The following is a 143,401-nucleotide window of genomic DNA, read 5'->3' as shown; positions in this document are numbered from 1 at the left end:
CCAGTTATCTATAAAGCCCACATTGTTTTTTGGAAACCACTCCAACAACCAGCAACTTAAGGAGAACATGTGGCCATGTCACTCCTGGTCCGATTTAGTGCTCAGCTCAGATAAAATAATTATCGTGGGTGATTTTAACATCCACGTATATATGCTAAAAATGACAGCCTTAACATGGCATTTAATCTGTTTTTAGACTCAATTGGCTTCTCTCAAAATATAAAAGAACCCACCCACCACTTTATTCACATTCCAGATCTTGTTTTAGCATATGGCATAGAAACTAAACATTTAAGTGCTTCCTGAAAACCCTCTCTTATCTGATCATTTCCTGATAACATTTAAATATACAATAATTGATTACACAGCAGTGGGGAGTAGATTTCATCATGGTAGATGTCTTTCTGAAAGTGCTGTAACTGAGTTTAAGAATATAATCTGATGTTATCATCTTCAATGCCCTGAACCAACACAGAGCAGAGCAGCTACCTGAACACTAGTCCAACAGAGGTTGATTATCTTGTTTATAATTTTACCTCCTCACTACCTATGACGATACTGTAGCTCCTGTGAAAAATAGTGCATCAAATCAGAAGTACTTGCTGTCATGCTATAATTTTCAAACACAAAGCTTAAAGCAGATACCTTGTAAGCTGGAGAGGAAATGGTGTGTCACAAGTTTAGAAGATCATCATTTAGCCTGGAGAAATAAACTACTGATTTATGAAAAAAGCCTTCCATGAAGCTAGAACATCTTACTACTCATCACTAATTGAAGAAAATCAGAACCCTAGTTTTCTCTTCAGCACTGTAGCCAGGCTGACAAAAGGTCAGAGCTCTGTTGAGCAAACCATTCTTTTAACATTAACTAGTAATGACTTCATGAACTTCTTCACAAATAAAATTTTAACCATAACAGAAAAAAATTACTGATAATCATCTCATAGATATAACATTATCTGTAGCTTCTTTCAGTACGATTGATAGTTATTTTCTCCAAACCATCAACGTGTCTTTTAGACCCCATTCCTACAAAACTGCTTAAAGAAGTCCTGGCATTAATTAATGCTTCAATCTTAAATATGATCAACCTATCGCTAATAATCGGCTATGTACCACATGCCTTCAAGCTGGCAGTAATTTAAATGTTGCTTAAAAAGCCATGTCTTTACCCAGCAGTCTTAGCTAATTATAGGCCAAACTCTAACCTTCCTTTCATATCAAAAATCCTTGAAAGAGTAGTTGTCAATCAGCTAACAGAGTTAGCTGTTTCAGTCAAGAGTTTCAGTCAGGTTTCAGAGCTCATTACAGCACAGAAACAGCTTTAGTGAAGGTTTCAAATAATCAGGCCCCATCTTATCTTAATGACCTTGTAGTACCATATCACCCCATTAGACCACTTCGCTATTGCACTGCAGGCTTACTTGTTGAATGGGAGGCAGAGCCTTCAGTTTTCAAGTCCCTTTTCTATAGAACCAGTTTGGATTCGGGAGACAGACACTATCTCTACTTTTAAGATTAGATATAAAAACGTTCCTTTTTGCTAAAGTACATAGTTAGAGCTTGATCAGGTAACCCTGAATCCTCCCTTAGTTATGCTGCAATAGGTGTATATTCCTGGGGGATTCCCATGATGAGTATTTCTTCTTCAGTCACCTTTCTCACCCATAGAACTCTCATAGAAATCTCTGGCTCTCTTCCACAGCATGTCTTTTATCATGTCTTCCTTCTCTCACCCCAACCGGTCTTGGCAGATGGCCGCCCCTCACTGGGCCTGGTTCTGCCGCAGGCTTTTTCCTGTTAAAACTGAGTTTTTTCTTCACATTGTCGCCAAAGTGCTTGCTCATAGAGGGGGGGGGGGTCACATGACTGTTGAATTCTTCTCTGTATGTATTATTGTAGAATCTACTGTACAATGTAAAGCACCTTGAGGCGGCTGTTGTTGTGATTTGGCACTGTATAGATAAAATTGAATTGAAATCTTAAAACAGAAGTATGTATTTACATTTGTGTATATTGAACTGAACAATTCAAAGAGAAGTGGTAAATGTAGTAAATATAAAAAGAAAACAAACACACAAGCAGTGTTAAGAAAATTGGAAAGACACAATTAGTTGCTGAAATTGTCTATTACCATAACACCAGTTAATAAGTCTTACAAATAAGGTAATAAATATAAAAGAGATTAACAAGTAAATAAACATATTAGTACTCACAATTGCTTCATAAATATTCAGATTAAAATATGTGATGCACGTTAAACATCCTTAATTGCTTGTTGAAATCTTGTTAAGCTTTCTGTTGTGCTGGTACAGTAGAATAAGGCAGCCTGTCAGGATTGTAAGTAATTTCTTTTCCACAAGGAGTCACTGCTAAGCTTCACAATGACAATCAAGTATTTAGGAGTATGAAGGGTCTTCACCAGACAAATAATTGAGAGAAGAAAGCCATTACCAAAAACAGTTATGATATAGGCAAAACAGAGGCAGACAAAATAATGCCTAAATCTCAAATCATTTTGATTTTAACCCTGATATTATTATCAGAGGTGGATAGTAACGAGTTAAATTTACTCCGTTACATTTACTTGTGTAAGTTTTTGAAAAAAATGTACTTTTAAAGTACCTTTTTTGCACGATACTTTTTACTTTTACTTGAGTACATTTATGAAGAAGAAACGGTACTTTTACTCCGCTACATTTGCAAAATTCAACTCGTTACTTAAAAAAAAAAATTAGTTTAACACATTAGCTAGGACAGTGGAGTTTCCGGTACTTTTTTACCAATGAGATGTGGCCATGCAGTCACATGACCAGTTTGAAACTGTGGCGGGCAGAGCAGCCCAAGCATTTCAAAGTAGCGGACACACGGAAACAGTGTTGCCAACTTAGCGACTTTGTCGCTATATTTAGCAAGTTTTCTCCTGCCTCCTCCTGTGTTTTATGTTTTACAGAGACGTGGCTCTGTGAGGACATCCCGGACAGCGCGCTAAAGCTGGAGGGCTTTCATCTGCTGCGCGCGGACCGGCAGGCCTCTCTCTCTGGTAAGACCAAAGGTGGAGGTGTGTGCTTCTACATTAATAGTGGCTGGTGCACAGACGTAACAGTGATTGCTCAGCACTGCTCTTCCTCTCTGGAATACCTTTTTATTCACTGCAAACCGTTTTATTGTCCGCGGGAGTTTGCTTCATTCATCCTGGCCGCTGTTTACATCCCGCCAGATGCGGACGCGCAGGCAGCTCAGTGCGCACTCGCGGAGCAGATACTGCACATGGAGCGGACATTCCCGGACTCTCTCATCATTGCTCTTGGGGACTTTAACAAAGCCGATCTGAGCCATGAGCTTCCCAAATACAAGCAGTATATTAAATGCCCGACCAGAGAGGAGAGGACATTAGACCACTGTTACAGCACGATCAGCGGGGCCTATCGTGCGGTGCCCCGCGCTTCACTCTGACTTTCTGACCACGTCATGATCCACCTGATCCCCGCGTACAGACAGAGGCTGAAGCTCTCCAAACCTGTCGTGTGGACCAAAAAACTGTGGAGCAACGAGGCTGTGGAGGAGCTTCGCACGTGTTTGGAGTCTACAGACTGGGACACAATGAAGGCTGCTTCTAACAGCTTGGACGAGTTTACGGACACTGTCACCTCCTATATCCACTTCTGTGAGGACAGCATTGTGCCATCACGCACCAGGGTGAGTTATAACAATGACAAACCCTGGTTTACTCCTAAACTCAAAAAGCTGTGGCTGGAAAAGAGTAAGGCGTTCACAAGCGGAGACAGGGACTGCTACAGAGAGGCCAAGTACAGGTTCACTAAAGAAGTGGACATTGCTAAACATCAGCACTCTGAGAAGATGCAGCAGCAGATCTCAGAGAATGACTCGGCCTCTGTGTGGAAAGGTTTTAGGAATATCACCAACTACAAGCCTAAAACCCCCCACTCCACTGATGACTTGCTCTTAGCCAACACCCTTAACGACTGTTACTGCCGTTTTGACGAGCCATCAGGCAGCCTTCACACCTCCAACGGCCCCAACAATAGAGACACTTTGGACACTCATTCCCCCACCTCTCCCCCCTCCATAGAGCCATCACCACCTTCAATCACTTCACCTACAACACCCCCCTCCTCACCCCACACAAAAGAGGATTTCACACCACCTCCTCCCACCACAACTCTTCATATTCATGAAGCAGATGTGAGGAAGCAGATGTGAGTCTGAATGCTCGAAAAGCTCACGGCCCAGACGGTGTGTCTCCTGCCACCCTCAGACACTGTGCAAACGAGTTGGCCCCAGTGTTTTCTGGCATTTTCAACTCCTCTCTGCAGGCATGTCATGTGCCTGCCTGCTTCAAGTCCTCCACCATAATCCCTGTCCCCAAGAAACCTAGGATCACTGGACTAAATGACTACAGACCCGTGGCTCTGACATCTGTGGTCATGAAGTCATTTGAGCGCCTGGTTCTCTCCTATCTCAAGACCCTCACGGCCCCCCTCCTGGATCCCCTGCAGTTTGCATACAGAGCCAACAGGTCTGTAGATGACGCAATCAACATGGCCCTACACTTCATCCTGCAGCATCTGGACTCCCCAGGAACCTACGCCAGGATCCTGTTTGTGGACTTCAGCTCTGCCTTCAACACCATCCTTCCAGACCATCTCCGAGGCAAGCTTTCCCAGATGAATGTGCCTGATCCCATCTGCCGGTGGATCACTGACTTCCTGACGGACAGGAAGCAGCATGTGAGGCTGGGAAAGAATGTCTCGGACTCCCGGACCATCAGCACCGGCTCCCCTCAGGGCTGTGTTCTTTCTCCTCTGCTCTTCTCCCTGTACACCAACTGCTGCACCTCCACCCACCAGTCTGTCAAGCTAATCAAGTTTGCAGATGACACCACCGTTATTGGACTCATCTCGGACAGGGATGAGTCTGCCTACAGGAGGGAGGTTGAACGTTTGGTGTCCTGGTGCAGCCACAACAACCTGGTGCTGAATGCCCAGAAGACAGTGGAGATTATTGTGGACTTCAGGAAGCACACAGCTCCACTCCCCCCCATCATCCTGTCTGACACCCCCATCACCTCTGTGGACTCATTCCGCTTCCTGGGTACCACCATCACCCAGGACCTGAAGTGGGAGCCCACCATCACTTCCGTCATCAAGAAAGCCCAGCAGAGGATGTACTTCCTGAGGCAGCTGAAGAAATTCAACCTGCCAACACGGACGATGATGCAATTCTACACTGCAATCATCGAGTCCATCCTCACCTCCTCCATCACCGTGTGGTACGCTGGAGCAACTATCAGGGACAAACAGAGACTGCAGCGTGTTTTGCGCTCTGCTGAGAAGGTGATTGGCTGCAGACTCCCATCTCTGCAGGACCTGTACACCTCCAGGACACTGGGGCGTGCAGCTCGGATCTCAGCTGACCCTTCTCACCCTGGACACAGTCTGTTTGACCTGCTCCCCTCAGGCAGGAGGCTCCGGTCCATTCGCACCAGAACCTCTCGCCATAAGAACAGTTTCTTCCCCTCTGCTGTTGGACACATGAACAATAACCGTATGACTGTTCCCACCACTAACACATGACCCTACGCTGTGTTCACTGCATCATTCCATGTTTAGCACTGATCATCATCATCATCACCACCTGCACTCATGTATATATCATGTATATATCTATCTACTTAGCACTTTTAATTCTTGTTCTTATTTTATATTTTTATGACAGTATGTTTGCACTGAAGCACCGCAGCAATTTCCTAATGTTGTAAACCTGCTCAACATTTGGCAATAAACCCTTTCTGATTCTGATTTTCAGACCCCTTAGTGACTTTTTTTTTTCTAAAAAGCGACTAGCGACAAATCTGGCGACTTTTTCTGGTGTTATTGGAGACTTATTTATGACGACTTTTTGACGTGAAAGGGCATGTTGCTCTTACTCTCAACAAGCAGCGGTGCTGCCGTGGGCACCTCGCCCGTGCTAAAGCGCTCACAGGCGGAGGATAGTCCTCCCTCAGCTGCAGGCAGTGTTGCCAACTCCTCAGTAAGGAAAATCGCTATTGGTTGTCCTAAAAGTCGCTAAATGACGTCATCACCTAATTTGCATAATTGATCATGCTAATGTAATTGTAACCTACGCTGTTGGAGAGAGAAGAGACATAAAGTGAGCAAAAAACGTCCTAAATGCATTTAGAATTTATTTAGAACTACAAATTAAATTTCTTTTTGCAATTATTGTTTTTAATGTCACAATTATTGTTTTTAATGTCACAATTCCAACTCTGCTCCTTTATCCGGGCTTCGACCGGCAAAAGTGACAAATAGGCACTCTGGTGGAGTTACTTTATGTGTGTGTGTGTGTGTATTTATAAGTAGTTTTAAACCTTGTGATCCACAAAACAGCATAACAGTAAAAGAAGAACTGACTGCGTTACAGTCAGTGTGGGAGCAGCGGCTTCGCTCATGCGCGGTTCATTTGCAGTTTGGACGCACAGGTGTGAACATCTCCTGCAGCCAGTGTTGCCAACTTAGCAGTCTGCATTAAGCTGGGCAAACACTGTGCAATTTTTTTTCAGTCACGTTATTCAGCTCCTCAAACTGTACAATTAAATCGCAAAGGTTAGAAGTTCATAGGTCACGATGCAGGGTCTCACACGGCCTGATGCTCTGATGCGACCTGAGTGCTCAAACTGTGCGTCCATAACATGAAGCTTATCATACAAAATCTGTCCCTCGCTCTCCCTCTCTGTCTTTTACTCACACAGACACACACACACCATCACCTTTGCTAAATTATTAATGAAAAACATTGACCAGGCAGCTGTGATTGAGCAGCAATGTCCATCCAACTCTTTTCGTGGTTGTTGTAGTCGTGATAATTTTGTGAGGCCACATTGAAAAGCCTCGGATACGGAAGCGTAGAGCTGCCACCCAGGCAAAAGAAAAACAGAGCTATATCACGTTATAACGTGAAAAGTATATTGTTCTAACAATATACCTTTCACATTTGAACAATATAATATCACGTTATTACAATATAAATATTATATTGTACGAACGTGATATTATATTCTTCAAATGTGAAAGGTATATTGCACGAACATGAAAAGTATATTGTTAGAACAATAAACTTTTAATGTTATAACGTGATATAGCTCTATTTTTCTTTTGCCTGGGTGGCAGCTCTACGCTTACGTACTCGGATGAGCTAGCCTCATCCTACAAGTTGTGCCTTTCTTGTGTCCAGATCACACGCTACGCTGCCGTGCTGCTCCACCTTTTCACTTTCATTTCTGTGTTTGTGCGTGCGCAGTTTGAGAGGCTGCGTTGAGGGGCGACAGGATTTCAAACAGGTTTGATTATCATGCGACCATACGATTGATGATTGGGAGCTGGTCGTGAGGTGTTAACTGCTTTTCGTTATCCCATGTACACGGTGCACACACGATTAAGGCAAAACTCGGGCCGATCCCCAAAACGGTTGCGCGACTGAAAAATCGGCTCAAAATGGGCCAAAAATCGCACAGTGTATGGCCAGCTTTTGGAGGCTAGCTCCAAACAAACATCCACAGCTTGGCAGTGTATACAGCACTATAATGACCAGACCTAATTCTTTTGAAAACCATACATCTTTCCACAGGTCTCAACTTCATCAGACATCACCTAGACTCAGAGCTGGATAAGGCCAGCACAAACAGCGGCCTATTCGACGAAGATGATGCATCCATGGGGTCGGGAAAGCCAGAAGCAGGGGAGCTGGAGAGGTACCTTTCATGTCCATTCACTGGAGGTATGGATCTATTGCATGGCTTTCCTGACATCAAGAAGCTGTCGATCAAAGTCAATACTGCTCTTCCTGCATCTGGAGCTTGTGAAGGACTTCTTAGTCATGCAGGACGCCTGTTCACTGCTAAACAGTTAGAGCTTCACAGAAAGAACCTTGAGAGCAAACTGCTGCTGAAACTTAACCATCACCTCACTGAGTGAAGAAATGGCATATTTTTGCTAAATATGCAGAATGCACACCCATATAATTTATGGTAAACTGAGCTGCCTTGTATGAAGATATGTTGAAGATGCCTCGTTCTAACGTTTTCTCTGAGGCTGCTGTGCCATTTGGAGCAAAGATGAATATAAAGTTTACAGCATATCTTGTCACTGGAAATTGTTTGCACTGATACATACATTTTACTTTACTGATAAAATCCTATCTCTCAAATCCTCACTCCCCCTAGTGGTGAGCCCTGCTCTCACTGGAGAATGTACTTCAACTTTTCATCAGTTTGAGCCAGTGTCACTCTGTACACTTAAGCAAATTGTCAAGCAACTGAAAATTACTAGTTCTGCATATGAACCTCTTCCGTCTCGCATTGTGAAGGACGGCTTTGATGTAATTGGGCCCAGTATTCTATTTTTAATGAACTCATCATTGTCTTCTGGCTATGTTCCCTCTGTTTTTAAACATGCTATAGTGCAACCTGTTCTTAAAAAAAGATGTCTTGATCATTGTGATTTCGTTAATTATAGGCCGATATCCAAACTTCCGTTCCTCTCTAAAATCCTAGAGAAGATAGTTCTCTCACAACTCCAGGCTTACCTGGATGCACATGACATCTGTGATAAATTTCAATCTGGTTTTAAACCACGCCGCAGCACTGAAACAGCTTTGCTGAGAGTCCTTAATGATCTTCTCTTAATTACTGATTCAGGGCATTCTGCTGTATTAGTCTTATTGGATTTGTCCTCAGCCTTTGACATGGTTGACCATATTATTTTATTAACAAGGTTAGAATGCACTGTGGGCATTCGGGGCGAAGCCCTTAATTGGTTCAAATCATACCTTTTGAACAGGTCTTTTTTTCCGTTACCTTGGGTACTTATTCTTCCTCAACTGCATCCTTATGCTGTGGTGTGCCCCAAGGCTCTGTGCTTGGCCCTATGTTATTCTCATTATATATGCTCCCCCTAGGCTTAATCTTTGAAAAATATAACATTTCTTATCACCTCTATGCCGATGATATACAGATTTATTTTCAATTAGATGATGACGACATTGCTTCTTCGTTGCACTGCTTCCTCGAGTGCATTAGAGAAGTCAGAGAATGGCTTTCAGACAATTACCTTATCCTGAACGAAAAGAAAACGGAGATTGTGGTGTTTGGCAACCATATCCCTAGGGGCCTATCAGCTGATACCTTTGGTTCCTTTGCCACTTCTTTCTCTGACTCAGTTAGTGACCTAGGGGTTCTGCTGGACAGCTCTTTCAAATTTAACAAACAAGTGTCTTCAGTAATCAAATCTAGCTTCTACCAACTGCGCCTTATTGCTAAGGCTAAGCACTATGTCCCTCATGAAGATCTTGAAAAGCTCATTCATGCTTTTGTGACTTCTAGATTGGATTACTGTAATTACCTCTACTTTGGTTTTCACTCCGCTCTCCTTCACAGACTTCAGCTTGTCCAGAATGCTGCGGCTCGCCTTCTGACTGGCACTAGAAAGCATGCCTCTATCACCCCAGTTCTTATTGAGTTGCATTGGCTACCCATAAAATATCGCATTGAATTTAAAATATTGTTGCTCACTTTTAGAATTATAAATAATTTAGCCCCTCGTTATCTTGTCGATCTTCTTAGTTTATATGTCCCGGGGCGAGCCCTCAGGTCTTCAGCCCAATTACTCCTGGCTCAGCCTAGATCTAGACTTAAATCGAGGGGTGACCGTGCTTTTGCCCTGGTTGCACCGAATCTGTGGAACAACCTTCCTATCGCTATCCGTGCGTCAGACTCCGTTTTATCTTTTAAATCCCGTTTAAAAACTCATTTATTCAACATAGCTTTTCATCTAGTTAGCGTCCCTGTTTTATACTTGGTTCAATTTCTTATTTATGTACTTTATCTTTTAGCTATATCTGTTCTTAGTAACTTTGTTCTTATATTCCCTTTTATTGTTGTATAATTAGTACCCTTAACCTGATGACATGTGGTACTTTGTTAATAGTCTTTTATTTATTGTCTTAATTTTCCTGTTTTTATTGTAAAGCACTTTGGTGTACCACTGGTCTTTTAAATGTGCTATACAAATAAAGTTGTATTGTATTGTTTATATATTTATATTATTTACTATAGGTATTGGTGAAAAAAGCTTTATGTTGTGAAAAACTGAAATCTGGAAGTTAGAATTGTTGTGCCTTATTTTGTTGATGTTTTTACATATATTCCTTTTGAAAATGGTAAAATTTGTATATTTATTTATTTTTGTTTGTCTGATAACATTTATTTAAAAAATAAATCAGACTTTTCAAACAGTTACTCGCTACTTGGTTAGTCTTTTCGCCAAGTACTTTTTTACTCTTACTTGAGTAACTTTTTTGACGACTACTTTTCACCTTTACTTGAGTAATAATATTTTAAAGTAATGCTACTCTTACTTGAGTACAATTTTGGATACTCGACCCACCTCTGATTATACACTTATTACTTCCTTTCAGTGTTGAGATGGTTGACTTGTATCTTCTTTCCACTACATAAAAATCTTTCATCTCTATCCCTTGACTCAGCCCTTTAAAAGGTAAATTAATACAGTGATGCAATATAAGTGCCCCCTCACATAATCATGATTAAAAACTGTTGCACCTTTGCCGATAGAGCAATTGTTCCAAACATTTTTATTTAGATGAAAACATTTTCAATTTAATTATTATAATTATGGTTGTAAACTTACTTAACATTTTTATTTTACAGACACTGGAATCAATACTTCACTTAAAGTAAATATAGAAAATATTTTTTTCTTTCATTTGCTTTGCATTTCAATTTACAATAATAATAAAAACATAAGCAGATAATCTGATGGAGAAATTCAGAGAAAATTTCCCCATCAGAAATTTTTGAGAAAAAGAAAAATTTGATGCTTTTTCTCAAACCAAAAGACAGTTCAGTCAGAACTGCAATTTGTGTCATGCATAATTTCATATTTAAATTCTACTTCTCAACACTCTTAACAACAGTCCACAACATATTATGAAACACTTGGCTTTACTGGTATAATTTATGGCTATTGCACTGTATTACAAATGAGTAAGCTAATTTCAATATGTTATTCTATAACACTCCTCTACGATTTAATACAGCAGTGATTACAAGGTCTTGTTTTTGCTTTCATGCGATTGAGATAAGTTCTTTTGCAAAGCTTCTTAACTGCATTCATCACTTCTTCTGTCTTCAAAGCATATACAATCGGATCGAGCAAAGCTGGTATTGTGTGTGTCAATGTGGAATTTATCATTCTGGCATTAGGATCAATGTAGGAGGTCATTGCAGCTATGTTAGTGATTCCAATTGGCAAGAAGAAAATGACCACAAGGATCAGGTGAGAAGTACAAGTTTTTAATGCTCTGAGTCGCTCCTCTCTTGACGTAGTCCTGCTCAATGCTATGAAAATACAGACATATGTGGCTATTGTGAATATAAGAGGAATGATGATAAGTATAGCAACAAGTGCAGATGCCATGTTGTAATTTAAAGATGTATCATTACAAGCCAGACGATAAACTGGTCCGTGATCACAGAAAAAGCTGTTAACCACCAAAGATCTACAGAATGAGAGACGATTAACAAGCCCAACCATGGTTGCTATTACACTCACTAAAAAAATCCATACAAACAGCAGAATTGCAGTAATTGATTGTTCAGTCACAATACTATGATACCTTAAAGGGAAACAAATGGCTATAAGTCTGTCATATGCCATAGTGACAAGTGTCCATGACTGCACACTTGCAAAGAAAATAACAAAGAACATATAACTTAAACAGGCGTCATAGAGGATGTATCTCCTGTCAAACAGAAACGTATCTAAGACTTTTGGGATGAGAGCTGTGCTCCCACACAAATCTGTCAAAGCCATGTTGAACACAATCATGTATTTAGGAGTATGAAGAGTCTTCACCAGTGAAATAAGTGAGAGAAGAAAACCATTACCCAAAACAGTCATGATGTAGACAAAACACAGGAAGGCATAGAAATACCTAATATGAGGGATGTTGGAAAACCCACTGAGATAAAATTTTGCAGGGCGAACAAATGTGTTATTAAACATGGTAGTGGTTTTATCTTCTGTTCCCATTGCAAATATTTGTTTCCCTAAACATAATAACAGTAGAATAGAATAAAGCATAATGAGTTACTTGATTGTTGCTGTGTAAAAAAACTAAATTCACCCGCGAAGACAGAGCATTGCACAAGTGGGTTATACTGTGAAAGATGTGCCGCTTATATATTACCTCTATCACTGTGTGACAGTTGGAAATTCAGGTAGGTGTGCCTCTTTCTATCAGAGTTTATATCATCAATATGATGGCGTAACTGTTTAAGAGCACTGAATCATTAATGAAAAATGCTTAAAACAGCACTGGAAGAAGTAAAAAGTTTTAAGTGTCTTAACCCTCCTGCCATCCTTTAATAAACTCACACCCATCACCCTAGGGACCATTCTCAGCCACGCCATAAAAAGACCATATATCCATATTTTATTCCACTTTAAATTAGCCAACCTTGTAAAACTACTTCTCCCTGAAATATTCATGTAAAGTTTTAATTATATTTTCGTTGTTTTAACCCTTCAAATCCCAGTGTTATTACATGAGCGCCCTGTGTTATAAGCCCCAAAAACCAAAAAACGAAACTAAATATTTCCACAAAAAACCAGTTGAAGTAATATGTGATTGTCATTATAAGTAGGCCTTTAGATGGACCAAAGATTGGCACCAACATACATTTTGACCTGCCATTATTTTTTTTGCATTTTTTTTGCAATTTAAAAATTAAAACTTCAAGGCCTTGAGTCTTCATTGACATCCAAGAAAAGAAGAAAAAATAAAATCATATGATGATAATTTGGGGTTGAAAAATAGCGTTTATAATGGAAGTCAATGGGCAGAAAATGGTCCCCAGGGTGATGGGTGTGGGGATTTCTGCTGCTCAGCCATTTTAGGCTGATTTAAGGAATTCACACTGGAATATTAACATTGACAGGTAAAAACTATCCTGTGGCAAGTTTGGTTATATTCCACTGAACACAGTGGAAATGGCAGCCATTTAACACATAGCAGTGGCACAAAAAGGTCCCAAGAAGGCAGGAAGGTTAAACTAAATTGTGTCTGAGTTTTTTTAAACAAGCAAAATTTGAATTGAAGCCACTAAGAGCTTTTAATGCTCTTTGTTTGTGTGTGGAAGGCTGATGGGGACACTCAAGTTTGTAAATGCAATAATTCGTACCATAGGTGCATCTACTAAAATCTCAGATAAGTTTGAATCTCAGTGACCTTGACCTCAAAGTCAAGGTCATGTAATGACCCCATGATGTTTCAATGTCTGAGGCAGGCCACAATGAGTGATTTGGTCTTTCAGATTGTGTTGATCTACTTGGATGATCTATTCGTGTTTTCAACAATATTCCAGGATCACCTTGTGAGAGTCTCTTCTCAAGGTAAAGGTTGAAAAATGCCATTTCCTCTGGCTCAAGTTCAAGTTTCTCGGTCATGAAGTGTTGGCTCAGGGGATAAGCACTGATCCTGACAAGATAAGCGCTGTGGCAAAATGGCCCAACCGCAGTACTGTGATAGAGCTAAGTTTTTTGGAATTTTGCAGTTAGTATAAGAGATTTATTGAGGGCTTTTTCCAAACTGCAGGGCCACTCCATGATGTAGTGAATGTCTGCGTTAAGAAGACCAGTCATGGCAGGGCTAAACAGCTTTTTGCTTCAGCCTGGATGTCACAGTGCTTACAAGCTTTTGAATTACTTAAGGAAAAGTTGACTAGTGCCCCTGTTCTAGGCTATGCTTCGTTCTCCAGAGGCCTGGTAATGAACTAATCATTTGATTCAGGTTTGTTGACCCAGGGTGATATCTAAAACCTTCAGGACACCGGCCTTTGAGGCCTGGAGTTGCCCAAACCTGCTGTACACACTCCAGCCTCGTCCCCTTCTACCGAAGTGTCGAGGAAGAGCCAGAGGAAGAGGCCCAGGGACAGCCAGGCTGTACTTCAGTTTCTAAAAGACCAGGTGGAAAGAGAGGAAGAGAGAGAGAGACAGGCGCTGACTAGGGAGGAAGAGAGGGAGAGGGCAGCTACTGAAAGGGCAGACCGATATCTATCACTGTTTGAAAAACTTGTCGAAAAATTTTAAATAAAGCAATTTAAATCTCAATAATGAAGTGAGGTTTCTGCTGCATGTGCAACAGAGAATTTCTTTAGTCAAAGTAAAACATCATTTCAACAAGTGTAACAGTTACAATAACCTTTAACATTGAATTCAACCTATACAACCGTGAGCGCACAAGCAAATATACAAAAACGAACACTAATGTACACTATTTACAAGCTGAACAAATAAAGATGTATTTTAACTAATTAACTTAACTAACTAACACTAATTTGGAAAAAAAAATGATTTGAATTTACTTTTTTTTTTAACCAACAGTTTAAAACAGGCTTTTTCTTTTGGCCTTAGCTGCCTACATATCTTGTGTGAGCATGACTACATCTTACAAATGAAACCTTTACCTAGATGTAGTCATGTTCAAACAGACATGCAGGCAGCTGTTCAGGAGCAAACAGTCGTGCAGCAAGCCTGGCTCGGATACAAGCTCCAGAAAACTCCCTGTCCACGCCCGTGCAATCTGTTTCGGCTTCTGGTCCTGCTTGTGCCGCCTCCTCCTCATCTCCTTCTTCTTGGCAGACGTCATCTGTTGCCACACAGATGTTGTGGAGGATGCAGCAAGCTCCCGCAACTTTGGGAGCAAACAGAGGCCGGATCTCAAGGGCTCGCAAGAAAATGGAGCGCCAGCGTGTTTTGAGGATGCCAAAGGTACGCTCTATGATGTTTCTGGCCTTGGTGTGGTGCCGATTGAACCTTTCTTCAACTTGAGCTTTAAAAGAAAGACAGTACACACTTTTATTCAGTGCTTAATAAACTTTCAATTAGTGTAATAGGTAGAATTATAATATTGCATTTCTTTTCTTAAAGCTCTGCATGCTTCACAGTAACATATGTAGCACTACACGTGTTTGTAGGTGTAAAGAAAAGGGGAATTATTTTCTTACTTGACACAGGCTGGCGATATGGGGTCATTATTGCCACTGGGTGCTTAAGGCAAGGGTATCCTCCATCTCCCAAGAGGAAGTAGCCTGCTGGTGGATACAGGGCCTGTTTGTACATTGGGGATCTTCGTAATACTAGTGCATCATGCACAGATCCGCAATTACCAATGTACACATCTAGGAACGCACTTCTGGAGTCACAGATGCCCTGCATCACGATAGAGGGAAACAGTTTCCTATTGATGTATGACCTCTTACAGGGCTCTAGAGTGCGACCAATTTGGTCGCAAATGCGACCAAATTTTTTAGTGGTGCGACTAAAAAAAAAACATTTGGTTGCACCTGTGCGACCAAATGTTCGGGTAGCAAAAAAAAAAAAAAAAAAATCTGCAACCTTCCCTGTGGTCAACAGTAGACACACATTTTGCCCCTATCGTGGACTAAACCAATCAGAGATAGTAAGGGGCGGGACCTCTCTGATTGGCCGTGGTCCAGTTGAAAGTCCAGGTGGAAGTGGGAGGTGAGTAGCTTGAATAAAGCGATATCAATTCATTAAATCCTGAATCGACTTTTAAATATAACTGTGTTTTGCCAGAAACGCCAGATTCTCCGATTAAAGCTCACAAAACCATTTCAACAACAACCAAACAGCAAATGAGAGCAGGTACACGGATTCCCCACAAAGACGTAAACACAGAGCGGACCGACGCATCAGAACCAACTTTGTCTTTCTCGGCTTTCTCACCCGACGGCCCGTAGACGGACACGCTGTCGGAGCTTAGCGATTCTGTTGCGTCCGGTACGCGCTGTGATTACGTCTTTTTGCGCTGATTCTGAGCTGCAGGTTTTGTCTCTCTCCAACCAAAATCCACCGAGCCAGCAGCAAAAGAAGCAGCAAACTGCGCTTCACATTTGATCAATGTCGTCATGAATTTTGCTGTTTTGCTTCCACGACTATTAAAATCACACTTCATGCACAGCTAGCTCTCTCTCTATCTCTCTCTGTACTTCAAGAACAGTTTCCCGTCTCCAATCTCTGTTTTCTGTATTATTAATTCGCTTATTACCCACCAGTCTACCGTTGGTTACAGCGCTGTCGGCTGCTGTCTTTTTCTTTTCTTTTTTTCACTTAAATGACCTCGGACAAGAAAGCCTGTTTTTTCTGTTGTTCAATACTGAAGAAATTTTAACTTTATATGCAGAACATTGTAGAATATTTTTAAGGTTATCTACTATAAAAAGCCAGACCAGGAAAATCTCCTTCATGTTTTTCTGTGTTTTATTCTCAGTTACTTTCACACAAAGGCATCTGCTGTGATGTTCACAATTCTGATGAAGTCAGTACTGATAAATGATCAGAATTATAATATTTCTGACTGTCTGAGGCTAAGTTGAATCGAATCGGGACTTTGACAACCGGAATCGAATGGATTATAGAAATCAGTGATGATACCCAGCCCTAGTGAGCAGCCTAGGCATGACAGAAGTGGATGTAGCTGTAATAGGAAAAAAACTATTGCTAACTTTTCTGTTAAGTTAATGCCTGATCCTTCTGAAATTCATAGCCAGTGCTCTGACACGGTGTCATCAATCTTTGAATGCTGAAAAAGTACAGTGTATCCAGAAAAACACATTATATTATATAAATTATTATAAAATTTGTGTGCGCCTAACTTTTGTGCCAGTACGCCTAACTTTTTAAAGTTAGGCGTACCGGTACGCCCATGGCAAAAAGTTAGTCTAGAGCCCTGTCTTATGTGGTTCCCCAGGTGGAAGAATGCAGATGTGGCATCCATCAATTGCACCAGCTGTGCAACGGAATGCCTCATTGCCAGCAAGGCGTGCAAAGCCTGCCCCAACCTCTTCCATTTCTTCTGCCTTTGGGAAATGAATGACGCGATGCAGAATTTTCATCATTTCCTCTATGACATTGTGGACAATCCTGCACACTGTTGCCACCGGCATGCTAAAGATGTCTGTTGTCACTTGGTATGAGGCTCCACAGGCCAGCCAGTAAATGGTCACGAGCACCTCAATTTCGTGGTTCCATCCGTGTTGTTTTTCCCGGGGGAGCATTTGAAACAGCATGTTAATGCTTGCTCTTGACAGTCTGAAGGCTGGTTTTAGGTCAGCTCCAGTAAAGAAGATTGAAAGGATGGGGATACTGTTATTACTTTGTGTATATATTTTTTGCTGGGCTTTTCCCCTGTTTTAAAAAAGAACAAAAGATACTTACAGTATTTAAACAGATATGATTCAGGTTTTTTATATATTTATTGAACAGTTACTGAAATATTTATTGTTATTTTTAGTATACGTTATGTCATGTTTACTTAAATTTGTGATTAAAACACAATATGAACTTCGATGGCTTTCTTAAGTGTGTATTTCTGACCATTTGCATGACATACAAATGTCCTATTTATGTTGTTAAGTTACTTGAGAATTCACTTGTCTTTGGAGAGCTTGTTTCAGTACTCCACAGTGATATCTTTGTTAAACTGTATAAGCTTTATCTAGTATTGATCTACCACCATATGATATTATACACAGCAAATGTGACCTTTTCTCTAGATTTGGGAGTACATGCATAGAAAAACCAGGCTATTAATTTTTTTTTAAAAAAATGTACCGAGTCAAGAAGGCACGCCATCAAGGCACGTCTCCTCTCCCTCATCTTCGTCCTGGCTCTTCTCTCCCGGATCCGTCTTCTCAGTTGCGCTGCTTCGGTTTCAGCCTGAAGGTACAGAATGCCGGCAGCAACTGCGACAACCACCCGATCCATTTTTCCTTTTTTCTCTTTTCCTTTCCTTATCTTTTTACTGACCAGATCAACCACTGATACCACAAACTATTCCCGTGATTATTTCCCACCGGTGGCTCTTTATATAGCCGCACATCTTGCTATAGTGCAGGTAAAGTAGTTAATGAAAATATTTTTCATGTATTATTTTTTCAATGAAAACACACAGAGTAACGTTTATATGTAATTTTATTTCATTCTTTATTGATAGTGGAGCAGCCGATCCAGCCTGGTGATGTTAGCCTGACCTGTGACATCATCTAGTACGCTGGTGTTCCAATTGTACAAATCGCGAGTCCGTGCTCGCGTTCTCGGCGAGTCCGTACTCCCGTGCGTTCTCGGCGAGTACGTACTCGTGTACTTTAGAATTGAGAAAGGGCCTGTGTCTTGGGGACAAGCACCCCAATACAGGAAGTGTATATTAGCTCTCTGTTTAAACATCTCTCGTAATCTCCAGCAGGCAATTCAGAGTTCAGATGGAGCTGATGGGTGAGGGAACTTGCCCAGTTCTAACTACCTCTCTCTCCCAGGTGTCTACCTTGCCTGTACTACTAAAAGCTGGGGGCCTTAGCAGCCTTTTTTTTTTTTTCTTGCGCCTGTCCCGTTTGGCTCTTTTGCCATCAGAATTATTGTCTAAAGGCAAAGAAAGATGCCCAACGGATTTACTTTACCAAATTGACCATCCCAGCCTTGCCCCTGGAGGGGGGAACTGCACCCAGACCCAGGTGGTGTTACCCTTTTCCCTGCGGTGGGGAGAGGCAGACTGCCCCGACTCCGCAGCAGCAGGGAGGCCCCACACTCCAGACCGCAGTCGGACGGCCGACTCCACCTTCTAGCCCCCCCGCTCCAGCAGGCCGCAGAGAACGGGGGTGAGAGAAGACTCCAAACCTCCCTCCACCCGCTCATTGTAGTGTTGATGCATGTGTGTTCTAAGGTGCATTTAAAACCCAGGAGGGCATGGAGCTACCTGCCAGAGAGCAGCAGGTAAGCGCATAGTCCCTCCTGCTAGCCCTCAATGTCTACGTGTATTTAAAATTGAGAGGTGGGCAACAGGGGTGAGGTGTACACCCTGATGGTCTTTTGGAATCCGTGTAGCGTGCCCACCCCCAAGATCCTATATGTATGTGTAATGAGAGTGTGAGTAATGTGAATGTCTAAGTTGTGGGATAAAATTGAGGCAGAGGCAGCCAGGAGGGGACAGAGGGGGAAGTTGGAATGTTACATTTCAGACACTTTGATAAGTCTTCACATATCGCGCGCCAAAACTTCTGAACTGGTGGACAGAACCAAAGAACGTGGATATAATTGTCCGGTGAATTGGTTTGGCAGTGTGAGCAGTTGTTGGTAGACGTAAAGCCCATCTTGAACATGAGCCTTAGCAGCCTTGCTGCTGGGCCTGGTACCTATAAACTATTGTAGCTAAGATATAATATACTGAGTGTGAACATTCTCAAAACTGTATTGTATATAGTTTATTTTTTGTTGTATAAATTTAATTTTTGTAAAACTAAGGTTCCACATGTCACTGTTGAAGTGGGGCATTAATCAGTATGACACCACTTGTAAACATGCTGCATGTGTGGGGGTTCCCAGCCAGAGCTGCATGGACTCCACACTGGTAAGGCACACTTTCTGTAGCTCCTCTGCCTGTACTAAATTATACGTTTAAATTTGGTGTATTTTTCTTTACTAAGTATTAGTTCTTATGGCTAAAGGCCCCCAAAGTGTTTTTGATTACTTTGAACGAGGAAAATAGTAATTGGAACTGCCTTTTATCTGTTACACCATCCGTTTATGTGTTCCTCACTTGTGCTAAACAGGGATGAGGAGAGGCCTGCTGTTGCTGTGTGACACTGATTTTGCTGAACCACTTTGTCTTTTAGGTATGTGTAAATGTACAGGTTTTGTTTTATGTGTATAATGAGTATAATGATCTGAGTCTGCACATTGAATAGTATTTTCAGCCATGTTGGGAAAAGTTACATTTGTTTGAATATTTTGTAACTGATCCATCTTAGTGGGGATTGCTGTATGGACTCTGGGATGAGGAGAGGCCTGCTGTTGCTGTGTGACACAACGCATTCAACCGTTTGAAATCTGCTACACTATACCTGTTACTGCAGATCCCCTCTAGATAGGTGCACTTGGAATATAATTGCATACAGTTTAGTGGCCTGAACAGTAGGCCCCAGGGGTCTGTTAGTTTTAAAGGGCTAGAGTAACCTGTAAGAGTTATTCACACTAATACTGATTAATACTTAGGTTTTAACCTTTATTGAATATTCCAATAAACACTCTGGAAACATAGAAAACAATGAAACACTACCTCAAAGATCCAGTACCATGACAATAACATTATGTACTGCTACTTTCAGAACCTTTAGCATTTAGCACTTAGGTCCTCCTACGCCATTCAGGCAGCTAACGAGCGGCTTACGCTTCGTCCCAGGCAATGTCGACGGTTCTCAGATCATCCATAAATGATCGACGCCATGTGATCTTTGGTCGGCCTTGCTTTCGTTTGCCAGTGCGTGGGAGCCATGTAATGGCGATCTTGGCCGGGCGATAAGGGAGTAGACTTAAAATATGGCAGTACAATGGTAATTTCAGTACCATTGATATTTATTTTAGAGATGGCACGATACCACTTTTTTATGTCCGATACCGATATCATAAATTTGGATATCTGCTGATACCGATATGAATCCGATAGTGTTTTTAATCAATAAAACAGTTTTTTTTATATCTTGCTGCATTTTGTATAAGTTCATACTCAAGTTTAAAAAACAACATCAACAATAAAGCTATTCTGTTATACCTGTATGCAAAAAAAATTGTTCAGTTTCGCAATACTGATCAATCTAATAAACTTAAACCTACACCATCCTCCCTATTCTGGTATTTTAAAGAGTAAGCAACCTAACTAATAGGGTTCCAACTCCCAGCAACAAAAATAAAAAAAAATAAAAAATAGGGAACCATTCCTCACGCTCCACCTCATGATGCTTAATCGACATAATCAATCTTAATTTGATGCAGTGTGGAAAAAAAATGCACAGAAATAAATTATTTTTCAAGAATAATTAAATAGATTCAACATCTTTCTTCAACAGAATTGCAGACTGCACAGATCGTACCTTCCCAAAGGAAAAAGTACTATAGCTTACTAGGGTATATTAGACTTAATAGTTACTATATACAGTAATGGACTTCTATACATTTTACATCAGATTAAAACTTTGGGTGTAAGATTCGGATAATTATTTATTAAAAGCTAGACATTTTAAATGAGAATAAGAAAGAAAAGTACGTCTTTGTGCCCCCTGGCTAAACTTTGCTAGAGCCGCCCCTGCACAGTTACCAGCCATCAGCTGCGTAGAAAAGGATCCTGGTGTAGAAAGTAATATTAAATAAATTCTAACAACAGATTATCAAAGTTAAACGTGCTGCTGTTGTTCAGCCGCTGGTTTCCTCTTTCTGGTGCGAAGTGGGCCAAAAACAAACAAGAGAGAAAAGCCGATCAGCTGATCATTGATCAGTTTCACGATTGAAGTAGCAACAGGAGAGAGAGAGGGAGAGAGAGAGGCAGTCGCTCAATATATCGGTTGTTAAGCTTAAAGCGGGAATGCTTTACAAACATTCAGAGATGGACTTACACACTTGCTTTACTTCTCTGGGATAACTTTGTCAGAGATGAAATGCCGGGTTGTTAGCGAGGCTCCAAATACTCAACCAGACCGCAGACAGTTCTCGCACGCCACAGCCGCTCTATCACGTGACGCATACTGCTCCAACGTGCTAACGTTATGAGGCGAGTTACGGCGTGTCGCAAGTTTTGTGAGGAGCTTTCGTGATATTTAATGGATCGGATTACAGTTTTTATTTCTCTCCGATATCCGATCCAGTAATTTAGATCAGTATTCCACCCATACCGATACGTAATATCGGATCGGTCCATCTCTAATTTATTTAGACTGTTTTTCTCCAATTGATCTTTCTGAGTTAATTTCAGTAATCACTTTCTTCAAACCATCAATGCGTCTTTTAGACTCCATTCCTACAAGACTCATCAAGGGAGTCCTTCCATTAATTAATGTTTCAAACTTAAATATGATCAACCTATCTCTAATAATCAGCTATGTAGCACAGGCCTTTAAGCTGGCAATAGTTAAACCCTTAAAAAACCCATCACTTGACACAGCTGTCTGAGGTAATTATAGGCCAATTTCAGCCCATCCTTTTATCTAAAAAATCTTGAAACAATTTTTTGATAAAAGTTGTAAAACAGCTAACTGATCATCTACAGAGGAAAGGTTCATTTGAAAAATTGCAGTCAGGTTTTAGAGCTCATCACTGTACAGAAACAGTTTTAGTGAAGGTTACAAATGATCTTCTTATGAACTCTGACAGTGGATGCATCTAGGTGCTTGTCCTGAGTACAGCATTCAATACCGTTGACCACAATATTTTACTAAAGAGATGAGAACATGCCATAGGTATTAAGGGTACTGCGCTGCAGTGGTTAAAATCATATCTGTCTAATAGGCTCCAATTTGTTCATGTAAATGGAGAGGCCTCTTCACTAGTGATGTGTCGGTCGTGAACAAAACGGCTCACGGTTCACACTGCAGGTCTTAATGCTCAATTCCGATTTTTTGATCAAATCCGATTTTTTTGTCTGCTTGTTCACGCTACAAATAAAATGTGACAGCAAACGCACTCTAGTGTGAACTCTCAAAGCGGCCCGCATGTGCAAAAGAAGACGTCACACACAACGCGCTCTGTTTAGACCCAGAGCAAACAGCATTGTTTGACTGATGGCCGTTAATATAAAGACTTGTTTCGGACTTTACGTTTCCCAATTTTGCTTTAAGTTATAAAGTTATTTTGTTATTTACAAATGGCCTAATAATTATCCTTAATGCTGTTTTAGAGAGGAGCGGTGCTTCAAAGGATAGTTGCAGATTTCTGTCAGAATCTGCAGATTATACAGTATAAATAAAATGTTCACGTTTCTCCAACATTGTCTTCCCAGCAGTTTCACCGGATGGCCAGGAAGCGTTCACGATGTTTTCTCGGGCGCTTCTCCGGCGCTGATAATTGGCGTCTGTCTTGTGTCAGTGACGTAAAAGACAGATTTAATGCGACAAGACCATTCAAACAGCAGTCGCTTTCTAAAACATCAGATATGTATCGGATTCAGTACCACATATGAAAGTGACCCAGATCGATTTGAAAATATCGGTTTTGTGCCGTTCACACTGTCATACTGTCAATGGAAAATTGTATTTAGTAGTCAGTATAATCTTTTAGTGATATAAGTTTGCATATGGTAGAATACTGCATGTAGTTATTTGTATTAGGAAATATTAAACCATGTATACTTAGAGGCATATAATTAATTGTGTGTGATCACTAACAGGCTGCAGGCTTGGGGTGCACCCCAGGAATGCACCCCCACGTCCTGGGAGCACGAGAGAGCTTGTACCTGGTTTTATTGTTTTATGGCAGGATTAACGTAGTTACGTTTGTTTTAGTCTAAGTGCTCTTTGTTTAGATGAACTGCAGGACTTCCTCACCGTGTTATCTAGGGTGAACCATCTAGGGTGAGGGGGAGGCTACCCTCTTCCTGACCAAGGATGTTTGACCCTTTGATCAGCAGTAACACACACACACACACACACACACTGAAGTATAAATAAAGACCGGGGCAGTTTCTTAGTGCGAGTCTCTCAGTAGGGAGCTGCCCTTGCTAGCAAGAACTCTGTGTGTTTCTCTTCTCTGAGTCTTTACTGAAGAAGTGTTTTAGAATATTTTCCCTAACATTATTTGGTCCTTCGTAGCCGGAGCAGAAAATATCAGAATTGTTATCTGTGACTCTGTTCCAGGATCCAGCACTGATTCCTGACGCCGTGGGGAGCCAGCACTGAAGCCTGTGCACAGCCCTCTTGGACGAGGAGAGAGCCCCAGGACGTTAAATTCGGGTCTGGGCCGGTGTTATAATCTGGTCCACGGCGGTGGGATTCAGTCCAATGATCTGAATCACCAGTGGGACGTCAGGGGTGAGAAACACTATTTTGGTATATAAGACGGCCGCAAAAGTTTAAAGAAATGTGGTAAAAAAGGTCTAAGTTCGCCAAAAGGAACTGTGTTTCGACCAGTTTTAGAGGTAGCTGAAATTATCTCGTGACAAATTAGGTTTAAGTTTGGCAAAAGGAACTATGTTTCGACCAGTTTTAGAGGTAGCTGAAATTATCTCGTGACAAATTAGCGCGCAACTGTCTATGTGTGTGTATGTGTCTGGAAGTAAGTTGATTTTACAGCACAATATGCTGCTGAACTACTTCCATTTTTGTTTTCTTTGCTGAGGCTCACGTGCTGGTGACAGGAGAACGGTTGAGTTTCATCTCATAAAACTGATACCGCTTCACCGTTAGGGTGAAGTCGAAGGCCGTATCAGTAAACCACTCTGAAGTCAAGCGTGCCAGCGACGGCCCAGCAAAATCTTTGAAAATGGGTGATAAACAAGAAAAATTAACACCTGATGAGAAATGTCTAGAAAAACAGCAAGCCGGAGCAGGACTAATGCAAAAGAAAGAGAGAGGAATGCATAGTGGAAGAGCAAGAGGTAGAGGCTACACACACACACCAAACAGTGGCTTTAACACTACATGCTGGAGGTGTGGAAAAGAGGGACATTTTGTACGTGACTGTAAGAAACAAAGAAGACAGTAACTCAGAATAGGATAGCAGCTCAGGTAAAGAGAGCAGTTCAGACTAGGAAGAACATAATAATCCCTCACCCAGCAAAAATTAGAGATCACAGTAGTTTGAAGTAGTTTAAAAAAGGGTTGGAAACAGACCTGACTGAATAGATATAAATGCAAGAGGAATAAAGTAAAATAAACAAAAAGCTAAATTACAACTTAATTTTAATGCATTCAAACTAATAATAAAAAGGATAACAACCTATAAACTGGTATTAATAATGAAAGCAGATAATTCACACAAACAGAACTGTGATAACTGTGATAACTGGAGTGTGCAGCGTTTCCGTGAGCAGTTTTCCTGCATCTTGACTTGTGTGTAGAGTGTTTGTTAAGTCTAATTGTTGAATGTTGCCATTGTGTTTCTTAAATTTGTACAGTCTTAGTTTAAGCAGTAGGATCAAAGCCATTCCTTTGATTCTGACCACCTCTCCAGCCACTCTGTGCTGGGGGAGGTTTTATTGTAGATACATCCTATCTGAAAGATCTGTTTCTTTTGATATAAGCTTCCTGGGTTTATGACCCTTTGGTCAGCAGGAGGTCTCACACACACACACACACACACACACACACACACACACACACACACACACACACACACACACACACACACACACACACACACACACTCAGTGTATACATTTACATACAGTGCCTTGTCTTTGTAACCAAAGGGGGGTTGCAAGGGGAGGTGCTTTGTAAACTATTGTTTGAAGTTTGTCAATAAAAGGCAGCGAGAGGAGGCCACCATTTTGGGGTTCTTTGTCGTGCTGGACACAGACGAGGCCTCCCTTGTGCAAGTAATGGATCGATCGACTGTCTTGTTTTCTTCATGATGAATAAGTCTCTAGAATTAGCGGGGTTTGTGGAAACACAGACCCAACAGTGTTCATAACATCAGCATCATGTTTTTGTTTATTTGTTTTGTTGGGTTGAAAAATAGTTAAATAAACTGGTGATCATATTTATGGATCACCATGGCACATATCATCAGCCATGTGATTTATTTACGCAGATGAAAAAGTGAGTGTGAATGTGTCTGACGTCACAGTGTTTTTGTGCGCTGTGTAAAAGTAATTGCCTTTGATTGTGAGAGCGGTGATTCTGCAGGTCACCAGCTATTTAAAAATATATATATATATATAAAAAAAAGAGTGAAAAAGAGACAAAATTTACATTGTAGATGAAAAATAATTATAGGAAAAAGGTTTTGTGTTGATCAGCCAAGAACAACTACAATCTTATTTTCTGCTTTTAAGAAAGGACTGTTCACAAAAACAGAGAGAGAGAGAGAGAGAGAGAGATGTGTGTTGATTAAGCAGCGATGATAATAATGAACATGTCTTAGTTTGTTACTTTCAGGTGAAAAGCAGACCTGAATCAATTTTCCACATGCAGCGGTCGAAAGAAAGTTATAGTTTAACATCATTGGAAACATGCAGGCCAAGTTTCTGGCTGACTTATTTAAAGCGCCATGTGTCTCTCAACCTCACAAGCAAGTGCTCACTCCTCCCTGAAGAATGCAGCTCCAAAGAGCAATAACATGGCAGATAAAGACAGCAGCAAGTCCTGAGCAAAGAGTCCCAGCAAAGCAGCAGCAATGTGGACAAACAGCATCAGAGAAAAAGAGCAAACCCATCATCCTGACTGATCAGATGAATGGCACTGTGTCTACAACAAGCTGAAACTTCACTGTGCATGTGAAGAAAACGTTTGAGGAGAACTGAACTGTTGGAGTTTGACATTTGCCACCTGTGGAGTAAAATGCCAAGAAGAGACAGTGGGACACAGGACAAAGCTGAAGAACTGCCGGCTGTTGGACTGTTGAAAGTGGGAGAGGAACACAGAGTGAGAAGACTAGGTGAGAACACAGAGGAATGCTGTTATTTAATGTGGGAAATCAAAATTTGGGTTAGTAAACCTGGGGAAAAGAAAACTGACTGCTTAAGTTGGAAAATTGTGAAGGAGTCTGAAACATTGTGAAAATAGAAACATACAAAATCACACAAACAAGCAGAACATGAATTAACCCTACTAACAATTCCAAACACAAAATGACTCATGAAGACTCATAGCACATTAGTTAAGAAATGATTAAATAATAGCAGAGAAGTGTGTAGAAAAGGCAGCTTTTAAGAACATGCTCTGCTGGATATGCAGCTCCACAGACATGCATTAGACCTGCCTAATAACACAAACACCCATGCAATGAAAATTAGCTTGTTATCTTTCATCAGTGTTAAAATAGTGTCAATTTAGCAGACACTCGTTATCAAATACTGAATTTATCCAATGCAAAAAATTGACTCTCTAGGTTGCAGGACAACAGTTTAACTTTTGTGGGAAAAAAGATCCTGGTTTGACCAACCAGTGATCAGACAATAAATTTTGTTGTTAATATAGTAAATTGGGAGAAGCTTCCTGCTTGATTGATGCAGCGCAAGTAATTTACTGTATGAGGGAAATTGTCTTTTGTGATACTATTTTGAACATGCTTTTCTGTCGTCCTGTCAACTTAGTGGGTTAATAGCTGATATGCAAATTAGTTGATCGGTTTTAGATTAATGAAAGGTGACTGAATTCTAGCACGAGTGAATGGGATGTTTGTTGTGTGTTGAGTGGAGACTCTAAAACACTGAGTTTCCTGTTTTGATGTGCGAGTGAATCCTGTATTTAGATACACAACTCTGAATATGTCAGAACAAACTTCTTTTGTGAAGTGCATGACAGCATGTCACATGTTTTATGATGAAGGGAAAAAGGAAAAATTGAATAAAATAGATCTGTGGTTTAAATGAGTGAAGAGCACAGACCTGGTGTTTAAACTCATAGCTAATAAGACATTAGGCTTATGTGTGTGTTGTGCAGCTGATGGTTGGTTTGGAGTTAATCTAGCTGATGATTTTTCTTTTGTTGTGAAGTTGAGCCTGCCAATTAGTATGATGGTATGATGAACCATGCTAATGGTGATTTACCCTCCTGAGATGAGGAGCTTGTGTCATGACTATAACAAGGCCTTTTTATTTTGATACTTTCACAGTGCACTGAAAGTTTGGTTTGATAACCTCGGTTATTTTTCATTTTTATCTTTTGAACAGGCACTGATTTTGTTTGTCTATTTCTTTTCTTTAAGCAGATCTGCACGTCGGGAATTGAAAGTGCTATACGACCTGTCGAGAAAGCCGTTACAAGTGAGTTTTCTCCACATTAAAATGGGCTCTGGAGAAAGCTACTTATTTGGGACAATATTAGATGAGCGTCCCTGCCTAAAAAGGATTCAGCGAGGTAATCCGATCTAGAAGTTCTTCTTTTTCTTTTTCTTTTGAAATGACGTCATTTTGCTGAAAGTGGAAACTAAATACGACGATGGTTTCCACTATCAGCAAAGAAAGAATGAATGAATGAATGAATGGAAATAAAAAACAAACTGACTGACTGGTAAAAGCTGACAGGACTTGACCACGACTCAAGGTTAACCCCCACCTAGACAGGACACAAGGGTGGATGAATTTATGTGTTTTTGTTACAGGAGCAGAAAGATGACAGCAACATTCGAGGTTGCATGATGGTTTAACCTTTGAAATGCCATTTTCTGTGTCTGTGCATCTACCAGGGGTGTTATTCACTACCTTGTGTTGCTTACAGAGGTAACGGTGACAAAGTATGCATATGCCTGCGCAGCGCTAACATTTGCATTTTCTTTTCTACAGCATTGCAGTTTTTCATGTGTTTGATCATGTGATTTATAAGAGGATTAGTTAATGTTTTTTTTTACTATAGGATTTCTGGGTTTATATGTGACTGACATTCTTTCTACAGCTAGGGATGGCTAACTTTATGGTGTTTTTATGGCACCTCTGGAATGTGGATGGCTGGCGCCTGCCCACCAGGATGATCAATGTGTGTTGCTAATGTTTGTTTTTTGAGACTACATGTAAAAGATTCGGCAGAAGCGGACAAGTGACATGAGACAAACAAATAAGAGATGCGGTGTTATGGAATAGTTAATATGGGCTCATTTGCTGGCCACTCTTGAGCCCATAAATAATATATGAGTGGAGTGACTTTGCTTACGAGAAGTCACTGATTACATTAGTGTTGACTGAGTACATGGGATGATCCATGTCTGAGGCAAATTATGGTAATAATTGTAGTTTACTGATTTGAGAAAACCTGCACATGACACTTGTCCTGCTAGTGCTGAATGCTTTATTACTTTATAGGTGTTTATAGGTGTGAAGTTTGATTTCACTTCCAGATTTTGCTTTCCAGGCCATGATGGTGTGTATGCAGGCTCCTGGCAGAGCCAGGTGTTATGCAAAACACACTAATATTTTTATTGCAGGATTATAGGTCCAGGGTGGTGCTGCTCCAGGGGAGGAGATGCCCTGATGTTGCCTGGGATATGATCTAGCTAATCTTTTTCTTTAAGACAGGAATCTGATTTTGATGAGTTGACTCATGGGAGTGTCCATGTGTCAAGAGAAGGGATCCAGGACTAATATGAAACAATGAATTAACATTAAATTTTGGAATTAACATTAAATTTTGTTTTATATAATTTTTGCAGCGATTTGTGTGATTAGCCGTTTTATTTACAAATATTAAACCTATGCAAGTGGTGCACCCATGTTCAGATGAGGCTTTGATGGCCTATAAGTGAAGTTCACTGAACTAAAGAATGTGGTTTGATGATTGTTGACATACTCTCCAAATAGTTTGTCTTCCTAGCAAGGAAATACAGGTGCAGCAGTAATCTCCTGAGAAATCAGGACTATGCATGACGAGAAGGAGTGGCTGAGAGGATCGTCCACAAGATGGGAGCTGAGGCCAGGAGAGAGGCTTCAGGAGGATCAGAGATCATCTTCAGCACAGCGGACATCACACAGAGAGCTGTGCTACTGAGCTTCCGGGAGATCAAGAGGAGACTTCCCACACAGCGTTGGAATATGAAAACTTGAGGGATGGAGAGAGCGTGCCAAGCTCCATCGACAGCGCAGAGGGAATCTAAGGATGGCATCATGATTCTGTGAAAGCCCAGGAACCAGAAGCCATGGTGGTGATGACAGCAGTTTCCTATGAACAACACCTAATGCTGTGCCACTATACTGTGCATATGATGGCACACTGAAGACTGCTGGGATCACAACAGCAGTAAGATAACTGAACCCAGCACCCTTTCCACAGAGGTGTTTTTCTGCAGAGGATGGACAGTAGAAGAGTCATAAGTATTCCTACCGCAGGATGAAGGCCTGAAGTGAGGTGATGGGGGTTGATAGAGGCCAATTCAAGTGCTTCTGACCTTTTCAACTGCCTGCAAAATAGCGGAGAGATCCTCCTGGATTTATCAGAGCCACTGCAAAGAGGTCGAGGTCCCAAGAAACCCCGGCACCCTCAAGACAGCACAATAGAGAAATCTCACACTTGGTTGTTTCAGTGGTGAGGGGGGAGTGCTGATTGAGCCCCCGTAGGGTAAACTCGCACTTCAACCTCCAGCCTCTGATCAACTCTAGGCCAACCAAGTGCGAGGCGTGACGGACCTGTGTGCAACCATGGGAAGGTGGACCCTCTTGGTTACCTTGACTACGACGCTCACTTTTACAGGACCCCAGCTGGTGCCGGAAACAGCTGAACCAGGAGGAAGGCAGAGAAGATGGACACACGACAACTCTCACCTAAGGGATATGACGCAAGACCACATTCATCCGTGGATGAACAATGCCAGGTACCGTTATATCCACGAAAGAACAAAAGTAGAATCGGCAAATACAGACTGTTATGTCTGTTCCCATCTACCCAGCACGGCAACATACCCCACAATATATATGTTCCTGGACTAACTCTCAGGGAAGAACTACTCTATGATACTAGCAGAGAAAGGGGACTTTGTGTCCTCTTCAACAACACATTCTGCGTTTACATAAAGAAGACGCACATTCATCAAACATGACTGACGCCCTGAATGTTTTAAGACAGATCCAGCAGGCCCAAAATCAGGACTATGTAAGTGATACAAGTGACTGGTTTTCTTGGCTTTACACTGGCTCCTGGTTACAGGTGCTAAAAAGACTACTCATCGGAGTTGGGATATTTTTACTTTTATTTTGTGTCTTTGTAACGTGTATATTGCCATGTATAAAACTCATGATTAACCGCATAATATTTTCTACTGTTGCTGCATAAATAGCCATGACAAGTGATGATGATGATAATGACCCCGACCTGTTGGAACACGAAGACTTTGTGTGATTAATGACGATGTGACAGAAAATGTACAACAAGATGTTACAAACTGGTATCTCACTTTAAGTTTTACTGACAACAGGAGGGAATGTCAATGGAAAATTGTATTTAGTAGTCAGTATAATCTTTTAGTGATATAAGTTTGCATATGGTAGAATACTGCATGTAGTTATTTGTATTAGGAAATATTAAACCATGTATACTTAGAGGCATATAATTAATTGTGTGTGATCACTAACAGGCTGCAGGCTTGGGGTGCACCCCAGGAATGCACCCCCACGTCCTGGGAGCACGAGAGAGCTTGTACCTGGTTTTATTGTTTTATGGCAGGATTAACGTAGTTACGTTTGTTTTAGTCTAAGTGCTCTTTGTTTAGATGAACTGCAGGACTTCCTCACCGTGTTATCTAGGGTGAACCATCTAGGGTGAGGGGGAGGCTACCCTCTTCCTGACCAAGGATGTTTGACCCTTTGATCAGCAGTAACACACACACACACACACACACACACACACACACTGAAGTATAAATAAAGACCGGGGCAGTTTCTTAGTGCGAGTCTCTCAGTAGGGAGCTGCCCTTGCTAGCAAGAACTCTGTGTGTTTCTCTTCTCTGAGTCTTTACTGAAGAAGTGTTTTAGAATATTTTCCCTAACACATACCATGATCGGATATGGGTCGCATAGGGTCAAAAAAGTCAGATTTGATGCGCTTTTGCCTGCAGTGTGAACGTAGCTTAACAGTCGGCTCTTTGAAGTGTACGAAGGGAGAGACATATTTTTTTTCGTTCTCTCACCCTCTCTCTCTCTCACTTTTTTTCCGCTTCACGCAGCACGTGACCCTTGTGTTTGTGCTGAGGGGGGAGGGGCGGTAGTTACACTCCCAATAGCACAGGAACAGAGCACAAGAGAGAAAGAAAGAGAGCCAGGGGCAGCAACAACAGACAACATCGTCACATTAGAAAGGTATAGTAATCATCCACAACTATTTTCAGTTGCGAATGATAAAGGATTCAGAAAAGTTTATTCATGCAGTGAATCCTGTGTATGCAATTCCAAGCAGGAAAACACTCTCCCAAAAAATCATCCCAGGCCTATATGACAAAGAATGTGCATTTTCTTTTTGTTTTGCATAGTTTAATTTATATTTCATTGTGTTCTGGTTTGCAGTGTTTTGTGTTGTTTCACTTTAAATTTGTTTAAAAGGACAACGCTGAACATTTAGATAGTTAAAAGTTGAAATGTAAATACTTGCTTTTTGTATTTTATAATTTATTTTTTACATATTTGTGGAGTAACTGGTCGGAGCGGCATGCTCCATTTTGCATAACTATTTTTAAATCCCTGTAGAACACATAAGGTAGCGCAATAAAAAAATTTTCATATGAAACCGGAGGAGTTGTACTTACATTTTATGCCATCAGGATGTCCTAAGTCGCAGTTTCCTTCCACATATGGCCTTGCAAAAATTTCGTAAAAAGCATGGTAAATGGTAAATGGCCTGTATTTATATAGCGCTTTACTAGTCCCTAAGGACCCCAAAGCGCTTTACATATCCAGTCACCCACCCATTCACACACACATTCACACACTGGTGATGGCAAGCTACATTGTAGCCACAGCCACCCTGGGGCGCACTGACAGAGGCGAGGCTGCCGGACACTGGCGCCACCGGGCCCTCTGACCACCACCAGTAGGCAACGGGTGAAGTGTCTTGCCCAAGGACACAACGACCGAGACTGTCCAAGCCGGGGCTCGAACCGGCAACCTTCCGATTACAAGGCGAACTCCCAACTCTTAAGCCACGATCGCATTTGCAGCAACAAAAACATAATACTCCAGAAACAGGCTTTGCCGATCTGATCAACTGCTCATAACACTTCCACATTGGAATAGATGTCATTAAAGGGATAAATAAAAGCATATTTATATATAAACATATATAAATAAAAAACATGGGTTTTTTTTTTACATTAGTAATTCATTTTGTGCATAATTTTATATTTTTGTTGATGATAAATTAATTAAAGCAGACCTTCCCAAAGTGTGGGATCGCAGAGCCATTGCAGGGGGGGCGCGGCATGAAAAGGGAAAAAACAAAACAATGCTTGGACACTGCTAGCACGGGGCGCCCACACAAACGCAAGGCAGGAGATGAAGCATCGCTGAATACGTTTCCAAACCAACTTCATTCTAAGCCAAAGACTAGAAAATATGGTGAAGCATATTTTGGTTTCACCTGCACAAGTGCCAAGGTAGGTCTCGTCAGCAGAATTGGTTTTCCCTGCGTCGAGAGCACGCGCTGGGCTCTTCAAATCACGGACAAACAGTATCCCACATTCTTGATTTTTAGTTCACAAACACTTGTTGTAATAAATAACTACTCCTGACATTTTGGAGATATTAGCTCTTTATACAGTAAAGTTACAGTGGGATACAAATAATATCAGGCTGATCCTGCCACGATTTGTTCCCCCTGTCTAAATCATGGACAAACAGTATCCCACAGTTGTTTATGTTTTTAAACCCATTTTGCACAGAGAGGCATTTTTTGAAAAATGTATTGATAGCAATGTTGAATATTATTACACAGGTAAAAAAAGAACTACATGTAAAATAATCACACCATGACACCTCTGCCTTTCTAAATAGAGGGACAGTAACTGCGTGTGTATGTAAGCGTGTAAAACCTGAAGATAGAGACAAAATACCGTTAATCTGACTATCTGCCATTCTGCAATTCATCTCCTGTAAACAATAACGTGGCGCACAGCGTGATGTGGAAAAAGGCACATACCTTTAACGTTGCGTGACGAACTCTGTATTCCTCGTCCACACATAAACCCAAAGAAGGAGTTTTAAAAAATCTCTGTTTACGGTGATTCCAAACGCCGTTTATTTTAGTTTATTTTCTTACTACCTACAGATTACTTGTATTTGCTTAATTGTTTACTAAACAATAGCATACTTTTTTCAGTCTGTTTTCAGTCACTTAGATGAGTGATGAAAAATTTCTTAAATTAAACATTTTCTAAAACAGTGGACAAATGCTGAAATAGTGTTCACTCAGAACACAAGAAAATGAAGTCACCAAACATCCTTTCTTTGAGAAAATGCAGTACTGCTGGATGGTACTGCACTGTGGAAACAAAAAGACAAAACTTAAGTAATCAAGAAATAAAAAACAATAATATCTTTTTCTGAAAAGGCAGAGGAATCAAGATACACTCACACATGATTTATATGTAGAGAAGAAAGAACTCTCTCATGTAAACAACATGTATTAAAAAAGTTTCACAATAGGACTACACCTGTTAAAAGAACCTGTTAAACAACAACCCATGGTGATGTATGGTGACTCATACGTGTAAGGACATTCTTGCAAATGAAATTCTTTACATGGTTTTATTTCTTGCTGAAATGAAAGTGAATACATGGTGCCAGCCATGCAACTTCTTGGTTAGCAAAACATACTGACATGCACAAGTTTAAAAAGATTTTCACAACTGAATGTCTTTTAAAAAAGAGAATCGGGACCTAAGTTTTTATTCATTAAATATATTAATATTTTCTCATGTAACCATTAAATTAGACTATAATAAATGTACTGTAGTAAAAGCATCACTACAATTTTTTTTATAACTGATTGGGGATTAATTGTAATAAAAAAAACACTTTCAGTTTAATTTTGTACAAATTAGTTTTCAGACATTTTGTGAAAAGCAGCTCAGTTTGCACACATTTATTTTCTTTTTGAGGGCCTAAGATGAGAGGAATGCATGTGTGTGCATGACGAAAACATAAAGTACATACACACGTAATTTGTTTTGTTTTGTTTAAATTATATGTGTTAAGCTTGTAAAATAATTTATCTAAAATATACTATTATTTTATATGATATTCAACATTTTATGTAAACATGATATACAGTAATGAACACATAACACATTATTATTATTTCTAAATATTATAGCACATTAAAGTGAGCAGGTCAATAGTTGTTTATTTGCTAAAAGAAAGTCTACTGTAATAGTCTAAGTAGAGGCATATGATTCACCATTTTGTGACTGTATTGTTAACATTATTTCTTTTACAAAGCTGTTTTATTGCATTTTTCACTTCATCAGAATCAGAAAGGGTTTTATTGCCAAATGTTGAGCAGGTTTACAACATTAGGAAATTGCTGCGGTGCTTCAGTGCAAACATACTTTCATAAATTACACTAAAATAGACATTAAAATAAAAATAAGAATAGGAATTAAAAGTGCTAAGTAGATGGATATATACATGAGTGCAGGTGGTGATCAGTGCCAAACATTGAATGATGCAGTGAACACAGCGTAGGGTCATGTGTTAGTGGTGGGAACAGTCTTATAGTTATTGTTCATGTGTCCGACAGCAGAGGGGAAGAAACTGTTCTTATGGCGAGAGGTTCTGGTGCGAATGGACCGGAGCCTCCTGCCTGAGGGGAGCAGGTCAAACAGACTGTGTCCAGGGTGAGAAGGGTCAGCTGAGATCCGAGCTGCACGCCCCAGTGTCCTGGAGGTGTACAGGTCCTGCAGAGATGGGAGTCTGCAGCCAATCACCTTCTCAGCAGAGCGCACAACACGCTGCAGTCTCTGTTTGTCCCTGATAGTTGCTCCAGCATACCACACGGTGATGGAGGAGGTGAGGATGGACTCGATGATTGCAGTGTAGAATTGCATCATCGTCCGTGTTGGCAGGTTGAATTTCTTCAGCTGCCTCAGGAAGTACATCCTCTGCTGGGCTTTCTTAATGACGGAGGTGATGGTGGGCTCCCACTTCAGGTCCTGGGTGATGGTGGTACCCAGGAAGCGGAATGAGTCCACAGAGGTGATGGGGGTGTCAGTCAGGATGATGGGGGGGAGTGGGGCTGTGTGCTTCCTGAAGTCCACAATAATCTCCACTGTCTTCTGGGCATTCAGCACCAGGTTGTTGTGGCTGCACCAGGACACCAGACGTTCAACCTCCCTCCTGTAGGCAGACTCATCCCCGTCCGAGATGAGTCCAATAACGGTGGTGTCATCTGCAAACTTGATTAGCTTGACAGACTGGTGGGTGGAGGTGCAGCAGTTGGTGTACAGGGAGAAGAGCAGAGGAGAAAGAACACAGCCCTGAGGGGAGCCGGTGCTGATGGTCCGGGAGTCCGAGACATTCTTTCCCAGCCTCACATGCTGCTTCCTGTCCGTCAGGAAGTCAGTGATCCACCGGCAGATGGGATCAGGCACATTCATCTGGGAAAGCTTGCCTTGGAGATGGTCTGGAAGGATGGTGTTGAAGGCAGAGCTGAAGTCCACAAACAGGATCCTGGCGTAGGTTCCTGGGGAGTCCAGATGCTGCAGGATGAAGTGTAGGGCCATGTTGATGGCGTCATCTACAGACCTGTTGGCTCTGTATGCAAACTGCAGGGGGTCCAGGAGGGGGGCCGTGAGGGTCTGGAGATAGGGGAGAACCAGGCGCTCAAATGACTTCATGACCACAGATGTCAGAGCCACGGGTCTGTAGTCATTTAGTCCAATGATCCTAGGTTTCTTGGGGACAGGGATTATGGTAGAGGACTTGAAGCAGGCAGGCACATGACATGCCTGCAGTGAGGAGTTGAAAATGCCAGAAAACACTGGGGCCAGCTCGTTTGCACAGTGTCTGAGGGTGGCAGGAGACACACCGTCTGGGCCGGGAGCTTTCTGAGCATTCAGACTCTTAAACTGCTTCCTCACATCTGCTTCATGAATATGAAGAGTTGTGGTGGGAGGAGGTGGTGTGAAATCCTCTTTTGTGCGGGGTGAGGAGGGGGGTGTTGTAGGTGAAGTGTTTGAAGGTGGTGATGGCTCTATGGAGGGGGGAGAGGTGGGGGAATGAGTGTCCAAAGTGTCTCTATTGTTGGGGCCGTTGGAGGTGTGAAGGCTGCCTGATGGCTCGTCAAAACGGCAGTAAAAGTCGTTAAGGGTGTTGGCCAAGAGCGAGTCATCAGTGGAGTGGAGGGTTTTAGGCTTGTAGTTGGTGATATTCCTAAAACCTTTCCACACAGAGGCCAAGTCATTCTCTGAGATCTGCTGCTGCATCTTCTCAGAGTGCTGGTGTTTAGCAATGTCCACTTCTTTAGTGAACTTGTACTTGGCCTCTCTGTAGCAGTCCCTGTCTCTGCTTCTGAACGCCTTTCTCTTTTCCAGCCACAGCTTTTTGAGTTTAGGAGTAAACCAGGGTTTGTCATTGTTATAACTCACCCTGGTGCGTGATGGCACAATGCTGTCCTCACAGAAGTGGATATAGGAGGTGACAGTGTCCGTAAACTCGTCTAAGCTGTTAGAAGCAGCCTTCATTGTGTCCCAGTCTGTAGACTCCAAACACGTGCGAAGCTCCTCCACAGACTCGTTGCTCCACAGTTTTTTGGTCCTCACGACAGGTTTGGAGAGCTTCAGCCTCTGTCTGTACGCGGGGATCAGGTGGCTCATGACGTGGTCAGAAAGTCCGAGTGAAGCGGGGGGCACCGCACGATAGGCCCCGCTGATCGTGCTGTAACAGTGGTCTAATGTCCTCACCTCTCTGGTTGGGCATTTAATATACTGCTTGTATTTGGGAAGCTCATGGCTCAGATTGGCTTTGTTAAAGTCCCCAAGAGCAATGATGAGAGAGTCCGGGAATATCCGCTTCTGTCTTTAAAGCATATACAATAGGATTGAGCAAAGGTGGTATGGTGTGTGTCAACGTGTAATTTATCATTCTAGCATTAGGATCAATGTAGAAGGCCATTGCTACTATGTTAGTGATGGCAAGAAGAAAATGACCACAAGGATCAGGTGAGAAGTACAAGTTTTTAACGCTCTGACTCGTTCCTCTCTTGAAGTAGTCCTCCTCAGTGCTATGGAAATACAGATATATGTGACTACTATGAATGCTAGGGGAATGATGAGAATTATAATGACTAGGGAAAATGCTAACTTGAAATTTAAAGATGTATCATTACAAGCTAGATGATAAATTGGTCCATGATCACAATAAAAGCTGTTTATTACTAAAGATCTACAGAATGAAAGACGATTAAGAAGCCCAACCATGGTTGCAATTGCACTCACCAAAAAAATCCATACAAACAGCAGAATAGCAGCAATTGATGTTTCAGTAACAATACTATGATACCTTAAAAGACAAATTGACTTTTATTATATCAAGATAGCACAAGAGTGTGATGATCAAAATGGTGACCACTTCCGGGACAAAAACAACTGTATTATGATGCTAAAACAACTTCTACTCTATTCAAGAATCTGCACAGACAGCAACTTAATGCAAAGCTAGCTAAGAAATCAGAATGTTGACCCCAGCACATCATTCAGTCCAACACCGTCAACAGGTAACAAAGACAGTGATGAGCAGCCCGGGTTGCAGCATTCTACCCTTTATTTCTCAATTTCTCCTCAAAGAGGAGAGGTTAGAAGCCATGGCACAGGGAAGAGAGGCCACAAGTGCTACTTATGCAAAATAATTTATCGCACAGACAGTTTTTTTTTTCATCACATGCGCAGTACAGCCCTGTGTATGCTGCTCTAACACTGTCCACAAACGTAACAGGGCTGGCTGCTTTAAACTTAATTTGCGATTCAAAATGAACCAAGAAGTAGGAATAGATAAAGTAATATTTTGGATTGGTATAATTACATAATTATACATCAATATATGGGCATCTTTATATTAACTCATTCACTGCCATTGACGTCTATAGACGTCAATTGAAAGCATACGTTTGAAAATGGCTGGCAGTGAATGAGTTAATATAAATAGATAAATTATCTATAGATATATAGATAGTGTATATATGTGCATATACAAGAACAAATACATTTGATGAAATATGATAAGCACTCACTTCCTCTTACTTCTTTTCAAATAGGAAATGGTTCATATTTTCTTAGTGGAATTCATTGCCTGAGGTCTGAATGATAAGTTTTGTTCATTGTGTTTATATGTAGGCTTTCTTTCAGATTTTACATATGTCATATAGAAGAACCCATAGTCACATATTCATATGTTTAGGGACATTATTGCTAAAGAAATTTTTTTTTTACTTCCTGATCAAATAAAGGTGAATACACAGTTCCAACTGTCCTCCTGGTTTTTATATTTAAATATATAACTTTAAAAAAATCAGGTACATAAATTCAACTTTCATTCATTCATTGCTTTTTTAAAACTTTTTTTCAAGGGTTGTGGGTGTTAAAATTATTTTCCATACAATATACAGTATTCAAAACATTTTATGTAAACATGATATACAGTGAAGAACATAACATAATACACTATTTCTAAATGTAATATTATAGCACAAATAGCTAGAACTTGTTTTTTCTTTTTTTTTAAGTATACTGTAATAGTCCCAAATGGGTCAATATAATAGAAACATTTGGTTCACCATTTTGTGACTGGACTTCTAATATTATTTATTTTCCAAAGCTTCTTGACTGCATTCATTACTTCTTCTGTCTTTAAAGCATATACAATAGGATTGATCAAAGCTGGTAGGGTGTGTGTCAAAGTTGAGTTTATAATTCTGGCATTAGGATGAATGTAGGAGGTCCATACAGCAATGTTTGTACCTACAAATGGTAGGAACAAAATAGCAACAAGGATCAGATGAGAAGTACAAGTTTTCAGTGCTTTAAGTCGTTCCTCTCCTGATGCAATTTTGCTCAGCGCTATGGAAATGCAAACATAAGTGCAGGATATGAATATTAGCGGAATAAAGACTCCTATACTTACAACAACATTTGCCATAATGATATTTAAAGATGGATCATTACATGCCAGACGATATATTGGTCCATGATCACAGAAAAAGCTTTTCACTACAACAGAGTCACAGAAGGAAAGACGATTAATAAGCCCAACAACTAATGTTGTTAGACTCAACATAACAAGCCATATAAACAGCAACATTGATGTAATAGATGTTTTAGTCACAATGCTATGATACCTTAAAGGGAAACAAATTGCTATAAGTCTGTCATATGCCATCGTGACAAGCGTCCATGACTGCACACCTCCAAAAAAAAAAACAAAGAACATATAACTTAAACAGGCCTCATAAACAATGTATCTCCTGTCAAACAGAAATGTGTCTAATAGTTTTGGGATGAGAGTTGTGCTCCCACACAAATCTGCCAAAGCCATGTTGAACACAATCATGTATTTAGGAGTATGAAGTGTCTTCACCAGCCAAATAAGTGAGAGAAGAAAGCCATTCCCCAAAACAGTCATGATGTAGACAAAACACAGGAAAACATAGAAATATTTAACATGAGGGATGTTGGAAAATCCACTGAGATAAAATATTGCAGGGCGAACAAATGTGGAATTAGACTTAGTAGTGGCTTTTTCTTCTGAGTCCATTACAAATAGGTTTCCTTAGTCATAAAAATCACAGATAAAAGCATATAACACAAAGTGAAGCATCTGATCCAAAGTTGCTGTAATAAAATTTTGCCCAAACTACATAAGCAGTGCACTACAGTGAGGCGTCTCATGACCAACCTGGTATTTGTATTTTACCTCTAAGACTGTGATGCAGCAGAAGCAAGTAACTTTGTCACATGGCCATCTTATTTTCTACTCACTGGGTGGCAAAAAAAAAAAAAGGTAAAATTCCAGCAGCTCAGGTTTCAGTGTAATATAATAAAATTATATAAATTTAACATCACATAAAAATACTTAGCTTTTCAGGAGGTAACATTGGGAAGATTATTTTAGATCAGCATGATAAATTAAAATACAGATGTTTTAGCTTTAAATCACATTAAATCGTAAATTTAACAACTGTACTAACAGATTTTTCATGTTATTTTGCATTAAATATGTTAATGCGCTCTCTTTAATTTTTGCATTTATACTGATATTTCATGCATCCAAGGAATAGCGCCAAGAAACTAGAATCTAAGTCATGACAAAGGAAGGCAAGGTAAGGCATACTTGAAGATGTTCAAGTTAAACAGGTTAAAACCTACATCTTTCATTTAGTAGTCTGTTTTCTTTACATAATAAATTCAATTACCATTGTTCTTTGAAAAATATAGTTAATTAATATGCATATTTTATACCTGGCTCTATAGTTTCAATCAAAGCTTTGACACAGTTTTCATTGAAAAAAAAAATGTAATCAATCGCAAAGTAAAATGTGTCGCTATGAATCTAACTGTTAGAAACATCCTTAGCAACATAAGCGTATGTGCCCCAGTAAAAGTAGACTAGTGCCAACAAATTCATTAAAATTATTTGTTAGGATCCCTGGGTTTTTAGACCCAGGGTTTTGTATTTACAGTTCTTTTGGGTTTTGTGATTCCTTGTTTATTGAGAATCTCTTATGCTGTTTGACTCTTCTCGTGTATAAATAATATACTATAGTTTCCTTTATAATTTATTTTATCCTTTGCAGTCTCTGTTTATATTCTGCTTCTTCTTTCCTGTTTTATTGTGAAAGTCTTTTGTCTTGTGTGTCTTGTGTAGAGTTTACTTCCCTTGTCTTGTTATTCCTCAATATTCCCGATTTACTTCGGGTGTGTTTCCTATGTGTCTCCAGTGCTTTGAGTCATTCCTCTCCCGACGCAATTCTGCTCAGTGCAAACATAAGTAAACGCTATTAATATTAGAGGAATACAGATTAAACTAACTAAGGAAACATATGCCATTATGCGGTTTAAAGATGTATCATTGCATGCCAGATAAAACACAGGTCCATGATCACAGAAAAAGCTTTTCTGTCACGTCCGTTGTGGCAGACGTGTGGAGTTAGTAGAAAGGACCCAAAATGCAGCAGCTCTGGTGCAGGTGAGCATTTATTAACAGGAGTGGATACAAACAGCAATGGCGGGGGAACATGAAACTGGAACCTAAACTGGGCAGAGCTAAAGAAAAACAAGAGCACTAGAAGGCCATAAAACAAAACACGAGTCCAAAACCAAAAGAAGACAAAAAAAGAAACACACCGGAGCTCAAGAAAACAAAGTCCAAAACAGAACAGTTCAGGGGGCCGGCCCGGGAGCCGACAACACAGGAGCCTGAACCGTTCAGGAGGCTGACCTTGCGGACGGCAACGGCGGCGACGACGGCACTGGTCCGGGGGCCGGCCGTGCGGAAGGCAATGGCGGTGACGACGGCACTGGTCCGGAGACTGGCCGCGAGGAAGGCAACGGCGGCGGCGACGACAGCACTGTTCCGGAGGCTGGCCGTGCGGAAGGCAACGGCGACGACTCAGGCGAAGGGGGTCTGGGGGCCGCCCACGACCAGTAGCCTGGAAGGTGGCCGATTAACCACAGACCCAGACGAGGCAGGACCAGACGATGCTGAAGGCAAAGACACGGAGGCAGGACCAGGCGACGCTGAAGGCGAAGACACGGAGGCAGGGCCAGGCGACGCTGAAGCTGGACCAGGCGAAGTCGAAACTGAAGCTGGGCCAGGCGAAGGCATGGACGAAGCCGCTGCTGCAGGCGAGGCTGAAAGCACTGAGGCTAGACCAGCTGAGAATGGCACTGCAGGCGTCGGCGTGGAAGCCAGAGATGGTGGCGCTGCCGGCGGCGGCGTGGAAGACAGTGGCGCTGCCGGCGGCGGCGTGGAAGCCGGAGACGGTGGCGCTGCAGGCTGGGCGGATCCCTTGGATCCTCCTGCGATGACAGAAGACGAAGGCCGGAGCGGTCCCTCGGACCCTCCAGCAGAGACACGAGACAAAGGCTGGAGCGGTCCCTTGGACCCTCCAGCGGAGACAGGAGAAAAAGGCTGGAGCGGTTCCTCGGACCCTCCAGCGGAGACACGAGACAAAGGCCGGAGTGGTCCCTCGGACCCTCCAGCAGAAGCCATCACAAACCCAGCAGGCATGGAGTCCACTAGCTGACATAAAGGCAACTGGCACTGCACTGAGCACTGGCTCTGCCCAGGCAACGCTGACATGGTGCAGTTCTCACTAAACTTCAGGGGTCCAGAATCAGCTGGGGACTGAGACCTAGCCTCTGGGGAAGCCCTGGAGTGGCAAACTGTGCCAATGGCGGCTAAACCATGAAAAGCACCCTGAGTAGAAACAAGACTTTCTCCCTGCATAGAGTGAATGAGTGAAACTGGTAATACCGGAGCCTGAGCTACGGGTGACACAGGAGACTGAACTACAGGTGACACAGGAGACTGAACTACAGGTGACACAGGAGACTGAACTACAGGTGACACAGGAGACTGAACTACAGGTGGCACTGGAGACTGAGCTGAAAGTGACACTGGAGGCGCTGGAGACTGAGCTGAAAGTGACACCGGAGGCGCTGGAGATTGAGTGGAGAGCGAGTGAGCAGCTGACACTGGAGACTGAGTGGAGATATATATATATATATATATATATATATATATATATATATATATATATATATATATATATATATATATATATACACACACACACACTGTGGCTAAGACCATGAAGAAGAACGAGTTAAAGTCTCTTGTGGTCAGTGGGTTGGTTGGGAAAGGTGTGTTCCCTTTAGACGCGGACACTAGGATGCAGCGTCGGTCTTTGAAACCTCTGATCAGCCTGAGGTTTGTACTGGGGATGGGACAGTGACACCTACTGTGGTCAAACCAGGTGGGGGAAAACCCCCAGCCTCTCTTCCACGGTTTGAGCCCTTCTCTGTTGAATCCAGTAATCCCAGTGTTGGTGCACGCTTAAAGGTACGTTTGGCTCGTCTTGAACTTGAACCAAAGAAAGGGAACGTAAGGATGAGCTTGAATTCAAGCTAAAGTGTCGGCAGCTAGAAGCTGAGACATCTATTAGGTTGCGCCAGCTGGAGTTGCAAGCTAACAAATTGTCTCCTGAGCCTTCTGCTCCACCTTCAGTGAAGTATGAAGATAACGTTAGTAATCCCTCAGATAATTCTCCCCCTGCTCCTGCACCTCCAACATTTGATGTAGGCAAAAACATTGCCCTGGTTCCACCATTCAGGGAGACTGAGGTGGAGGCCTATTTTAATGTGTTTGAGCGCATTGCTTTACATTGGCCCAAGGAGGTTTGGTCCCTTTTGCTTCAGTGCAAATTAATTGGTAAAGCACAGGAAGTATGCGCAGCTCTCACTATTGAGGACAGTCTTGTGTATGACAATGTCAAAAGTGCTATACTCAGCCTATGAGTTGGTCCCTGAAGCTTACAGGCTTCTATTTGATAGGTGGTGTCAAGCAAGCAAAGTTTCAGAGTTTAACGCACTGCGTGAACTGTTATTGTTGGAGGAATTCAAAAACTGTGTTCCTGAGCATACGGTGCTGTACCTGAATGAACAAAAAGTTGCCACTTTGCAAGAGGCAGCTGAGGTTAGACAGCTAGCGAACAAACAGAAGAGGTCTTCCACACAAGGCTTGACTTTCTTGTTTTTATGTAACTAGAACATGAGAAAAAATGAAAATGAATCGCTGGTTAACACACATCTTAATAACAACTTGCCGATTAGCCTAGCTTAACATGTACATTACATCAGCATACAGTTCGCTCCATGTAAACACACATAACGACTGTCTCTACACATGTCAATACTCACAAAGACGAACGTTTTCCGAGGTGCGAACGTGTAGAGCACTCTTAGCGTGAACATGAACTAGTCCCTATTTAATAACTGCCGGAGCACTTTTTCACGACATCATAAGCGAAAGGGTACATCAAAGATAGGTTAGTGAACAGGACGCTCCCTCGCTCCATTTCCGCACATAGGATACAAAGATCTCTTGTGAAAATGATGTCTCACTCTGAGCTTATTTATCACTCTGCTTATGTGGCTCAATCAGCACACACACCAACCGCTGACTTTTGACTCAAGGGCATAACACTCCCCGCTTGATATACACACATTATATCACAATAAACATCAATACAACATATTCAAACATCATCTAGCATTGAAGAATATTCATTCAGTCTCTGCAAGCAAAACAACAATCTCTGAAACTGGTCTGAGAAACATTTTAACAGTCCCATCTTTTACAGTCCGCACTTCCACTTTTCGGACCTTCTTGTCGCTGCTGGGGAATGTTTTTACTATTAGTCCCATGGGCCATTCATTCCTGCTGGCTTGGGGGTCCTTTAGCAGGACCACATCTCCTATTTTGACATTAGGTCTAGTCTCTGTCCATTTTGCACGACCTTGTAAGGTGGATAAATACTCTCCCTTCCACCTTTTCCAAAAAGTGTCAGCGAGGAGTTGAACATGTTTCCATTGTTTCCCAAACAGCTGCCCTGATGAGAAGTTCCCAAGTGGGGCGGACACAGCACTCATCTTCTGCGTTAGTAGCACTGCTGGAGTGAGTACTGCAGGACTGTCAGGGTCGGTGGATATGGGAACAAGAGGCCTTGCATTAATAATTGCCATCACCTCGGCCATGAAGGTGCACAACACTTCATGAGTAAGACGTGTTTGTTCAGTTCGTAACAACATTGCATCCAGAATGCGCCTGGCAACGCCTATAAGGCGCTCCCACGAGCCTCCCATATGAGACGCATGAGGGGGATTGAAAGTCCAAACACACCCTCTCTCTTGCAGGTACTTTCCTACTGCTTTGTTTCCTGAGTTTAGGTCTAATTCCTTACAAGCGCCCACAAAATTCGTGCCTCTGTCCGAGCGCAGAAACTTGGCCGGGCCCCGAATAGAGAAGAGCCTTCTTAATGCATTGATAAAACTATCAGCAGACATAGTCTCTATCAGTTCGATATGCACAGCCCTAGTTGACATGCATGTGAATAACACAGCCCAACGTTTGTTCTGGGAACAACCACCTCTTGTACGACGCGTCACAATAGTCCATGGCCCAAATACATCTAGGCCTACAGTGGTAAAGGGTGGTTCAGGGGTGACTTGGTCTGCAGGCAAGTCTGCCATTTTCTGGATCTGCATTTTGCCTCGCAACTTGCGACATGTGACACACCGATGAATGACAGATGACACAAGCCGCTTCCCTCCAATTATCCAGTACCCAGCACCACGGATAGCTCCTTCAGTTATGTGTCTTCCTTGATGAGCCACTCGTTCATGATAGTGAGTTACAATTAGCATGGCGATGTGGCTGGTAGATGGGATAATCAGAGGGTGCTTTTCATTCTCTGTGAGATCGGCAGCGGAAAGACGTCCACCGACTCGTAAGAGACTGTCTTTGTCCACTACAGGATTGAGCTTTTTGAGTGCATCAAATATGCCACTGACCTTCCTTCCTTCTTTAATGTTTTCAAGCGTCCCTTTGTAAGCTTCTTGTTGGACGGCTCGAATAATGACTGCTTGGGCTCGGGTGAGTTCTTGGACGCTCGGTGTCTCACTGAAACCTTTCCATCCCCTTTGCCCACTTGTCTTTTGTGCAAAGGATGTAACTACATGAATGAGTCTGGCTATGACTCTGCAAAGAGTGATCCAGTTTGAGTACTTTTTGAAACGGTCAGAACCCAACTGTGGCTCTGCTACAGTAGTTTTCATTACTTTTATTTCCGGATGTATCTCTCTGTCTTTTTCAGGTTCGATGAGCGTGAAAGGACCAGTGTGTGGTTCTGTGTGTGGGTCAGAGTACAGAAAGGGTGGACCTGAGAACCAGGTACTGTTCTGCAGGTCTGCTGCTGGAATGAACCGAGTGGCCTGGTCAGCTGGATTTAACTCACTTGGTACATAATGCCATTGACTCGGATGGGTGGATGCTCTAATGCGCGTAACCCTGTTGGCAACATACATGTAGAATCGTCTGGAGGTGTTGTGTATGTACCCCAACACAATCCTACTGTCTGTGTAAAAAGTCACATTGTCTACTTTAATGTCTAACTCGTCTCTGATGAGCTCAAACATTTCCACCGCGAGCACAGCAGCACATAGTTCCAGGCGTGGTACAGTGTGTGCGGGGCGGGGTGCGAGTTTAGACTTCCCCATCACAAACCCAGTATGACACTGTCCTTCACTGTCAACTGTACGCAGATAGACTACTGCACCTATAGCGACAGTGGAGGCATCACAGAAAATGCAAAGTTCTTTCACTTTCGTTGTGCTTAACGTACCTGGGCTGTAGCACCTTGGTATTTGGAGGTTCTCAAGGGCTTGCAAAGAGTCTTTCCATAAGTCCCACCTCTCCTGTTTCTCAGGGGGTAAGAGTGTGTCCCAGTCTTTTCCATCAGATGACAGTTCCCTGAGTAATGCTTTGCCCTGCATTATTATGGGAGCAGCAAATCCCAAAGGGTCATAGAGGCTATTAACTGTCGACAATACTCCCCTCCGTGTGAATGGTTTGCTCTCATTTGACACCTGGTAAGTGAAGCTGTCAGATTGTAGGTTCCAACAGAGTCCCAAGCTTCTCTGAACTGGAAGAGGGTCTACTCCTAGGTCTAAATCTTTCAGGTCCTTTGCACGATCCTCAACAGGGAAAGCTTCCATGACTTGACTGCAGTTTGATGCCACCTTGTGGAGGCGCAAGTTAGACTCTGCCAACATGTTTTGCGTTCTTGTGAGCAGGTTGATTGCTTCCTCTGGCGTGGCGACTGATGTGAGACCATCGTCAACATAAAACTGACGCTCAACAAACTGTCTTGCATCAGATCCGTGTTCTCGTTCTCCCTGCTGTGCTGCCTGTCTCATGCAGTAGATGGCAACAGCGGGTGATGGGCTGTTTCCAAACACGTGGACCTTCATTCTAAACTCAACTATGCTCTTTGTAATGTCATTGTCCTCATACCACAGATAACGCAGATAATCTCTGTGGTCTTCGCGCACAACGAAGCAGTAAAACATTTGCTGCACATCGGCTGTCAGGGCTATGGGCTCTTTGCGGAAGCGCAACAGCACTCCCAATAGGGAGTTGTTCAAATCAGGTCCGCCAAGAAGCACTTGATTGAGCGAAATTCCATCACATTCTGCACTTGAATCAAACACGACTCGTATTTGTTGTGGCTTCTGTGGGTGGTATACCCCAAACGTGGGCAGATACCAATGTTCTTTACTTAGTGGCAGAGGAGGGGCAGGCTCGGCTTGGTCGTTATCCAACATTTTCTGCATGAATTGGATGTAGTGATCTTTCATTTCTGGTCTCTTTTCCAAAGTCTTTCGGAGAGAGCAGAGGCGTTTTGGGGCTTGTTCTCTGTTGTCAGGGAGCCTCCTTCTCTGTGAGCGAAAGGGTAAAGGTGCAACCCAGCTGTTCTCTTGGTTTTGATAAACTTCACTGTCCATTATTGTCAGGAATGCTCTGTCGTCGATAGACATGGCTTGTTTGTTATCACCCTCAGATCTAACAAACACAGAGTGTCCCAAATCGTCTGTGATGCAGGTTGCATTCATAGTGACCCCATAATTCTCTTTAACGTGAATTGTGTTTGGGCAAGGCTCAAAATAGGATGCACGTCCATTATCTAAGGTGTGTGTTTTATAGACATTGACCTCTGACTGACTGTGCACTTTTCCTAGACACACCTCCCCCACAATAACCCAACCCAGGTCTAGCCTTTGGGCGTATGGTGCATCATTGGGTCCGTTGATTTGCTCACGTACCTTATGGACCCTGATGACGTCCCTTCCAAGGAGTAAAAGGATTGGGGCGTGGTGGTCGACAGGTGGGATGTTATCTGTCACTGGAAGAAGATGTGGGTGATGCTGGGCAATCTCTGGAGAGGGTATTTCAGATCTATTGTCCGGCACAGAGTCACATTCAATTAAAGGGGGTAGCTGGATGTTGACTTCTCCATCCAAAGACTCGAGGAAGAAGTTTACAGCTCTCCTACCTGAGGTTTGTTCTCTGCCAGAGCAAGTCTTTAAGGTGTATGGAGTGGGTTTGGCATTGATTTTGAAAAGGCTGAAAAACTCTGACTTAACCAGTGACCTGTTGGACTGATCATCTATTACTGCATACATTTTTATAGCTCTCTCTTTTTGGCCTGCGGGATACACTTTGACCAAACTGATCTTAGAACATGAACGTGGGCTATCACCTTGGCCACATACCTCTGTGCACTTCGACTCGACTGAAGGTGAGCTCTCGATTTGCTCTTCATTGTCGTTGTTTCCTGGTGTAGTACTCTTAGGGGCAAGAGTAGGACCAGGATGCATTGCAGATAAGTGTTTGAGGCTGTCACATTCAATACACTTAACCATTGCTTTACAGTTTTTTGCAATGTGTTGGACAGACCCACAGCATCTGTAGCATATGTGGTGCTCTTTGAGATAGGCTTGTCTTTCTTCAATAGTTTTGTCTCTAAAGAGCTTACACTTTTTGAGTGGATGTGGTTTTTTGTGGATTGGGCACTGGCGATCCGGTTCCTCCATTTTCTTTGGACTGAGATTATTCTGGTCCGGCTCTGCCGTAATGTCCATTTTGTGTGCTGACACAGTAGGTTTGCGACTATATGACCTCAGTTTTTCTGTGGGAGAAGGGACATGGGTGTTGGCCTTGGACATAGCAAAGCTTGGGTCATTCCTCATTTTCGCTTGCCGCTGGACAAATTGTGTGAAAACTGAGAAAGGAGGAAATGACACACTATGAGTCTCCTTGTACTGTGTTCCTACAGTTGTCCACTTTTCCTGTAGGTTGAAGGGAAGTTTTTCCACTATTTGCCTGACTCCTCTAGCTGTGTCCAGGTAAGCAAGTCCTGGGAGCGCGCCATCTTGTTTAGCACACTGAAGCTCCAATAAGATGTCACTAAGTTCCTGCAGCTTAACATTGTCTTTGTTTGTGAGTTTGGGAAAGTCCTCTACCTTTTTTAAGAGTGCGTCCTCAATAGCCTCAGGTGAGCCGTAGCACTCTTCAAGGCGTTGCCAGACCATCTTCGCACCTGCAGCAGGATTGAGGGTGTGTACAGCACGAATGCGCTTAGCCTGTTCGGATGATGTTGGACCCAACCATTTTGTTAGCAAGTCTAATTCCTCTCTTGGAGACAAATTTAGGTCTTTGGTTGCGCTGATGAATGAGGTTTTCCATGCCCAATAGTTTTCAGGTTTGTCATCAAATTGCAAAAGACCTGTGCTAACTAGTTCTTTGCGAATTAGGTATTTTGCAAACTGTTGCATTTCACTTGATTCAGGTACGCAGTTGTTAAGGTTGGGGGTGTGCTTTGTGGAGTTGGACCAGTACGTGTCGACTACACCAGTGTTCACTGTTTGCTCCTGTTTCCTTTCTCTATTTACAGGTGGTGTTTTCGTCTGAGTGTTGGTTATAAAAGGATTAGTTATTTGTGTGCTTTCTTGTGCATCTACTTCATTGCAATTTCCTTTAGGAGGCTGTGCTGAGTCGTGCTGAGTGTCTGGGTAGAGTAACTCACATTGTTGTTGAACATATTCGTTAGTGCGGTGCACTGTACTGATGGGCTCAGCTTCCTCACAAAGTTCTCCGTAGAGCTCCCCGCTCTGAATCTCTGCTTCTTCATAGGCTGAGGCCTCTGCTTCAGCTGCGGCTATTGCTTTTTGGCACTGGAGGACATGTAGATGAGCATCCAGTTCAGCTCTCTGTTTCATTGCATTAGCTTCCTTTTCAGCGAAGGCCAGTTGAGCTCGTGCTGCTTGAGCTTTGGCGTAGGCCCTTGCAGCTGCAGAAGCTGTTGATGAGGATGTCCGTTGAGAACGCCTTGTCGATGTTCTGGATTGCTGCGACTTGGTGTCGAATGGCTGAGACCGTTGCTGCGTTGTAGCTGGTTGAGTGGCAACGTCTGGTTGCTGTTCACCACCGGCTGCTTCGTCTAGCTCTTCAGCAGCGTAGTCTTTTAGGTAATTTCTTCCTGAGCGTAGACTCATGTTGCTTAAAGTAGCTCTGTATGTTTGAACCCGCTGAGTAGGCGTCTTTTCCTTCGTCTTTTTACTATGCTGCCCTCACGACACGTGACCCTGTGAGGTTAGACAGCTAGCGAACAAACAGAAGAGGTCTTCCACACAAGGCTTGACTTTCTTGTTTTTATGTAACTAGAACATGAGAAAAAATGAAAATGAATCGCTGGTTAACACACATCTTAATAACAACTTGCCGATTAGCCTAGCTTAACATGTACATTACATCAGCATACAGTTCGCTCCATGTAAACACACATAACGACTGTCTCTACACATGTCAATACTCACAAAGACGAACGTTTTCCGAGGTGCGAACGTGTAGAGCACTCTTAGCGTGAACATGAACTAGTCCCTATTTAATAACTGCCGGAGCACTTTTTCACGACATCATAAGCGAAAGGGTACATCAAAGATAGGTTAGTGAACAGGACGCTCCCTCGCTCCATTTCCGCACATAGGATACAAAGATCTCTTGTGAAAATGATGTCTCACTCTGAGCTTATTTATCACTCTGCTTATGTGGCTCAATCAGCACACACACCAACCGCTGACTTTTGACTCAAGGGCATAACAATTGAGGACAGTCTTGTGTATGACAATGTCAAAAGTGCTATACTCAGCCTATGAGTTGGTCCCTGAAGCTTACAGGCTTCTATTTGATAGGTGGTGTCAAGCAAGCAAAGTTTCAGAGTTTAACGCACTGCGTGAACTGTTATTGTTGGAGGAATTCAAAAACTGTGTTCCTGAGCATACGGTGCTGTACCTGAATGAACAAAAAGTTGCCACTTTGCAAGAGGCAGCTGTCCTGGCAGAAGAATTTGCTTTGACGCACAAAAGCGTGTTTGTAAATCTGAATCACCCTATCATGAACAAATGAAAGAGGACACAAAGCCGCACCCTCAACAACCTCGGGGTTCCTCGGGTTCCAAGTCTGATAGACAATGTTTTTACTGTCACAAAGTGGGGCATATAGTTTCTGAGTGTTTGGCTCTTAAACATAAACAGTTGAGGTTAGCCTCTGGTTTTTTCAAGGTTGCAGTGAGAAACTTATTTCCTATTCAGGGTGTTGAGTTTATAATGGGAAATGATATTGCTGGGGTCAAGGTACTCCCTGTTCCTGAAGTGGTGGATAAGCCCAGCTGTATCCTAGGAGAGGATGAGCTGTTGAAATCCCACCCTGATGTGTTTTCTGTCAGTGTTCTTACCAGGTTGCAAGCTCATAAGCTGGAGGAAGTGAACTTGAGTGAGACTGTTCTTGGATCTTGCAAAGAAAAGCGTCTGGACTTCTTTAAGTTGCTTGAAGACGTTTCACCTCTCATCCGAGAAGCTTCTTCAGTTCTAAGGTCAAATGGTGGAGAGTCCCAGATATAAACCTAGTGGGAGTAACCCCCCACAGAGGGACAAAAGGACCCCCTGATGATCCTCTAATCGCCTGAGCCAAGGTGTGAAACTGGGTGTGGGTCCCAATCAGCCAGAGTTTCGGGTATGTTCATTGTGAAACCTGGCCCCACCTTATCATGCGAATTCCTGAGGTCAGATGGCCCAGGATGTGAGTGGGCGTCAAGGCGTCTGGGAAGGGATCTCAAAACTGGATTATAGATGGCAGAGAGTTGGTGTCGTAAACCCCCGCCTCTGTTCAAAGATGGTCGCTCACAGTGGACATAGATGGCTTCTTTCATCCTCTTTCAAACCATCTGTTCTCTCTGTCCAAAATGTGAACATTGGCATCCTCGAAAGAGTGTCCTTTATCCTTAAGCTGCAGATGGACTGCTGAGTCTTGTCCTGTGGAGGTGGCTCTTCTGTGTTGTGCCATGCGCTTGTGAAGTGGCTGTTTGGTCTCTCCAATGTAGAGGTCTGGGCATTCCTCGCTGCACTGTACAGCTCCTTTGACTACGATGACCTGGATGACTGAGAACCTTCACAGACATGTTCTTGGATCTGTTCTAACTGAGGACAGAGAGCCGGCTGCTAGCCTTTCTGAACCAGCACTCGATGAACAGGGTCTGACTACTCTGTCTGACGTTCTTCCTTTGCCAGTCTCATCTGTTCCAAGGATAAAGCTGGAAAACGTGTATGAATAAAACTCACAGGAATACCCTAAACAAGAAATTGCATAGATGTTCACTGTGTATGCTTTTGCATCCTTAATAAAATAAATGCATTGGAACTCGCTACTCCCCTCTGCGAATCTCTACCATATGGCTACCTTTCCTGTGAAGTGGAAGGGTTTGTGTGTCCCAGGAATCCCAGGGGCTATGTTGTCCGGGGGCTTCTGCCCCCTGGTAGGCTCTCCCATAGCAAACTGGTCCTGGGTGAGGGACCAGACAAAGGGTGATTCAGATGACCCCTATGAGAAGAACCCCTTGGGAACAGTTCACCCTGCACGGGATAGGGTTACCAGGGCCCTGCCCTGGAGCCAGGCCTGGGGAGGGTGCCCGAGAGGGAGTATCTGGTGGCCAGGCCTTAGCCCGAAAAAGAGACCACCTGCAGGAGGCATCGTAGGGGTCGGGTGCATTATGTGCCGGGCAGTGGCCAGGAATGGAGGCCCTGGGGGACTGATCCCTGACTACCAAAACTACCAATTGGGACATGGAATGAAACCGTGCAAAACGTTTCGTTGGCATTGTTGTGTTTGTTGAGGAGAAAACTTACAAACATACAGTACATCACTTCAGAGTCACACAACTGGCGATCAAAGATTTATGTAAATTTGACAAGCTAAACGCACTATATACTGCACAGCAGCGGTCCCCAACCTTTTGTGCACCACGGTCCAGTTTAATGTCAGACAATATTTTCACGGACCGGCCTTTAAGGTGTTGCGGATAAATACAACAAAATAAAATGATACAGACAAAGACAAAAACTGTGGTATTTTGTAAATATAATAATAAACGCGAATTCAGCTGTGTAATTGTGTAACTTTATTAGCAGTATACTCCTGAAATGCGCCAACAACATTGAGAATAACATCCTCCTCTCTGCCCCTTAATGCTCTCTGGTCGCTATGGTAACGCGTAAATAATGCTTTCAAAATAAGACACACAACTACAAAACGGGAAAAGACCCAGGGAAACCGACTTAATGATTAAAAACCCTGAAAACCATACACTTCACACCCGAGCCTCAACTCTCGCGGCCTGGTACCAAACGACTCACGGACCGGTACCGGTCCTGTTGGGGACCGTTGCTGTACAGGAGACACGGCACTAGATTGATTGACAATGGTCTCCCACAATACATTGCAGCGTTACGTCAACTCCAAAGCCCTATCGTTGAGTCACTTCCGGTATTTCAGACAATCCCTTTCCGTCAAGAGCCACTTGTTAATTTGTTGCGGACTTGTTAAAGTGTTTTCTTAAATGTTATTTTGTTGTCAATTTTTTTATTTGTTTTTGTTTTTTTAATGTAAAAGTGTTTTCGGAAATGTTATTTTGTTGTTGATGTTGTAAATGTGATTTGCACTTCCCAGCCACCGTACATTTAAGCTTAGAAACATATACTCACATATGCTTGTGCCAACATAAATCTAACATCTCCAATGTTTTGATTCTGCAATAGTAAGGTGGATCATGAAATGAGGCGAACAGAGGACCGGTCCAATAGAATTTAAAGGTAAGCACCATCTGTTAAACCAAAGTTGGATGAATTCTAAATTATCTGTTCGCTGAGTTAACGATCTTCACTGTTAAATTGGCTCAGTAATGCTGAAACATTAGACCAAGAGACGTTTCTTAAGAACTACAGGTTGATGTCTAAGTGTTTCAGGGCAAGTCGAGTATGGACACTAGAGCAAGAGACTTTTGCAAAGATCTACAGGTTGACGTATAAATGTTCCGAGAAGCGTTGGACGCTTTTAAAAAACACAGAATTTAAAGTATTTTGGAAGCCGGGCTCCCTATAAATGCAAAGTTCAGGGATTGGTATCCCCACCTGACTACGGACGCCTAGCGTGACCGGTTGGACCGGAGATCCAGGTTGGCGTACCTCAGGGACTTGGGACCCCGTTAAACGCTAGTGGTTAAGAGACCACTGGGAGTGGTTAGAGTCCACCCCCTTTTTGCCTTTTTTGGACAGCAGAACTGAGCTTGGGTGCTTATAATCTTAAAAAGAAGCGCTGGGCGCACGGCCGGAAATATAGTTGAATTCAACGAGTGTATAGGAATTGTGTGATTCTTGTTGTTAAAATTGTAAATACGTGGCTTCTATGTGAGGTGGCGAACATTCTGACAGACTGTTTCGCTGCGATGAAAATATTTAATGGTAGTGGTTAGAGTCCACTACTTTGCCTAGGACAGAGAATTGGAGTTGAGCAGGAAAACATGGTCGACAACAAGTAATTTTGAGATAATGCTTGTATATTGCTGCTTGGCTAAAGAAGTGTGCTAATTGTGCTAAAGGATTGTGTTAAATTCTGCTAAAGAATTGTGTCAATTGGGCTACTGCGAAGAAAAAAGGGTGTAGAAACTGAGGAAATGCAGTAACGTGGAGAGTGTGTGTGTATGTGACAGGAAGTGAAAGTGTCTGCATGCAGTCTGAAGGAAATTGGCTGATGTGAGTGCAACGAATGACGAGAAAGAGACATTTTAAAATGTGGATAGAAGAATCACAGAATGAAAGTGTCAATAAGTAGTGATGAGAAGGATATTAAATAAATGTCTTAGTTTGTTAGTACAGGTGCCCACGGACCTGGATCAACTTCCTTCACGAGCACAGCGGCCGGGTCAAAATGATAGATTAACATAATTGGCATGATACCCAGGCCAGGTTTTGGCTGAAATTTCACAGCTTCATCTCGATGTACATCTTATCCTGGAAAGAAGCTTTAAGGATGGTCAATCTCTTCCTGAAGATAAAAGGCAGCTCCAGACCAACAGCGTCAACTTCAAGAATCAACAGCTGGTGAACAGACAGCAGCACTGACTTAAAACTCTGAAAGGTTCAGCAGCATGTACAAATACTATCGTGGATGGAAGCATGCGCTCTTAATCACAAGCTGGGAAGTTCACCAGTGACATCCTTGTGTGTGAATGGACTTGAGAGGACCATCTGTTTTGCATTTGCCATGCTGGGAGTTAAGCAGCAAAAGAAGAGACCGAAAAGAAAAGAATGAACAGATAAGAAGAAACAGCTCATTGGTCCTCTGATTGCCAAAATAGTGTAGATTTAACAGACACTTGCTATCAAATGCTGAGGTTATCCATCGCTGAGAAATAACTCTCCAAGCTGCAGGACAACAGGTTGACTTCTGTGAAAAGGAAAATAGACTGGTATGACCAACCAGTGATGAGACAATAAATGTAGTTTTAAAATAGTAAATTGTGAGATGTCTTCTGCTGATTGAGCAATACAAGTGATTTACTGTATGAAGGAGATTCTTTTTTGTGGTAATATTTCAAATATGCATTTCTGTTGTCCTGTCAACTTGGGTTGACAGGACAGTGGGTTATGTGGGTTATGAACTGATATGAAAATTAGGTGATCATTGTTAGATTAGGAATAGATGGTTTGATCTCACAAGTTAACAGGATGTAGCAGAGTCTGTTAGAGTAGAGACTAAAAAAACCGAGTTTCCTGTTTCTGATGCATGGGTGAGGTTGATATACACCTCTGACTATATGAAAATAAACTTGCTTTGTAAAATACATGACAGCATGTTACAATATAATTGAGTAAAGTGATTGGGTCTGTGACTAAAATGAGTGCAGCAGTGCAGACCTGGAGAAGAAATTTACAATCTAGTGATGAAACATTGGCATGAAGTGTTTAGGAAGTGGTTAATGGAGAACATTAGTGTTGTGTGAATTTTGCAGTTGCTAACAAAATTCTCTGTGTATTTAGCAGGTGGAACTATGCCAGTTGATCCCAGACTCTCCAGAATTGTGGAGCACTTGTGGGCAACCGGCAAATATGATGTAGGGAAAATGAACAGAGGGGGTGACACTTAAGTCTGAGTTCAGACCAGATAAGCATCAGCATTTAATTAAAGCTAGAAGCAGTGACGACAGCACTGAATCTCGTGTTACCGGAAGTTCTAATGCCTACATCATATTGTTTTATTGGGAGCAAGAGCTTTTCTGGTTTGTTTTCCCTTTTTAAGAGAAAACAGTTCATTTTGGACGGGTTCTGAAATAGGTCTAATATTTTATATGTAACAGTGCACTTAGACCCATCATTGGTCAAGATGGCGCCAGTGTTTACGGCCTGCCGTCGGACTCTGTTTGTACTAGTGTTTTATTTTTACTTTGTTTTAAAACATGCTAACTCTCTGCTTGTATATGATTGCCAAATGGTGCTGGCTATAAGATCCTCTCAGTTAAAAAACTCTTTATTGCAATCGTGGATATCAGGGAACCTTCTCCCCACCGCTCCTGTCAGGAGTTCCAGCTTGCCTCCGCTGTGTTCCGGTGCTACCTCAACCTAGAGGGCGCCGTGGGAAACGCAGTGGCTTATTGGTGAGAATGAAGGCTACCTGGACACGATTTTGAAAAATACTTCACCCTGACACCTGTTGTCGGGCTTACGACAACAGGTTCCTCAGACACCTGTGAAAGGTTCCTGCAGTTTTTTATCAATAAGATAAAACGTCTTCGATCTATGATCGCTGATCTATGATCAGCTGCAATCTTTTGTAAATGGACGCAATGTTCTTGAGAGGTTTCAGTCTGGTTTTAAAACTCTTCATAGTATAGAAACTGCACGTTTAAGAGTTCTTAATGATCTTTTATTAGCCACTGACTCAGGTGACTCAGCTGTGCTTCTGCTTCTGGATTCTCCATTTATAGGTCTAATTTAATAGCTCTAGGTCTAATTTTTACAAAATATAACATTTGTTTTCATTCATATGCTGATGATACTCAGATCTATCTTCAACTGAAGGGAAATAGTTCTGCCTCACTAGAGGCAGAACTGGAGGCAGTGTATCGGTGAAGTTAAATCTTGGATGGCCTCTAACTTCCTTAACTTCAATGAGAACAAAACCGAAGTGATAATTTTTGGACCAAGTGGCAATCCCAGCACCTCTAATTTTAACCTGCACAGTCTTGAGTCTTTTGTCAAATCGCATGCCAAAAATTTAGGGGTTAATATTTGACAGCAATTTCATCTTTGAAAAACAGATGAGCTCAGTCGTACAGCAGTCTTTCTTCAAACTGGGGCTTTTATCTAAGGTGAGATCATTTTTATCTTTTAAAAACATTCAACGGGTGATTCATGCTTTTATTATATCCCAGCTGGACTATTGTAACTCCTTATATGCTGGAGTTAGCCAGACCTGCCTGGCAAGGCTGCAGTTAGTCCAGAATGCTGCAAACAATGGTTTCTATGATCATTTTTCTATGATTTTATGGTGATTTGTGTGATTACCAATTCAGGTACAGATAAAACGTAAGATTATAATGAACCATGAGTTCCCACAACTCCGGATTTTTTCCTAGAGAACCAGCGAGAATCACAAATCATTCCAGGCATAGCAGACGGCACAATCAGTGATTGAGGTCAAGGGTCGTGTCATTTGGGGTGCAGCAATAACCACGAGGGGGTTGGCGGAAATCCAGAAGGACCAGACCAAGAAGGACCAGCACGCTGAGTCAGTTGAGTAAGAGAAACACCCAGACCTCAACAAAAGGGGGCAGAATAATCCCCCGGTCTGTGGAAAAGACCTCAGGGTAGTAGAAAAAAAGTAGAAGCTGGAAAGTAATGGGAGGTCTGAGAGTATTAGCTTTACTAATAGTCTGTGTGATTTTTATGTTATGTTAATTGCCCGAACACAGTGGTCATCCCACATCTGGTCCACTCGTTAAAGGGGGACAGACTGTCCAGAGAGGGAAAAAAGCGCGGCAACTAAGAGAACTGACATGTAATGGGTATAGAAATAGCAACCTGGGGTTAGATTGGCTAATTCAAAATATAAAGGAACAAAAGGTGTCAGACTGTGCGGCGGGCGTAGCCACTTGCCTAGGGATGGGTATCGTTTAGGTTTTATCCGATACCGGTGCCAAACCGGTACTTTTGAAACAGTGCCGGTGCTTAAACGGTGCTCAAACCAGTGCTTAAAGAATGGAGAACACAAAATTGGTCCAAAAACCTCTCATGTTCAGCTGTTTTTTTGTAAAAAGATAACAATGTTAGCCTTTTCTGCAGCTATGGGGCATATATGGTGTCACTCTTGGCTGGAAGCAGTGCTTAATCAATGGAAAAAACACAAACTTTGTCCAAAAACCTCTCATGTTCAGCTGTTTTCCACTTTTTCTTTGGTCATTTTAGCCTTTTTGGCCAGGGTGAAGGGAGTATCTGCCATCAAACAAGAAGACAGCCGCATGTAGCTATGATGATGTTTGCTAGTTCACCTTACATGCATTAATGTAATAACGTGGTTAGCCTACTCAACGTAAATTACACACGAACAACATTAAGCTACTCACGCAGAGAAGAACGGCTGTTGCTGCCTTTATCATCCGTCATCATTTCTGCTACACTGGCAGGGCTAGGGGCCAGGACTCTATTCTTCGGGTTTTTGGGGGATGTTGCTCTGGGTCCGATAACTGGCAACCCACCCGCAGTAGATGTTCACGGTGTGAGGTCTTGCAGCAAGCTATCAAATACGGCGCATTTCTTGGCTTTTAAAAAAAACGCTATGCGTCACCAGGTGTTTCATCGGATTTGAGGTGTTACCTCCTTTGACAATATCACCTTAAAGCACTTGTTGCAGGCCGCTGAGTTTGCATCTTTTGCTGTGAAGTACAGCCAGACTTTTGACCGCTTCGCCTTGGGCATTTTAATCTGTAGCTCTGCATAAAAGAATGTACGTACCTAGACCGGCCTACTATCCTCGGAAACGTAAAATGATTGGCTAGAATCTAAAGTGTATCACAGCTTAGGAAAAAAAGCACCGAAATAAAGCACCGAAATGTGCGCTGCTTTTCGGTCTGGTTACTACCGTTTATGTCAGAACCCGGATACCGGTACCCATCCCTACACTTTCCCACACCTCTTCACTGAACCTGGCCCTTTCTATTCAAATGACACGTGGGGATTTGGTTGTATGCTTAAAATAACAAGAAGTGCTGTTTATATAGGAAACTGCTAAACTCTCTCCAGCCTGTTTCCACCAATTGACAATAAAACTAATCTAGGACATTTTACCCCAAGAAAAGCTAACTATACCTGTTTTGATTTTACAGTGAGCAACTAGGGAAGTCAGATGTATGATGCAGGAGAGATCCCAGTGGACTGGTGTACGGTGGTGTATCCAGCCCAAGGGAATGCCTCCAGGGAAAACATGACATAAATTGGCCCATGGGCAAGAGCGGCTTTGTATTATTATGCTGGGTGAAAAGGGGGTAAGGGTCTCAGGAAACAGGGCAGGGCAGCTCACAGCCCAGCGTAGATGCCAGGTGCTGTTCTAAAGGTTCACTTACTTGTTTGACTTATTTGTGGGGTTTCTAACATATATGGACACCATAGGGGTCCCTAGGGGAGTCACATTAATCGCATAGATCGCATTAATTATATACATTACAATGTCCTAAGGTCCTAAGGGGGTGTATGTGCAATGTTTAGAGATATGTGTTGCACTTTCATCCCCAAGAACACTGCTCCAGACAGTTCTGTAACCAGAGCCTGGAAGGCCTCAGAACATTATCCAAAACAATACATGAACAATGAAGAATACACAACCCATTGGAGGAATGCATGATATCTATGTTTGGGCAATGGGAAGGTTTTATTTTGTCTATTATTGGTAAACAGTGGCTCCAGTGTGTCATACTGTGACCTTTACGAGATGGCGCCTGGATTGAAATGAAAGTAGAGCAGAAAAACATGAATGTCAAGCAATTTGCATGACTGTAATGTCGGTGATATCCTACTTGGAGATTGTGTTGAAACCCCATGAAGAGAATCTATAAGAAATTAAATTGATAATTGACTTTGAACATGGGATTGAAATCACTACATTCGTAGCAATTCCTATCCCTACACACACTGAAAAGCTAATTTGACCTCCTAAATCTGTTTTCACATAGAATGTGTAAATGTCACAAGCTTTTTAAAGTTAAGAGTGTGTCTTTGTTTGGAGTAGACTTCATCTGCTATTACCTTTTTAATTAACCATAAGCAGTGGATGATTGTAAATGCCAGTCAAGTATAATTTCTTATGTGTTGAACTGGAATGTTCTGGTGAGCACAGGTACCAGTAGTACTACACTAAAGTACCAAGAAAGGAGATTTTTGCAATAAAATAACTGTAATATATCATACAGTTGTGTTTTCCAATGAGAAAGGCCGAAATTAGATTTACAGTTTTTATTTTACTTTTAAAATGATTTACCTTAAACTGGTTTAAAGTGCATTTAATGCTAAGGTGTCACAGCTAAATCATACTCTGGACATAAGTTTCCACCATAAAAAGTGACAATTAAATAACTACACAAAACTTAGAGACCAAGACCATACACAAAACAGAAACTTCCACTAACAAGTCTAGATATCTTGAAAGTCACAGTAGGGCTTTTATTAACTGCCTTGAGGTTTAAAGTCAAATGCATATTTACACTTTGTAATGTTCATTGACCAGCATCAAATACACTATTACATTAGACTCTTTCACAGACTCTTTTACATTTAAAATAGTCTCAATTTTCAATAACAATTATAAAATGTTATATTGTTATTATGAGACATGAAACATTGTTTTGTTTGCCATATTTTGGATTATTTTATATGAAATTTTCTATGTTTTCAGCTTTTTAAACCCCTCCGCAAAGGATGATTGGGTACTGCTAAGGTTCAAATCTGAATGCTTTTTATTTGTTTGCAGAAATTTTAAATTGCATTTTAACTTTTAATAACTTCTTCAACGATTCTTTGATTTCCTGTGTCTGAAGACCATAGATTATTGGATTTAAAGTCAAAGGCATGACAGTGGCCAAAGACAGACTTACAGTCCTTGCATTTGGAAGTATTGTACTCCCAAAGGTAAAGATAAATAGTGCAGGGAGGAAATAAATTGCCACTAATGAAAGGTGACTTGTGCAGGTTTTTAAAGCCTTTAGTCTTTCCCTACATGTAGCAGTTTTTGACAAAGAATAACCAATACAGCAGTAACTTCCCACGATAAATGCCAGTGGAACCCAAAGAACAAGAACTGGTGCCAAATGAGCAATTACACGATTTGGAGTAAGATCATTGCAGCCAAGCCGATACACAGGTCCATGATCACAGAAATAGCTCTGAATAACCACAGAGTCACAGAAAGAAAGTCTTGTGAGAAGACCAACTGCAGTGAGTATGATAGTAATTGCAAGAAGCCAGAAAAAAGCAATCAAAGATAAAATGAGTTTGTGGCTGATTCTCATTTGGTAGTGCAGCGGGTACATGATAGCCATGACTCTGTCAAAGGACAACACAACCAGATTAAAAGCCTGAGCTGCAAAAAAGGTCAAGCAGAAAAACATGAATGCCAAGCAGTCATTGTAGGAGATATGGTGATGGTTAAACAGAAAAATGTCAACAAGCTTTGGCATCAAAGCAGAGCTACTTAACAGGTCTGTAAATGCAAAGTTCACAACTCCAATATGTTTTGGACCTCTCAATGTATGATCCAAAATTATGCCAATCATCAGTAGTGTGTTTCCCACCACTGAAAAAATGTAGATAAAGCACAGAAAGACAAAGTAATACCTAATATTAGCTATGCCATTAAATGCACTTATTATGAAATATGCAGGTTTCACAAATGTGATGTTTTTCCCAACAGCTGAATTAAAAAATTCCATTTGAATAATTTTTTTTTTAATGTTGAAGGTTAAAGTTAATGTCCTTTATTTTATGTTTCAGCAAACCTTCTTTAGTTAAGACTGGCTCCAAATGGAAGCAGAGCACGTTTGTGTTCTGTCCCTTATAGTCACTTTGCATTCCCCTATGACATCAAACCATATGGTTACAGCTTTGTGCAGACAATTTAACTAATAGGAATATTACATAATGGTTAATATTTTCTGACTGCCATCTTACTATCCCGAATTTTTTTCCGAATGCTGGTCAACCTCAGACTGACAATACAACTCAAAATCATGTTGTTTTGGATTAATTAAAAAGCTGGAAAGGGTACTTTGTGAAAATGTGTGCCCTTTTTCTACTCCTGATATTAATCTAAGATTATCAAATACCGGCTTTGCTGTCCTGCCAAGCTTGCTGTTGGGCACTGTTATTTTGTGTCAATAAGCTCGTAAGTAGCAAATTTAGTTAATAGAAGTCAGTCAATAATGGTAAACGCTAACATGTGTTAAGACTCATCAAAGGTAATGTATTTTTTCATGAAACAGAAGAGGATGGATGGCTGGAATGGAATGAAAAGATAGATAGATGTTGTGCACTGCCTTGGAAGTTTGGAGTGGAGCAGATGTTGTGATGGGCCAACTCACAGTTTTTTTTCCTCCAGAAGTCAACCACCATCTCTTTTATTAATCTAAGCTTACCAAATACCGGCTTTGCTGTCCTGCCAAGCTTGCTGTTGGGCACTGTTACCTGTGTCAATAAGCTCGTAGGTAATGTTGTGTTAAAGCAGGTGTAATTGGTCTTCACCCATGATGTTGTGATGGGCCAACTCACCATCTATTTTGTCTTGCTGACATTCAGAAAGAGGTGTTTCTTTCGGACCATTCTACAGTTGCCCTCACCAGATCCCTGTACTCAGACTCCTGCCCCCCCCCCTTAATGCACCCAACCACTGCAGTGTCATCAGAAGTGTACAAGGTAAAGAGGAATGGAGATGTAGACCGTGTCATGTGGTGCCCCAATATTACTAACCAGCACATCAGAAAGGGTGCCCCCCAGAGTTACAAACTGAGGCCTCTCTGACAGATAGTCAGCAAATCAGGAGACAGTAGAAGTTGTGATATCCATCCCGAGAAGCTTCTCACTTAGCAGAAATGGCTGGATTGTTATTTACTTTGCTTTTGTTTCCTTGTCGTTTGTTACTGGAAGACTGACTATGATTCTATTACCAGCAAATTACATATTACAGTATGTCAGCTAACACACTTGCTCTTGTGGAGACTGGGGAGATTTTCTTTTCCACCCCTTAAAGAGCACCCAGTGTGCACATTGCCCGACTAATATTACACCAGACCAGTAGAGATAAAAAACAAACCCAGAATTTAAAAAAACATCAGTTTTAAAAGGCGGCTCTACTCTAAAACTGTGACACAACCATGTGCAGTCCGTCCTCCAGCTGACTACTATGTTTGCTGCACAACTTGCTTGAGGTCTTCTAAAATCACTTCTTGAGTCTCTGCTGTAAGGACATAACCACAGTGTGTGTGAATGGCTACTCAATCATCTCAGGCTCTTCACCTTCACAGTTGCTCCTCAGTGCAAATGAGAGAAAAACAGCACCTGCTAGTGATGTGTGGATCAATCCTGAAATATCGATTCCTCTGATACCAATCATTTATGTTCTAGAATCAATTCTTACATTAAAATATCGATATTTTAGTAGTTTATCATTAACAGGAACACAGTGGAAAGAAACTATAACATTCGGATTGTCTACATTCAAATTCAGAGGCTGCTTCCACCTGAGGACCCGGCCTTCGCGGTCTAAAGAAAGCCGGGTAGTACGGCACGAGCTCCCTCCTTGGAGTGAAATGCTGCCGTCTGCTCCTTGCTATCTAAAATATAACCGGGCGCTGACGTAAACTCTCGACCGTCTCACACTTCTGTTTAATCAGTTTTCTGTTTGTGTGAAAACCCCGAAGGAACCCACCCAAGGGATTAAAAAAGTTACATTTAATTTAATCTAATCTAATAACTTTAATCTCAGCCAAACCGATTGACCCACGAACAAATAAAACACTGAAAAAGCCAAACAACATTTTTAAGTTATCAAAGGGACTTATATATCATGTTTAACCTGAGTAGCGAAAGACAGTGGTGGGTTTGAAAAGGATTAGCCAGGAGTCCGGTGTTCTCACTGGCTCTAGTGAGCCTTGAACCCCCACTCGCTATCGAGCTGGTGAGACGTCTGTTACCCACGTCGGAGCGCTTTTGAAAATATGTGGTGTCTTGATAAACTGAGCAGATATTTGAAGTTTACACAGCTGACACATTTTTATCATATTTTAACATATGTTCACCTGAAAATATGTTAAACGTTTATTTTGTGACCCAAAAAGAATAATAAGAGTAATATTAACACTAACTAGCTGCCACCATTATTGACTACTGCGCTGGGCTGCGCTACGAATTCTGGGACACAGCTTCTTCTTCTTCGGGGTTTAATGGCAGCTGGCATCCTTGTACATGCAGTGCTGCCATCTTCTGTTTCAGTCCGTTATTACACTCTTAAATCCTACTACTTATTCCTGCGTCTTTTGGGATCTTACAAAGCTTCAAACGACATGTCAACTATTAAATTAGTTGTCGACAATTTTAATAGTCGACGTAATCGTGACTAGGGCTGGGCAAAACGATTATTTTCCTAATCGATGAATCTAGCGATTAATTTTTCGATGCATCGATTAATCTAATGATAAATTTTTCAATCCGATTCGATTTTGATTTGATTCGATTATCGATTATTTCCATATTTTTTGACTTGTATAGCAATTTCACATTTACTAATTTATGTATATCAATGAAAAACACAAATTTCTTCATTTTAAGACCTTTTAATAAAAAAAATTGCAAAATAAAATTGTAGAGGTCATACAATCAATAGCATTTAACAAGAAATGAAATGTGCAAACATATAAAATTAAGGAAAAGTTAACAAAACATTTCAAATAAATAGCAACAATGGTGTCTTTAAACAAACAAAATGTAACATTCACTTTGCTTTCTCCCAAAAAGTGCTCTTCATTCACAAAACAAAATCCACAATAACATTGTAGTACAATCTTCTGTTTTTAACAAAAAATTAAATGTTGTGCAGAACAAATATGAACAAAGGAAATCATAGCAAAAAATTAATAAAATATAAACAGCAGCAATGGCATCTTTGAACAAATACAACGTAACATTCACTTTGCTCTCTGCAAAAAAAGTGCTCTTTGTTAACAAAATATCCATTTTGCTGCCTTCTCTCCTATTTGTGTGTGTGTTTGTGTGTGTGTGTGTTCAATCATGTTCATCACATGAAGTAGTTATGCATTGGAGTGGAGAAATGTTAGCATTTCTACATGCTCAGCAGTCAGGCTTGCCCTTTTTTTGGTGACAATGTTTCCAGCAACTGAAAAAAGCCTTTCAGATGGTGTTGATGTGGCAGGTACAGCCAAATATGATTTGGCTAAATTAGCCAGTGTGGGGAATCTTGTTGCATTATTCTTCCACCATGTAAGGGGGTCATTATCCCTTGGAATAGGGGCTTCCCCAAAATACAGCAGTGCTTCTTTCCTCACCGCCTCATTTTCTCCATCCCCACCCTGGTCAGTGTTTTCATTACAATCTTCCTCCTCAGAATCTGTACCCAACAAAGTGTCCAACACAGACCTCTTCTTTGTTGGGGGACTTGCTGAGGCTTCCTGTCCCACATGTTCCTGCTGTAACTGTGATCTCTGCTCCCTTTTGAGATCAAGTGCCTCCCTCTGTACTGTTACTTGCAGTTTCAGAGCATCTTCTGGAGAAAGGAATTTCAGTTTACGAAAACGTGGATCAAGGGCAGCAGCAATGAGTGACACATTTTTTCCATCTGCTTGAAATGCAGATACCTCTGGCTGCCACCTATACAAGATTTCCTCTTCTGCACAGTTCTGGAAAGAGTTCACTGCAGCAGAATCAAATGATTTGTTTTTGGTGGATTTCAGGAGACCTTTCAGCAGGGGGGGAAGAACAGAGACTGTGACATAAGACTGTCCACTAAGAACATTAGTGGCTTGCTCATAAGGCTTGAGCACCTCCTTCAATTCATCCAGAAGAATCCACTGATCACTTTTCAGATCTAGGTACTGTTTCCCACGCTGTGTGACTTTTGGATCTGAAAGCGTCGCAACCACTGGCCATCTCTGTTCCAACAGACGTTCAATCATGTAGTATGAACTGTTCCATCTGACAGCGACATCCTGGATTAGTTTATGCTCAGCTGTACCCATCTGCTTTTGCTTCTGCTTAAGTTTGGTGCAAGCTGGCTCACTTTTCCTGATGTGCTCTTTCAGGATGTGGAGAGCTGCAACTATGTTACTTGCATTATCATGCACAACGGCAAGGACATTATGCAAGGAAATGTGGAATTTCTCTGCCACCTTCTCCACCCAGGAGGCAAGGTTTTCTGCAGTGTGGCGCTCTTCAACTGGCAGTGTTGCTAAATTGAAGGAGAGAAGATCCCAATTGTCATTAATGAAATGACAAGTTACCCCTAAGTAGGACTCTGTGACCAGACTTGTCCAAGCATCAGTGGTAAGGGAGATTTTGGATGTGGCCTTTTTTAGTTCATTCCTTAGTTTCTCAACTGAAGTTTCATACTTTCTCTCCATCATGCTTGTAAAATGACGCCTAGACGGCAGAGTGTATCCCGGTTGGAAAGTGGTCAGCATTTCTTTGAATCCCTCACCCTCAACCACAGCAAGTGGTCTCATGTCTTTTAAAATCATAGTTAAGACGCTCTCGGTAAGTACAGCCGCCTCCTGGGGGGTGCATGGTGTACTTCTTCTCTGACAGTAGTCCTCCAGACTTTTCTGTTTGTTCCTGAAATCATAAATCACACACAGCACACAGATGAATTCGAATAATTACAAAATAATTATATGGAAAGCATAATATCAAAATAATTAGATAAGGATCTGGTTGTTATAATAAATAAATATAAACCATGTATGTGCCTTACTGTTGTTGAAATCTCCCAATTCTTTGAATCTTTGGGCTGAAGGAAGGACAATACTCGGTGTATTTATGCTCAATCAACAATCATTTATTTCCATACAATTCAACACTTAAGAGCATAAGGACCATCATGATGGGGAGACCTGCCTGCAGAGGGTCACAGAAAGTCTCAAAATGGTGACGGGTTGCTCAGCTTTTTATAGTCTCTAGTGGCCCCCACCTAGTCGTAAAAGAACAAACATTAACATTCTTTCTCTCTTACGGCGCCTCAGTTATGACCTCGGCAGTTGTTTCTCTGCTTTCTGTAAGGTGGGGGTGTGGAATGTGGTCTGTCTATCTCCCCTGTCTTAGACACAGAGTCTCCTGCTTACAACCTTCTCTTTATGATTCAACAATAGAACATGTCAAGAAAACAGTGTAACACATTCCCAGCAGATCAAGGATACAGAGTGATGCACACTTATCTAATAAACTAATAAGTGAATATGTTCTTTTAACTCAAAAGTATAATGAGAACTAAACTACATACAGCTCACACACTCTATATTAAAGGGTATAATATGATCTACAGCAGTATTCTAATTCAACTACTTTGATTACATATATAAGGTAACATATAATAACAGAATAATCTAATACTGTTATGCCATGTGCTTTCATAGCATAACAGTAAGAGATTAATGATAATCACCAATGTTGAACATATGATATGGATGCAAAAAATAACTGCAAAAAATAGCGTTTAAACAGCCATAGCTGATGGCACATTTACTGGTGCACTGCTTTCTAGCCATTAGATGGCATAACTTTGACCTATAAGATCAAGCTGAAGAAGCATTATGTATAAAAACAGCATTCAAATAGGATGAAAGACATTAAACTTGACAAATCAAGAGTTCGTTGTCATTTTGCTTTTGCAAGCACTTTAACGATGTTGTAACATTGTCCACGACGGCTACGTTTAGGTGGTGGTGAATTATCCTTGTTAACATTTCTCCTGCAGCCAATTCTATGTCTCACATTTTCATCTTTCGCCGATTCTGATAATCAGCCTGCGCGCATTCCGACTCATTTTGCCAGCATGGGCCACAAATTAAAAAAACAACTAAACAGCAGCTGCTATATGTTACTGCTAAGCAGCTTAAATTAGTTTTGTATTTATGGAGGTTGGGTGTTTATCTCTGTCTATGAGTGAGTGTATGTCTAGGGGAGGGGGGGGGAGGGGTCGGATGAATTAACGGGTAAAAACCAGCGTTAGTAAAAAAGTTGAAAACTTACGGTGGTTTGTCCTTTTCAGAAGCTGCTCCTGGATGTCGTCGTTTGAGGTGCTGGTGCATAGCCGTCGTGCTTTTATGATAGGCCATTTCCACCTTACAAAGCCGGCAAACGACTGAATCACTTCCTTTTCGGTTAAAATATCCCCATACTGTAGAACTGCGTGTTCGGGTGCAGTGGTTTAAGTCGACTGCGACTACCTCACTCATGTTACCGCTACTCGCTGCCGCCATGTATTTTTTTGAAAGTGACGACGCATCGACGTAAATTGTTTTACGTCGACGTATTTTACGCGTCGACGTAATCGATTACGTCGACGCGTTGTCCCAGCCCTAATCGTGACTAGTCGACTAATCGTGGCAGCCCTAGCTGGGAATGCCTAGCAGAGGCCCCAGTCCGTGAGATCTTTAATGCACACCTCCAGCAGAGCTTCAACAGCATCCCAAGGGAGACTGGGGACATTGTGCACGAATGAACAATGACAATGCTGCCCTTTGTAACTGATTTCAAATCTATCGCTATCTATCTAGTGTGGACGTAGCCCCAGGGTCCTGTTCGCGAGTGATGGGAGAAGGTAGTGGAAGATTGACAGACGGATTGGTGCTGCGGCTGCAGTGATGCAGATGTTGCACCGGTCTGGTGTGGTGAAGAGGGAGCTGAGTGTAAAAGTGAAGCTCTCAAAATTAGTTTTGTCGCTGATTCATTTTTGACCTCTTGCCTCAATTTTATTCTGCAACTTAGACATCCACATTACGCACACTCTCACATAACACATACATATAGGGCCTTGGAGGTGGGCATGTTTTACAGCATCCAGAGGATGGTCGGTGTATTCCAACCCACCTCTGGCGCTGGTGCCCTACCCTCAATTTTAAATGCATATAGACACTGAGGGTTTTCGGGAGGAGCCGTGCTGCTCTCTGATAGGAAGCAGGAACCACGCTCTCCTGTGTTTTAAATGCACTTTAGAACAGCACACAGCAACACTACATATGAGTGGGCGGAGGGAGGTTTGGGGTCTTCACTCACCCTGGTTCTGTTAGCCGTCAGGGCTGGGGGGCTGGGAGGAGGTGCTGGCCGTCAGATTGGGTTTTGGGATGCGGGGCCTCCCTGCTACTGCAGAGAAGGAGGTGGTCCGCTTGCCTCCATCCCAGAGAGAAGGGTTACATCTCCTGGGTCTAGGTGCGGCTTGGCCCTCTGGGGGCGGGGGTACCTGGACCTAGGTTATAGAGTATGTTTGGGGAGTGTGACTGTCTGTGCAGTGTCTATTTGTGTCTGTCTACACGTTGGGTGAGTGCCGAGTATTTGGTTGTGCATATGGGGTGGGAATGCACGTTTGTGTCCGCGTGCGCCTGTTCGTCTGTGTCTATATGTCAGGTTGGGTCTTAGACTCCACCTCTCTGGGTACATCTCAGGCCCTCCAAAGTACGGAGGCCTATCTCCCCTCACCACACTCCCTGCCGGTGGCTGATGCCCTCAGACGTTGGTGTGTTGGTGGTTCTTGTCGACTGGGGCTGGGCGCTCATGTATGTACCGGCTCACTCCTGGTGGCCGATTGGCAGGGCCTGGCGCCTGTGGCCCGGCTGGGCCCCTTCTGGGGGGTGGGGTGCCCTCAGGCCTCTGGGCCTGAAGCTCGGTCCTCTCTGGCACAGCTGGCTGCCGGCAGAGCCCGCGGGCACGCCACTGAAACCCCCTCTGGCCTCTGCTCCGTAGCTGCTGGGTGACCTCTCGTTTGGAGCTCTACTCAGCTCTTCCCAGGAGGGTGGCACGGTTCCCCCCCTTTGGTGGTCCTCCTCGAGTCCTCGTACTCTGGGGCCTCTGGATGTCTGGGGCCTGGATCTCCTCCATACCTGCTTCATACCCTGGGGGACGGGGCTATGGCTCCCCACACTCCCTAGCAGATCGTTACATGGAGAAACCTTTGGAATACAAGCATGCTGATCCACACAGGTGTGCACACAGGTGTACACACGGGTGTTCACAGACGCGGACTACACCTTTCTTGGCTGCTGCCTCAAAGCACATTGTGCGCTGTCTATCTTGCGTGCTGCACAATAGCGTTTAATATTTCGTATCTACTGTTATCTACTGTTAGCTAGTTTATTGTGATGGTGCTGTATTTATTATGTTGCTCTTTTTTTGTTTGCTTTCTCTTCTGTTTTTTTTTCTCCATACAGGTGATCCAGGTGCTTTGTTTGTTTTTCTTTCTTTCTTCCCCACTTTCTCACCGTCTCTTCTCCCCTCTGTTTTTATTTCTCTCCCTCTCTTTCTTTCATTCTTTCTCCCTGTCCTATCCCCCAGTCATGTCTGTCCCGTTTGTAGCAACCAAAAATAAAATAAAATAAGTACATACAGTGGGGCAAAAAAGTATTTAGTCAGCCACCGATTGTGCAAGTTCCCCCACTTAAAATGATGACAGAGGTCAGTAATTTGCACCAGAGGTACACTTCAACTGTGAGAGACAGAATGTGAAAAAAAAATCCATGAATTCACATGGTAGGATTTGTAAAGAATTTATTCGTAAATCAGGGTGGAAAATAAGTATTTGGTCACCTCAAACATGGAAAATCTCTGGCCCTCACAGACCTGTAACGTCTTCTGTAAGAAGCCTTTCTGTCCCCCACTCGTTACCTGTATGAATGGCACCTGTTTGAACTCATCATCTGTATAAAAGACACCTGTCCACAGCCTCAAACAGTCAGACTCCAAACTCCGCCATGGCCAAGACCAAAGAGCTTTCGAAGGACACCAGGAAAAGTATTGTAGACCTGCACCAGACTGGGAAGAGTGAATCTACAATAGGCAAGCAGCTTGGTGTGAAAAAATCAACTGTGGGAGCAATCATCAGAAAATGGAAGACATACAAGACCACTGATAATCTCCCTCGATCTGGGGCTCCACGCAAGATCTCATCCCGTGGGGTCAAAATGATCATGAGAACGGTGAGCAAAGATCCCAGAACCACACGGGGGGACCTGGTGAATGACCTGCAGAGAGCTGGGACCAAAGTAACAAAGGTCACCATCAGTAACACACTACAACGGCAGGGAATCAAATCCCGCAGTGCCAGACGTGTTCCGCTGCTGAAGCCAGTGCATGTCCAGGCCCGTCTGAAGTTTGCCAGAGAGCACATGGATGATACAGCAGAGGATTGGGAGAATGTCATGTGGTCAGATGAAACCAAAGTAGAACTTTTTGGTATAAACTCAACTCGTCGTGTTTGGAGGAAGAAGAATACTGAGTTGCATCCCAAGAACACCATACCTACTGTGAAGCATGGGGGTGGAAACATCATGCTATGGGGCTGTTTTTCTGCCAAGGGGACAGGACAACTGATCCGCGTTAAGGACAGAATGAATGGGGCCATGTATCGTGAGATTTTGAGCCAAAACCTCCTTCCATCAGTGAGAACTTTGAAGATGAAACGAGGCTGGGTCTTCCAACATGACAATGATCCAAAACACACCGCCCGGGCAACAAAGGAGTGGCTCCGTAAGAAGCATTTGAAAGTCCTGGAGTGGCCTAGCCAGTCTCCAGACCTCAACCCCATAGAAAATCTGTGGCGGGAGTTGAAAGTCCGTGTTGCTCGGCGACAGCCCCAAAACATCACTGCTCTCGAGAAGATCTGCATGGAGGAATGGGCCAAAATACCAGCTACTGTGTGTGCAAACCTGGTAAAGACCTATAGTAAACGTTTGACCTCTGTTATTGCCAACAAAGGTTATGTTACAAAGTATTGAGTTGTATTTTTTGTTATTGACCAAATACTTATTTTCCACCCTGATTTATGAATAAATTCTTTACAAATCCTACCATGTGGATTCATGGATTTTTTTTTCACATTCTGTCTCTCACAGTTGAAGTGTACCTCTGGTGCAAATTACTGACCTCTGTCATCATTTTAGGTGGGGGAACTTGCACAATCGGTGGCTGACTAAATACTTTTTTGCCCCACTGTAATTATAATAAAGGTCAATCAAATGGACCAATATGGCAAGGCTATGATGATCCACTTGGTAAAATAAATCCGCTTGGCATCTTTCTTGGCCTTAAGACAACAATTCTGATGGCTAAAGATCCAAACTGAACAACAAAAAAATAAAAAATAATCCCCTGATCTAACCCTCTACTGCATGACTTTTTAATTTTGGGGAAAAAAAATATTTCTCCCTATTTTGGGGGAGCTTTAGGGTCCCTAATAATATATCAATCATAAAATTTGACACCCTGCCAGATATTGGTTTGTTGCTTCAAGGCAACACTGTGCAACAAGGGTAGTAAAATGCCAAGTTATTCTATAATAAGTTGTATTAGTACAACAAGGATGAACAAATAAATAAACAACAAATAAACAATGTAAACATTTCACAAAACAATAAAACACCAAAATACATCCAACATTTGACCCTAACCCCATGCACGTGCGCACACACACACACACACATGCACACACACACGCGCGTTGTGTTCCCATCACTTTTGGGGACATTACATTAACTTACATTAATTTCCTGGAGACTTATCCTAACTCTACCCATCACAAGTCCCTGCCTGAACCTTACCCTAACCCTGACTCAAGCCTTCACCCTAAAATTGAATGATTTACCTTGCAATTTGTCATAAAGTAGGCGAGACCTCACAATATGAGTGTGTAAACAAATTTGTGTCCCCACAACAATAAGTAATACATGACCACACACACTGATACCCACACAGCAATATTGGTATGGCAGGGATCTGGCCCACACAATGTGCTTACACATGGCCCATATACTGCAATGAATAACGGCCCTTTGGTGGCCTAGACCTTGTTTGCCAGAGGTGGCCCACGCATGGACCAGCACAAGGCCAGTTTCAGACACCCTGGTCGTCCTGTGCTGGCCCATGTGTGGATTACCTCTGGCAAACCTGATCTGGGCCACCAAAGGGCCATTATTCATTGCGGTATGTGGGCCATCTGTAGGTGGTGTGCAGCCACGGGCCAGTTGTAGACACACTGCTGGCCCTGTGCTGGCCCAGAACGGTTTCAGCTCTGGCCCTAGATGTCAGCATAATGTGTACCTTAATCAAGCCATGCAATAACAGCCTGTGCCAGAACATGCAAAACAGTGCAAAAGTAACATGCCGAAACTCTGTTCAGACAGTGAATGGACTGATTTTTATGTAGCGCTTTTCTACTCTCCCAGATTACTCAAAGTGCCGGTTTGATACCAGATCCTGGCCAGACCTGCTTGCTATGTGGGCACTAACACACACACAGACACAGTTACTTTACCAACTGACCCCTGAGCTCCTAAGTGTCTCTCAAACCTCATTCAGGGATCCACTCCTCTACTTCACTGTTACTCCCTGAAAGCTCACTGTCCTCACTTTCTGAGGACAGAAAGTGCACATTCCCTTGGTTTCCTTGCATAAAAAGTTTTTGTTTGGAAAAAAAAAGTTTTTTTTTTTTGAAGGGCCACTGTAAGGCATGAAAATGTGGTTTGTTGCCTCAGGGCAACGCTATGCAGTAGAGGGTTCTAATGTCACTATCAAGTAAAAATTTCAACTCTTCTCCAATGTTTTGATTCTACAAAAGTAATCACATCACTTAACTTTCCACCTTATAAACACCAGCACTACCATTGCAAGCATTTTACATGCTGATATTTGGCTTTCAGTCAAAGCAGTGTTTGCCTTTGTGCTGCCTCACAGAGAGACAAGCTGGCACAGCGAATTTATTAGAAATCGTGGATATGAAAAAGTAAAAAAAAAATGCATATATGTTTTGCTTTCTTCACTAAAAAAAACCCTCCTAGAAGAAAATTAGACCAAGATAAAATAATTGCATGCTGTTTTGAAATGATTATCAACACAGAGACAAAAAAATAGGTGAGACATTCAATGATTTTTTAGATACTATTGCTTTTTAAACACCCCATAATCACCTTGATCACAAATAATACGTGCATCCTAACTGACTTTTTGTGTTATCGTTGATTACATTTTGTTTAAGAAATAATCTCCATTCCTATGAAATTACTTGTTCTTTTATTGCAAACAGTCTTAACTCATAATGACATTAGACAATTCTACTTTAAATTCTATTTCAAAGGACAGATTTCAAAGAAACACAAACATACACAATATATAGTGCAAACAAATGCTCACATCACTGCTAGTATTAAATTGTTATTTTGGATTTTCCTCGCCTTTTTAATAACCTTTTTAAAGATTCTTTTATTTCTTGTGTTTGCAGAACATAAATTATTGGGTTCAACATGGGAGGGAAGACCGAAGTCAAAGACAGGTTTATGATCCTAGCATTTGGTTGTATTTTTTCCATCAAAGTAAACGTAGTTAACAGTGGAATAAAATAGATTGCCACTAATGAAAGATGGCCAATGCATGTTTTAAAAGCCTTGAGCCCTTCTTGAAGTGTGGCCACTTTAACCAGCGTATAGCCAATATAAAGGTAACTTAACAGGATAAAAGCTAGAGGAAGCCAAAATATAATCACTGGGTACAAGCAAGCAATGACATAGCTGGGGAAATGGTCATTGCAAGCAAGTCGGTATATCTGACCATGGTCACAAAAATAACTATTAATAACCACAGATTTACAGAAAGAAAGTCTTGTAAGTAGTCCAACTGAAATTAATACAGCAATAATAGTAAAAACCCAAAGTGAGGCAATCAAAGAAAACATGAACCTGTGGGTCACCTTTACTTGATAGTGGAGTGGAAAGATGATGGCCACCATTCTGTCATACGAGAGTGCCACCAGATTAAATGACTGCAGTGACAGACAAGTGTAGCAAAAAAAGAGGAATGTTAAACAATCGTTGTAGGGGATATAGTAGTGCCCAAACAGAAAGATGTCAAGAACCTTTGGCACCAGGGCAGTGTTACCAAACAGGTCCACAAATGCAAGGTTAAAAACTGCAATATACTTTGGAGTTCTCAGATTATGATCCAAGTATATTACAGCCATCACAACTGTGTTTCCCACCACAGAAACAATATAAACAAAAAATAGAAAGACATAATATAATGTTATGTTTGGGATTCCAGTTAAACCACCTATAATGAAAAATGCAGGATGTACAAAAGTTATATTTTTTCCAAGAGCTGAGTTGAATAACTCCATTGCAAAGATGCCTACAGCACAGTGGTGTCCACACAGATGCCTCTCCTTTGCGCTAGTATCATGACTCTATACTCTTATGTAGATGGAGGAAAGCACCTTACTCTCAGGGGGAAGAGCTCTGTTTATGTTTACCTGTTTTCAAAGAGGATGCTAAAGAGAAGCTGTCTTCTTCTGGATATCTGGTAAATAATGTGTTTAAATGCATTTAAATCATTAAATGTGAAGTTTATTTCAGTACATCTGAATGCAATCATGTTAAAAATATACACAGAACCGTCAATGCATTTTTTATATTTCATGTTGCAATTGGATGGATGATGTTTCAACTAGTTTATGAGCAATTAGTGTAAGAAATAAACAGCAGTCAGGAAAGTGTGAAAAGATACACTTTATTATCACATCAGTCTATAACGTTGCACAACTACGACTTTGAAGTTTTGATAGAAATATTGTGATGAACACTAATATATATATTTTTTTAATTTCCCCACTCGCCCATGTGGGCAGACTTTTAGCCTTCAATCTCAGGTTCTCTACCAGAGGCCTTGGAGGTTGAGGGTCTTTGCTGTCCCTAGGACTGTATTCTTCTGGACAGAGATCTCAGATGTCATTTCAGAATCAGAATCAGAATCAGAAAGGGTTTTATTGACAAATGTTGAGCAGGTTTACAACATTAGGAAATTGCTGCGGTGCTTCAGTGCAAACATACTGTCATAAATTACGCTTAGACATGAAAATAAAAATAAGAATAAGAATTAAAAGTGCTAAGTAGATAGATATATACATGAGTGCAGGTGGTGATCAGTGCCAAACATGGAATGATGCAGTGAACACAGCGTAGGGTCATGTGTTAGTGGTGGGAACAGTCATACGGTTATTATACACAGAACCATCAATGCATTTTTTATATTTCATGTTGCAATTGGATGGATCTCCTCCTAGGATCTCCTTTTCTTTCTCAGGTTTCTGCTGCCTGAGATATTCACTAAGCACATAGTCAGTTGAATCTTTGTTGTTTCAAATAACAAAGATAGCTGGATAGTGGTTCTGACATTCATTAGTCCTCGGCCTCCTTCCTTCCACTTAGCGTGCAATCTCATGGTGCTGGACCTGGCGTGAAACCCTCCATTTGTCGCAAGGAGATTTCTTTTCTTGATGTCAGTGGATTCCATTTCCTCTTCTGGCTAGCTTATTATCCCAGCAGAGTATCTATTAACTGGCAGGGCATAGATGTTGATTGTCCCATTCTTGCTCTTCTCATTCAGCTGACTCTTCAGGACTTGCCCGTCACTATGCAGGTATTTGCCAGTTGCAGCTTTCCTGGTGATCTTGTTTCGGTTCCCATTTGCCTGTGGGATTCCAAGACACTCATAACTATTCTCGATGTCTCCAATGTTGCCTTCTGGTTGTGCAATTTAGCGACCGTTGTCCCAATGGCCCCATGGTTATGGTTTGTTACCATCCAACCATGCTTCTCCAGTCCCAATGACGCTCATACAGCATAACAGAGGTTAAAGAGGTATTTATAATCCTAGCATTTGAAGGTACTATATATAAATAAATATACATATACTAAGGAGGAAATCGATTTATTTTAATTAAAGATGACCTGTGCAGGTTTTAAAGCCTTCATTCTTCTCTATATGTATAAATTATTAAGAAAGAATGGCCAGTACTTAAACTATGTAAGATGCACAAAGGATATCTTTTTCTGAACAGCTGAGTTTAAAAAAAAGAAAACATAAAAACTTTTTTTGTGTTAATCTTCTATAAAATCAAAGCCCTGTATTCTTTGTTCAGGCAAGCTTTGTTTAGTGAAGACTGGATCGACATAGATGCAACACTGTTCTGTCACTTACAGCAGCGGCCTGTTCCCCGGCATCTTCAAATCAGGTAATCTAAGCTTTATGCAGAGAATTTAGTGAATAGTGGTCACTAGGGCTGGGTATCGTCACTGATTTCTAGAATCGATTCAATTCCGATTCACAAGGTCCCGAATCGATTCGATCCACGATTCAATTTAATTCGATTCGATTCGATTCGATTTGAATCTGGGAAATTTTGACAGTCAGAAATATTATAATTCAGATCAGTACATTTACATATTTTTGTATCTATAAAAAGGAAGCTGACACACGCAAGACTTTATCAAAGGTGTAAGCGTCACAGCAGATGCCTTTGTGTCAAAGTAGCTGAGGATAAAACACAGAAAAACATGAAGGCGATTTTCCTGGCCTGGGATTTTATAAAAATATTCTGCAGTACATCAAAAACGAAAGAAAACCATTAATCAGCATATGAACATTACCTCTGAAGTTACAGGGGTTTTATTAGAGACACGGCGTTTTGCATTTTGCATAATTTTAAAAAGTTTACATTTGTTCAGTATTGAACAGCAGAAATTAGGTTTTCTTTTCGGAAGTATATAAAACGAAAAAAAAACGTAGGCCGACAGCGCTGTAAACAACGGTAGACTTGTGCCTAACAAGCAAGTGAATAATGAAGTACAGAGAGAGAGAAAGGGGTGGGAGGGAGAGAGAGAGAGAGAGAGAGAGAGAGAGAGAGAGAGAGAGAGAGAGAGCAAAACAGTAAAAGTCAGAGTGAATTCATGACGATGTTTATGTGAAGCGTAGTTTGGATCTTCTTTTGCTGCTGGTTCGGTCAATATTGTTTTGGAGAGACATCAAACTAACAGCTTTAGAATCAGCGCGTAAAGGGCGTGAACACAAAGCGCGGACCTACCGACAGATCAGAATCAGCGAACTGTCGGCTTTCAGCCCCGACTGTGAGAAATGCGACATCTAACTGATTCTGATCCGCGGGTTGCGCTGTGTGTCTAAGTCTTTGTGCAGAATCCGTGTTCCTGCTCTCATTTACTGTCTTAGCTGTTTGGTGGTTGTTGAAAGTTTGTGAGATTTCACCAGAGATTCTGGCATTTCGGGCAAAATAAATTTATATTAAAAAATCGATTCAGGATTTTACCCAAATTGTCACTAGGTGTAAATGTCCAAATGAATGTGAGTGTGAATGGTTGTTTGTCCCTGTGTGTTAGCCTTGCGACAGACTGGCGACCTGTCCAGGGTGTACCCCGCCTCTCGCCCTATGACAGCTGGGATAGGCTCCAGCGCCCCCCGCGACCCTGAAAAGGATAAGCGGAAGTGAATGGATGGATGGATGGATGGATGGATTCAGGATTTTAATGAATCGATTTTACGTTATCCAAGCCAGAATCGATTTTAATCGATAAATCGATTATAAGAACCCACCCCTAGTGGTCACTAAGTAATGGCTGAGCTTGCTTGACATTTCTAGCTTTCTTTCAGTTTGGTCAGATCTTCACATTTTATTAAAAAATCGGTCAGACTTTTGTTAAAATGGTATTTGCAGTAATATATATACATTTTCATGACAGACAAAGGCAGGAGTACATGCTGAAATATTCTTAGATCAAACAATAAATAAATGTCTTTAGCAAATTACTTTTAGTTTCAGTGTGAACTCCGATAAAACAAAGTATAGAAGAGAAAATATGTTTCTCTACATACCTGTTTCAAAAAAGTATACTTTAAACCAGTGGTTCCCAAACTTTTTTTGCTAGGCCCCACACCGAAAATGGAGATTTTTTAAAACTCATTTTTTTCCGTTTATGTGTGGACGAGGAATACAGAGTGTCACGCAACGTCAAAGGTATGTGCCTTTTTTCACGTCACGGTGTGCGCCACGTTTACATGAGATAAATTGCAGAATGGGAGATAAAGACAAAATACTGTTACTGTTAATCTTACTATCTTCTGGTTTTACACGCTTACATATACACACGCAGTTACTGTCCCTCCATTTAGAAAGGCAGAGGCGTCACGGTGTGATTATTTTACTGTAGTTGGTTTTTTTCATGTGTAATAATATTCAACATTGCTATTAATTCATTTTTCAAAAAACGCCTCTCTGTGCAAAATGGGTTTAAAAACATAAACAACTGTAGGATACTGTTTGTCTGTGATTTGAACAGCCCAGCGCGTGCTCCCGACACAAGGAAAACCAATTCTGCAGGGGAGACCTACCTCGGCACTTGTGCAGGTGAAACCAAAAAGAAGATATGCTTCACCATATTTTCTAGTCTTTGGCTTAGAATGAAGTTGGTTTGGAAACATATTCAGCTATGCTTCATCTCCTGCTTTGCGTTTCTGTGGGCGCCCCGTGCTAGCAGTGTCCAAGCGTTTTGTCCCCCCCCCCCGCAATGGCTCTGCGCCCCCCCCCCCCTCCTAGGGGGTGGGCCCCACACTTTGGGAAGGTCTGCTTTAAATAATGGTTCATTATGTTCTAAAATGGCGACACTTACATTTAACCCAAGATTATTACAAAAAGTTCATAAATCACAACATAAAACTCAAATAATTTTTCCTGATGTACGTATAATGCATTGATATTAGAAAGATGCCCCAAATATCAAGCCTTTAGTATTCTTTCTAGAAAAACAAAATTCATTTTTCCCTTTTAATTTCTTTAATGAAAAACATTAAAAAAAAACCCAAACAAACTTCATATGCACAGCAGCTAGCTTTTGATTGTGGAAAGGTATAATGAAGAAAGGTTAGTCCTGCTGCTACTTTTTTCATTGGATACAGTTGCAATAATTTCTACATGTTAAGGGAAGGAATTACCCCTGCAGAATTCAATTAAGAAACATTCAAATAAAATATTAATTTACTTATTTTAGGATTTCCCACTTTAATTTTCAAATGGTTGTCCTTTTTAGTGTCATGGTTATATGTTACATTTTACAAATTACACACTGAATTATAAATGTTTTGCTACATGCGTTTCATTAAACTACAGCACTCTGTGTGATATTTGTATTTTAGCTTTTAACAACTTTTTCAAAGATTTTTTTATTTCTGCAGTTTGAAAGACATAGATTATTGGGTTTAACATGGGAGGCGTGACACTGGCTAAAGATAGGTTTACAATCCTTGCATTTGGATGCATTGTACTCCCAAAACTATAAACAACTAAAATAGGAATGAAATATATTGCCACTAATGAAAGGTGACCTGTACAGGTTTTCAAAGCCTTCACTCTTTCCTTACATGTAGAAATTCTTGACAAAGAATAACCTATACAGCAGTAACTTCCCAGGATAAATATCAGAGGAAGCCATAGAACAAAAGCTCTTGACCAAGCAGAAATTGTTTTGTTAGGGGTAACATCATTGCAGCTAAGCCGATATATAGGGCCATGGTCACAATAATAGCTATTAATAACCACAGATTCACAAAAATATAGTCTTGTGAGAAGGCCAACTGCAGTTCCTGTTAGAGCAATAGCAAGAAGCCAGAAAAAAGCAATCAAAGACAGAATGATTTTGTGGCTCGCTCTCATTTGATAGTGCAACGGGTACATGATAGCCATGATTCTGTCAAAGGACAGAACGACCAGATTAAAAGCTTGCATTGAAATTAAAGTGAAGCAGAAAAACATGAATGTCAAGCAGTTGTTGTAAGAAATATAATGATGGTTAAACAGAGAAATGTCAAGAACCTTTGGCACCAAAGCAGAGTTACTTAACAGGTCTGTAAATGCAAGATTAAAAACTGCAATATATTTAGGACTTCTTAATGTATGGTCAAAAATGATTATAAGCATCACAGCTGTGTTTCCCACCACTGAAAAAATGTAAATGAAACACAGAAAGACAAAGTAATACCTAATATTAGGTATGCCAACAAATCCACTTATTATAAAATTTGCTGGTTGCACAAAAGTGGTGTTTTTCTCAGCAGCTGAGTTTAAAAAATCCATTTCAAGACGTTTTTGTCGTCTTCTTTTTTTTCCAATTCAGCCAAGCTTTCTTTAGTGAAGCCTGCCTCTGAATAGAAGGAGAACAGCTTTGTGTTTTGTTCCTTATAGCAGCTATCTGTTCCCTTGTGGAAGTAACAGGGTGATTAAGGCTGAATACAGAAAGGCTAGGCAATAGGGGTAACTTAATAAGGGTCAAGCTTGTCTGACTATAGCAGAAAGTTTCTCAATTTCCTTACAGAAAAAAAACTCATATATAACTGCTAAAAAGCCCACAACAGTTATGATTAAAAACACAATATTACAGTTTTTCTCAAATGCTAAAACACAAAAGCCAATCCTCTAAACCAAATGACCAGTTGTCTAAACACATTTAGTAAATCTAGCCATCATTTACCAATATCATAAACACATGTCACATGAAGACACAATTCACAGAACACAATCCTCCGTTGTCATAAATCTAAACACATCTTTCCTTTAGTGATGTGTCCTGTGTGTCGAAACATCGAATATTGGTCGTGTCCAAATTCATGGGCTGCATCCTCCTGAGGTCGCATTTGTAGACCGATTACGTCACAGCGACGCGCCGAAGGCTGTCCAAATTCGTAGACTCCTCCGAATGCAGCTGACAAATGCGTCCTCCTTTTCCCCGAATTTGAAGGATGGGTCGGGTGTGTCCTTCGTGGCCTACCATATCCCAGAATTCATAGCGCGGCCCAGCCAAACTCCAGTTTCCAACAATGGCGGCCACTACTAAGTTTTAAAATTACTCTTACTAATCTTTCTGGGTCACAAAATAAACCTTTAACATATTTTCAGGCGAGAAAGTACCTGTGTAAACATCAAATATCTGCTCGGTTTATCAAGATATCGCATATTTGCAAAAGTGCTTCGACGTTTTCGGAGACGTCTGCTACCAACCAGCTCGATAGCTAGTCGGGAGCTCGAGGGTCACTGAGGCCGCCGAGAACGGCACAACTCCCGGTACATCATTTTCAGATCACCACGGACTTTCGCTACTCGGGTTAAACATAATATATAAGTCACTTAGACAACCTAAAAATGTTATTGTTTGGCTTTTTTCAGTGTTTTATTTGTTCGTGAGTAAATCGGTTTGGCTGAGATTAAAGTTATTAGATTAGATTAGATAAAATAAAAGTTTATTAATCCCCCGGGTGGGTTCCTCCTTGGTTTTTACACAGCTGAATAAACATCAAACAGAAAACTGATTAAACAGAAGTATGAGACGGTCGAGAATTTACGCCAGTGTCCTGTTATATTTTAGATAGCAAGGAGCAGACGGCTGAGTTTATTAAACTCCACCGAGACAGCGGTGACGCTAATCAGAAGACTAGACCGTCCAATTTCACAGCCGTTTACTCCCGCCGTACCCGACCTTCTGAGGACCCGGCCCACGTAGACCACGAAGGCTGGGTCCTCAGGAGGATGCAGCCCATGAATTTGGACACGACCCGTGTGTCGGGTAATCTCGGGGGCGTTTTTGTGAAGCGCGTATCGAGGCTTGCTTTGATTACGTATGCAGTGACGTTCGAGGCCTCGCGGGCAGTCCGTACCACGTGACTGATTCAGGGACTGGTTCACCGATTCGCGCCAGATTCGAAATAAAATGGGCAGAAAAACACAGCTGATTTTCCCATCACACTGTGTTGTGGAATTGGATTACGTACGTGTTACAGCAATATTTGAACACAATGAACACACCTGGCGTCATTCATTACACACAACGACTCAAAATTGAAGACACCTGTTGCTAATGCTGTGACCACATGTATAAAAGCAAGTTCAGAGTGCACAGTATGCTGAAGATTCCAGACAAACACAATGGATGTAGGTAGAGTCAGGGGAAGAGGAATTCGATGCAGAGGAGGGAGAAGAGCTGGTCCTGGAAGAAGAGGAGCAGGCCAACGAGGAAGAGGAGTTCAAATGAGAGTAGGAAGAGAAGCAGGCCAGTAGCACTCACTCCCATCATCACTAAGTGCTTAGAGCAGCTGGTCCTAGCACACTTCAAATCCTGTCTCCCCCCCACCCTGGACCCCCACCAATTCGCATACCGCCAGAACAGGAGCACAGAGGATGCAGTCTCCATCGCACGGCACTCTGTCCTCTCACACCTGGACAACAACAATACCTACGCCAGAATGCTGTTTATAGACTTCAGTTCAGCGTTCAATACAATCCACCCCTCACAACTGATCAGGAAACTGACAGACCTGGGCATCAGTTCCCTCATCTGCAAATGGTTACTGGACTTCCTGACCAACCGCCCCCAACATGTCCGGCTGGATAACCGCTGCTCATCTACCATCACAATGAACACCGGTGTACCAGAAGGCTGTGTGATGAGCCCTTTCCTCTACTCCCTCTTCACCCACGACTGCAGACCTGCTGATGGTTCCAACACCATCATTAAGTTTGCAGATGACACCACGGTGATTGGCCTCATCAGTGACAACGATGAGGCCGCCTACAGGGAGGAGGTGGATCGTCTGGCTGAGTGGTGCGACACAAACAACCTGCTGCTTAACACCGAGAAGACCAATGAGCTTATTGTGGACTACAGGAGGAATGCTGACCCACATCCACCCATCCACATTAAGGGGACGGCTGTGGAGCATGTGAGCAGCTTCAAGTTCCTGGGAGTCCACATCTCCGAGGATCTCACCTGGACGACCAACTGCTCCAAGCTGGTCAAGAAGGCTCACCAGCGCCTCTTCTGCTTGAGGACTCTGAGGAAGAATCACCTGTCCTCAGACATCCTGGTGAACTTCTATCGCTGCACCATCGAGAGCATCCTGACCAACTGTATAACAGTCTGGTACGGGAACTGCTCTGCCTCGGACCGGAAGGCGTTACAGAGGGTCGTGAAAACTGCCCAGCGCATCGCCGGAGCACCACTTCCTGCCACAAAAGACATCTACAGGAAGCGGTGTCTGAAAAGGGCTGGGAAAATCATCAGAGACCCCAGTCACCCATCACATGGACTCTTCACCCTCCTGCCCTCTGGGAGGCGCTACAGGAGCCACCGGACTAAGACCACCAGGTACTGGAACAGCTTCTTCCCCACAGCTGTCAGACTCCTGAACTCTGCCTCCTGACATCTGACCCACGTTAAACTCATGGACTGAACATACACACACCCACAATGGACAACTGTACCCTCAAACACACAATAATAACATGGACTGAACCACCACTCACAACCACTAGCACTTTATATAGCCTCTGTAGAAACTATCTACACCCTCACTTATCTTAACTGCACTACTGTATAGCTCTGTGTAAATAATCATTCTGTACATACGATAATTTTTAACCCTATGATAGGTTTGTAGCTTGTACCTATCCGCTGGAACGTTAAAGACAATACAATTACACTGCAAAGCAAGACACAAGTAGGCAAAGTTCTTCATGTTACTCGTGCACGGGAGAGAACCGGACAAACGCCGTTCCTTCGTCTGACCCCAGTTGCTCTCGTCTGTCCTCCCGTACCACTGTCCTTTTATTGAGGTTACATGAATATGCATAGGTTCATTAACATATGACATCTACATACAAACAAAGAGTACCTTGCCTGTGTGTGTGTGTGTGTGTGGTGGATGTGTTTGTGTGTGTGGTGGGTGTGTGTGTGTGTGTGTGTGTGTGTGTGTGTGTGTGTGTGTGTGTGTGTGTGTGTGTGTGTGTGTGGTGGGTGTGTGTGTGTGTGTGGTGGGTGTGTGTGTTTGTGTGTGTGTTGCTGATCAAAGGGTCAAACATCCTTGGTCAGGAAGAGGGTAGACTAGACCCCCCCCCCCGGTGAGGAAGTCCAGCAGTTCATCTAAACAGAAAAGCACTTAGACTAGAACAGACGTAGCTACGTTAATCCTACCATAAAACAATTAAGACAAGATGCAACCTCTTCCCATGCTCCCAGGATGTAGGTGTGCATTCTATTTATGGAATACACACCAAGCCTCTGTAGCCTGTTAAAGATCACACAACTTATCACTACACAATTGATTATACACCTCTAAGCATCTATGGTTAAATATTTCTAAGCATAAATAACAATCAACAATACAAACTCTAACACCCTACAACTGTTTACAACTTGCATAGTTCCCATTTCTGTATAACTGTATATCTCAGATTTCTGTAAAGTTATTTATTTCATATTCTGTATAGTTTTTCATATTTATATCCTGTTCATATCCTGTGCATAGCTTGTACTCACTACAGCCTGTACATACGTATAGTTATAGAATATTCACAACATACTTCATACCATGTACATTATAACATACCATAATAGACCCATTTCTGTAATATACTTACATATCTATATTATTGCTAATATATATTGTAATATATCTGTTACAGGAAAAATGATTCTATGTTTCTTTACCTTCTTTTAAATGTACAAAGATGCCCTTTGTCTATGGTTAGATTAGTTTAGAGTTATCCTTTTAGACTTTCCCAGCAGACATATTGTTTTGGGACATATTGTTTTAGATTGTTTTATCTCTCACAGCTTTCTCCCAGCTCTCTGCTGACGAGAGCTGGGAGTTGTTTATTTTATCTGTTTATTATTTTCTTATCCTGTTCTCACTGTCTCTCCTATAAAAAGTGCCAAGCCTCTGTTCATGGTGTGAGTTGTTCTCAGCAGCTCACCCGTGTTCACGTTAAAGCATAAAAAGTAACCTTGTCTCATTGTGTCTTTATTTCTCCTGGGTTTTTTACAGAGTTTTCCCCCAACATTTCTTGGTCCTTCGGAGCCGGAGCACCTCCATCGTGTCCCATCTCCGTGACCAGTCCACGTTGTTCGCCTGTCGACAGCTCACACACCAGGTGTGTGGAAAAAGACCAAGAGCGTTAAATTCGGGTCTTGGCCAACGTCTTAGAAAGCGACCCACGGTGGTGGGACCTGATCGAGGTGGACCAGACCCGGCGACACTGACCAGGTAGATACAGACACACTGACACAATCTTGCGTAAAAGCGCATTTTAAATTCAGGGAATTTAAAATAGCGGAAGTAGCTCGTCGACTGGTAGCTCTGGGAGCTCGTCGACTGGTAGCGTAGCTCGTCGACTGGTAGCTCTGGGAGCTCGTCGACTGGTAGCTTTGGAGCTCTGGGTAGCTCCCCCAGCTGGGTCTAGACTGGGTCTAGGGAGTAAGTAGCTCTGGGAGCTCCCCTTATCATAAGGGTTCCGGTCGCGCGCGCGTCGAAGCTGTGAATGTGGGTGTGTGTGTGTGTGTGTGTGTGTATTGTTTTAATTAACGGAGCAAGCTGAATTTTCACGGTCCAATAAGAGACTGAGCTGCTCCTACTGTGTTTTTCTTTTACTGCTATTCACTGACGTGCTGGTGAGTTGAGAGAACGGTCGAGTTCCGTCTCGTAAAGTTCACACCGCTTTCGGAACTAGTCCGAAAGTAGAAGGGCGTGTGAACAACCACTCTCGTCTCTAATACCAGCGAAGGTGATAGCAGCTGTATCATGTATATATTACTTAAACAAAAAATAAGTAAATACATAAATAAGATGGGTAATCTTGTGAAATTAAAACTCACTCCTGCTGACGAGCAGTGGTGAGAAAAGAAAAGTCCAGGCGCCGGACAAAACAATGTCTGTAAATTGAGAAATTTAAGAAAACAAAATATAAACAGTCAGAAGAATAGAACTCAACTGCCAGTTTAGTAAAACCAGAAGACGAGACACTGTGCAGTGCCCACAATCCTTTTAGTAAACCAACACTCATTCCTGCAGCCGCATCTGCAGCAACACCCATATCAGGAAGAACATAAAATCCCTTATTAAGTGAAAACTAGAGATCACAGTAGTTTGGGGTAGTTTAAAAGGGTTGAAAACAGACCCCACTGAGTAGATATAAATATAAAAAGTACGAAATAAAGATAAACAAAGGGAAAATTACAGTAGAAATTATCTTTAGAGTATTTGAAATTAATAATAGCAAGGATAACAACCTGTAAAGTGATATTAACAATGAAATGAAACACAGTTGGCATGATGACCATGCCCACAATGTATAAAATGGATATAAAGCAAATAATTCACACGGAAATATTTTAATAACATAAATAAGGTATATTAAGGCTGTGTCACTGTTCAGCCAAGGACAGTGTGTGAAAAGGTAACTGTCTCCATCCTGGGAAAAGGATGATACTGCAGGTCATCTGAAGCCCTTGATGGATACAAAATAAAATATAAATAATATAATAGAACTGCCTGGTCCGCCATGCAACAGAGAGAACAAATGTGACCGCAGATTGGATGAATTCTAAATTATCTGTTTGCTGAATAAGATGATCCTAACTAACAAATTGGCTCAGTAGTAGTATAATGGTACACACTAATAAAACATTATAATATGCTATTGCTGTTATATAAGACAAAGAGGATAATATTAACAATGACATAATATTAATATGAAGAGGCACCTTAGTCGGTTATGATGTGAGGTGGATAATTGTTAAACAGTAGTCTGCATCAAGCTTAAGGTTTGCTGAAACTCAGTGTAATGACATGTGAGATGAAGACAATACAGAGAATAACTAAACTAATGAAGTGCATAGAGGCACTTGACCAGCTTGAAACCTATCATCCTAGAATGACACATTGCTGAGATATAGAGCACACCTATAATAACAACCAATAAGCAAAACCCTGTAGACAACAGCTAAAACTACAGGATTGAGAAGCTGAATTAAATATGTAGACACTGCTAAACTGATGAGCATGTTCCACATGTTCTTTTTCTTTTTTGTTTCTTTTAGAGCAGAAGCTGCTGTAACACACCCAAAGAAAGACTCTAGGTCTGACCAACCGTCTCAGTCGTGGGCAAAAAGATGACAGTCAATAAAATTCTAAAAGATAATTTATTGACGAAAAATATATCAAGAGATAAAAGATAAAACAGTCCAGTGTCCCACTTATGAATTGTATAAAAACACACAGTCCCAAGGCCAGAGCCAGCTATGCCACACAGCCAAGTTGCACTCCACATGTTGCCTTAAACAGGGTTAGAAGTTGTCCTTGGAGACCCACCACCCTGCAAGCATATAGTCAGTGGTCACTCAAGCCTCTGCAACTCTGCTGCCTTTAGGCTGTGGCATATAATAGGCCCTGGACTGCACAGAGAGACAAAACGACACACAAAACCACTCCCAACCCAGTGCAACTTCACACAATAATATGGAGCTGAATTAACACAGGCACATTAGTCTACCATGTTACAAGCTGCATGCTATTAAAAGCCAACATATGCAGACTTCTGCCTTGTTCGGATGGCAGCATTTTTCTTTTTTTCTTTTGTGTCCTGACACGTTTATGTTTTTGTTTTTGTTTGATTATTTTGTTGGTTTTGGAAACAAATTTAAACGAACTTGTGACAATACTTGACACATGGTGATTAGGCATATGATTGAAAAATGCCTAGGTTTAGAGCTGTGAGCTATGAGCTGTGAGCAATGCAAAGTTAAATATATATATGTATAAATGGGAAACAACCCTAACTTGAAAGTTTGAAATGTGTGAGATCCATGATTTGTTTGAAAAACTAGAAATTATTTAAAACTGCCTTAAGTGAAAATGTAGTGTTGCATCTATTCTCCCAAACCAAGAAAAAAAAGAAGAAGCATTCTGTAACTTAAAAATAAGGCTGACGTGTTGACAATAGACTAAAACACTAATTCGCAGGTGGCTATCAGGAACAGAGAGGCGAGCAAAGTCACAAACACCAAGGCTGCAGACAGCCACGCAGAAACAGCAGATAACATAGAGACAACGCCTGCTAGAACTGTGGAGAGGAAGGTCACTTCACACGAGATTGTAGGAGTAGGCCACAGAGAAATAATGCAAAACAGTTTTGAGGCAGCCACTTAAGAACTTACAGTTTTCAAAGGACAAATTAGTTGTAAAGTCAGCTGCAGGCCACACAACTGTACAACAATTAACTGCTGAGTGCATGCTAAATGACACCCCACCAGAGCTAAAAGCACTACACGATGTGGCCCATCAACACACACACGCCACATCCACTTTCCAGAAACCAACCGAGTATCACAACATTCTGAGATTTAAACAAACTCCAGGCCCAGATCCACCTTATGATCAGCAAGTGTGGAAGCTAGGAGAACAGCCTCTAAAGATAACACAGGCCGCAATTGTGTAGGTTACGCAGTGACCACAGACAGCAGGATACTAGAAGCAAAACCACTTTCTTCTTCATATTCTGCACAGAGCGCTGAGCTGATAGCTGTGATTCGCGCATGTGAAATACACAAAGATAAACAAATAAACATTTACACAGACAGCCAGTATGTTTTCTCTGCGGTGCATCATTTCGCAAAATTATGGCAAAACAGGGGAATGATTACATCAACCGGAAAGCCGGTTCAGCATGCCAGCCTGCTACAACGCCTACTGACTGTAATAAATTTACCACAACAACTCGCATTGTGTAAATGTGCAGCTCACAAAACTGATGGCTCTTTCATTACTACAGGCAACAATTTTGCTGACAGAGCAGCAAAACAGGCGGCACAAAAGACAAACTTCACACTGATGGCAGTGGACACACATCAGATTCCGCTGGATGTGTTGCAAACTGAACAAAAAGCGGCAAGCACAGCAGAGCAGGCAAACTGGCTAAAACACGGTGCAGTTCTGACAAACGACTTAATGATGTGTTATGGCAAGCCAGTGTTGCCAAAATCTCTCCACAAAATGGCGGCGTTAGTGACTCATGGCTGTACGCATTTGTCATCGGGGGGAATGACCTGTATTGTCAACTCTCATTTCTACACTGTAAATTTTGAAACTTCAGCAAAACAATTTGTCAGAACATGCATGACGTGTCAAAAATATAATGCTCAGGGTAACCTGCGAGTAAAAAGAGGCCGCTTTCCCACTCCACCTCACCCTTTTCACACAATTCATATGGATTTTATTGAGCTAAGCGAATGTCAAGGGTCGAAATATGCCCTAGTGGTCATAGACGTGTTCTCAAAGTGGCCAGAAATTTACCCAGTGAAAAAGGCAGATGCAATTTCAGTAGCAAAGTGCCTGTGCAATTACTTCATACCCACATATGGCATCCCAGCTTTGATACGATCAGACAACGGCACTCATTTTGTAAATGATGTCATCACTAAGGTCTCTGAAGCACTCGGTTTCAGCATAAAACACCATTGTGCATATCACCCTCAGAGCGCAGGCCTTGTAGAGAGAACTAACGGCACTATAAAACAAAGGCTCAGGAAATGCATCGCAGAAACAGGAAGGCCGTGGCCTGAATGTTTGGGTTTAGTGAAAATGTGGATGCGCTTAACGCAAGGCTCCCATAAACTAACTCCATTTGAAATTATTCATGGTAGGCCGTTCCCACTGCCCAGCACCAGTCAACCAATAGACAAATCAATCAGAGAAAACACATTAGCAGAATGGATGTCTAAGCTGTTAGAAAACAAGGAGATCATTGTACATAATCAACAACCTGATGATGTTTCTCCAGTGTCTTGCAGATTACAGCCCGGTGACTGGGTTCTGATCAAGGTGCTCCAAAGGAAAAACTGGAGCGCACCCAGGTGGGAGGGACCACATCAGGTTCTCCTCACCACGCCCACCGCTTGCAAAATTGCCGAACGACCATCCTGGATCCATCAGAGTCACTGCAGGCGAGTAAGTGAAGCCATCTAAACTCAGTCGACACAGGCTCGCCCAACTGTTGTGATCTCGCCCGGTGGAGGGAACAGCCTTTCTGGCCGGGGGGTCTACTCACGACAGGAGGGTGTGTCCTGTTGTCATGAGGTGGTGGCTCCTAATAACTGCAGCGGCCCTGACCCTGGCCGGGCTCCTCATCTTTGCTTCCGTGAGGGACAACAAGTCACGCTATATGAAGAAAAGGCAGACACTGTATGACAAAGGAAAGTACACCAAGTTTCCCCATGGCTACGCCACTAACTTCTGGTGGCAGTTTATGAACACTACAGCTCACTTGAATAATAAAACTGACTGCTATGCATGTACCCATATGCCCCTATCCTCACAGACGTCTGGCCTGTGGCCATACAGCATACCTGAAGATCGCAGTTGGTGCCTGTTGGGCCTGGCAACACATCCAGGCTACGGTACTCTTTGGTCCAAGGCCAACTACAGCATCCCAGCAAAAGCAACCTGGAGGTCATCATCACCCACAAATGTGAACTGTTCCGGACAGACCTACCTACTGACCTGGCCCCAAGTCTCAGACCCACTGCCTGATGTAATTCTACTGAACAAACTGAACGCATCACAACTGCCAGTATGTGTGATGAACAATGGATCGCGGGCAGTGGGGGAGCTGCCTACACACCTATGTAAGTACATATACACTTTCTGCCCACCAAGGAACGAGAGGAAGTGTATGGCCTGTTCAATCAACGACACCTGTGCCAGTAACACGACGCTGATGAGCCTCAACTGTCGCTCCGACTACAGCTACCGAATGCCACTACAAACAAAGACTCAGTACCAGACAGGATGTGCACGGACGGCACCCAGCAGTAGAGGAACCAGAGTTTTGGCTGACTGGTACTTCCTATGTGGCAATAAGGCTTATCTGTCACTCCCTGAAGGTTGGGGGGGTCTGTGCGCCCTGGTGCAATTATCAGATCACGTCTTCTTCATGCAAAGTGTTGCACATCACCCAAGCAGCCGACAGAGACGTGAAGTGGACATCGCCTCACCCAATTCTTTCGGCATTACAGTGGACACTGGAGTGCCGGGAGAGTTTCGCATCTGGGGAGGAGGAGTGAAATTCTTACAGAGCTTGATCCCCGGCATTGGAGTTGCCGAGGTGCGGGATCACGTGGAAATCAACCGCTATGCTCTGCTACGACACATCAACTTAACTAAAACCCTGGGAACGGCCTTAGCAGGAGAACAGAAGGCCATCAGAACGATGGTGCTGCAGAACAGACTGACACTAGACCTGCTAACAGCATCACAAGGAGGAGTTTGCAAGCTGATCGGGGAGACATGTTGCACTTTTATCCCTGATGGATACGAAGCTGGAGGAGACATTTATGAAGCTTTGCAGAATTTGACCGTTCTGCAACAATATCTCACTGACCACACACCTGGAGCAGCTACAGCACAAGGCTGGCTGGACTGGCTGTTCGGCGGTTCATGGCTGGCTGCTGTAGCAAAACAGTTTGTCCTTCTAGGTCTCATCATGATAGCACTGCTCATATTAGTGTTGTGTGTGTTGCCATGTCTAAGAGTAATGATTTCAAAGATGATAACAACTACAATGACTGCTTATGTTGCCGTGCCTCAAGAAGAACAGCATCCCGTTGCAATTCTGTTAGAGGAGAACTTGTAATAGCTGCTAATAAATGACGTGGTGATTAAAAATGACTTGTCAAGTGATCATGCACTGATTAACACATTAGTAGTTTATACAGGTACAACATAAGGTTTTCTTATTCTTTTATTTTCTTTTATTTTTTGTAGTTTTAGTTTTATTATTTTTCTTCATTATTACTTTTATACTTTCTTTTACTGTATTTTCCTTAATTCTTTTATTCTTTTATTTGTTTCATTCTTTAGCCCACATGATTTACATTTCTGCTATGCTGACATTTTGACAATTAAAAAATTGCTAAAGATACTTAATAAATAACCTTTACAGACAATTGTTGTATACATTTAAAATAAGTTAAAACAGGAGGGAATATGTTACAGGAAAAATGATTCTATCTTTCTTTACCTTCTTTTAAATGTACAAAGATGCCCTTTGTCTATGGTTAGATTAGTTTAGAATTATCCTTTTAGACTTTCCCAGCAGACATATTGTTTTGGGACATATTGTTTTAGATTGTTTTATCTCTCACAGCTTTCTCCCAGCTCTCTGCTGACGAGAGCTGGGAGTTGTTTATTTTATCTGTTTATTATTTTCTTATCCTGTTCTCACTGTCTCTCCTATAAAAAGTGCCAAGCCTCTGTTCATGGTGTGAGTTGTTCTCAGCAGCTCACCCGTGTTCACGTTAAAGCATAAAAAGTAACCTTGTCTCATTGTGTCTTTATTTCTCCTGGGTTTTTTACAGAGTTTTCCCCCAACAATATCTATATCACTAAAGCACTTCTGGATGGATGCAAACTGCATTTCGTTGCCCTGTACCTGTGCATGTGCAATGACAATAAAGTTGAATTCTATTCTATTCTATTCTATTCAATGAGGAAGAGGAGTTCAAATGAGAGGAGGAAGAGGAGCAGGCCAACGAGGAAGAGGAGGCCAACATGGGAGAGGAGAAGGTCCAGGAGGGAGAGCAAGACAACCTCGCACCATCATTACGGACGAGATGCGAGCAACAGTCATTGACCATGTCATTGTCCATGGCATGACAATGGCTGAAGCAGGACTAAGAGTCCGTCCAAACCTGAGTAGGTTCACCGTGGCCACCATTATCAGGGCATTCAGACAACACAACAGGTATTGTACTCGATTGCTTTCTTTGTCACAAAACAGTTTTACAAACCTGTGAAAGTAGTCTATTGGTTTCAAATCAGTTGTGACTGTATTGTAACACATGTCAATTGACAACACATGTTTCTTTCTTTAGAGTTGAAAGAATGCCACATAGAGGTGGGAGGGTTGCCATATTTACAGCAGCACAAGAAACCCTCATTGTGGATATGGTTTGTGGGAACAACCTCATCAGACTCCCTGACATCAGAGACAAAGTCATTGCCGATAATGTCAACTTTGAGAGCATTGACGATGTCAGCTTGGCCACAATAGACCGAGTTCTCCGGTGCAAAAAGACGCGGATGAAACAGGTCTATAGGGTTCCCTTTAAGCGCAACACTGCGCGACACAAAGACCTATGTTACGAGTATGTGCAAGTAAGTATACATCCATGGTCACAGTGCAGTTAGTGGACATACTGTGTTGCTCAGTGGCCTACATTACTTCTGGACAATACTGTGCTACCTGATTGACTGTTGTTCTGAACACCTGTGCACTTTCACATTTTCACAGAGGATATTACAGTTGGATGCGATGACCAGACCTCATGAGTACCTCTTCCTGGATGAGGCTGGCTTCAACCTGCAGAAACGAAGGCAAAGAGGCCATAACATCATTGGCCAAAGAGCCATCACTGAGGTCCCTGGCCAATGGGGGGGTAATATTACCCTTTGTGCGGCCATGGGTTCGGAGGGGCTTGTCCACCGGTATGCTGTCCTTGGGTCTTACAACATCAAACGTCTCCTTACCTTCCTAGAGGAGCTAAAAGGCATCCTCCTGGACTGCCAACAACACCATCCTGGGCCCGCACATCACATTTATGTGATCATTTGGGACAATGTCCGCTTCCACAGAACAAACCAAATCAGAGAGGTTCACCACCAACAGTGACCACTTTTTAAACGTCTGTCTGCCACCCTACTCCCCTTTCCTGAACCCTATAGAGGAGTTCTTCTCATCGTGGAGATGGAAGGTTTATGACAGACAACCATACACAAGAGAGAACCTCCTAAGGACAAGGGAGCTGGCCTGTGTTGACATCCCAGCGGAGGCCTTCCAAGGATGGATTCGCCATTCCAGGGCGTTTTTCCCGCGGTGCCTGGCAAGAGACAATATAGCCTGCGATGTGGCCCGATGCAGCTCAGCGACATGATGCCACACAGTGATTGTGGTGTGTGTGTGGTGTGAATAACGTAAATAAAAAAAACTTCACACCCTGATCATGTTTTCACGAGTGCTGTTGTGTGCAATAGATTCTGTTTTTGCATTGGGTACATACATGCAGGATTTTCTATAGATTTATACTCTTCATATGATACTCACAAAAAGATCTACGACGATCCGTTACTGTATGGTTTCTAAAAATATGCATTCACAGTTATGAAACAAAGAACTTTCTCACAAATTGAGCATTGTGTTTTCAATTGTTTTGCTGTAGTGTTTAATGATGTGTATAGTGTTTACATTTTTGAAAGCTTCGAGCTGCTCTTTTGGTGTGAAAGTTTGAGTTTTGCAGTGGGAAGGTGTGGTTGTGTTTATGTAGCTTTATAAAAGGGTGTTGTGTTTAGACATAGGGGAACATGGTGGAAACGTTTGTGAAATGTGTTTTAGCATTTGAGAAAAACTGTAACTTCTAGTGCATTGTTTAGGTCCCACTCACAAATGCACAGTTCAGATGGTCCAAACAGTCCTATATCAAAGAAAAAAAGAAACCAGAAACTGCACCATGTTTAGTCAAAGTGAGAACTGAACAAGAAATAACCTAATGATTTTTAACTCATTGTAAACTATAAAGCTTGACAACCCATTCACATGAAACATATACAAATACATCTTCATTTGGAGGCACATAGAAGCGTACATCATAGTATTCTACCTAAAATCACTGGCTTATTCCAAATGCCTTGTGTGGCCCCCTGCTTGGTCTGACTGAGCAGAACAAAAGAACTTCCTGTTTGCCGTCCAAAGCAAATAAAGCAAATATAGTTCCCTTACAGATCTTTCATGGTATCACAGTCCTGGGTCCGTGACCCAGTGTTTATGTATTCAGACAGTTTGAATCTGGTTTAAGTAATATTCTTTGTGGTTTTCTGTTTTATGATATATTTGCACTTTCTGGTCTTTAGGTTGTTTCCATGACTCCCCTGTGTTCCACGTTCCATGTTTGCCAGCCTTGTGTGTTTAAGTCTCGTCTTCTCATTCAGTGTTCCCTTTCTGTGGCCCAATCAGTTGTGTTCCCATGTCTGTTTCTCCCCTAGTCCCAGTGTCAAGCCTGCATGTCTTAATCTTTGTCTCCATGGTTATCGTACGTCCTGTTTTATTTTGACAGTCTCTCATCCACTGTTTAGTATGTTCAGCTTTGCTTCGACCCCGTCTTGTTATGTCTGATTAGTTCCAGCTGTGTTCCCTCCTGTTTCCCATACTCTCATTACCCTGTGCTTATTTTAGCCCTTTGTCTTGCTCTGCTTGTTGTCCGTGTTGCTGTGTGTTTCCCTGTGCTCCTCATGTTCCTGGCTGCTCCTAGTCCTCTGTTCTCATTTCTTAATTCCATGTTTCTAGTTTAGGTTTTGTTTTCTTGTTTGTAGCGTTCAAGTTTTTTGTACAGCAATAAAGCTGCCTCTTGTACTTTATCCCTTCGATTTTTGAGTCTTGCATTCGGCTCCTACTCCTGCCTGCCACACAGCTATCCATGACAGAACGACCACAACATGAACTCAGCGGACTCAAATCACCCCGGGAGGGACAGAGATCTGGTCCACTTCTAGAGTCTTGTGAGGCACATTGCCCACACCTTGGGGCATTCATGGACTGTCAGTTGGCATCTTCTGGAAGAACCCTCATCTGCGGCAGGTTAAATTACTCTGGACCACCGAAGGTATCCTTTCCTGCATCTACTGGGAGCTCAGCCGAGCCGTCTCAGACTTCTGTGTCAGCTGGGAGCTCAGCTGAGCCGACCCAGCCTATTGCAGACTCCACACTGTCGCCTGAGCCTGCAGGTTTCCATCTGCCTGAGCCTGAGGAACACCCATCATCTGTTCACAAATTTAAACTCTAGGGTCCCTGTTTGCCCGAATCTGGGAAGCATCTGGAAGAGGCTGTGTGCCACGCGCAGCCCCCTGTGCCCCTGCACTGCCCCAGCCAGCTAAGTCTCCACAACAATTGGTACTGTTTCCACAAAAGGTCTCTACACCGTACTGTCCTGCTCCACCAGAGCCAGAGGTCTGCACTCTGCCCGGTGCTCACTGCATTACCAGGTCCTGAGTAGGGATGGGTATCGTTTAGGTTTTATCCGATACCGGTGCCAAACCGGTACTTTTGAAACGGTGCCGGTGCTTAAACGGTGCTCGAACCGGTGCTTAAAGAATGGAAAACATAAACTTTGTCCTAAAACCTCTTATGTTTAGCTGGGGGGGGGGGTTGTAAAAAGATAAAGTTAGCCTTTTCTGCAGCTATAGGGCACATATGGTATCACTCTATCAAACAAGAAGACATCCGCATGTAACTATGACGATGTTTGCTAGTTCACCTTACATGCATTAATTTAATAACATGGTTAGCCTACTCAACATAAATTACACACGAACAACATTAAGCTACTCATCCAGAGAAGACCGTCTGCTGCTGCCTTTATCATCCGTCATCATTTCTGCTACACTGGCAGGGCTTGGGCCAGGACTCTCTTCTTCGGATTCTTGGGCGATGTTGCTAACTCCGGGTCCGATAACAGGCACCACTCCCGCAGTAGATGTGCCTGGTGCTCGGTCTTGCAGCAAGCTATCAAATGCAGTGCATTTCTCGGCTTTTAAAAAACGCTATGCATCGCCAGGTGTTTCATCAGATTCGAGGTGTTACCTCATTTGCACAGAATCACCTTAAAGCACTTGTTGCAGGCTGCTGAGTTTGCATCTTTTGCTGTGAAGTACAGCCAGACTTTTGACCGCTTCGCCTTGGGCATTTTTAATCTGTTTTGCTGCTCTAAAAGAACGTACATACCTGGGCCCGCCTACTATCCTTGGAAAGGTAAAATGATTGGCTAGAATCCAAACAATCCAAAGAATCGAAATGTGCGCTGCTTTTCGGTCTAGTTACTACCGTTTATGTCATAATGGCACCGGATACTGGTACCCATCCCTAGTCCTGACCCAGAGGTCTGGGCTCCACCCGAGTCGGTAGCCAATGCACTGCCAAGTCCTGCTTCGCCAAAACCCAGTCCTGCTCAATCAAGGGTCTCCATCCTCATCGATGTCAGCCTCCAGCAAAGCCACCTAAGGGTCTCTGTCAATGGCCATCTGCCAGGCCACAACAGTGCAGGCCATCTTCCAAGCCACCTTATAGTTTCCGTCTCTGTCTTCTCCATTGTCAGCCTCCGGTCCCGTGAGCTGAGGATCTTCGCCATCATTGTCAGCCTCCAGATCTGCTCCGTCTTCATCACTGGCCTCTCAGTCGGCCTCCCGGTGAGCCTCCTGATGTGCTCCATCTTTGTCACTGGCCTCCCATTCAACCCCCTGAACTTTTTCATCTCTGCAGCTGGCCACACGGCCATGAATTGGTAGTGAATGTGTGGTGTGTTGGGTTCTGCGTACTAGTCATGACCAAAAGATTTTAGTCAGATTTCCTTCTGATTCTGCTTTAGTGCCACATATAGGACTCAATTATTGCGGACAAGTTGCTCTTTTAGTTGCAAGAAAATTCAGAGTCCTCGTTAATTGCAGTAGATAGTCAGACCCAATTTAGTCAGCAGGTCACAGCCCAGTAGGTTGAGTGGGCAATCTGGTGCATACAGAAACTGATGTTCAAATTTTGATCTCCACAAGTCACATCAAATGGTTTTGTGAAATACTGATATTGTGGTTCCCCTGAGTATCCAACTTTCAGTGAAGCTGTTGTGGGTCAGTCGTTTCATTGAGTTGATGGAGAAATGGCTGTCCCTGTGTCAGCTATCAACACAAGTGTCTCATTATCTATTGTGTAGTTCACCACTGGCTGGGGGTGGGTGGTATGGGCAGAAATCTGTGCCATCAGAAACTGAATTTGAATAAGTTAAATTTGAATTTGAATTGCTCAGATTGAATCTGAATTGTAACTTGAATAAATGCTTTTGAAAACTGAATTTGAATTAGTCTAATTTGAAATTGAATTTCTGGTTTGAAAATGATCATCACTAAATTGAAATTGCATTTTATATTTTGAAAATGAATTGATTTGCTTTGAAACGGCATTTTATCCTTTAAAAATTCAGCTCTCGAATAATTTCAGTTTCACTTCTCACCATTCAGTTTCAGTTCTACAATTCAATTTCAGTTCCAAAATTCAGTTTTTTGGAACTTACATCCGGTTCCGGTTCAAGCGCAGATTAATAGAACTACGTTTTACTAGCGGACCGAAAGTGTTACTGACGGGAATCTACAGCGTCTTGAGCTGAATTAAGACTTCAGAAGTCATTCGTCATGTCGAATGACCAGCGGATAAATTCTCAGGTTGGTAATAAATGTATTACATGTATAAGAACAAGCGTCATGTTAACAAATGATAGCCGTAAGGTAACTTTTATGCTTATTGTAGCTGCTAGCTCAAAACGCTAATTTAGCATAGTTTGCCCTGAATTCAGCTTTGACAAACAAATATGATCGACTGTTTCTAGAATTCCAAAGTTGTCATCTTGGACCCTCTCAGAGTACCCCCTCTGTATGCTTGCAGAGACCCCTACAGTAGGGAAACATGCAAAACGGTGCCCAAACCTTTGTATTTTAGCTTTATTTATGTCTTACACAGCATCCCAACTCTTTAGCTGACTTAATAACTTTAGCTAAAGTGAATAGTTAGTCTAATTCATTAGTGCAGCATTACTGGATCATCTCTGTTTGAATCAATCAGAATCAGAATACTTTATTGATCCCTGGGGGAAATTATTTTTTGTTACAGTGCTCCATTATAACCAACATTATTAAGACAAGACAGACAATACACTAACTAAGAATAGTACAATATATACATATATATACATACATACATAAGTCACTCATAAATAAATAGCTGGAAAAGAAACATGTGTAGTTGTAGCAGTAAACAGTGTGTTAAGTGGATGCGTTGTACAGGGAGATGGCCACAGGCAGGAAAGATTTCCTGTGTCGTTCAGTGGTTCTTTTGGGTAATCTCAGTCTCTCACTGAACGTGCTCCTGTGACTGACCAGCATGTCATGGAGTGGGTGGGAGGTGTTATCCAACATTGTCTTTATCTTGGACAGAATCCGCCTCTCCGACACCACCTTGAGGGAGTCCAGCTCCATCCCCACAACATTGCTGGCCTTACGGATCAGTTTATTGAGTCTGTTGGCATCTGCGACCTTCAGCCTGCTCCCCCAGCATGCAACAGCATAGAGGATCGCACTGGCCACAACAGACTCATAGAAAATCCTCAGCATTTTCTGGCATATGTTGAAGGACCTCAGTCGCCTCAAAAAATAGAGACGACTCTGGCCCTTCCTGTAAAGTGCTGTGGTGTTTTTAGCCCAGTCCAGTTTATTGTTAATGTGTACTCCAAGGTATTTATAGTCCTCCACAATGTCAACACTGACCCCCTGGATTGAAACAGGGGTCAAGTGTTTCCTGGTCTTCCTGAAGTCCACGATCAGTTCCTTGGTCTTTGCCACGTTGAGCTGCAGATGATTCTGCTCACACCACGTGACAAAGGAGTCGACCACAGCCCGGTACTCTGTCTCATCATCCCTGCTGATGCATCCAACCACCGCAGAGTCATCAGAAAACTTCTGTAGATGGCAGGTCTCTGTGCAGTGGCTGAAGTCTGTGGTGTAGAGGGTGAAGAGGAAGGGGGAGAGGACAGTCCCCTGTGGTGCCCCTGTGTTGCTGATCACCTTGTCAGACACACACTGTGGGAGACGTACATATTGTGGTCTTCCTGTCAGGTAATCAACAATCCAGGACACCAGAGAAGCATCCACCTGCATCACTGCTAACTTATCACCCAGGAGGGTCGGCCTGATGGTGTTGAAAGCACTGGAAAAGTCAAAAAACATGACCCTCACAGTGCTTGCCGGCTGGTCCAGATGGGTGTAGACACGATTGAGCAGGTAGATGATGGCGTCCTCAGTTCCGAGACGAGGCTGATAAGCGAACTGAAGGGGATCCAGATGTGGTCTTACTATGGGTCGCAGCTGGTCCAGGATGAGCCTTTCCAGGGTCTTCATGATGTGGGAGGTCAGTGCCACGGGCCTGTAATCCTGGGGGCCACTGGGACGTGGCGTCTTTGGTACAGGGACGAGGCATGATGTCTTCCACATCACCGGGACCCTCTGCAGACTCAGACTCAGCATAAACAGTTTATGAAAGACTCCACATAGCTGGGGGGCACAGGTCTTGGTTTGGGCACCGTTTTGCATGTTTCCCTACTGTAGGGGTCTCTGCAAGCATACAGAGGGGGTACTCTGAGAGGGTCCAAGATGACAACTTTGGAATTCTAGAAACAGTCGATCATATTTGTTTGTCAAAGCTGACTTCAGGGCAAACTACGCTAAATTAGCGTTTTGAGCTAGCAGCTACAATAAGCATAAAAGTTACCTTACGGCTATCATTTGTTAACATGACGCTTGTTCTTATACATGTAATACATTTATTACCAACCTGAGAATTTATCCGCTGGTCATTCGACATGACGAATGACTTCTGAAGTCTTAATTCAGCTCAAGACGCTGTAGATTCCCGTCAGTAACACTTTCGGTCCGCTAGTAAAACGTAGTTCTATTAATCTGCGCTTGAACCGGAACCGGATGTAAGTTCCAAAAAACTGAATTTTGGAACTGAAATTGAATTGTAGAACTGAAACTGAATGGTGAGAAGTGAAACTGAAATTATTCGAGAGCTGAATTTTTAAAGGATAAAATGCCGTTTCAAAGCAAATCAATTCATTTTCAAAATATAAAATGCAATTTCAATTTAGTGATGATCATTTTCAAACCAGAAATTCAATTTCAAATTAGACTAATTCAAATTCAGTTTTCAAAAGCATTTATTCAAGTTACAATTCAGATTCAATCTGAGCAATTCAAATTCAAATTTAACTTATTCAAATTCAGTTTCTGATGGCACAGATTTCTGCCCATATGGGTGGTGTCATTTGGCCTGCACTGAATTGGTTCTTGCACTCTCACAAGAACCGATAATACTGTTAACACAACTTCAACTCTTCATAGCTCTGCAAAGCTAGCATGCTAACGCTAAGCTAGCCAAGAACCCGGAGTGACGTTAAAGTGAAGTAAATGCTTACCCCAGCCCAACACAGTGCTAAAGTGGGCCGTCATTTGGGATAAAGTCAGCTGCTGATGAACTTCAACAGGTAAGAAAATGTTGAGAAGTCAGGCTGCAGTCCATTTCTACCCGTTCATGTTTCTACAGTAGAATCATTGTGGTGATCACTTTAAAGTCTGTTTGTGCTGGTGTACAACTTTGATTTTGGTGCTGTTGACTTTGTGTTCATAACTAAACACTGTAACGATTGTTAAAGGTTATTTTACTGTGACAGGTTAACTATCTCTGTGGACTGTTGTTGTTTCTTTAAGAGACATGTTTGGTTGTGCTGCAGAAAAAGTGAGTGACTGTGTGCAGGAAGGGGACGGGGTTCTTGCTGTTGTTATTGTTTGGAGCTGGAGAGTGAGGACGCTCCTCGGGGTTAATGGCTTGTTTTCCTTTACCTATACAATAAATCGTGGTGAGATCAAAACCTCTGGTGCTTGAGAGCATATGTGAATGGTAAATGGTAAATGGCCTGTATTTGTATAGCGCTTTACTAGTCCCTAAGGACCCCAAAGCGCTTTACACATCCAGTCATCCACCCATCCACACACACATTCACACACTAGTGATGGCAAGCTACATTGTAGCCTCAGCCACCCTGGGGCGCACTGACAGTGGCGAGGCTGCCGGACACTGGCGCCACCGGGCCCTCTGACCACCACCAGTACGCAACGGGTCAAGGGTCTTGCCCAAGGACACAACGACCAAGACTGTTGGAGCCGGTGCTCGAACCGGCAACCTTCCGATTACAAGACAAACTGCCAACTGTTGAGCCACGATCACCCCTAATGTTAGAATACTAAGAGAAAGATCACGTCTGTCCTAATTAGGATAGATATTTTTTGCTGGTGTGTGGGGCTGTAGCCTGTAGGTTTATATTGTTAAATAGTAATTACGAGACAGTGTGTTTCAGATCATTTAACAGAGTAACATGAGAGCAATGTAACAAGAAATATAATGAATCTCTTTCTTCTGGGTGTAATTAAGTAGCGTACTTCATTGCTTTTAAGAAAAGTGTTCTGTGTAATATTTGCAATAATTACTTTTTTGAGTAATGACCCTTAGTAACACTGATCACAACAAAGAGGGGAAAGACCTCCAACATGCCCAAACATTTGGCTACGCAGCACATAATTAACTTGCATGTACTTGAATGTAATGTCTTTGATATGCTGATATGCCCTCAAAGTGCTTTACAATTCCACTATTCATTCACTCTCACATTCATACACTGATGGAGGCAAGCTACAGTTGTAGCCACAGCTGCCCTGGGGAAGACTGACAGAAGCGAGGCTGCCATATCGCGCCATCGGCCCCTCTGGCCATCACCAGTTGGCTGTAAGTGAAGTGTCTTGCCCAAGGACACAACGACCGACACTGTTTATTGATAGCATACTGTGGTATGGAGACGACTGTTTATAATATTTGTAGTTATACTCAAAAGGTCTCACCAAGTCCTGATTTAATTCAATTTATGCTATGTTATCAGTGTTTGCAATGATAGAATGGCTCTGGTGTCATATCAATGTATTTTCTCAGTGTTTGCTGATATCAAACTGTGGTATGAGGACCACTGTTGGTAATCTTTGAAGTGATATTCAGAAGGTCTATCTTATAAAGAGACACACACAACAGCTCTGAGCCACCCACAAACCTCTAAAGAGCGTTCCTGCCTTTTTAAAAGTTTTCTTAATAAATGGAGCTTGCCTCCAAAATAAACTAACCTCTCTTTATTCTCTTAAATAATTGGTCTTCACTATGTTCCTATATAGTAGTATATTTTTTCATTAGTATAATATGAAATAAATTCTACATGTGTCAAGTTGTGTGCCAATATTTGCTGTGTAGTAGAACCGAGACATTAGTCATTAGAAAAATTTATTTGAAATAATATTAAAATTCTCAAACAGAAAAAGATTAAACATAAATATATAAAATATAACTATTTACAGAGAGACAGGAATAAAAAGGACCTAGATTAAAGTGGAAGAGCCTCAGGGAGAAGGATGAGAAAAATAAGAACATTGTTTCTGCCCTGGAGAGCCTGCTGCCTCATCAGAAAACTACTGATTGCTAGGGTCCAATGTTTCCAAATTTTAACACAGCTGTGCTGTTTTCAAAAACTAATTTATAAATTTGAAATTTCACTAATACTCTCGTCTGAGGCGGCATTGCTCTCCAGAGCAGGAACAAGGTTGAGGAGGAAATACTCTGTTGGAGACTGGCGTGGCCTCTTCAGGGACTCCAGGATGGCCAGCTCCACCACCGATGGACCGTCCTGGGATCCGTCCCTTGTCCACCTCGGAGCTGTCCTCCTCTGTGGGCCTGTAAAACAAAGCACAAAACAACACAAAGAAATGAGAAGGCTGCTACTAGATTTTCATTTTCAACATTGAAAAAAAAACAGGATATAATCAGATTGGTTGTAGATATTTAGTAAAGGTAATCAAAAGGGAATCCAACTGAGTAAAAAGCTATCAGTGCTGTACATCTGTTGCTACAATTACATACCTGTGAGTGCAGCAGCAGGAGCAGAGGGACCAGGGACTGGGGAGCCAGGAGAAGCAACAGGGGATGGCTCTGTTGCAAAATCCGTTGGCTCTGTCAAGACAATATTAAATGTTAACAGGTTGAAAATAATAGATAGAGAAATAGAGAAAATATATACAGTGGTCCCTCATTTATTGCAGCAGGGGTTCTCAGAATAACTAGCCCCTCGCCACTCACTTTATATACTTTTTTTCACACACATGAACATTACTCACAGTTCTCACAAGTTGATTCTCAAAGTACAAACCTTTGTAGATTTCAAAATGTAAAAGTAAAATGGTAAATGGCCTGTATTTGTATAGCACTTTACTAGTCCCTAAGGACCCCAAAGCGCTTTACACATCCAGTCATCCACCCATTCACACACTGGTGATGGCAAGCTACATTGTAGCCACAGCCACCCTGGGGAGCACTGACAGAGGCGAGGCTGTCAGACACTGGCGCCACCACCAGGGCTCGAACTGGCAACCTTCCGATTACGAGGCAAACTCCTAACTCTTGAGCCACGATCGCCGCATTTTATCTTCGTCTGCGTGCCACTTTTGTGCGCCTTTTCCCCTCCCAGTGCAGGTGTCTATTTCCAAATGAGGGTTATGAGTTATGGGTGTTTTTGTGCTGTTTTTTCTATTGGACTTGATGGTTATCAAAACCAAACATGATAAATTTGGCAAGCACAGGAGAAACGACACGGAGGAGATTTGTCAATCAGGCTGGAGAATAGGGATGGGTATTGATAAGATTTTCACGATCCTGATTCCATTTTCGATTCTGTTTAACGATTCGATTCTTTATCGATTCTCTTATCGATTCTTTTTTTAAAAAGGAGAACACTAAGGTCGATTAGCTTAGAACTTTGTTTTATATGTTCTCCTTGAACAAGATAGAAATTTAGGAGTAACATGGCCTTACAAACCCAGCAGTGAGATCTTAAGAGATCCAGCCTACGGCTCTTCAATGGGGTGTCAGAGGGTCCCCAGGAAAAATTTCCTAATTTTTCCAGCAATTTCCTAATGTTGTAAACCTGCTCAACATTTGGCAATAAAACCCTTTCTGATTCTGATTCTGAAAAAAAATTGTAAATGTAAAATAATAAAATAAATATTCTTCTGTAGCAATAACAAAGTATAACATAAATTATTCTGTAGCAATTACACAGGAATATCCAGTAATGTCCCTGCCTACAATTAAACACATTCACTTACCGAAAATTGGGGGCATCTGCTGTGGCAAATGGGTGCAAGCCTTTTACCACAAACTTAGTGACTGCTCGGTGACATTCGTCTATCCTGGCCTGAAAGGAGACGCTACCGGTAGACTGTAGAGCTGGGCGATATGAGATTTTTTCATATCACGATATGTTTTTTTCATTTCAGGCGATAACGATATATATCACGATATAAGCCAAATAACTATATTTGTAAGATTTAAATGTGCCGTTGCTCACAAGTAAAATGTGAAATAATCAGCAGCTTGTTTTTATTTAAATATTTATTTCCCATAATAAGTTCAACAGGGGAGATGTACTTAAGGAACATGAGACTTTTTCAGATAAATAAAGGCAAATATTGCAAACTACACAAAAGGCAGCCGCTAAAGCGTTTAAGTTTCAAAATAGAACAAACGAAACAGACTAAATTGTCAATTCCACTTAGAAACAAAATATTAATTCTAAAAATAAATCTTAGTTTGTTTTACAGAAGAACAGACAAAACTGACTAACTTTTGTCAATATCAAATAAACTGAGAACTAAAAGGAAATTCTCAATCTCTCCTTGTTGTATAGCTGAGCTTTTCAAACAGTTTTAACAGTTACTTTAGTCTGACAAAAGCCGAATGACGAATTAGCGCTTCCAGTCAGAGACTGAGGCTACGTCCACACAGACACGGGTATTTTTGAAAACGGAGATTTTCCGTTTTCGTTTTAAAAAATAATCCCGTCCACACATAAAGGCAGAAATGAAGGAAAACGCTGCTATGAACATGCCAAAGCAGCAGGTGGAGCTAGATTCCTAACCGTGCAGAAATGTTGGCCAATCAGAAGTCTAGAAGCCTCGGTGGGAAAAAGTAAACAAAGCTGGGGCATAGAAGCAGAACCGAGTCGTATGTGTGGAGGGACAGTAACTGTGTGTATATGTAAGCATTTAAACACTGCAGAGAGTAGAATTAACAGTAACAGTATTGTAGAAATTCATTTCACCGAAACAATAACGTGGCGCACAGTGTGACGCATGCACCAGTTTATTGTATTTCCAGAATTGCTTTCGGCACAATTTACAGTGCACGCTACTCTGTTTTTTGTCAGACTTGAAATAGCCGAAATACCTTCAAACTACGGAACCTCTATGGCTCTTCCGTTCGACAATCTCTCCGGCATTGGAACCATCATCTGTTTTCTCTTCGGTCACGCTCGGTTGATTTTTCTAGTCGGCACACTCATTTCCTCCATTACGCGCTGGCTCCATTACCCGCTGGCTGCTTCCCAAACAAACACACGTGCGGCTTGGCACTTGTGCTGTACGTAACAAGTCACGCGACGTGACGCTGCGGCTGTGATTGGTTCGGCTCTGCGCTACTTAATTTGGATTGGCTGACCTTTTTTTTTTTTTTTTTTTTTAAGAGGACAAGAGCGGCGAGGTCTATCGCGATAGCTTAATTTCTCTATCGAGTAAAAGTTATATCGCGATACATATCGTTATCGTTTTATCGCCCAGCTCTAGTAGACTGCAGCGAGAACTGGCAGCATCTGAGCCAGCCAGACTCTGTCTGTCTCTCTCATCATGGTCACCTAAATGCACAGTAATAGCAGGTTTTGTAATAAGGCAGATCGCGCTAACATAATATGCACTGTTAGTTGATTATTTACCTGCCGAATTAACGGGAGAAGACGTGCAAACGTTACCGCTGCTGCTGGGTTGAGATTCACGAGTCTGGAGCGGAATTAAAAACATGACATTCATTTAAGGTCATCGTGTGTTTTGTGAGCAAATGCTTTTGCATATTCGTAGTGTTTCCTCCCTTAAATGAAATATCTACTTTGCAAGTATTGCAAGTTGCCCTGTTGTCATCCGTTCTGGTAAAGTATAACCAAACTTTTGAGCGTTTGAGCCGCCATGTTTCCTGCCAGGTAAATGACGCTCCGCAACGTGGTGACGTCATTCGGGGAAACTGGAATCGATAAGGGAATTGTTTGCAAAAATGGCAAACAATTCCAAGGAACTAAAACAGTGGGAACTGGTTCTCAACAAGAACCAGTTTTCGATACCCATCCCTACTGCAGGATGCAATACGCATTGTTGAAAGTTGTACAGTACAATAACAAAATCTGCGAAAAAGCGAGGCAGTGAAGGATGAACAGTGGGACCACTGTATACTGTTTATTAATAAACAATAACATATATTTCTATATGACAACATGCATAAATTAACTGCCTACATTAATTCATTGTAAACATACCTTCTGACTGGGTCTCCCCTGCTGCCTCTTCGGGCTGTCCCTGATCCTCGGGGGGGAAGTTCTCCGCGGTCCCCACCATATTGCTGCTAGTCTCCCGCGGGGTGAGGAAGGAGTCCAGAAACCCCATGACCGCAAAAAACTTCCATCTCCTCCCCGATCCTGCTGCAGACCCACTCCTCTTCTTTCTCCTGCGGGTTTCCTCTAATTAAACACATTATCTTGTTACCGGAAAGGTATTTGTACATCAGTGGGAAAATAGCAGGACAGTAGGTGGGCTTGCTAGCTTTTGTGCGGCTTCCCTGGGTCAGTCAAAAATTTCAAAAGAGAAATGAATGAACTTACCAGGTTGCCCGATCTCTTCACATATCTTCCACCAAGCTCGGTCCTTTTTATTCCTGTCTCGGTACAGAAAGCAGCTGGTGTCGTACAGCTCCGGGTGGTTTGCTATGGCGTTGATTAGCCTTTCCTCCATATTGAATGAAGAATGAAGGGCTTTGGCTGGATCTGCCCCTCTGAACTAGGTCAGAGCATCACGTCACCAGGCTCCTGATTGGTTGTTGCGGCGCGACTTGACGCTGGAGTTCAGATTTTTCCAACTCGAGCGGTTGACGCGATACGCGCGAATGCACAAAATGCACCACACAAACTGACGTGCATATTTTTATTCGCGCGTCACTCGCGCTACTTGGACGCGCAACTGATGCGTTTTCGTGACGCAAATCTGCTTCTGAATTTTCGCGGGACCCCCAGTCGCGCGGCATCGCGCTTCTCCATTGACTTTACATGTAAACCTGACACTCTGGTCGCGTCTACCGCGTTCGGTGTGAACACACCGTAAGAAATCAAATTGATAATTGACTTTGAAAATGGGATTCAAATCAGTAAATTTGTAGCAATTCCCATCCCTAGACATATTGGAAACTAATTTGATCTCTTAAATCTGTTTTCACATAGAATGTCAAATGAGAATGTAAAGAAATGATTAAAATTAATAATTATGCTTTGTAATGTTCATTGACCAGCATCAAATACACTATTACATTACAGTCTTTCACAAAAACACACACAATAACCGTATACGTGATGTTTTAAGAGCAAAAAATTATAGCATAAATTGTGACATTGTACCACTGAATATAATGACCTAAACACTGGAAATTAGATTTTAAATACTTTCTAATTGTAAATATATTACTCCAGCACAATTGTGTTCACAATAACATGTTCACATATTGTTTTTAGGATTTTTATACATTACATTTTAAATAGTCTCACTTTTCAACACCAATTATAAAATGTTATATTATTATTATGAGACATGAAACATTGTTTTGTTTGCCATATTTTGGATTATTTTACATGAAATTTTCTATGTTTTCAGCTTTTTAAAACCCCCCACAAAGGATGATTGGGTACTGCCAAGGTTCAAATCTGAATGCTGTTTATTTCTTTGCAGAAATTTAAAATTGCATTTTAACTTTAATAACTTCTGAATAATTTTTTTGTTAATGTTGAACGTTAAAGTTAATGTCCTTTATGGTAAACGCTAACATGTGTTAAAAGACTCATCAAAGGTAATGTATTTTTTCATGAAACAGAAGAGGATGGATGGCTGGAATGGAATGGAAAGACAGATAGATGTTGTGCACTGCCTTGGAAGTTTGGAGTGGAGCAGATGTTGTGATGGGCCAACTCACAGTTTTTTTTCCTCCAGAAGTCAACCACCATCTCTTTTGTCTTGCAGAAATTCAGAAATAAGTGTTTCTTTCGGACCATTCTACAAACTTGCTCACCAGATCCCTGTACTCAAACTCCTTCCCACCCCTAATGCGCCCAACCACTATTGTCATCAGAAGATTTCTGCAAGTGGCATATTCCACTGTTGTACTGGAAATCTCACTTAGTGTCATGGCTGAGGAGGCGAGCCGTGTGGTGTGGAGGAAGGAGGACCCAAGATGCAAGCAGTGGATGAAAATGCTAGTGAAGTTTATTTACAAGGTGGTGTAGTGGCAAACGAGCAGTGGGGCATGACAAAATAACTGAAGACACCTAAAGTGGGAGAACTAAAATAACAGACCTGGGAGCATACGACAAAGGGATGAGAGGCAGAGAGAGGCAGACGAAGAGCAGAACACCGAGGGACACAGAGTAACATAGACGAACCGGCAACAGGCAGGAGAACACACAGGGCTTAAATACACACACCAGTAATCGGGGGATGAGAGACAGGAGGGCAACACAGCTAGGAGAAATCAGAGCTGACGGGACAGGGGAAACGTAAATTGAACACACTCGCATGAGACGGAGACCTTCACAATAAAACAGGAAACTCACAGACACAGAACCAGACAAGACACAGAACTAAACAGGCAGATTCACAAGCAGACAGTGTGGCACCATGGACAGACGGAGGGAACACAGAGAAGTGGGAGCAGGCAGGCAAAGAACAGAAACCTAACAAATGGCAATTCACAACAGAATACATACAACAAAAGCATAAAACACTGAGTCGGACCATGAGTCGGACCATGACACTTAGCAGAAATGGCTGGGTGGTATATAGGGTACTGAAATTATTATTTATTTATTTTTTTAAACATGTTTCTCGCTATGCCACCAGTATCATCCAGGTGAGAGTGACAGCAGCACAGAAAATGAATAATTGTACGCTTCCATTTACTTATTTATTTTTATTTATTTTTTAGTTAGGGCACCCTTGCATATGTGCACTTACAGGTATAAACACATTTATATTTAACCATGTTGTTTGTCATGGACAGTATGTTCATGTTCAGACTGGGTGTAGGACATTCCTCCCAATCACCCCACTGTTATTGACCAAGAAAAGTCCCCCAGTATAATAATGGAGCCCCGAAGTGGGGTGACTTTCACCAGCTTACCAAGAACTCCAAGAATACTGGGTCCCCGCAATAGCGACCCTGAGCCTGCTCACTATCACTCACATCCAGCTTTAAGGACACTAGTACATATAACATGATTCAATTCAGCAGGTAGAGTGAGTACAATTAGTGAGTACAGCATGTGTTGTACTCAAGTGTTCTTAGTGCAAGTGTTTTGTATGAGTTACAACCTTCTGTCCATTGACCTGATATGTTTAGGCATTTTTCTGTAAGTAGTCTCCCAGGATTATTGTTTCCTTTGCATATGTTTCTTTGTCCTTTGTTACTGGAAGACTGACTGTGATTCTATTACCAGCAAATTACATATTACAGTATGTGAGCTAACACACTTGGTTAGACCTCGCTCTTGTACAGACTGGCGAGAGTTTCTTTTCCACCCCTTGAAGAGTACCCAGTATGTAGAGTCTACACTTTGAGTTTACACTTTGGGTGGTTGTTACTGGGGATTTATGCTTTAGCAGGAAAACTAACATCATAGCTACTACTAACTGCAAATCACTCAGAAACCCTACTGTGTCTATCTTGCGTGCTGCACAATATCGTTTATTATTTAGTAAATATTGATATCTATGACTAGCTAGTTTATTGTGATGGTGCTTTGTTTTCTCTATTATTATGTTGCTCTTTGTTGTTTGCTGTCTCCTCTGTTTGTTTTTTTTGTTTGTTTTTTTTTTTTCTCCATACAGGTGACCCAGGAGTTCTTTTTTTTTTTTTCTCTCTCTCTTCCCCCCCCTTCTCACCGTCTCTTCTCCCCTTTGGTTTTCTTTCTTTCTCTCCCCCTCTTTCTCTCATTCATTCCCCCTGTCCTATTTATTAAAAAAAAAAAAAAAAATGACAAAGGATGAACTGAAGCTCTGCCATCACGTAATGTCGCATACTGCTGTTTCTGATGTCATTTAAAAAAAAAAGAAGAAAAAAAAAAAAAAAAAAAAAAAAAAAAAGAAACCCTACTGTGTAATCTGATTACCAGATAGCAATTGGCCTGTTCAGTACTCCTGATTCCTCCTGTGCTTTTTAAACTTTTTTTCACCAATGTTTTTTAATTTATTAGTGAGAGAATACAAATTTTCTCATCAATATAAAGAATACGACTCGTAGTCTCAACTTAAGGACTCAAAGAATTCCTGCTTATAAAACACCAGCACATGACCACGAGGAGCAGCTCAAAAGGTGGCATGTTAATGTCTTCACTCAGAGAACCAATGTTAAAGTGTAACCACATGGTCTTTCACTTTTATTAGCCCTGTGTTCCCTCTGTAATCAAACCATGTGATTATATTGCTATAAGTAGAATTTACTCAATCGGGTCACTACACAATGATTCAGTTTATTTGCCACAAAAAATAACATTTCTGGGTTTCTACCAGTTTAGTCAGTCCTTTACATTATATTTACATTTTGGTTGGACATTCTTTGAAACACTAATCAAAGGCGGCCCATATCCACATAGAAGCTGGAAGAAGAGACGTTGGAAGGCTTCCTGACATATTCTCATAGCAGAAAATTATCTATTTAAACAGTCATTAAAATGTATTTCTGTAGTTATATAGTAGCTTTACTGAATCTCACTTTGAAAAAAAAACAAAAACAAGCATATGTCATGCTGCAATGCATATTTCTCAGAAAGGCAACCCTTACATTTGGCTAAAGATAAATGTGATTAGTTATCACTATCACCTCACAGCATAAAGGTCCCTACTTTGAATCTAATCTTTCACCTTTCCATGCTTTCCCTGTTTGTGCATGACTTGTCAACAGGCTTTATTTTATTTTATTTTATTTTATTTATGATAAACTCCTAAGCTTTCACGTTCATAAACTGACCATAGTTGTGAATAAGTATCTGTATGTCTCTCTGTGTTGGTCTTAACAGTAACAATTACAGTTGCTTAAAAAATTACAAATCACAAATCTTTGCTACAGGATGTGTTTTCAAATCAATCACACACTGCCCCGTGAAGTGTGACATTTGTAATTTGGGTTCTATTTGGAAGTACTTAAACATACTTGAACATTTTTATTTTATTTTATATGCATTCCTTAAATAAACAAAGGGGTAAAAATATTTATGCCAAATTTATTCTTACTTTTTAAATTTGACTTTTCTATTTTTGTAGTGTGTTGTGATTCTTCCCTTTAACTTTTTTAGAGATTCTTTGATTTCTTGTGTCTGAAGAACATATATGATAGGGTTCAGCATTGGAGGAAAGACTGATGTCAGAGACAGGTTTATGATTCTGGCATTTGGCTCTATGTTTAAACGTAGAGTGATTAATATTGGGAGGAAATAGATTGCCACTAATGAAAGATGAGCTGTGCAGGTTTTAAAGCCCTTCATTCTTTCTCGAACTGTGGCTACCTTAGCTAAAGCATAGCTTATACTCAGATAACTCAACAAAACAAACAAAAGAGGAATCCAAAGAATAAGAGCTGGCAAAATCCAAGCAGTTATATCGCTGGGTGTATAATCATTGCATGCAAGCCGGTATATCTGACCATGGTCACAAAAAAAGCTTTTAATAACGACTGACTCACAGAGAGAAAGCCTTGTAAGAAGGCCAGTTGCAATAAGTACAACAATAATGACAAACACCCAGAAGGAGGCAATTAAACAGAGCATGAACTTTTGAGTCACCTTCAGTTGATAATGCAGTGGGTAAACGATCGCCATAACTCTGTCATATGACAGTGCAACCAGATTTAGAGCTTGCATCGAAAGGAATACATAGCAGAAAAACAGGAATGTCAAGCAGTCATTATAGGAAATGTGAGGGTGATTAAACAAAAAGATATCGAGAACCTTTGGCACCATGGCAGAGTTACCTAACAGATCAACCAATGCAAGATTGAAAACTGCAATATATTTCGGTGTTCTTAGATTGTGATCCAAATATATTGCGGCCATGACAGCTGTGTTTGCCAGGACAGAAATAATATAAACAAAAAACAGAAAGGCATAATAATATTTTATATTAGGAATGCCAATAAATCCACTTATAATGAAAAATGCAGGACGCAAAAAAGTGATATTTTTTCCAAGTGCAGAGTTGAAAAGATCCATTGGCAAAAAATCTTAGAGTCTTATATTGCCTAAGCTGTGATAATGCAGACAGCAGTACTGCACATCATGATTCTGTTATGCAAACTGGAGTACCCCAGATGATGAAGTTCTAGCTGGTCCCCTCTGTCAGGGTTCCTGGGTCGTTGACCCAGTGATTTCAGTTTGTTCATGTTCAGTTTGGTTCGCCACATTAATGTTCTCACTTCCTGTCTTTTCCCGTGTCAGCTTGTCTCCCGTGTCATTAGTCAGATTATGTTCAGCCCTGTACTCACCTGTTTCCAATCATTGTCATCATTCAACCTGTGTATTTAAGTTCCTCGGTTTCACCAGTTCTCTGTCGTGTCATTGATGTTGATGTTCATGTGATGTTCTGTTGTCGTTTCCGCCTGCGTTCAGCCAGCCAGCCATTCAGCCTTCCAGTCAGTTGTCCAGCCAGCCAGCCATTTTCTCCCTTTGTTCTGTTCATCCACTCCTCATAATAAATCTGCACCTACCTGCGAGTCCTGCGTTTGGGTTCCTTCTTCCTCGCCTCCACACGACGCCTGACAGAATGACACGACCCGTGCCACGAAGACACGATTGGAACCCAGCAGACTCGGACCTCTACGAGCGGCAGGAGGCAGCGCTTTCCCGTTGGGCAAAGGAGCTCAGGGGAAAACAGCGGCTCTTCGCGGAGCGAGAGCACGTCTTCGAGGGCACTCGCTTGGCTCTGGGCGGGCCTCGGAGACGCCGCGTTCCCCCACCTGCTGCCTCACCTGTACCGGAGCATTTGCCGTGGAGAGTGGACGTTCCACGCCGCGCTTCGGCCACTCCCTCTCTCGCCACTCCGCTCCTCGCTCCCACACCCGCCGCCTCATCCGCCGGACCTCCACCATCGCCGCGGCACAACGGCTACGCCTCCCACCTCAGCTCGACGGAGGCTACCGCGCCAGAGGCTCAGCTGTTTATCCCGGCCGCTTCCTCTTCCCGGAGAAAGCGGCGCACACGCCGCCATAAAATGGACTATTTTCAGCAATTCCCGGTGGTGAGTTCCAGCGACTGTTTTCCACCCTCGTTTGACTCTCCACTTCAACCCAATAATAAACCCGTCTTTGATTCATGGGACGTTTCCCTCCTAGAGGAGGAAGTGGACTGGGAAGAGTTTTTCTGCTCTGCTCCTCCAAAGACTGTAGATAGTGGTGGCAGGAGAACCCGAACATTCTCCCATACACCTGCCAGTAACACACACACCGTCACTATTTCCACACCCATTATTGAGCCATTGCCCACCAGCATGGGGGCCCAGTCTATGCCCACACCAGTGCCAGCTCCCAGGAGGAGGGCAGCTGCGACCCAGTCTACCTCCACACCCGCTCCTGTTTCTCGGGTGGGGGTGACTGGTGTCCAGCCACCTTCTGTGCCTGTCCCAGCGCCCAGGCTGAGGGCAGCCAGAACCCAGCCTGACCTCCCTGGAGGCTTGGAAGAGCTAACCGGTCCACCTACTACTTCACCCTTTCATCCACCTCCTGATCCAGCTTTTCACGCCCTCGCAGTATCACTGGTTAGACTAGCTGAACTGTCCCCTGCCCAGGCACCAGCCTTACGAGCCCAAGCCGTAATTTTATCTCCGTCACTAGCTCACTCTTTAGCTCAGCCATTAGCCTCACCGGCCTCTGTTTATCCGTCAGTCTCCTTAGTCCAATCAGTTCCCTCACCTGCTGTCCAGTCTCCTGCTGCCCTCCAGTCAGTTCAGCCACCTGTAGCTCAGTCTCCACCTGTCCTCCAGCCACCTGTAGCCCAGTCTCCACCTGTCCCCCAGTCACCTGTAGCCCAGTCTCCACCTGTCCCCCAGTCACCTGTAGCCCAGTCTCCACCTGTCCCCCAGTCACCTGTAGCCCAGTCTCCACCTGTCCCCCAGTCACCTGTAGTCCAGCCTCCACCTGTCCTCCACTCTTCTGTAGTCCAGTCTGCCGCCCAGTGCCCTGTAGTCCAGTCGCCTCCTGTTCCCCAGTCACCTGTCCACCATCCCGTCCAGTCCCCGGACCTGCAGCCACAGCACCCAGAGCCAGCTGTGAGCCTTCCTGCTTCCCAGCCAGGGGTTTCCGCACCCGCTGGCCCGGCCGCTCCTCAGCCAGGGGTTTCCGCACCCGCTGGCCCGGCCGCTCCTCAGCCAGGGGTTTCCGCACCCGCTGGCCCGGCCGCTCCTCAGCCAGGGGTTTCCGCGCCTACTGGCCCTGCCTGTCTCCGGCCAGAGGCCTCCGCGCCTGCATCGCCTGGTCAGGCCTCTGCCTCAGCTGCACCCACGCCCGGCCCGGCCTCTGCCTCAGCTGCACCCACGCCCAGCCCGGCCTCTGCCTCAGCTGCACCCACGCCCGGCCCGGCCTCTGCCTCAGCTGCACCCACGCCCGGCCCGGCCTCTGCCTCAGCTGCACCCACGCCCGGCCCGGCCTCAGAGCCTTCGTCCGCTGCGGCCTCAGAGCCTTCGTCCGCTGCGGCCCCAGAGCCTTCGTCCGCTGCGGCCCCAGAGCCTTCGTCCGCTGCGGCCCCAGAGCCTTCGTCCGCTGCGGCCCCAGAGCCTTCGTCCGCTGCGGCCCCAGAGCCTTCGTCCGCTGCGGCCCCAGAGCCTTCGTCCGCTGCGGCCTCAGTGCCTTCAGCCTCAGTGCCTTCAGCCTCAGTGCCTTCAGCCTCAGTGCCTTCAGCCTCAGTGCCTTCAGCCTCGCCTGGCCCAGCCTCCGTGCCTTCAGCCTCGCCTGGCCCAGCCTCGTTTGGGTCTGGAGCTGAACGGCCATTTTCTAGACCGCTGGCTGGGCCACTGGCCGGGCGCCATCGCCGTCGTGGGCGGCCCGCGGACCCTCTTCGCCTGAGTGGCCGCCGTCGCCTTCCGCACGGCCGGCCCCCGGACCCTCTTCGCCTGAGTGGCCGCCGTCGCCTTCCGCACGGCCGGCCCCCGGACCGCCTTCGCCTGAGTGGCCGCCGTCGCCTTCCGCACGGCCGGCCCCCGGACCGCCTTCGCCTGAGTGGCCGCCGTCGCCTTCCGCACGGCCGGCCCCCCGACCGCCTTCGCCTGAGTGGCCGCCGTCGCCTTCCGCACGGCCGGCCCCCCGACCGCCTTCGCCTGAGTGGCCGCCGTCGCCTTCCGCACGGCCGGCCCCCCGACCGCCTTCGCCTGAGTGGCCGCCGTCGCCTTCCGCACGGCCGGCCCCCCGAACTGTGCCCACGTCGCCGCCGTTGCTTTCCACGCGGTCGGCCCCCGGACCAGTGCTGTCGCCGTTGCCGTCCGCACGGTCGGCCCCCTGAACTGTCTCGTCTCGGCCACGGGCCGCACGGACGCCCACCTGAACTGTCTCGTCTCGGCCACGGGCCGCGTGGACGCCCACCTGAACTGTCTCGTCTCGGCCACGGGCCGCGTGGACGCCCACCTGAACTGTCTCGTCTCGGCCACGGGTCACGGGGGCGCCCACCTGAACTGTCTTGGTGTGGACTCCGTCCCTCCGTCCTGGGCCCCCTCCGCCCGCCCTGTTCTGGTTTTTTTTTTTCTTTCTCTTTTGGCCGTCGGGTGCCGGCCTTTGAAGGGGGGGGTGCTGTCAGGGTTCCTGGGTCGTTGACCCAGTGATTTCAGTTTGTTCATGTTCAGTTTGGTTCGCCACATTAATGTTCTCACTTCCTGTCTTTTCCCGTGTCAGCTTGTCTCCCGTGTCATTAGTCAGATTATGTTCAGCCCTGTACTCACCTGTTTCCAATCATTGTCATCATTCAACCTGTGTATTTAAGTTCCTCGGTTTCACCAGTTCTGTCGTGTCATTGATGTTGATGTTCATGTGATGTTCTGTTGTCGTTTCCGCCTGCGTTCAGCCAGCCAGCCATTCAGCCTTCCAGTCAGTTGTCCAGCCAGCCAGCCATTTTCTCCCTTTGTTCTGTTCATCCACTCCTCATAATAAATCTGCACCTACCTGCGAGTCCTGCGTTTGGGTTCCTTCTTCCTCGCCTCCACACGACGCCTGACACCCTCAGTGTTTATATTTATCAAACCAATAGCTACTCTGGTTTGATAGCTGGTGTGTGTGTGTGTGTGTGTGTGTGTGTGTGTGTGTGTGTTATCAGTGGGGGTGAGGTGGGTGGGTGGTGGGAGGTAGTTTCACATGTTGCTTTTTTCCTTTGTTGTTTGATATAGGTTTTTAAATGTTCAGCATTTTTCAATAATTCAAAATTTATACTGTGCCAATATGTTACAAAGTGAGAGGTCTGAACTGCCAGAACAGTTTAAAACCTGGACTCTTGCTCTATGTAGCAATGCTGTTGCACTACTTGTCACAATGACTCTGTGTGGCAGGCAGTGTATGGGCCCTAATGCAGGACTTGGATGCAGAACTAAACTCAAAAGTCATCTTTATTGCTGGAACCTTTCAAAAAACAAAGTAAAGCTGGGTTAAAGTTGGGCCCAAGTCAATTTCACTCACATTTGTGGAGGAATGTGGAAAGACAGTATCAATTGCTGCAGTTGGGGAGCAGTCTCTGCAGGCGGTGAGATGTGCAGAGACAGAATATCCAGGGTGAGCCACACCCTGGATATTCTGGGACAGCAAATGCCTCCAACAAGCTCAAGCGTGAAACCTCTGATGAACAGGTAGGCATCTTCGAAGCAGTAGTTCTTTCACTAGGCTGAAGTGATACACCATTATTGGGAAGTGGGAAGGAAAAACTCCCTTTTAACAGGAAAAAATCCTCAGACAGAAGGGAAGGTCAGCCATCTGCTGCGACTGGCTGGAGGTGAGCAGAGGAACAGTAGACAAAACCAGACTGTAGAAGCAAGCCAGAGATTAATAATAACCAATGATTAAATGCAAAGTTGTGTATAAACAGTCAGTCAAAAAAGATGAGGAAAAAGAAATAGTGCATCTCAGGAACCCCCCCAGAAGCCCAGGACTTTTAAGGGTGGATATCAAGGTCACCCACTCCCATTCTATGATATGGTACCATGAGGCCTTTAAGATAAGATGGGTTCAGATTTGTCATGGTCTGGGTGGTTACCTGCAGGTCTCCAACAGCGGCTCCTCCTCCTTTAGGCAGAGATTGGTTGCTCCTCCCTGGCTGACCACCTGTGGGCAATTATTCCGGCAGCATATAAGACCTGCGCACTCAACCGTTCATCGTCTGAGTATCTGCTATCCCCATGTTAGTCAAGTGGAGTGTGATTGCTTTGTCCAGAACCCGTGTGACGACTTACCTGTTTTTCTTGTCCTCAGAGGTAGCTCCTGGAGTGGAGGTCTCGCCTCCCTCATCCCCGCCTTCCTGGACCTGGGCCACCTGCTGCTGGTACGACGTTGCCAACTGGCCCGCCACTCACTTGAATGCCTCCCCACGCCTCGACCGCATCCGGGCCTTCCGCCCCACCTGTCCCCTTCACCTGAAACCAAGTAAGGCAACTCAGTTTGACTGTGGAGGATCGCCGATTGTCTGCTGGATCCCGTTGACTGTGCTCTCCTCTCATTACAGTGCCCCGGCCACTTCATAGCCCAGTTTCCACCTCTCCACTGCCTCAGTTGTTCAGCTGCACCCTAGAGTTGTCTAGGTCACCCTTAGTTAACTTAGTTTTTCTGCGCGCCTCTAGTGTGGTGGCGTCGTGTTGTTTTGCTGGTGTTTAACTGTGGGGGGGGGGGGGGGGGGAATAAGCCTTCTGTTCACTTACAGTCTCGCTTCCGGTTTGGTTTCTGCACTTGTGTCCATCTCTGTTATCTCGTGCCGCTGGGCCGTGACAAGATTATTAAAGATCTTATATGTGATCAGAAAGATTTTGAATTTTAGTTCTTGATGTAATGTGAGCCAATGAAGAGAAACCAGTATGGGAGAAATATGATTAAGTATGTGCATTGATAATATTCATCAACAACTAAACGGGATTGTAGAAGACAAAACTAGAGGCTAACTCCAAGGCTACTGCACAAGTCACCATCAAATGTGGAATATGCCAACATGCGCAATATGTCCCTATGCTATTCTGATTAGGCATCAACCCCAAAGCCCGCTCATTGCTAAGGGTGTTTATGGATATACTCAACAAAAATATAAACGCAACACCTTTGTTACTGCTCCCATTCCCCATGGGATGGACGTAGAGACCTAAAATTCATTCCAGATACACAATATAACCATCCCTCCCAAACAGTGGTCACAAAATCAGTCCAAATGTGTGGTAGTGGGCACATCTGCTATATTGAGATAATCCATCCCACCTCACAGGTGTGCCACATCAGGATGCTGATCTGACATCATGAGTAGTGCACAGGTGTACCTCAGACTGCCCACAACAAAAGGCCACCCTGGAATGTGCAGTTTTGTCTCACAGCAAAATGCCACAGATGCCACAAGCAATGAGGGAGCGTGCAATTGACATGCTGACAGCAGGAATGTCAACCAGATCTGTCGCCCGTGCATTGAATGTTCATTTCTCAACCATAAGCCGTCTCCACAGGCGTTTCAGAGAATATGGCAGCACATCCAACCGGCCTCACAACCGCAGACCTCGTGTAACCACACCAGCCCAGGACCTCCACATCCAGCAGGTTCACCTCCAAGATCGTCTGAGACCAGCCACCCAGACAGCTGCTGGAACAATTGGTTTGCACAACCAAACAATTTCTGCACAAACTGTCAGAAACCGTCTCAGGGACGCTCAACTGCATGCCCGTTGTCCTCATCGGGGTCTTGACCTGACTCCAGCTCGTCGCCGTAACAGACTTGTGTGGGCAAATGCTCACATTCGATGGCGTCTGGCACGTTGGAGAGGTGTGCGCTTCACGGATGAATCATGGTTCACATTGTTCAGGGCAGATGGCAGCTGAGAATGTCCCAGTTCTTGCATGGCCAGCATACTCACCGGACATGTCACCCATTGAGCATGTTCGGGATGTGCTTGACCGGCGTATACGACAGCGTGTACCAGTTCCCACGAATATCCAACAACCTCGCACAGCCATTGAAGTGGAGTGGACCAACATTCCACAGGCCACAATTGACAATCTGATAGACTCCATGCGACGATGTGTTGCACTGCATGAGGCAAATGGTGGTCACACCAGATACTGACCGGTTCTGGGTCCCCAGACCCCCAATAGTGCAAAAAACTGCACATTCCAGGGTGGCCTTTTGTTGTGGGCAGTCTGAGGTACACCTGTGCACTACTCATGATGTCAGATCAGCATCCTGATGTGGCACACCTGTGAGGTGGGATGGATTATCTCAATATAGCAGATGTGCCCACTACCACACATTTGGACTGATTTGTGACCACTGTTTGGGAGGGATGGTTATATTGTGTATCTGGAATGAATTTTAGGTCTCTACGTCCATCCCATGGGGAATGGGAGCAGTAACAAAGGTGTTGCGTTTATATTTTTGTTGAGTGTAGATTCAGTGACTATCAACCACTTCCTGGACATGGATGAGATTGAGTTGTATGCCAGGAGTGAGCAAGATATCATCCATCTCACCAGGATCTACAGAGAAAATGTTGGGATGTCATTTGGACAAGAAAAGAGTGGCTAAATGGTTGCAAAGAGAGGGAAGGTGATGCACACTAAAAGGGTGGAGTTGCCAGAAGGCAAATATACAGGGAAGCTACAAGTCCCTGGGTATCCCACAAGCCAAAGGGAACCATGATAAAAATGGATGAACATCTGTGTTTGCTGCGGGCAAACACCAGGTAAATGGCCTGCATTTGTATAGCGCTTTTCTAGTCCATAGGACCCCAAAGCGCTTTACACTACATTCAGTCATCCACCCATTCACACACAGGCGATGGCAAGCTACATTGTAGCCACTGACAGAGGGGAGGCTGCCGGACACAGGCGCCACCGGGCCCTCTGACCACCACCAGTAGGCAAACATGGGGTTAGTATCTTGCCCAAGGATATTTGGCATGCAGCCAGGGTGCAGCCTGGGATCGAACCACCGACCTTCTGATTAGTGGCTGACCTGCTCTGCCACCTGAGCTACAGCCACCCTACAGGTGTTCTGTCTTAAGTTTAATGCCCCCGACTGGACCTTGTAAATTGCTGTTTACGTCATATGCACATTGACAGCGTTGTTAGTTCTCCCCTGGAAGGAGGGAGTATTTAATTGGTTCCGTTTATTTGTTTTTCTGTCTGTTTGTTAGTAGTCTAGCATGGAGCAAGATTTCATTTTGTGTAATGGTAGATACCAGAGGTGTGGACTCGAGTCACATGACTTGGACTCGAGTCAGACTCGAGTCATTAATTTTATGACTTTAGACTTGACTTGAAAAAATGTTCTAAGACTTGTGACTTGACTTGGACTTGAACCGGTTTACTTGAAAAGACTTGATATTTTACCCCAAATATAAAATTTAACATGCATATTATATAGAGATTGAAAATGTGACGTCATTCACGGGTAGAACCGCAAAGGATTCTGGGAACTCGTGGCAAGCGGTACTAGGCTTTCAATTAAAATCAGTTATACAGCGATAAAAAGAAACACAAAAATGTCAAGAAGCTGTTGTATTATTAACTGCAATAGCCGGTCGCATGACAGCCACGGGAAGCCGACGGGTAAAGAGATCGGTTGTTATCGGATTACGTCGTTGAAGAGAAATTGTTCGAGCCATGTTTCCGAAGTAACAAAGAGGCGACGGGTGTCCTGGATTGCAGCCATTCTAAGACCAAATATAACGTCCCAGAACACTCCAGCTCACAGGTTAGTCTGCTCCAAGCATTTACACAAAGGTCAGTCTGCTGTTGTAGTTAATGCGTCATTTTTCTTAACATAATTGGTGATATAGGTTACAAGCAAGTCTGGCGCTGAACAGAAATTGTCGCGCTATGCTCCTTTATTTATTGTGCATAAATAGTGAATTGTCCTGACACAATATTGCGTTTCGCTTCTGTTATTATGGTACATTGACAAAAACATATACTTTTATTCACAGGATAAAACAGGTTTTTTGTATCACTAATTGCCCAGTACGATTACAGCATACAATATTATTGTCACTGCTACATTTCTGTGATGCTACCAGAAATTATTTCCACTACTAATTAATTACCGTTGAGCTCAAAGGTCCTATTAATAAACGGTTAAGGAATGTGTATTTATGACGACAATTTGTGAGACTGGTAAACTTATGATATGTACGATGGTCTTTCGTTCTACACGGTGCATTTCAAGGTCCTGCACCCATCCGTCGGTAAACTGTACCTGGGCTTGTTGCAGTGACCTGAAGTTACTAAACTTCATGAGTGTATGCACTCACTCCAAGAACCGTATGATTATAAATATGCATATAAATATGCTAAGATGAGATAGCTGACTTCATCTAACTAGCAAATGTTGTCCAGGCTACGTTGGTGATGCAGTTTTTTTTAATATGTATGATATTTTTGTCATGCGATTTTAAAGCTGGTGTTCCAGATCTACTGGCGTTTAGATCAACTGGCGTTGGTCGAACAGATGTGTGGCAGTCTTGCGTTTCAGGAGCTGCTACCGACAAACCAGCAAAAAAACGCCAAATGTGTCACCTGTGACACTTGTGAGGTTGTCTCAAACACACTCCGTCAGTCTTGATGCTGTTGAACAACAAAATGTTTAAAAATGTGGCGAGTTTACCTGGTGATATCCTCATGCGTGACGCGATCGCGAAAACAGCAAACAAGTAACACCACGCCGTTGTTGTTCACAGGACAGCAAGAGTAAACGATCGGGAGACTCTTGTCGTCGTTATCGTTCCCCTCGCACGGTTTATTTCTCCGAATTCAGCGTTTTTGCTTCACAACTACAGCGTGCAGTTTACTTTGTGCACTAACATGGAGTCGAGTCAACCAGCGCCACCTCTGGCCAAGTGCCACAGCCTACAGCCAGATCAACCTGTGACACACATCTGCACCACGTTTGAATTCGTGTCATGCACATTTGTACCTTTCAATTGTGTCTGTTTGTGCGTCATGCAAATAAACCTTTGAAATGAATGAAATGATATCATGTATTTATTATCAGCCTACATTTGTACAAAATGCCAAATGACATACACATAAGAATCACCATCCTGATATCAATACTTTTGCCCATACGAAAAATGTCGTGAACACACTAATATTTCACCAGTGTTGTAACATCACATGTCGTTAGCGTAGTCTGTCTGTGTCTTCCCTCTGCAAACAAACATGTTAGAGTTGGTTGTGATATACAGTCTGCATAAGTGTGGTCAATCTAATAAACATTTATAAGGAGATGGCAGTTACTGTGAATGTACAGCAGTTACACAGTGATTAGTAATAAACAGTCAGACAATGACTCTGACAATCTCATTCAATCTTGCAGATTGCACCTTCTGTGGAAAGTGGTACCACACGGTGTGTGTGGACTTCCCCTGTGCAGAAGGCGACTATAAATGTTGTGGGTGCTAAATACACAGAAACAAATGATCCCTGTTGTCTTTGCTTACTGATTGTTTTCAGTGTTGACAATCCACATTGCTGGCATTGCATCTTTCAACATGTTTGTGGGTAGATTTGGATGTACCAGGGGTAAGTGCAGCCACTCAGCCTCTACTCAATGTGATCATAGCAGCAGGTGCAGATGTGTCACAAGTTAATCTAGTAGTGGGCTATGGTCATGTGTTAGTGGTGGGAACAGTCATATCCACTCACTCTCACTGGCTGTTTATTACTAATCACTGTGTAACTGCTGTGAATTCACAGTAACTGCCGTCTCCTTACAAATCTTCATTAGATTAACCACACTTATACAGACTGTATATAACTCCAGCCATGTTGATGAATTGCCTATATTGGCTGGAAATATTCATTTTCAGGGAAAAGACACAGACAGACGATGCTTACAGGATGTGATGTGACAACACTAATGAAATATTGATGTGTCATATTTGTCCAAGGTGTATTTCATTGTTATGGAAAAAGAGAATATTAAAATCATGATGACCAATTGGAGTGGTGATTTCTATGACTTTGTGTATATAATTTGGAATTTTGTACAAATGTAGGCCAATAAGGAATATATGATATCATTTCATTCTTTCCAAAGGTTTATTTGCATGACGCACAAACAGACACAATTGAAAGGTACAAATGTGCATGACACGAATTCAAACGTGGTGCAGATGTGTGTCACAGGTTGATCTGGCTGTAGGCTGTGGCACTTGGCCAGAGGTGGCGCTGGTTGACTCGACTCCATGTTAGTGCACAAAGTAAACTGCACGCTGTAGTTGTGAAGCAAAAACGCTGAATTCGGAGAAATAAACCGTGCGAGGGGAACGATAACGACGACAAGAGTCTCCCGATCGTTTACTCTTGCTGTCCCGTGAACAACAACGGCGTGGTGTTACTTGTTTGCTGTTTTCGCGATCGCGTGGCGCACGAGGATATCACCAGGTAAACTCGCCACATTTTTAAACATTTTGTTGTTCAACAGCATCAAGACTGACGGAGTGTGTTTGAGATAACCTCACAAGTGTCACAGATGACACATTTGGCTTTTTTTTGCTGGTTTGTCGGTAGGAGCTACTGAAACGCAAGACTGCCACACATCTGTTCGACCAACGCCAGTTGATCTAAACGCCAGTAGATCTGGAACACCAGTCCTACAACCGCATCCAAGAATAACATGCAGCTTATCTCAGAACCGTCGGTGAAAATTATTCTTGGAGCTAGGTTTAATTGAGCTGCATTTTAAAGAGGTGCAATTTTACAATTTGTGTATATTTTCTAAGTTCACTATTTTGTCATGTGTTGAGAAAAACACAGATTTTAAAATTACATGGTCTAATATTTACATTTAGCATAACTGCAACATGCTTTTTTTTTTTTTTTTTTAAAAGACTCGAAAGGACTTGAAATTCAAAGTTTCAGACTTGAGACTTGACTCGGACTTTTACACCAGTGACTTGAGACTCGACTCTGACTTGCCTGACATTACTTGAGACTTGACTTGAGACTTGAGGATAAAGACTTGAGACTTACTTGAGACTTGCAAAACAATGACTTGGTCCCACCTCTGGTAGATACCAATAAAAGCTTGAGCTGATTTCATTGTGATGAAAACTGGGTCACAGTCAACGTCATACCAAATGTGAAAATCAGTGAACACTATATTATCCAGGAATTTTTATGGATTTTCTTCACTTCATAACAATATACCAGGCATTGGGGGACATGAATACCTAGGTTGGCTAACCATTTGACCTTGACTTTCATTGTTAGCACCCAAGCACCTGCTTCGTTGGCACTGGCATCTACCTCTAATTTGAAAGGATGTGCAAAATCAGGGCCAACAGAGATGTCGGCAATACGTGTTGTTAGAGGAGCTTGCCAATAGCCCTTCAACAAGTTCAGTTTAGTAACAAACTTTGCCGAACCAACCCTATCGACACAATCTTCCATACTGGGAAGAGAATAGGAGTCAGGTTTGGTCCCGCTGTTCACCTTCAGAAAATCCATACAAAACGGCGGGGTTTTATCCGCTTTAGGCACTAGGAGTCATGGGGAACTCCATGCACTAGAGCTAGGAACAACAAGACCATTTTCCAGCAGATAAGAAACTCCTGTCTGGAAAAGAGCATGTTTAGTGGGATTCACCCCGTAGTCGTGCTGTTTGATTGGAGGGTGGTCCCCTATATCGACATCATGCTCCAGCACAGTGGTACGGGAAGGAGTGTATTATATTTCTCTGAACCATGGGGGTAATCGTGGTTCAGGGGGTTGGGAAGCTCATCTTGTAACCGGAAGGTTGCCGGACAGTTTGCTCAGCTCTGTTCGTCTTGGTCGTTTTGTCCTTTAGCAAGACACTTCACCTACCGCCTACTGGTAATAGCCAGAGGGGCCGATGGTGCGATATGGAAGCCTTGCTTCTGGGACGGCAGCTGTGGCTATAACTGTAGCTTGCCTCCATCAGTGTGTGAATGTGAGAGTGAATGAATAGGCCTTTGAAACCAAGATGGCGCCGCGTATGGATGCCCTGGTACTTCAGTGCGTTACTTCTGTTTTGTTTTTGTGCATAACTTGTGTGTCTGGGTACTCCTCTGGATATTCTTACACCAGAGAAGAACTTCTTAACTACAGGACTACAACACCTGTGGATTTAATTCCAATATTTGTCGCATCTGCGGCAGATTTACTACAGACCTTGATCAGGAAAGTGAGACGCCGAAGGAGAGGAAAGCGAGCCGGCGCACTCGTGCATCTGAGGAGACGCGGACTGCGAACTGCTCTTCCTGGGATCTTCCTTTCCAACGCTCACTCTGGAACAAGATGGATGAGCTGGCCCTGATGAGAAGTATGAACAGAAACTTTGCCTCCTCCTGTGACTTATGTTTTACGGAGTCGTGGCTCTGTGAGGACATCCCAGACTGCCCGCTCAAGTTGGAGGGTTTTCATCTGCTGCGCACGGACCGGCAGGCCTCTCTCTCTGGTAAGACCGCAGGTGGAGGCGTCTGCTTCTACATTAATAGTGTCACAGATGTAACAGTGATTGCTCAGCACTGTTCTTCCTCTCTGGAATACCTTTTTATACACTGCAAACCATTTTATTCTCCGCGGGAGTTTGCTTCATTCCTCTTGGCCGCTGTTTACATCCCGCTAGATGCGGATGTGCAGGCAGCTCAGTGGGCCCTCGCGGGGCAGATACTGCACATAGAGTGGGCATTCCCAGACTCTCTCATTATTGCTCTTGGGGACTTTAACAAAGCCAATCTGAGCCAAGAGCTTCCCAAATACAAGCAGTATATTAAATGCCCAACCAGAGAGGAGAGGATATTGGACCACTGTTACAGCACGATCAGCGTGGCCTAGCGCAGTGCCCCGTGCTTCACTCGGACTTTCTGACCACGTCATGATTCACCTGATCCCCGCATACAGACAGAGGCTGAATCTCTCCAAACCTGTCGTGAGGACTAAAAAACTGTGGAGCAACGAGTCTGTGGAGGAGCTTCGCACGTGTTTGGAGTCTACAGACTGGGACACAATGAAGGATGCTTCTAACAGCTTGGATGAGTTTACGGACACTGTCACCTCCTATATCCACTTCTGTGAGGACAGCATTGTGCCATCACGCACCAGGGTGAGTTATAACAATGACAAACCCTGGTTTACTGCTAAACTCAAAAAGCTGTGGCTGGAAAAGAGAAAGGTGTTCAGAAGTGGAGACAGGGACTGCTACAGAGAGGCCAAGTACAGGTTCACTAAAGAAGTGGACATTGCTAAACATCAGTACTCTGAGAAGATGCAGCAGCAGATCTCAGAGAATGACTCAGCCTCTGTGTGGAAAAGTTTTAGGAATATCACCAACTACAAGCTTAAAACCCCCCACTCCACTGATGACTTGCTCTTAGCCAACACCCTTAACGACTGTTACTGCCGTTTTAACAAGCCATCAAGCAGCCTTCACACCTCCAACAGCCCCAACAATAGAGACACTTTGGACACTCATTCCCCCACCTCTTCCCCCTCCATAGAGCCATCACCACCATCAAACACTTCACCTACAACACCCCCCTCCACACCCCACACCAAAGAGGATTTCACACCACCTTCTCCCACTACAACCCTTCATATTCATGAAGCAGATGTGAGGAAGCAGTTTAAGAGTCTGAATGCTCAGAAAGCTCCCGGCCCAGACGGTGTGTCTCCTGCCACCCTCAGACACTGTGCAAACGAGCTGGCCCCAGTGTTTTCTGGCATTTTCAACTCCTCACTGCAGGCATGTCATGTGCCTGCCTGCTTCAAGTCCTCTACCATAATCCCTGTCCCCAAGAAACCAAGGATCACTGGACTAAATGACTATAGACCTGTGGCTCTGACATCTGTGGTCATGAAGTCATTTGAGCGCCTGGTTCTCTCCTCCCTCAAGACCCTCACAGCCCCCCTCCTGGACCTCCTGCAGTTTGCATACAGAGCCAACAGGTCTGTAGACGATGCAATCAACATGGCTCTACACTTCATCCTGCAGCATCTGGACTCCCCAGGAACCTACGCCAGGATCCTGTTTGTGGACTTCAGCTCTGCCTTCAACACCATCCTTCCAGACCATCTCCAAGGCAAGCTTTCCCAGATGAATGTGCCTGATCCCATCTGCCGGTGGATCACTGACTTCCTGACGGACAGGAAGCAGCATGTGAGGCTGGGAAAGAAGGTCTCGGACTCCCAGACCATCAGCACCGGCTCCCCTCAGGGCTGTGTTCTTTCTCCTCTGCTCTTCTCCCTGTATACTAACTGCTGCACCTCCACCCACCAGTCTGTCAAGCTAATCAAGTTTGCAGATGACACCACCGTTATTGGACTCATCTCGGACGGGGATGAGTATGCCTACAGGAGGGAGGTTGAACGTCTGGTGTCCTGGTGCAGCCACAACAACCTGGTGCTGAATGCCCAGAAGACAGTGGAGATTATTGTGGACTTCAGGAAGCACACAGCCCCACTCCCTCCCATCATCCTAACTGACACCCTCATCACCTCTGTGGATTCATTCCGCTTCCTGGGTACCACCATCATCCAGGACCTGAAGTGGGAGCCCACCATCACCTCTGTCATAAAGAAAGGCCAGCAGAGGATGTACTTCCTGAGGCAGCTGAAGAAATTCAACCTGCCAACACGGACGATGATGCAATTCTACACTGCAATCATCGAGTCCATCCTCACCTCCTCCATCACCGTGTGGTACGCTGGAGCAACTATCAGGGACAAACAGAGACTGCAGCGTGTTGTGCGCTCTTCTGAGAAGGTGATTGGCTGCAGACTCCCATCTCTGCAGGACCTGTACACCTCCAGGACACTGGGGCGTGCAGCTCGGATCACAGCTGACCCTTCTCACCCTGGACACAGTCTGTTTGACCTGCTCCCTTCAGGCAGGAGGCTCCGATCCATTCACACTAGAACCTCTCGCCATAAGAACAGTTTCTTCCCCTCTGCTGTTGGACCCATGAACAATAACCATATGACTGTTCCCACCACTAACACATGACCCTACACTGTGTTTACTGCATCATTCTATGTTTGGCACTGATCACCACCTGCACTCATGTATATATCTATCTACTTAGCACTTTTAATTTTTATTTTTAATGTTTATTTAAGCGTTATCTGACAGTATGTTTTGCACTAAGTACTGCAGCAATTTCCTAATGTTGTAAACCTGCTCAACATTTGGCAATAAACCCTTTCTGATTCTGATTCTGATAGTGGAATTGTAAAGTGCTTTGAGAGTCTCGAGAAGTGCTATATAAATGCAATCCATTATTATTATTATTATTATTATTATTATTATTATTAATACTGTATACTATACATTAAGACAGAGAAGCCCCAAGAATCAGACGAGCCCCTGTGAACAAGCACTCAGCACCAGTGGTAAGGAAAAACTCCTTTTTAACGGGCAGAAACCTCCAGGCTCAGGGAGGGGCAGCCATTTGTCGCGACCAGTTAGTGTTGAGGGGAGAGAGAGACTACAAAATACATACTGTGTAGAGGAGCCAGAAATTAATCATAATAAATGATATGGGTGGTGTACAGAGTAGGAGAGGTGAGTGAAGAATAACATTCAGTGCATCATGAGAAGGCCCCCAGTTGCTAAGGCCTTTTGCAGCACAACGAAGGAACGGCCTAGGGTCACCTGATCAATCCTGGCTATAAAATTGATCAAAAATCTTCTAATCACTATTAACTTTTTGATTAACATACATAATTATTTACAAGCTGGAAGACAAAGAAACAAAAATGTACTGACATTCTCAGAGCAGACAATAAAACAGGCAGTGTATTTTTACAGTTACAATTTTAAGGACAGCTGACAGAACAAAGTACAACAACAAAGTGTAACACAGAAAAAAGTGCTTTTATGCATACCTGTTTGAACAACAATAAATATATTTCAAACAATAAATATATACTGCAGTTACATTTTTAAAAAGCAACTCCTACATTTGACCAAAGTCGTCACTGACACTGTCACCAGGTGATGGTTTGAGCCTCAGATGGGACCTTTCAATGTGGGGTTTCTATGTGCATGAGTTCTTTCCAGGGTTTTTTTTTTCGTACATTTAAAAGTAACTAGCACTGTATAAACTGTGTGTATGTGTATAAACTGTCTGTATAAACTGGCCATAGTTGTGAATGAGTGATGTGTAGCTGCCTGTTTCTCTATGCTGGCCCTAATAAAGTATTAGAGGTATACAGCTGGCTCAAGGCCCACGCTAATATTGCGTTCACACAATATTAAGCAAAGTCCGAAATTCAAAAACTATATAGGCTCAAAAAGATAATGTCAAGTACACAAAAAATTGCTCATCATTAAATTCAGAAGAGTTCAAGTTGTCCCTGACAGGAGACATTAACATAACTTGATGCACAGGAACTGAATTTGAAAACACTCCCTTTAAAATGGAAATATGATGTATCCCTGATTATTTGCAACATATGTATTGTCATTTTCTTCTATTATAGGGCAAAACACAAATACAACATTTTTGAAGACAGAGATATGTGATGCACAGAAACATACCTTCCAAATCCTCAAAAAAAAAAAAAAAATCTACCTCTTTGCTAGGTGATGTGTTTTAAAATCAACCACAATTTGCACTGTGAATATTGAATGTACCACTTCTGTTCTGTTTCAAAGTACTGCAACATATGAGCCTTTTTTAATTTCATAGTCATTCCTTAAATAATAAAAACACTAACTCAAAAGACTAAAATGAAAAAAAGGAAGTTTACACTTTTTTCATTTGACCTTTCTAATTTTGTAATGTTTTATGATTCTTAACAACTTTCTCAGAGATTCTTTGATTTCTCGTGTCTGAAGAACATATATGATAGGGTTCAGCATTGGAGGAAAGACTGAGGTCAGAGACAGGTTTATGATTCTGGCATTTGGCTCTATGTTTGCACCTAGAGTAAATGTGATTAATATTGGAAGGAAATAGATTGCCACTAATGAAAGATGAGCTGTGCAGGTTTTAAAGCCCTTCGTTCTTTCTCGAACTGTGGCTACTTTAGCTAAAGCATAGCAGATACACAAATAACTCAACAAAACAATTGTAAGAGGAAGCCAAAGAATAAGAGCTGGCAAAATCTTAGCAATTACATAGCTGGGTGTATAATCATTGCATGCAAGTCGGTACATCTGACCATGGTCACAGAAATAGCTTTTAATAACAACTGATTCACAGAAGGAAAGCCTTGTAAGAAGGCCAATTGCAATTAGTATAAAGGTAATGGCCGATACCCAGAAAGAGGCAATTAAACAGAACATGAGCTTGTGAGTCACCTTCAGTTGATAATGCAGTGGGTAAACGATCGCCATAACTCTGTCATATGACAGTGCAACCAGATTTAGAGCTTGCAATGAAAGGAATATATAGCAGAAAAACAGAAATGTCAAGCAGTCATTATAGGAAATGTGGGGGTGATTAAACAAAAAGATATCGAGAACCTTTGGCACCATGGCAGAGTTACCTAATAGATCAACCAATGCAAGATTGAAAACTGCAATATATTTCGGTGTTCTTAGATTGTGATCCAAATATATTGTGGCCATGACAGCTGTGTTTGCCAGGACAGAAATAATATAAACAAAAAACAGAAAGGCATAATAATATTTTATATTAGGAATGCCAATAAATCCACTTATAATGAAAAATGCAGGACGAAAAAAAGTGATATTTTTCCCAAGTGCAGAGTTAAAAAAGTCCATTGTAAGATTTCTGCCAAGCTTATATTGCCCAAGTGCTGATGAGACAGGTGGCAGCACTGGCTGACTGGGTTTTGTTATGCACATGCAGTACACCAGATGATGAAGCTCTTGCATGCTTTAACTGTTTGCAGATCCCCTCAATGTTTATCTTCAGGCATGATCCCATGAGTGTATTCTGCAACCTGTTTTTTCCACAATATTTGCATGGTGTGTAAAATGTACATTAAATTCAGTTCAGTGACCTGATTATTCAAACCAATAACTACTAATAATAAGAAGACAACAGAAATTCCCATATATATATATATATATATATATATATATATATTTATTTATTTATTTATTTTTTTTTTTTTTTTTCAGAAATTTCAAAAATGGATTTGAGTTCAGGGCTTCTTTTGTCATATCTTACATTTTATACTGTACCAAATGTTTTAATTAGTTAAGGAGCGTTTAATAACTGGACTTGTAGTTCTCTGTAGCGATGCTGTTACAATACTGGTAGAATGTGATTTGGCATCATCTTGCTAAATGCTCAATTTGGCAAGGCCTCTCTTGAAAAAGATTCTTTCTTTATGGCTACATATTTTGCTCCAAAACCGGTATATATTATTCACTGTTAATTTGATATTTACAATATGCGATTAAGCCATAGCATCCTTTTTCTTAAAATTGCAAGTATATATATATGCACACGTATGCACACGTAAGCCAGTTTGAAAATGTACAATTTTAAGGAGTAAATAAGATGACATATCCTCAAGTATGTTTTTTATAATTATTTTAGTATGATGAAAATAATTCTCAAATCCTCTCACACAGACTTACTTGCTTAATCATGTTTGTTTCCATAACAAATACCCAATATCCATAAAGTCAGAAAGAAAACAAATCATTTCACAAACATTTTGAGAGGCAGCCAGCAAGAATTGTGTCGTGCCGATACCAACATTAAACTTCATACTTCTTGAATGTCAGAAGTATGATGTATGAGGGTGTGTGTGAGTGTTTGAATGTTTTATTTAAAAAATAAATAAATAAATATAGGGAATTGAATGCTATGACTTTGAAAACTGAATTTGAAGCATTTATATGATATAGAACACCCACAAAAATATAGCCAAAGAACATTAAACTTTTTGGATTTTCATTTGTATTTACACTCAGGGGAAGTTTCCCATTTTATATCATCAGTTTTATACAGTCCCAAATTTTTTATTTTATTTATTTATTTATTTATTTATTTAGTTACATTTTAGATTTTTGTGCTTAACTGATGGGTAAAAACAAATGTTATACAATGTTCTAACTAGCGTGAGCTACATTATAGTCAAGGATAAACTCAGTACATTCGGTGCCTGGAAGTACACCCAAGTTGCAAAAAAATGTCTACTCGTGATCTCATTATACTACTCAATTATCTACTCAATATCTACTCACTACAGTACACACACTCATAACTGTACCTGTGAGAAGCCCGTAGAAAGAAATTTTTATTTTGTGAGAGTTTTAAGGCAAAGGAGGGTGGAATTGACAAAATCTAATATGAAACCTTGTATTTGGTGCTTTTGCTTCCTTGCAAGAATAAATGTCCATTATTACAGTTTTTGGCTGTTGTTGTCTTTTGTCAATTTTTATTCTCACACTAACGTTTTAGATCATTTTGCTTTTCGGTGAATAAAGTAGTTATATTGTTTATTGTTCCAAATGAAATCTTGATGCATAAAAGACTGCAATACTGTGTATGAAATACTTCGCCTACATATTCAACTTAAAAAGAAAAAAAAATAGAATGAAAGAATAGAAATCGGGAACTACAAAGGTTTAAGTCTAAACACTTCCAATTTAGCCTGCGCTCTAGCTTTCAACAATCTTCTCAATGATTCTTTGATCTCCTGTGTCTGAAGAACATAGATTATTGGGTTTAACATGGGAGGCATGACACTGGTCATAGAAAGGTTTATGATCCTTGCATTTGGATGTATTACAGGCCAAAAAACATACACAAATATAATAGGAAGGAAATAAATTACCACTAATGAAAGGTGACCTGTGCAGGCTTTAAAAGCTTTCACTCTTTCCCTAAATGTAGAAATTTTTGACAAAGAATAACCGATACAGCAGTAACTTCCCACGATAAATGCCAGTGGAAACCCAAGAATTATAACTAGTGCCAAACCAGCAATTGCACGATTGGGGGTAACATCATTGCAGCCAAGACGATACATAGGACCATGATCACAATAGTAGCTCTGAATAACAACAGACTTACAAAAAGAAAGTCTTGTGAGAAGGCCAACTGCAATGAGTATAAGAATTATGGCCAAAAGCAATCAAAGACAAAATGAGCTTTTGGGTCACTCTCATTTGATAGTGCAGCGGGTACATGATAGCCATGACTCTGTCAAAGGACAATACAACCAGATTAAAAGCCTGCATTGAAATTAAAGTAAAGCAGAAAAACATGAAAGTCAAGCAGATGTTGTAAGAGATATAATAATGGTTAAACAGAGAAATGTCAACAACCTTTGGCACCAAAGCAGAGCTACTTAACAGGTCTGTGTAAATGCAAGATTAAAAACTGCGATATATTTAGGACTTCTCAACATACGATCCAAAATTATTACAATCATCACTAAAGTGTTCCCCACCACTGAAAAAATGTAAATAAAACATAGAAAGACGAAATAATATCTAATATTAGGTATGCCAATGAAACCACTTATTATAAAATATGCAGATTGCACAAAGGTGGTGTTTTTCTCAACAGCTGAGTTCAAAAATTCCATTAGATAACCCTCTGTTAATCTTCTATAATTCTCTGTGCTCTATCTTCTTAGGTAGCCTTTGTTCTCTGATATTTCAGTAAAATTCAGTTTATCAGTATATCTTAATATCACCTGTGAAGGTTCAAAGTGCTCCTTCTATCCTGTTTTAATATCTTAATTAATATATTCAAGTTTTAGTTTTCTGTTTAGTTTTTCTGTTCTAATGTTTGAAATTTTGGATTCCTGTTTTAATTTTTTTCATTGTTCTATGGTTTGACTGATTTGATTGCATTGTAGCATTGCTGAATCTGGTTTCTGTTTTTGGCTATTTTAGTGAATAGTTTTTGATTGGCATTAGAGTTGCAGTCAACATCCCTGTGTGTCTGTTTGCGGATCCTTCACTCTTGTTTTGTGTTTACCAGTGTTGGGTAAGTTACTTTAAATTAGTAACTTAGTTACATTACTAGTTACTTCTATCAAAAGTAACTCAGTTACTTCAAGTTACTCGTTACTTTCAGAGTAACTAGTTACTAGGGAAAGTAACTTTGGTTTTACTCAGAATCCTCTTGTTAATGTGTTGCTTTCGTAACTGGATATCCAGCAAGATTGCCAGTCTTCTAGCTTGCTTACTTGCCACAAGTGCACTGTGCCACCTACCAATAGAAAGGAAAAAATAATGTGCACACTTCCACGAGAGAAATCCCACGTCTGATTCTATCCTAGCCTGCTTTTTACATCCAACACAAAAACTGCAGTCGTGGTGCTTTCGATTGTACTCAGAACTCGGAAATTCTGCCTTCCGAATAGGAAGATGTAGGTAACACCAGACTGCAGATGAGCTGCATACAGGGCTGGACTGGGACAGAAAATTGGCCTGGAGAATTTGATTAGAGACCGGCCCACCATTATAGGAAAAATCATAAAGCCTTTGAATGAAAATAAACACTGTTGTGACAGTGATGTTCACTGTTCTGATGGTATATATGTATCAGTCTATCAATCATTTGTTGTAAGATTCAGATAATTATTTATTAAAAGCTAGACATTTTAAATGAGAATAAGAAAGTATTTCCTTGTGCCCCCCTTTCCCTGTTAATGCCCTACCTGCCCCCTGGCAACACTTTGCTAGACCCGCCCCTGCACAGTTACCAGCTGTCAGCTACTTAGAAAAGGATCCTGGTGTTATTTATCTCTCAGAAACAGTTCATAACTTCCCTTCAACTCATTCATGTCACCTAAAAGGTAAACCTGTTTCTCCATCACAGCTCTGATGATTCAGTAAGGACATCTCCTGGTTTCATCTTCATGTTTCCCCCTCACCACATATCCAAACCGTATCATGACCAGCAGCTTTACAGCTGTGGCTCCAGCAAACATCAGCTGATACTAGAAATTAACATTAAATAAATTCTAACAACAGCTGATCAAGCTTAAACGTGCTGCTGTTGTTTAGCGCGACATCCGCTGGTTTCCTCTTTCTGGCGCAAAGTGGGTGATAAATAAACAAGAGAGAAAAGCCGATCAGCTGATCATTGATCAGTTTCATGATTGAAGTAGCAACAGGAGAGGGAGGGGGAGAGAATGAGAGAAGAAGAGGCAGCTGTGCAGCGTAAACACAGAATAACTTCAGCTTTGTGTCTTTTTCATTGTAGCTGAAGTCCGGGACAAACTGTTCCTTTTCACCTCAATACGAAACGCGTAATATTTTCTCTGAATACGAGACGATTATGGGACGGTTGGCAACTCTAATATTTAACCTTATGAACAAAATAAAGTTCAACATCAGTAACATAGCACCCACCCAGCTGTATAGAAACCCCGTCATGCTAGCTAGCACGCAGTACGAAAAAGTCAGCATAACGAAAATAAACTCCACCTAAACTTGGTTTATATCTGACCCAGATGGACTGCAGGTCATAACTTCTTACCTGAAGTTCAGTTCACCTGACACTCGCGGACCAGCGGCCGCTTCGGGTCTCTTCTCTTGCCTCCCTTTTCCTTCATCCACCTGCTGGCTTCCACCACTTGCTAATGTTATTGAATCTGTGGAAGCTCCGCGATAGCCACCACACAAAGTAACGAATAACGACCCTATCTAAATCCCAGTAACGAGTAACGCGTTCCTGGTTTTGGCATAATAACTAGCCACCGTGCTCGTTACCACAATAATAACGTAGTTACTGTAACGCGTTACTTAATAACGCGTTAGTCCCAACACTGGTGTTTACACCTCGGTCCATTTGCATTTCCTTATCTTTAAATCCTAAGTGTTAGCATTCATATTAGTCTATTAGTCTATTTTGATTACTCCCTGTTTTACATTAAAGGTTTTTTTTTTCTTTCATGTCCTCTCCCCCTGATTGTCCTGACTGTTTTCACATGTCTTGGCTCCCTTCTTTTTCTAATTCCCAATCAGCTATTCATATATACAAGTGGCAGTTACATCAGGACAAGCAAGGCAAACACTTCATGCCTTGCCATAAATTAAAAGGTTTCAAATTAAAATGATCTTACTCTTTTAATCTCACACTGCTCTGTCATAAAGCTCCTCACCTGTGAATCAATATGTGCATCAAACATTTTTATTATTGCTGCCTTGTGGCCACTGTCAGATATTGCCACTGAAAGCTGCACTTACTTCAGTCTCATAACAAAGTGTCATTTCTGCCCCTGACAGCGTGTCGTACCCCATTAAAAGTGACTGGAGCTGTAGGTTCTAAGGGCAGCAGCTTGTTTCTGGCACATGCACATTGTATATAAACCAATGGTCCATAAAACAGGCAAGTTGAACAGGTACAGGCTCAGCAACACTTTGAGATCTATGGAAATATCTCAATTTATTACATGTAACTCAGCTGTTTTGCCAAACTCTCCCTTTACTTTCATTAATATTTTAATCTCCCCTGTAGATATTGACAGGTAACTACATCATACATTGCCTTTGAATTCAGCGGATAAGTTTGACTTATCTGACTGCTTTGTTTCACTGAATGCGCCTTATAAACAGACCCATTCATCAACAGTGCGCCTTATAATCCAGTGCGCCTTATGGTCCAAAAAATATGGTAGGTAAATAGTGGAGGAGTGGCTTTATAATAAAGCCTACTTTTTGTTTGTGTTCAGGGCATTGAACACAGTGCAGATGTCACACAGTGGAAATTTGTGTTCGTTTTAGGGTTTTTGTTGTTTTGATTGTAATATATTCGTGCATACAGTACTGATTTTATTTGCATGGTTTTACCCTGATATTTATGTTGCATGTTTTAGTGTTGTTGCATGATATTATTTTAATCCACTGTTGACTGGGCGGACAATAGCAGGCAATTGTTGAAGTGTGGGCGTGCCCTGAGGCAGCCGTGTTTGCAGTAATCGAGAGCCCAAGTGTGGAGTGCAGCTGGGCTGTGTGGCGACGCGCCCATTAGGAAGAAACAGGGCTGAGACAGGAGGTTCCTCCTTGGTTTTCTGGCTGGCGTGGTCTGTCCCTCAGAAGAGGAATTTCTATCCTGGTTTTAAAGATAAGAAACATTTGCCCGAGCGTGGCCAGACAGTGGTTTTTTTTTTTTTTTTTTTTGCATAGTGTATATTTATTCCTGTCGGCAGGGATTTTAGCATACTGAAAATGTTTTTATTGCATAAAGGTCCTTTTAAAATTGTGTTTGTAATTCTGAATTTCTTCATTCTTGGGAATAAATGGTGTATTTAAGACCTGCTCAGTCTCTGCACCCTGAGAACTGATTTACTTGCTCCCCTTGTCCTTGTACGTGAAAGAACTTTCAGGTGGGATATTTAGACCTACCAGCCTTAGTAGCTACACAAACAACAACTTCAACACAAGTAACACAAAACTACTTATCCTATTTATCCCAGGGTTTATCAATCTATCTAGGAGTGCATTTTAAGGCACACCTAGATAACTCTACCACTGCATCGACTTAACACCAGAATTCCTCTTTGTCTTCTGGCATGTGAGGCATACACATTCACATTTCAACATTATCCCTTTGATTTCCAGCTGCAAACTCACAGTTCCATATAAGACTTCTTTGTGCTCTTCAACAATATTCATATACTTTTGGTACAACAATTTCAAATGGGTGGCTTTGGCTCAGGAGGTAGAGCAGGTCTGCTAATAATTGGAAGGTTGGTGTTTTGATCCCCATCTGCTACAGTCTGCATGCCAAATGTCCTTGAGGCACTAACCCCAAGTTGCTCTCTGATACAGTGGTATGCAGAAGTTTGGGCACCCCTGAAAATTTTCACGATTTTTCTTCATAAATCATTGGTTGTTTGGATCAGCAATTTCGAACACAATGATATTTGAGAAGTCAAATGAAGTTTATAGGATTTACAGAAAGTGTGCAATGGTTACCTAAATGAAATTAGGCAGGTGCATAAATTTGGGCACCCCAACAGAAAAATTACATCAATATTTAGTAGATCCTCCTTTTGCAGAAATAACAGCCTCTAAATGTTTCCTATAGCTTCCAATGAGACTTTGGATTCTGGTTGAAGGTATTTTGGACCACTCTTCCTTACAAAACATCTCCAGTTCAGTCAGGTTTGGTGGTTTCCGAGCATGGATGGCCTGCTTTAAGTGACACCATAGATTTTCAATAATATTCAGGTCTGGGGACTGAGATGGCCACTCCAGAACGTTGTACTTGTTTCTCTGCATGAATGCCTTAGTAGATTTTGAGCAGTGTTTAGGGCCATTGTCTTGTTGAAATATCCAGCCCTGGCGCAACTTCAACTTTGTGACTGATTCTTGAACATTGTTCTCAAGAATCTGCTGATATTTACTGGAATCCATGCGACCCTCAACTTTAACAAGATTCCCAGTACCTGCACTGGCCACACAGCCCCATAGCATGATAGAACCCCCACCAAATTTTACTGTGGGTAGCAGGTGTTTTTCTTGGGATGCTGTGTTCTGTTTCTGCCATGCATACTGCCTCTTGTTATGTCCAAATAACTCAATTTTTGTTTCATCAGTCCACGGCACCTTATTCCAAAATGAAGCTGGCTTGTCCAAATGTGCTTTAGCATATCTCAAGAGACACTGTTTGTGGCATGTGCGCAGAAAGGGCTTCTTCTGCATCACTCACCCATACAGCATCTCCTTGTGCAAAGTGCGCTGAATATTTGAACAATGCAAAGTGACACCATCTGCAGCAAAATGATGTTGTAGGTCTTTGGAGCTGGTATGTGGGTTGACTCTGACTGTTCTCACCATCCTTTGCCTTTGCTTGTCTGAGATTTTCCCTGGCCTGCCACTTTGGGCCTTAAACAGAACTGTGCCTGTGGTCTTCCATTTCCTCACTACATTCCTCACAGTGGAAACTGACAGCTGAAATCTCTGAGATAGCTTTTGGTATCCTTCCCCTATGATGGAACAATCTTTGTTTTCAGGTCATTTGAGAGTTGTTTTGAGGCTCCCATGTTGCCACTCTTCAGAGAAGATGCAAAGAGGAGAAAAACTTGCAACTGGCCACCTTAAATACCCTTTCTCATTATTGGATTGACCTGTGTATGTAGGTCAAGGGTTAGTGAGCTTACCAAACAAATTTTGTGTTCCAATAATTAGTGCTAAAGCTATTTAAATCAATAAAATGATAAGGGCGCCCAAATTTAGTTTAAGTAACTATTGCACATTTTCTGTAAATCCTAGAAACTTCATTTCACTTCTAAAATATTATTGTGTTTGTCTACTATATGATATATTTAAATGAAATTGCTGATCCAAACAACCAATGATTTATGAAGAAAAATCATGAAAATTATCAGAGGTGCTCAGACTTTTGCATACCACTGTATATCCATCAGAGTATTAATGCATGTGGATGCTAGAAGCAGCAGTAGCAAACTTTCCACCAGCACCATGTTGACGAGCAGCGCTGGACCTGAACTTCAAACCATTCTGACGTCATTCTATACGTTTTATTAAGCAAAGATTTTACACTAGGATCCCCTACATGATGAAACTCTCATTTGTCTAGGCTAGGAATTAGCACTAGGATTACACTGATTTATGACACCTCCCTTCATAGCTGGGTTCTGAAAAAAAAAAGGCATACAGCCACTTACAGTATAACATCAAAGTACTGGAGAATAGTGTTACTTTTCACTGGTTTTCCATGTAGTTAAAGCTTGAAACCTTGGGGTTGCTTTATGTTGTGTTTCTTGGTTATTTAACACTTGATCTGAATCAACTTCAGATTTAATTGAATCCTGAAGTGCATAAACTTTTCACCACACATTTATGGCACACGTAGATGTAAGGTGTTGATCTCAGAAACAATATGTTTGTTTTGACAAATGCTAACCGAGCTCAGATACGAGGGACACATTTCAGTTAAATACATCCATCTTTATCTGTGGCATAAATTGCAGAGATACTTAAATTGAAAAAAACATGGCAATGTATTATCCAGCATATTTTTCATTATAAATTTGGTATAAAACATTAAGGGGTGTGTATGGAATCCAAATATAATAAATCTGATATGTGTTTCTACAAACAATAGCTTGATTGAGTATACAGATTGTATACATATATAATCACACAGCTTACCTCAGAAATACTGTAATAAAGTAAAGTCTGAATGAACTTGACTTCACAACAATCTTAACTCCCTAGGTTGGAAAATCTCTGTTTAATGAGACTGTTAATGAGCTGTTTGTTGCCACTGCTCTCGCGGGATGATGTAATGTCCTGAAAGGTTAGGTAAACACTTTAACAGCCAAGGGAGAAGGATTAGGGAAGTTGGTAGGTACGCAGAAAGAAAACAAGAATTACATTGCCTCATAAAATTAAATACATTTCATGACATGGGTGTTAAAGAAAAAAGGGTGTCATATTCCACTGAAATCTTTAAGCCTAACAAGGCAAATTTACATGTGATTTTCAATAATAGGCTACTTCAATGTAATTGCCTTTTGACTTGAAACGGGACCAGTGCAGAATTTAAAGGCAAGTCGAATTTATTCATTAGCACAGCGGTCCCCAACCCCCGGGTCTCGGATCGGTACCGGTCCCTGAGTCGTTTGGTACCAGGCCGCGAGAGTTGAGGCTCAGGTGTGAAATGTATAGTTTTCAGGGTTTTTATCGGTTTTCAGCGTTATTTTGTTATCGTTTTTATCGTTTACTCGGTTTTCCTTGATCTTTTCACGTGTTTTATGAATAAATTTTCTTTTTTTCGGTACCGTTACTAGATTAATTTTGTTGTATTTATCCGCGACACCTTAAAGGCCGGTCCATGAAAATATTGTCGGGCATAAACCGGTCCATGGCGCAAAAAAGGTTGGGGACTGCTGCATTAGCACATTTTAAAACAACACTTTTGTTACTGTATATGTACATATATATATGTATATACATATATACAGTATA

At 42.4% G+C, this 143,401-nt stretch overlaps 10 protein-coding genes and 3 pseudogenes across 11 annotated transcripts; 2 read left to right on the top strand and 11 right to left on the bottom strand.

The window, feature by feature from the left end:
- Positions 1–11,123: 11,123 nt before the first annotated feature.
- Positions 11,124–12,137, bottom strand: LOC146660774 (olfactory receptor 8G17-like). Its single transcript, XM_085421607.1, has one exon. It carries the CDS (start codon positions 12,132–12,134, stop codon positions 11,124–11,126), a length of 1,011 nt encoding a protein of 336 aa, XP_085277733.1. The 5' UTR covers positions 12,135–12,137.
- Positions 12,138–37,539: 25,402 nt separating this feature from the next.
- LOC146660773 (olfactory receptor 52B2-like) lies at positions 37,540–38,644 on the bottom strand (annotated as a pseudogene).
- Positions 38,645–39,339: 695 nt separating this feature from the next.
- On the bottom strand, positions 39,340–44,153 carry LOC146660772 (olfactory receptor 1-like). Its single transcript, XM_085419630.1, has 2 exons — positions 44,133–44,153; positions 39,340–40,290 (listed from the first exon to the last, which is right to left on the bottom strand). Exon 2 carries the CDS (start codon positions 40,186–40,188, stop codon positions 39,340–39,342), a length of 849 nt encoding a protein of 282 aa, XP_085275756.1. The 5' UTR covers positions 40,189–40,290; positions 44,133–44,153.
- A 2,722-nt stretch (positions 44,154–46,875) lies between these two features.
- LOC146660771 (uncharacterized) lies at positions 46,876–51,277 on the bottom strand. The gene is made up of 3 exons (XM_085421606.1): positions 51,003–51,277; positions 47,038–50,846; positions 46,876–46,903 (listed from the first exon to the last, which is right to left on the bottom strand). The coding sequence occupies exons 2-3, from the start codon at positions 50,679–50,681 to the stop codon at positions 46,876–46,878; spliced, it is 3,672 nt and encodes a 1,223-aa protein (XP_085277732.1). The 5' UTR covers positions 50,682–50,846; positions 51,003–51,277.
- A 10,242-nt stretch (positions 51,278–61,519) lies between these two features.
- On the bottom strand, positions 61,520–62,491 carry LOC146660770 (olfactory receptor 1500-like). Its single transcript, XM_085421605.1, has one exon. The coding sequence runs from the start codon at positions 62,489–62,491 to the stop codon at positions 61,520–61,522; it is 972 nt and encodes a 323-aa protein (XP_085277731.1).
- Positions 62,492–65,424: 2,933 nt separating this feature from the next.
- Positions 65,425–67,681, bottom strand: LOC146660769 (E3 SUMO-protein ligase ZBED1-like). Its single transcript, XM_085420810.1, has 2 exons — positions 67,537–67,681; positions 65,425–67,397 (listed from the first exon to the last, which is right to left on the bottom strand). The coding sequence occupies exon 2, from the start codon at positions 67,301–67,303 to the stop codon at positions 65,861–65,863; it is 1,443 nt and encodes a 480-aa protein (XP_085276936.1). The 5' UTR covers positions 67,304–67,397; positions 67,537–67,681; the 3' UTR covers positions 65,425–65,860.
- LOC146660766 (uncharacterized) lies at positions 67,224–93,745 on the top strand. The gene is made up of 2 exons (XM_085420809.1): positions 67,224–67,319; positions 91,264–93,745. Exon 2 carries the CDS (start codon positions 91,555–91,557, stop codon positions 93,112–93,114), a length of 1,560 nt encoding a protein of 519 aa, XP_085276935.1. The 5' UTR covers positions 67,224–67,319; positions 91,264–91,554; the 3' UTR covers positions 93,115–93,745.
- Positions 74,971–75,936, bottom strand: LOC146660768 (olfactory receptor 1E16-like). The gene has a single exon (XM_085421603.1). It carries the CDS (start codon positions 75,934–75,936, stop codon positions 74,971–74,973), a length of 966 nt encoding a protein of 321 aa, XP_085277729.1.
- On the bottom strand, positions 80,767–81,735 carry LOC146660767 (olfactory receptor 1C1-like). Its single transcript, XM_085419626.1, has one exon. It carries the CDS (start codon positions 81,733–81,735, stop codon positions 80,767–80,769), a length of 969 nt encoding a protein of 322 aa, XP_085275752.1.
- A 637-nt stretch (positions 93,746–94,382) lies between the features above and the next one.
- Positions 94,383–95,573, top strand: LOC146660765 (uncharacterized; annotated as a pseudogene). The gene is made up of 2 exons (XR_014913460.1): positions 94,383–94,637; positions 94,774–95,573. The product of XR_014913460.1 is annotated as an uncharacterized LOC146660765 (transcript).
- An 18,002-nt stretch (positions 95,574–113,575) lies between these two features.
- On the bottom strand, positions 113,576–114,553 carry LOC146660764 (olfactory receptor 1500-like). The gene has a single exon (XM_085421602.1). The coding sequence runs from the start codon at positions 114,551–114,553 to the stop codon at positions 113,576–113,578; it is 978 nt and encodes a 325-aa protein (XP_085277728.1).
- A 17,718-nt stretch (positions 114,554–132,271) lies between these two features.
- LOC146660763 (olfactory receptor 1E16-like) lies at positions 132,272–133,243 on the bottom strand. Its single transcript, XM_085419625.1, has one exon. The coding sequence runs from the start codon at positions 133,241–133,243 to the stop codon at positions 132,272–132,274; it is 972 nt and encodes a 323-aa protein (XP_085275751.1).
- Positions 133,244–135,057: 1,814 nt separating this feature from the next.
- LOC146660762 (olfactory receptor 1C1-like) lies at positions 135,058–136,032 on the bottom strand (annotated as a pseudogene).
- Positions 136,033–143,401: the final 7,369 nt, after the last annotated feature.

The sequence above is a fragment of the Rhamphochromis longiceps genome, linkage group LG10, assembly GCF_057381845.1.
Source record: "Rhamphochromis longiceps isolate RC_006_pf linkage group LG10, R_longiceps_female_GT1.1, whole genome shotgun sequence".
Classification (NCBI taxonomy): domain Eukaryota; kingdom Metazoa; phylum Chordata; class Actinopteri; order Cichliformes; family Cichlidae; genus Rhamphochromis; species Rhamphochromis longiceps.
This window is presented reverse-complemented; position numbering and strand designations above follow the sequence as displayed.

Coding starts and splice junctions, on each gene's coding strand:
- LOC146660770 (XM_085421605.1), bottom strand. CDS start 62,491: ATGGAATTTTTTAATTCAGCTGTTGGGAAAAACATCACATTTGTGAAA.
- LOC146660763 (XM_085419625.1), bottom strand. CDS start 133,243: ATGGACTTTTTTAACTCTGCACTTGGGAAAAATATCACTTTTTTTCGT.
- LOC146660764 (XM_085421602.1), bottom strand. CDS start 114,553: ATGGATCTTTTCAACTCTGCACTTGGAAAAAATATCACTTTTTTGCGT.
- LOC146660766 (XM_085420809.1), top strand. CDS start 91,555: ATGAGGTGGTGGCTCCTAATAACTGCAGCGGCCCTGACCCTGGCCGGG.
- LOC146660774 (XM_085421607.1), bottom strand. CDS start 12,134: ATGGGAACAGAAGATAAAACCACTACCATGTTTAATAACACATTTGTT.
- LOC146660768 (XM_085421603.1), bottom strand. CDS start 75,936: ATGGAGTTATTCAACTCAGCTCTTGGAAAAAATATAACTTTTGTACAT.
- LOC146660769 (XM_085420810.1), bottom strand. CDS start 67,303: ATGATTTTAAAAGACATGAGACCACTTGCTGTGGTTGAGGGTGAGGGA.
- LOC146660772 (XM_085419630.1), bottom strand. CDS start 40,188: ATGACTGTTTTGGGGAATGGCTTTCTTCTCTCACTTATTTGGCTGGTG.
- LOC146660771 (XM_085421606.1), bottom strand. CDS start 50,681: ATGAGTCTACGCTCAGGAAGAAATTACCTAAAAGACTACGCTGCTGAA. Junction 46,904..47,037: donor CCCCCTGAGAAACAGGAGAG/GTGGGACTTATG, acceptor CTGTCGCTATAG/GTGCAGTAGTCTATCTGCGT.
- LOC146660767 (XM_085419626.1), bottom strand. CDS start 81,735: ATGGATTTTTTAAACTCAGCTGCTGAGAAAAACACCACTTTTGTGCAA.